The sequence below is a fragment of the Vigna radiata genome, chromosome 6 (genome assembly GCF_000741045.1).
Source record: "Vigna radiata var. radiata cultivar VC1973A chromosome 6, Vradiata_ver6, whole genome shotgun sequence".
Taxonomy (NCBI): domain Eukaryota; kingdom Viridiplantae; phylum Streptophyta; class Magnoliopsida; order Fabales; family Fabaceae; genus Vigna; species Vigna radiata.
The window spans coordinates 25,352,169-25,454,477 of NC_028356.1; the positions used below are offsets into that span (position 1 = coordinate 25,352,169).

General features: G+C 33.8%; 4 protein-coding genes across 8 annotated transcripts; all 4 read right to left on the reverse strand.

Annotated features, from left to right (window-relative positions):
• Window positions 1–5,531: 5,531 nt before the first annotated feature.
• On the reverse strand, window positions 5,532–15,054 carry LOC106765015 (small glutamine-rich tetratricopeptide repeat-containing protein alpha). Of its 3 annotated transcripts, none has more exons than XM_014649497.2 (10): window positions 14,812–15,054; window positions 14,248–14,519; window positions 12,864–12,897; window positions 11,820–11,953; window positions 8,275–8,338; window positions 7,584–7,683; window positions 7,241–7,404; window positions 6,746–6,792; window positions 6,619–6,669; window positions 5,532–6,028 (listed from the first exon to the last, which is right to left on the reverse strand). In XM_014649497.2, the coding sequence occupies exons 1-10, from the start codon at window positions 14,888–14,890 to the stop codon at window positions 5,705–5,707; spliced, it is 1,269 nt and encodes a 422-aa protein (XP_014504983.1). In that variant the 5' UTR covers window positions 14,891–15,054; the 3' UTR covers window positions 5,532–5,704. The 3 variants fall into 3 exon arrangements, with proteins under 3 accessions (XP_014504983.1, XP_014504982.1, XP_022638023.1); XM_014649496.2 differs by having other exon boundaries at window positions 8,275–8,341; XM_022782302.1 differs by lacking the exon at window positions 12,864–12,897 and having other exon boundaries at window positions 8,275–8,341; window positions 14,298–14,519.
• A 2,793-nt stretch (window positions 15,055–17,847) lies between these two features.
• On the reverse strand, window positions 17,848–18,153 carry LOC106763613 (uncharacterized mitochondrial protein AtMg00810-like). Its single transcript, XM_014647782.1, has one exon. The coding sequence runs from the start codon at window positions 18,151–18,153 to the stop codon at window positions 17,848–17,850; it is 306 nt and encodes a 101-aa protein (XP_014503268.1).
• Window positions 18,154–35,138: 16,985 nt separating this feature from the next.
• LOC106764880 (sister chromatid cohesion protein PDS5 homolog A) lies at window positions 35,139–74,783 on the reverse strand. 3 transcript variants are annotated; one of them, XM_014649311.2, is made up of 28 exons: window positions 74,532–74,783; window positions 73,907–74,140; window positions 73,600–73,781; window positions 73,131–73,251; window positions 72,325–72,552; window positions 71,945–72,161; window positions 71,705–71,850; window positions 71,462–71,619; window positions 71,226–71,375; window positions 71,106–71,154; window positions 69,397–69,588; window positions 68,667–68,846; window positions 62,959–63,098; window positions 62,029–62,149; window positions 53,757–53,894; window positions 53,555–53,632; window positions 51,388–51,530; window positions 50,639–50,756; window positions 47,712–47,846; window positions 41,013–41,206; window positions 40,764–40,911; window positions 40,568–40,681; window positions 40,327–40,428; window positions 39,746–40,198; window positions 36,714–36,757; window positions 36,252–36,349; window positions 35,801–35,871; window positions 35,139–35,717 (listed from the first exon to the last, which is right to left on the reverse strand). In XM_014649311.2, exons 1-28 carry the CDS (start codon window positions 74,625–74,627, stop codon window positions 35,691–35,693), a joined length of 4,077 nt encoding a protein of 1,358 aa, XP_014504797.1. In that variant the 5' UTR covers window positions 74,628–74,783; the 3' UTR covers window positions 35,139–35,690. The 3 variants fall into 3 exon arrangements, with proteins under 3 accessions (XP_014504797.1, XP_014504798.1, XP_014504796.1); XM_014649312.2 differs by having other exon boundaries at window positions 39,746–40,051; window positions 40,547–40,681; XM_014649310.2 differs by having other exon boundaries at window positions 40,547–40,681.
• Window positions 74,784–85,077: 10,294 nt separating this feature from the next.
• On the reverse strand, window positions 85,078–87,235 carry LOC106764157. Its single transcript, XM_014648389.2, has 3 exons — window positions 86,626–87,235; window positions 86,086–86,207; window positions 85,078–85,432 (listed from the first exon to the last, which is right to left on the reverse strand). The coding sequence occupies exons 1-3, from the start codon at window positions 86,983–86,985 to the stop codon at window positions 85,273–85,275; spliced, it is 642 nt and encodes a 213-aa protein (XP_014503875.1). The 5' UTR covers window positions 86,986–87,235; the 3' UTR covers window positions 85,078–85,272.
• Window positions 87,236–102,309: the final 15,074 nt, after the last annotated feature.

Here is a 102,309-nt window from a genome sequence, read left to right on the forward strand (position 1 = left end):
TCTTCCTCACTCAACCTTTCTGTTTCTATCTCCTCTATCTTTCCCTCACCTCTCTCTAACTTTTCCTCATCAACAACCTTTTCACTTTCAGAGATAGTGGCTTAAGATTCCTCTTTAGGGTTAACTTTAGTATTAACCCTAGAATCCAATTTCTCATTTAAGTGACGAATCTACATCTCCATCCTTTTGAATGTTGCTTCCCTGTTTTTGTGAGTGGAGATGAAATCTTGCATAATTTGCTCAAAGATCTCCTCCAACCTGTTGCTTTTCTCATACAAAGCAAATACCTGTTGCCATAATTGTTGATCGTCCTCCCATGTTTCTACTGATAAAGAGAGTTGTTGCTGCCATAGTTGCTATAACGATCTCTTAAGTTGTACGACAGGTTGCCCATATTGACTTAGGTTTATGCTTGAGTGAGGTTTCCCCCAATGGCTGAGATCATCTTGATAGGATTGAGTGCCCATATAGTCAAATTCTTGCCAAATTACATCCTGCAAACATTAGGTACAAAACCCTAGAAAACATTTATTAGAACAAAAATAAAAACAAACATAAAAAATTCAAGTCAAAGTTAATCAATAATCACACTACTAGAATAGTTCAACCAATGAGTCCCCGACAACGGCGCCAAAAACTTGTTAACACTCTGGCAAGTGTACTAGATCGTATCAAGTAATATTAAAACGATAAGTCTGAGTATCGTCTCCAAAGGACTCTTAGGCCTAAACGTTCGTGTGATGATTTGACATCGTAAGACTTGAATAAACAATAATTTGAGTTTTAAATGCAAAACGGAAAATAAACATGCTTGCAGAGATTTGATCAATTGACAGTTGAACGATATGGATGAATGATGTTGTTGGGGGTTTACGGTTTCATCCTAATCCACTCTCAAATATCTATTATTCTTACTAAGTTTGATTTTGTTATCAATGTTCAGGCCACTTTCTAATTTACTCTAGTCCCAATGTCTTGGTGAAAAGAGCCTACTCCTACTCACTAGTTTACTATGTCTAGTCTCCCTAGCAATTATTCATGCATTACATTTGCATAGAAGCTTTAGGCAATTGATCCTCCTATTCCTATGTCTAGGTAATATTGCTATCAAGAGAATTCCCTCATGTCTAGACCTAACTATACGTGTCCATATAGAAAGAATCAAAGATTATGCTTTTGAATAATGTCTTAAACAAAACATGAAATATAACGGAGGAAAAACTCAAACAATTGATTAACAAAACATATGAATAAAGTAAGAATTTTAATATAAGAGAGTTTCAAATAGGATTACATCGTTCCCCAACAACAAAGGAGTTTAGTTCACCATAATCATGGTGAACCTAGATGAATTGAATGTAAAATATGGAAAAGATAACCCTAGAATTGATAGATTGGAGCTTTCGCATTCAAAATCTGCCTCCAAGGTGTGTGGAATGTGTTTTTGCATCCTTTCTGCCAAAAGATATTTGCTTTGGTTTGTGCAAATCTATTTATAACTTAAAAAAAATAACTAAAATTTAGCCCAGACCCATAAGTACACCGCCCGACGGTGGGTTGCACCGCCCAACGGTAAGCATGACACTTAGCATCACCCCTCAGCACTGCCGCTTGAGGGTCCTCCAGAGATTCCAGTGAAGAGTCCACCGCCCAGCGGTGGGTTGCACTGCCCGACGGTCTGCGCGATTCCCATCTCACCCCTTGGCAGTGCCCCTTAAGTGCGTGGCAAAGAATTCATTGAAAGTCACACCGCCTGACCGTGGTATCACCGCTGGGTGGTGGCTGCGATTCTTCTTTTCTCCAATTGTCTACCTTCTTTTGCATCCAACACTTCTCTTCCTTCACTTCCTTCATCAAACTCCTGATAAATCCTGCCAAAACAAGGGAAAACCAAACATAAAACCAAGAAAACCGACTTTGACTCTCCTATTCTCTAACTTAGCAATTTGCATGATTTCAAGCTAATTCTAAGTCATAAAGGGTGTGTTTTAATATCAATTTCAAGTATGAAAATAACGATTTTTAAACTGTTATCAGTTATACGTGGGATATCACTAAAAAACTGAATAAAAAGAATATTTAGAACAAGATATACAAATTGGAAAACTATTATGATGAGACTTATATATTCTTCTAACATTATTTTATAGAATTAAGAGAAAATAAATAACGTAGTTAAAGTATTTTATAAAAAATATAGTTAATATAAAAACATTCGCATTAAATTAGAAGTGATCAAGGATAACATTTTTCAAATATACATTATATCTAATCTATTCAAATTAAAATTCACTTTGTGAATTAGATTAAATTGGATGTGAGATTACCATAATTAAGTCGACATAGGAACAACTCAAATATAAACTTAACTTCATACGGCCAAATCCCTCTTGATCCAACTTGAACTTAACTTGACCTAGACTCAATCAAACTTAGCTTAATATTGGACCAACCTAACCTAATTCCTATTAGAGTTAGCCCGACTCATCCTTAGCTTGGCTTAACTAAACATAAGATCAACCCTACTTAGCTTGCAATGGCATCAACCTAATGTTAGGACAAGATTGTCTAGAGAGACTAGATTGTCTAGCAACTCGAGTTCTAAAATTTAACATACAACACTTAACGAAATATCATTTGGTGAACTATAACGTCTAAGCGAAATGCATGAACATATTGTACTTCTATCTTCTTTGCTTTACTCAAAAGCATTGCACACATATCATAAAGAGGTTGAGAAATAAGAAGACATTCTTAAAATGTTTCCCTAAAGCTTTATGTTCTCCAATAGTCTTACAAGCTCTCAGTGCTAAAGCAATGTTGCTCTTTCTAAGATGCAAAAAAGTACAAATCTTTATACAAAAAGCCACTTACTCTAAAAAAGGTCAACTATTTTCGAGTAACGGTCATCACTCGAAGAAAGCTATATAAGGAGCACTTACAGAAGAGAATAGAAGAACTTTTGTTATCATTGAATCATTACATAGTTATTCTCTGTAAAAGCTTACATCGTCTGATTCTATTCTTAAAACAAGAAAAAAGTCTTTCAAGTTATCGAATTTCATAGTATTGAATTTATCCTCTCTTTGAGAGTTATTTGAATCTATACTTGTAATCAAAACAATGATTGTGTTTGTTTATTCAGAATTGAATTAAAACACCTGTATTGTTTAACTCAGTTGAGTTAAACGTTCTAGACACGCTGTCTAGGGTTGATACCAGGAGTGATTAAACTCGGACTTGTGAGGTTGACTAGGGGAACTAAAAGTTGTTGATAAAATTATACACCATGAGTGAGTTGTACTCGTTTGTAATCTTGTATGAGATTAGTAGAACCCCTTAAAAGTTCTTAAGGGAGACTGGACGTAGCTTAGGTTGAGTGAATCAGTATAAAAATACTTGTCTTATTGTTTTTCTTATTTAAAATGTTTTCTTAAACAATTGTTTGAAAACATAAGCTTATCTAACACTCCAATAGTTATTAAACGTTGTTTTTGCAAAATGTTTTAAAACACTATATGTGAGATTAATTTCCCTTGTGTTGATTATACACATAGGGTCCTTTATTTATAATAGAAGAATATGGGCTAAGCCCAAAATACAAATAATAAATAATAACAAACTAACTAAAGCTAAAAGATAAAGATAAGATAAAATTAATATATCTAGCACTTCCTCAAACTTGTGCCTACAAACCATATGTACCAAGTTTCCTACTAATATAATCAATATACTTAGTGAAAATATTTGCTTTTGCAGTCGAGTGACACCAAATTGTTAATGATTTGTGAAGACGACATAGAAGACGAAATACCAACCTAGAAGATTCTTCTTGAGCAACAAATCTGGGAGGTTGCTCTATGTAAATCTCTTCTTGCAAATCACCGTTAAGGAAGGCATTGTCGACATCTAGTGGATAAAAAGGTCATTGTTGAAGAGCCACTACGGTTATAAATAAACTAACAAAAGTCATCTTTGCCACGGGAGAAAAAGCATATATAGATGGGTCAAACGCAATGGTGACAGAATGGAAGTCAAAAGAGACAGTAGTAGAAGAAGCCATAGATAAACAAAAGAGAAAACTTAAAAATTCAATATTCTCTAATCAAGGCACTTGAAAAAAGAAAAAGAGCAACCTCGATGATCTAAATAGTTGTCTTGAAACGAGACGAGATGTGCGACCATACACGATGAACCTGAAAAGGGAAAAAGAACATCCTCGTCACTCTGAATTGATGCGAGACGTGTCACCATGCACAATGAAAAAGGGGACAAATCCACAACTTCAAAAGGTAAAGGCATTGAGAGTGTGTAAAAGCTTCGATGAAGGCATCTAATGGCACTACAGTTGCCTGACCGAGATGATCAATATCGTGTAATCATTGGTCGAAACTAGAACTTCAATAGTGGTAGCGGTAAACAACGACGTTGCTGGCAGCGACAGTAGACGACATCGTTGTCGATAATGACAAAGCGTTAGAGGCGAAAGAAATTTTTTTCTCAAAAGAACCTAGCTCTGATAATATGTTAAGAAGTAGAATTTAAGCCTAATTCAATCTCACAAAACCGACTTGTAAGGTGAGGTTAACATCCACTTATATAATATAAATTGACCTTATCTTTAGTCAATGTCAGACTTCCAACATAACTCGACTAAATGTCATCTTACTCAACCTATTCTTAATCATGTCAGGACCAATATGGTTTTGATTGAACTAGAATGAACCTAAACTTAGCCAAAACTTTAAATGAATTAGACCCATTTCAACTTTATCAAATGTAGACTCGTTCTGACCAAGATCGACTTAAATTTAGGCTAACTTGACTTAAACTAAGATTAATTCGACTAAATCTAAACCTTACTTAACCTAGTCTTAATTAAACCAAATCTAAAATGTATCAAGCCTTACTCAACTAGGTTAGTACTATCTTAGATGACCATGAACATGCATTGATTAAATTGAATGTAAGCTCACCTTAATTCAACTAATCCCAAGCCAACTTGCTTGAGTTTTGATCAACTTGACTCAATCTTGAATCTACCATAGTGCTACTTTACTTGGATGTGGCCTAACCAAACATTTCATAAATTAAAATGATCAAAAAACACATCTATTTTGAATGCAAAAAAAATATTCCATCTATATCCAATCTAAATTTAATTAAATGAACTTAAAACCAAAAATACGAATTTCAATTTAAGGTAATTTTATTTAAATTAGAGTATTATAAATTTGAATAATTATTGATTAAACTTCATAGTTTGCATTTTTTTTTCTCACCCATAATTCTTATAAAAGAATTTCAAACTAATTTTTATTGGAATGTCACAAAAATAGCTGAAAAAAGTATATAATAAGTTTGCGGTGATAAATGGCTTTCAATATGTTCTGAAGCTATAATATTAAAATAAAACTAAATTATATTACAATATCCTTAATGGTATTTTAAGATCATTTAGTTGTCTTTGTGTGATATATTCAATAGCACCATTTGCTTCATAAAACAGGTATAATAAAATACAAATATCAGCAAATGAGAAATAGTATATTTTTCTTCCCAAAAGAATAGTGCCCCTCAAACACTGTATTTATATGTATGATGTAAACACACAAAGAGCTTGGTTAGTTAATGCTGTTGTTGTAATATATTAAAAAAAGGAAAACAAAAAGTAGTCTTTACATTGTCTTAATGCTGAAAAGGCTTAGTTTGGTCCTGTTCTTGGATTGGTTTGATCCTCAGGTGGTTGCCCCGGGTTTACGGTCCTAGATAAAATTTCCATCATAGATTGAACGGCCCCTGTTAGATTCTCCGGAATTTGCTCCATGTTTAAAATATCTGCCCCAAATCTAATTTCACTAGTAGTTTCTTGTTCCCATTCCTCAGTTGGTGGCCTCTGTTGTGAATTTGTAGCGTTTGAGGTCATGTGCCTGAGCATGTTTGCCATTTGGCTGGGGTTAAATGGCACAGAAGAAAATGTGGGTTGTGCAGTTTGGTTTGGACCTTCTTGCGATGATCTTGTTGGATTCTGTACAGAATGAAGAAAGAAATTTGTTGAGTTGAAGACAATATGTTATAGTAAAGTAGCAAACAGTCATCAGAAATATTACATACTGCTCGATGTAGGAGAAAAGTAAAAATGTTTGCTGACATTTTAGAATGAAGCAACAACTGCAATATATTCAGAGTAAACTAATACTGAAAGATAAATGAACAAAACTATATTATTTCCATAATGGAGATTATCTTATATTCCCATAATGAAGTGGGAATATGGGAATTTCTTTACTATTAAACTTCTTTCTTTCATTTTTACTAATCTTTTATTTAAATTGTTTTGAATTAAAAATATTCCAAGAAATAGTAAAATGTAACCAAACACCATTTTAAGTGTAGCCAGAAGTTTTATTTCTAGCTTATAATATTTCAAGGAATACGATTCCTGAAAATATAATATAATTCTGTGAAACAAACACCAATAAATATTATGTCTGAAGAGAAAAAGAAAAGATAACGACGAAGTATATATGTAGTTATGAATCACACGCATCAAATCATGCTATTCAAATTTAAACTATACCATAACTATTTAAATGATAATAGTAATAATAATAATACCTGGTTGTGATGTGCACGGTTTTGCTCTTCGAATAATTTCTGCTCAGCCACCTGTGTTTAAAGGCAACATTATAATCATAGAAAAAGTAACAAGAGAAGCAGAAGGAAAAGTTAAAACAAAACAAACCCGGATATTTTCTTTGACAGAGCCATTATTTGGATCCAACTGCAACGCTGCATATACAAATTATGCCAAGGTAAATACACTGAGTTCGATATTCACAGGATTTAAGATTTCCAAATTCCAAACACCTTGGATCCTATACATATAAATTAATAACACCAATAAAAGTCTGCACACTGAATCATTTTCCAACTATAATTCTAATAAATACTGAATTCATTTTTACCCAAATCAATTCTTTAGACTATAATGTTCATTATATGTTCCAGCAGGGGTAGGAAACCCTAATAGCAAAAAAGAAGCTAACCATTTATGAACTTTCGAGAAAAGTTTAGTTCTGATTAACATTACAAAATTAAGGTGATGGATCTCCACCATTCACCTTGGTAACAGTAGATAACAACAATAAAGTCAACATTATCCGATAATGTCCAGTAAAAACACAATAAAACAGATTACAAGAATAAATTTTGGAGATGAATATAGTTCTTTCCCAACCTTTTCTAAACCCTTTATCAATAGCATCTCTGTAATTTCCTTGAGCATAATAAACCAAACCCAGACGACTGTATGCCTTGCTGTAGTTTGGATCAATCTTGATAGATCTAAGACAATCTTGAATTGCTTCCGAATATTTGTTAATCTGAGTGTAAGCAGCTGCCCTGATATATGTCAAAATGAAGGGACGAAATGTAGTTTCATCAGTTAAATATGCAGGTGCCTAAGCTATTATGAATCGGAAAAACTAACAAACAACTTGCTTTTTCTTTTGAAGTTCTTGTTTCCAGCCTAAATACGTTTTTTTATTTTATTTTAGATAGGGTGTAGACCAGAGGAATACCTGTTGCAAAAGTAAACAGCATTCTTTTCATTGAGTGCGACAGCACAATTATACAACTCAATTGCATCATTGTATTTCTTAGATTGCATTGCCTTGTTACCTGAGTGAAAAGAAAATTTCAAGTACTATATCAAGTTGCGATAAATACCAATATTCTTTATCAAACTTTAATAGATTCAAATTGAAAAACAATCTAATCACACCAATCTGCAGTAAAATATAAAGACGTGTTGGCTTATAACAACTTTAGAAATGTGTTACATTCCATTTTGATTTAAAAAGAAAAACATTGGATGATTAAATTTTTAGGCCTGCTTGGAAACCCACCATATCATTTTTTTCAATTTTAATTTACTTATACATCTTTAAGTAATAAAGTTAGTATCTATATTATATATATATATATATATATATATATATATATATATATATATATATATATATATATATATATATATATATATATATATATATATATATGAAAAAACAAACGTAGCAAGGCGAGGACAGTAATGCAGTGGGAAGTCCCTACTAAATCAGGTCAGGAATGCTACCCACTGATTCAGGTTTTCTTGTTATGCATAGAAATACTACACACCACGTAAATCACAGTTGAGTGTGTTCAAGATAGAAAACTTTTATTCATATAAAGAAAAAGCAAACCTCTTAAAGTTAAAGTCACTTATCATACCTAATGTTTTTAGTGATTCGGCCAAACTCATCAAACAGAACTGCTGACAACCAGATCTTACCATCTCCTACATAGAAGCAGATTTCATCAGAATTAAACAGACAGTTTTACTAAAATTTGTTTTGATAGAACCCATCAGTCCAACGTCGATTGATCTGCACAGCCAACCCCATCAAGTGTATAAGACTTGACTGCTGTTGTAGTATTAAAAAGACAAAAAGAAAGATATTAAATGAATTACATAATAATACAAGAATAATGTCAAAGATTGCAAAGTGCATTATTTTAACTACGTCGAGATAGCAACTGTATATTTATGATCCTCAAGCTCTTATTGCCCACTTCAAGCTCTCAATATCCAGTTTTAGATATTCTCATTCCAATTGGGTAAACATTTGTGTCATTCGACATATTCTTGCTCCTTTTGTATAATAAGATCAACTTTCTCCTTCCACCAAATCCTTTGTTGCTTCATAAATTCTTTATAAATTCCGAAAACAATCACCAAGGACCTGACTCTTGATGGAATGCAATAGAAGAGGAACCACACTGTCATCCTTACCAGTGACACTTTCATGGTTCTAAATGTGAAACTTGAGGTTACAATCTGAACTAGACAGTTACATGAAACTGGTTGATAAACTTAATTATCATACTATGACACATTGAGACATTTCTTTGCCATAAAGTATGGTTAGTCAATTCATTTTATTTTCTCAAAGTCCTCACTAGGATACAATATTGTACATCTCAAGGTATTTGGCAAGAACCCTGGGTTGTCAAATAATTTTTTTAAGACAAAAGGAGCAACAAAGTACAAGGTTCACCTGTGGTAGAGTCAACTAGATTTCCTAAAGATTAGAAATAGCCCTTGTAGTTATCATGTGTTCCTAGAAGGAAATTTAATCTGTTAGGAAAGTAAGAAATTAAATGTAAGATCAAGTGCAAAGTGAAACTTGTAATGAGTTGCAAGGGCCACCCGCCACCTATGAAGATTTGTTGGACATTCAACTTCCTGTTAACGGTTAGAATAATTACATCTATATATCACCATTAAGCCTACTTAGGGTGTAGTGTGCTAGTTTTTATGAGTTGTATCTATAATAGTACCTAGTTTTGCACCTAGGTGTGTAGTGCAATCCCTTAATCTTCCATGTACTCTTGTATCAGTTCTTTATTATAAATAGAGAGGGATCAATCAAGCCCTCTCAAAATATATTTTTCTGTATCAATGTCAACCTCACTCAATATTTCATGAATGAATAAAAGAAAAAAGAAAAAAAAAAAACTGATTGTATTTTCATTTAGAGTTGGAGGGGGGGGAGGGGGATGGTGAGAAGGTAGGGGGGAGGAATTGTATCCACTGGACTCAACAATAGATAGTTGATATCTTAATGGGAGTAAGGTTGATTAGAACAAGTTGAGCATGACATCTACCAACCAACTTGAGGAGTGGGGATTGGAAGTTAGTGTTAGGGTATAAGGTGGGAGGTAATGGTAAGGGTTGGAAAGTATATGAGGAGAAGAAAGGTAGGAGGGAAGTGAGGCCGAATGGTATTAACCATAAAGGCTGACAGTGGAAGGTGTGAAGAGATCTAGCCGAACGGTAGGAGGCAAAGGTACATAAGCCGAACGGTAGGAAACATAGGGAAAGCCAGTATAATGGTTGGAGGCAACGGTAGACAAGCCGAACGGTAGGAGGTAGGGTGAAGAGCTATAACCGATCAGTTGAGGAGTGACTATCCTAACTGGGACAACAGTTAGGATAGGTGGGAAATATTTAGAAATAATTATAGTAAATAAGAATATATCCTAGAGCAATATTCGGTATAAGATATTTACAATAAATAAGGATGTATCATAGGGAAATATTTAGTATAACATATTTACAGTAAATAAGAATATATTCTAGGGAAATATTCAGAATAAGATATTTGCAATAAATAAGAATATATCCTAGGGAAATATTCAGTATAGGATGAGTGGGAAATAATTACTATAAATAAAGTTAGATTCTATTGTTAGGGCAGGCTTTTGATTATGGAGTTTGTGACAGACATTATTGTCTTGTGAGGGAGGTTATGCTCTCAAAGTAATTGAAGGAGGTTGTACTCCCAATTATTATTTACTTTTGTTTATTCAGATAGTTTTATCACCATCAATAAAAGATATCTATTCGTTCAATTCCATTCTTTTATTATTCTTTCACTTGTTTTGAGTGTGTGAGAGGTTGTTCTGGTTAAATTTCGTACTCAGGTACGTAACAGTTAGTGACTAAATAAGTATTTATACTCGTTTTAAATTGCCCAGCTAGCCTAATTATTGAATATGAACACAAAGACCGACTGCACCCACATTGGAAAAACTATCATGTCCAAGGATTGTCTAAACACACATTTTAATATCTAGAGGAGGTCAATAAAATTTTAGGTTTTCTTTATAATTTTTATTATGGTTTTTTAATTAATAAGCTAAATTGTCACATGGGAAGGTGAAAACAACACAAGAGGTGAATCATTCATGTTCTTATAACGGGAAGTAATGAGGCATATAGTGGGAATTAATGATAACACTAGGCATGGCAAAAGGACACACTAGAGGGAGCTAATCACTAGTGGACATTACTTAATTACTTAGTGAAAATTAATGTGGAATTTGGAGGGCCTTATTATGGTAATTGTCTAGAGTGTGACACATAAAATTTAGCCTACATAAAAGGATGTACTTGTAATGCAATGGGACATATAAATTTGAAAGAAAAGTCAGTTTTCAGTTGAGTTATAGAGAACCCAAACTTGATCTTATCGAGTAACCTGTGGCAATCCCCTTCCATTTTCCCATCACACTTGCAACTGTTTCTCAAAACTAATTGCTTATTTTTCAAAAGGCTCTCTCAAGAAACCACTCGAACAAACATGCACTAACTCTAGAAATCAAAGAGAATTTGTTTTCTCTATATTCTTTCTTTGGACTTTACATGTTTTTATATAGGTCTTTGTCGTCCTTGTCTCTCTATCATCTCTAAGAAGTTCCAACACCATTTTCCATCCTTCAATAAATTCCAAGAAGTGGTACAGCATCACCGTTATTTGATTCACAATTTGAATTGGGGAAGGCCAATACCAGCAAAACAATACCTAATTTCTGGAGTTCCAACCTGCTCCATGAAGTTGCTGAGGACATGACAAATTAAGAGTGCATAGAACTTGCAACATTTTTATGAGTTATATAAAGCAAGCAAAATGGTTCTAGGACCACATGTTGGATTCTTGAACAAACAAGTGTGAGGTTAGAAAATGCATTATTTTGGGTTCTGATTACAAATCAGTAGTATAGTATTAAGTTATTTTGAATTTTAAAGTGTGAGGTTAGAAAATGCATCATTTTGGGTTCTGATTACAAATCAGTAGTATAGTATTAATTTAATTTTGATTTTTTTTCCAGTAAGAATTAATTGTCTATGGCAGGATAGAAATAAACCAAATTTAATAAAATAATAACTGTAGTAAGAACAACATATGTTTATACATGACATAATGTCATACCTTACAACCTTCATCAAAAAAAGAACATGCTTTCTCCAGTTGCACCATGTCATCACTCCCATCAGTATTTCTCCTGAAATAGTGATTTTTCTCCAAAGCAGCAAAGAACTGTCCGCACAGTTCATCTTTAGATGCTGCACTCAAATTTTAAGAACATCAATTTAACTTCGAACATTTCAAGACACCAGTTCAGTCCAAAATAAATCTAGAAATCATTATCCGATGGTTGTAATTATCAATCACCTTTGGTAGTTATTATCAAGTTTTTAGAGGATATCTTATCTTTCTAACTATGCAGAATCATCTTTTTTCTTTGACTTAAAAATCCATTTCCCTTTATCCTAAAAAGAAAAGCTTTTATAAAAGTGCACCTTAATGATAAATGTCAAAAAATAAGAAAAAAAATAGCATTCATTACTCATGGTAATATATAAGAAGGAAGTTCTATATGATTTTCAGATTTTTCAAAATATAGCATGCTTTTACATTTCGTTTAATATTTCCCATTGTCTATTTCTTACCCTATCATCAAGGAGCACATTAAAGAAAACCTAAACAGACTCATCTAGAATCTAGATTAACAATAGCAACACCTTGTTGCTGTTTAATATCTTGATTATCAACGAAAATTTTATTCCCTTCCCTTTTACCCATTCACCAACAGAAAAAACATATAGATATGTTAACCACATTAAGAAATTGTCATTCGAAAATTATATCAGAAAACTGCAACCTTTACTTCCATGAAATTGACTATGAAAAGAAGTATTGTGTCAGTCCTTGTCATGTAAGAGAAAACTAAAATCGTTTAGTTATTAATATATGTAGCAATGTATGATGAAGGGGTCTACATCCAAGAGCCTTCTCAAGGTATAACAAATAAAGATTTTAAATGTTACAATTTGAAAACTATAAACCTAGATATGTCTGTCTTTGATAACCTTGAGATGATAAATAAATAATATAAAAATATTTTCTAAATGAAGGTTTAAAAGTATACAATAACTCAAATTTAAATAAAATAAAGGAGACAAATTATCCTACCAAAAGTACAAGGTTCCTGTGTTGAATCTTCAACCTGATCAAGTTACATATAACGAAATAAAATGGAACTGAATCAAAATTTCAGTAATAAACTATTTTAATGTGATTTTTTTATGTGCTACAAAAACAGTGAATGCATAGACATGTATATCATGAAATAACTCAGCATCAATATTAGAAAATTGATTATTAACTACTATTAGCAAAACCAATATTACCCATTAAGTTAAAAGATCAAAATTAATCTTATAATTTCTGCAGCTGCTTAGCTGCAAACCAACTATCTATATTACAGTCACAAATCATCCATCCCAAAAGTTAAGCTATTAGGAAAGTCACGTCAATGGTTCTAAATCACACGACCACGAGCAAGAGATTCTTGAACTTGAAATGTGCACCATGCACAGGCTCAAAAAGGATTGATGAACAGGTACAACAAGGATTCAGGCATGAATCATAACCATAGTTCATAGAGGCTATATCACGTCATGAACCAACTATCCCAAAAGCTTATGCTACCAGGTGAAGATGCATGATGATTTTATATCTCATTACATATCATCACATGTTTATTCACTAAATTAGAATTTATAGTCTAATTTAATAAATAAAGGAGTAAGCTCCCTAGTTAGTCCAAAAACTAGTTATATGTTGTAACCTTAGTCCTTTGAACTATTGAAATTAAAAAAGAAGTCCCTGGAAATAAACATGGTTCCTCATGTCAGTTGAGGCGATAAGTGAGGAATATTACTTTAATAGAACAGATCAGCTTATGTGGCATGTTAAGTCCCTACATCACATAAACATGTGGCACATGAGGTTTGTGCATTTTGGTTCCAACTGCAAGAGACTGCCAATAGAAGACAAATTTAAATTTCCCTGGCCTTTTAAAGGTTACTAGGTTATTGACAGGAATTTTATTTTAAGTGACTGATTTCTGGTTTTGTTCAGTAAAACTTGAGCTCCTTATGATAGGTTTTCTGGAAGGCTTCAACTTGTTAGCCAGTGTGAATATTGAAGTTTGAAGTTATATTTCCATTATTCAAAATTTGTGTTTTATTCTTCCTTCTTGAGGTAAATCCCGATAACTTCAATAGTTAGGTACAGGGATAAAACAAGATGTTAAACTATGTCTATTTGAATGGTTGGGTAAATCACATATCACATGCTCACAATGCACTAGTTAAATGAGAACGATTCAAGAAAAGTGTGAACCATGAAAAATGACATGCACGTTCCAATCAACTGACAGATGATGGAAAACATTAATTCAATCCGTCAAAGAGGAAGGCCCCACCAAAAAAAAGTAAAATATAACAACCAAAAATGTTAACGAACTAGTCTAATGCAATGGCATATGAGGGTAAGTGTGAAGTCAATTAACCGTAGATTTTGACGCCTCGGAATGATTCATCCCACGAGCAGGATTCTCACCAGAGAATGAACTGGAAGCATTCGCGCAATTCCATTGAGTATCAACATCCGACTTTCTAGTTTCATTTTGCTTGTTAGCTTCAAGAGACTTGAATATGTCAATCAAAGATTCAGATTTCCCATCATCCCCATCCACAGAAGAAGAATTAAGTTTGAAAGCCTCTGTCAAACACTCTCTAGCAACCTGAATCCCCTCAGCATCAACCCCGGGACCCGGTTCAACTATTCCAGACGAACCAAATTAGAGAGCATGCAATGATCACAATAAAAAGAAAAAGAAGAAACAAAATTGGTAACATAAATGAAAATCATACAGCACATTCTGTCCACCCTATTAAACTCAGTACAATTAAAACGACAATTGGCAACTGGAACCTAATTAATCACGACAAAGAAATCTACCCAGTTGATAAAATAGGTCAATATGTATAGATAGGCGATAAAGATAAAAACTTGCAGTTGCAGTTAAATTGGAAAGTGATTCTTGGTGAGGAATGAATGAGAAGAAGAATACCAGAATTTAGGAAGTGGAGGAAGGCACGAACTATACGACGAGAGAGAGGAGAATCGGTGGAGTTGTGATTGTGAGCCATACGATATCGCAGAAAGAATGATAAATTGCTAAAGAAACTAAATGAAGATGAAGAAAATAGTCATGCTTTGGAGTAAAAGAATGTGTTCAGGAAAGTTCGAAGACTAAGCAGCGAATCTAGCCTTTACGGGTTGAAGACGCACTAAACGAAGATGTTTTGATTTTGCACTTTCACGAATTTATTACTTTAGACAAATTTCACTCACATTTTTTATTTTATTTTTATTTAACTTTCTGCATTTTCTATTTTAGATTACATTTTATAAAAAATTTTGAGAAACACAAACAAAGAATATAAATGTATTAATAAAGTATATTTTTTTCCGATGGCATAAGTTAACCATTTTTGTTATTTTTATTTATATGTTTATACATAGAGTGGGGGACAAGTGAAAAAAAGTAGATAAAATTCAACGGGTGAAATTTGAGAAGTTTAGAATGCACTTTAAGAATAAATTAACCTAATATAATATTAAATATTACTGATTATCGATTCCAACTAATGAGATTTCAGAAACTTTAAATAGCTATATTAGCTAAAAAAATAGATAGATTATTAAAATTCAAATATCAATATAAAAATATAAAATATGTAAGGATTGTAACAAATGTGTTTTATTGATTTGGAAAGAGTAACCAACGTACAATATATAGAATATACAAAATACCTATGGTCTCAGTAGACAAAATGATCATACCAGATGCCTTAGTTCCCCAGGTCACAGATGAGATTTTCACTGTGGAACAAGCATTCAAGTCATTTATCGCTTGGCCTAAACATTTGATTGGTTCAGTTTCTGACCCCCCGGTATGGAATTCTTCTTTACACTTCTCAATTTTAAAGTTTACATGTTATTGATGTCAAAACTTATCTTATTTTTCCATGTAACAACAGACGCAAGCACAAGAAAAGATTCCTCTATCTGAGGATGATTCTCTTGGTTCATTACAGCTACTTGCTGACATCCTTGAAGATAAGCCTTTGGAGGTTGAATATGATTCTAATGTATTTGGGAGAGTCTTTGAGGTCCCATTATACCTTCATGGCTTAGATGTTAGAGAGCTTGCTTCAGGAATACAAGAGTTGAATATTACAATTATTCAGCTATGGATGATGTAAGTCTATGAGCAATTATTTATATATCAAATTGATTTGTATATCAAGTATCCTTATATCAAAGTTAACTTTTGATTTCAGGTATTTGTGTGGGACCAGTAATAGGTTGGGGCACTCTGATGATTATGGATTCATTGATCTCGAATCCATACGAATCAAATGAATTTGATCACATAAACACAAATCTCATAAGAAATTTTGCAAGCGGCAAGAAAATATATTTGTTGCCTTATATATCCGGGTAAGTGAACTTTGTTAACATAATAAAGTTCCATATGTGATTTTAAAATATAATAGTTAAGTTATTATGAATTTCAGGCGCCATTGGTAGCTTCTTGTTATTTCTTTGCACGAGAGCTATGCTTTATGGTTATGCTCATTGCACATGCCTCCTCCCACAAATCTCAGACAATTAGTTGATTGGTAAGAACCTCAATGTTTGAACTTTATTTTTTTATATAAATGAATGCTAAAACTCTTTTTTTTATATATATATAGTTCTATTCCAGCAAGTATGATGATGGTTGGGAGATCAATTACAAACAGTAGAAAGATTGAATGGATTTCTCTCAAGGTTTGACATATGCTAAAGCCATACTTTCTTATAGTTGTTTTGTTTTAATGTTTTTCACTAACTATTTACAACTGTGATGATATATTGTAGTGTAACAGACAGAGTGGGTCATATGAGTGTGGATACTATGTAATGTATTGGATGACCCATATTATTCGTTCTCATATCACAAGAGGTTGGGAAACGGTAATATTTAACTTTAACAAATTTTTATTTTTTCCAAAATTTAGAATTCATATACACTAATTAATATCAATTGTCTTGTGCAGAGGTTCAAGACTACTACATCAGTTCCTGAGAAGCCACTATCATTCAAAAGGAAAGTTACTGCAAAGTATATAGTTAGATAATATAATAGTTCTTAGTTACTAGATTTAAACATTGTATTTGATTAGATTGTATTTTATTAGACTTTGTACTTTATTTGATGTTAAAATACATTTCAACATGTGTTTGATCTGTTGAAAATGAATTTGAACATGTATTTGATATGCAGGTCTATTTTTGTGGTAGTGGATATCACAAAAACAGACCTGCTATTTTAAAAAACTGCAGGAGATTATGTCGCGGTTGTACCACAACTGCGGTAGAAAGTGGCAATATGCCACGGTTGTGGTAGCAACCGCAGTAGAAAGTGCATCGTTTTTTTTTAACAAGACTTTGGGCCGCGATTAAGGCATGAACCACGGTCTATTCAGAGGTATTTTATCGCGGTTCGAACCGCGGCCTATAGTGCAACATTTTTTTTTAAAATATGAGGGTTTTGGTTGTGGTTCCTACTACAATCGCGGTCTATTCGTAGAACTTTTGACCGCGGTTACAATCGCGGGCTATAGTCACTGACTTTTTACCGCGGCTGTATATGCCGCGGTTCTGGAACCGTGACCTATAGGGAAAAACAACCGCGGTCGTTTCCCTTCGGTGCACTAGTATTGAGTGATGAGTTTGTTAGATAGAACAAGCTCTCGAACAAAGTGATAATCAATATCAATATGTTTAGCGCGTTTGTGAGCCACCGATTTTGGGAGAGGAATATAGCACTCTTGTTGTCACAAAGAAGAGTTGGCGCTTGATAGGTTACATGCAAATCATGTAGAAGATGAGTAATTCATATTAGTTCAGTTGTTGCATTAGCCATGACTCTATATTCTGATTCACAACTTGATCGAGCTATGGTTGGTTGTTTCTTAGCACTCCATGAGACGAGATTTCTGCCTAAGAAGATAGAATATCCATAGGTTGATCGCCTAGTCTCAATACATCGAGCTCAATCTGCATCCGAGTATACAAGAACATTAAGGGAAGCTCCACGGGTGAAGGATAGGCCATAGGACATGGTGCCTTGGACATATCGAAGGATGCATTTAACTGCTTGAAAGTGATCATTTGTTGGAGCTTGAAGAAACTGACTAACCAAATTTGCCGCGTAGGACAAGTCAGGACGAGTTATAGTGAGATATTGGAGTGCACCAAAGAGAGAGTGATATTGAGTGGGATCAGAGAATGGATCTCCTGTGGTTGTCAGTTGAATATCAGGTTGGAGCGGTGTGGCTTTCGGTTTTGCATCCAACATCTGGGCCCTAGATAAAATGTCTTGAGCATATTTGGTCTGGCTAAGAAAGACACCATTGGTACTAGTGGACCTCGAGACCAAGAAAGTAATTTAGATGACCTAAATCCTGGATAGCAAACTCAGTTTTGAACCTTGCCAAAAGTTTTTGAATTAAAGAATTATTATTCCCTGTCAAAAATAAGTCATCAACATAAACAAGTATATATAAAGTAGCAGCAGTGTTGTGGTAGACAAATAAAGATGGATCTGCCTTGCTTCCGAGGAACCCAAGACTGAGCAAAAATGAGTTGAATCGTTGAAACCATGTAAGAGGAGCCTGTTTGAGGCCATAAAGAGCTTTCCGAAGTCGACAAACATGATCTGGGTATCGAGGATCAACGAACCCAGGAGGTTGTTCCATATAGACAGGATGTGTCAGGTGCCCATTCAAGAATGCATTGTTGACATCCAATTGATGAAGAGGCCAATTATTCATTACTACTAGAGTGAGAATGACACGAACAGTGGCAGCTTTAACAATAGGACTGAAGGTGTGATCATAGTCAAGACCAGGTGTTTGAGTGAAGCCTTATACAACCAATTATGCTTTTAATTTGTCAATTGACCCATCTGAAAGATATTTGGTGCGAAACACCCATTTGGATCCTACAATGTTGGTGTTGGATGGGCGTTGGATAAGATCCCAAGTATTGTTGGAGTGTAGGGCCAGGAGCTCTTTATGCATACATCCAACCAACCAGGATGTTTGACAGCGGATTTGAACCCTTTGGGTGTAGAACTGGTGAGCAATGCATAAAGAAGAGAAGATGGTTGGTAGGTGGTAATGTTAGAAAAATGACGAGGCCTAAAAATACTTGATTTGGCACGTGTGACCATAGGATGAGTAGACTGGACACTACGATGTATTTGTGGTTGAGTATCAGGCATGAAAACAACAGTTGAAGGAGGATCTTCAACAGGACATAGACCACAAGGTATGATTGGTGAGTGCACAATTTCCTTGGATAGTGGCAAAGAAGAAGCTGGTGTAGGAGTTGGAGCAGGAATTTCAGGTGTTGAGACTGGTTCAGCAAATGAAGAAAAACCCAATCCGAAAATTGTAGATATAGTTCCTGTTTTTGAACACGGAAAATAAAGTTCATCAAACTTGGCATGTCTTGTTACGTATAACAGGGAGGTTGAAGGATCCAAACATTGAAATCCTTTATGGTTGCTGCTGTATCCAAGAAAAATACAAGGTGCACTGCAAGGAGACAATTTGTTAGTGGCATAGTCATGGAGACAAGGATAAACCCGACAGCCAAAAGGATTAAAATATGCATGATTAGGAGGAGTATTATATAAGGTCTCAAATGGAGAAACATCATTTAGAAGAGTGGCCGATAACCGATTTATTACATAAAAAACACAACAAAAAGCATGTAGCCAATAATGAGCAGGGAGATGTGAATGAAAAAGCATTGCAAGGCCCGTTTAAGTGATGTGACGGTGTTTGCGTTCAACTCTACCATTTTGGGTTGGTGTGTGAGGGCAAGACATAAGATGAAAAATTCCAATTTCATTTAGCAAGGTCTTAGACTTTGTTATTATTGAATTCGGTGCCACCATCACTTTGGAATGTTTTTATAGTTGTATGAAACTGATTTTCAACAAATTTCTTGAACTGGACAAAGACATCATAGAAATCATATTTCAGGCGCATTGGATATAACCAAGTGAATCTGGAATAGTCATCAATAAAAATCACATAATATCGAAAACCAAATTTGAACAAATGGGAACAGGTCCCCATAAATCACAATGAACTAAATCCAGCACATGCGATGCGCGTTTCTCATTTAGGGAATAAGGTAGTCTTTTGCTTTTAGCTAATTCACAAGAGCCACAAATGGAAGGAGTTGGTAAAATAGAAGATAAAGACAAAAGACCTTTTTTTCTTAAATGGGAAATAGTATCAAAGTGAACATGACCCAAACGATAATGCCACAATTCAAATGATCCTCGTAGCTTATTGGAATTTAAAACAGAAACAAAAGCATTTTGACCATGCTCCAATACATATAAGTTGTGCTCACACCTCCATTTTGTTAGAATTTCCTTTGTACCCCTTTCCTGAAGCAGAAAAGATGTGTCAGTAAATATAGCATCCACAGGAAAGTCACGTGTAAGTTTGCTAATTGAAATGAGATTCTTTTGGAGTCCAGGCACAACAAAAATATCAAGAAGGTTTAAAGTATTTGTCAAACGATGAGATCCAATATGGAAAATGGGGAGAGCATTACCATTTCCAACAGTAACTGTGTGATTACCAGAATAAGGCTCAATTGAGTCTAAATCAGATGAGTTTGCTGTCATGTGTGTTGAAGCTCCAGTATCGAGGTACCAATAAGACTGGTTTGACTTTGATAGAGTGCAAGAATTCGCAAATGATTCAACAAGATTGGTAGATTGAGGTGGGCCACCTTCATAACGTTGATGGCAAGATGTGGCATAATGACTTTATCTTCAGCAGATTTGGCAATGGATAGGACGACGTCCTTTGCCGCGACCACCACGACCTGAGTATTGGTAACCACGACCTGTTTTGCCATTTGAGAAAGAACGCGACCCAGATTGAAAACGTGTATTGGATGATTGAGTGGAACATTGAGTAGAGGTATTAAAAGCAGCTTGAGAGGGAGTAGATTCAACGACATGTAAATACATTTCAAAACTCTCGGCAACAGAAAGAAGATCACCTAAAATAGGCAGTGGTCGCATGACTAATTGAGATGCACCAAAGCTAGTGAAAGTGGGACCTAAACCCTGTAAAAACCAGTGTAATTTATCTAAATCATCCACTGGTCAACCCATAAGGCTGAGTTGATCACATAAGTCTCGAAATGTTTTGGAAAACTCCCTAACAGTGGATGAGTCATTTGTAAGGTGCAACAGTTGATCTCTGATCCCAATTTCTCTTTGCTTGGAGTCACCACCGTAGAGGGATTCAAGAGTAGTCCAGATTTGTTGTGCGGTGTCACAATGCAGTACTTCAGCTAGAGTCTCTTCAGTAAGGGAGGCCTGAAGAAGACTTACAAGTCTTTGATCCTGTTGTTTCCACGTGATAAAGGCAATTTCGCAGGAGGAGTTATGATTGAGCCATCAATATGACCATAAAGGGCCTGTCCTTCGAGAAGAGGAAAAAGTTGACGACGCTAGAGAATGAAATTGGTTGAGGTGAGGCATATGTTTAACATGTGGATCATGGTGTATAAGGAAAAAACACTATCAGTATTAACCATATGGAAGAAAAGAAAAGAAGAAAGGGTAAGGAAGGATCGAAATTAGGCTGATACCATGTAAGGATTGTAACAAATGTGTTTTATTGAGTTGGAAAGAGTAACCAACGTACAATATATAGAATATACAGACTACCTAAATTATTCAATTATTCAAGACAAAATTAATTATACAGAAACTAAATAAGGTAAACTATAATATTCAAGACAGAACCAATTATGCAAAAACTAAATAAGGTAAACTATAATCAAATATATTATTTTCTATCAAAATAAAAATTATAACGAATTGTTAAATTTAATCATTTAATTTTATTAATTATAAGAAAAATCAATTAGAATTGGAATGCTACCAGCTGAAAACTAAAAGTGCTTTTGATTTGGGTATAATGTCGTGAGATATATATTAATTACTTAGAAATAATTAAACTCTTATATGTAGACTTCAGTATTATATGTAAGATTTGAGCATTCGGTTCAATAGCAATCTCTTTCTCTTTTTCCTTTTCATGTTAGTTTTATTAGAAAGAGAATGAAGAGTTTTAGCATGTGAATATACTTTAAAATTCAAAAGTGTTGTTATGATGTCAAAAGGGATATATATATATATATATATATATATATATATATATATATATATATATATATATATATTAAATATTTTATTCAAGTTATTTGAGTCAAACATGTCAGTGAGTTAAAACATAATATAATGTTAAAAATTATAGATATTATATGTAAAAAGATNATATATATATATATATATATATATATATATATATATATATAGGTTTAATGTCTGGATAGGTTCTTATTTTTGTCTAAAATCTTAAATAGATTCTTGTTTTGTGAAAATTGCATCAATAAACCCTTTACCTTTAAATTAGACTTAACGACGTTAGTGTATTCTTGATGTGGCACGGTGAATTATATTTTTAATTTACGTGGCTCATGACGTGGATTTATGTTATTTTAAAATTAAAAAATTAAGAAAAAATTAGATCCACCGGAGAGTTGCTGGATTCACCGCAATCGGAGATGACTATCGAGATGGTTCTGCAATCAGAAAAACCTAAACTGGAAAACCTAAATTGGGCGTCGCGGAAAGGGCTTCGAGGTAGGATCAATATAAACTTTTACAGGTTCTTATGTTTTCTTTGTTTGGCATTTAGATCACCCATCTCAAAGAAAAAAAATTAAAAGTCATGATTTTACCGTGTTGTTTGAAAGAGTTGTCAGGTTTGGAATCTTGAAAGTACTCAGTCCTTCAGTCAACCTCTACCTCCACATATCCCTACTATTGTCGTTTACATACTAAACAATTAAGTCTTTTTTTTAATGCTTTGAGGGACCAGATGTGTTCTATAGAGAGTGCAGAAGGCGGAGACAGAGTAGTCGGAGGAGGCGTTGTTGGTGGTGTTGGTGTTGGGGTTGTTATTGGTGGTTGCGGCGTTGGGGTTGGGAAGGGAGGAGGAGGGGCGCGTGGAAAGGACGGAGGCAATGGTGAAAAAAAAGGAGGGGTCGATGGAGGATGAGTGGAGGAGGGAGGAGGGGTTGGCGGTGGTTGATGAGAGTGAGTCGGAGAGAAGGGAGGTGGTTAGGTCGAGGGAGTTGTGTAGGTGAAGCAGATTTGACAGCATTACCAAGAACAACTGATCCATCCCTTTTTCCTTTCACCTCCCTCACCTCACCTACTCAACTATCAATATCCCTTTTGCTCCATTAATTTCCTTAAGGATTTAATGATTATAAACTCAACTGCAAAATATCCCTTTTGCTCCATTAATTTAATCTTGTTTGATGTTTACTTTGGGCTGTTGAATTGGTTGATTGGGACTAGGTTATTTAGAGAAGTAAAATAGAATGAGTTATTAGCATAAATGTACCTCAGATATAAAAGAAAAAAGTTCTTGACTTTGGGCATGCTTCTGGATGACATGGTCGAGATTGAGATTGAAGATATTGGAATAAGGATGATAGGAGAAGGGATGGTGATTACGTTGAGGATGTGATGGAGCACATTAGGGATTTACAAAACAAATTGAATGAAGTTATCTTTCTGAACTTTTTCCAATTTTTCCCTGATTTTTTAATTTTAAAACAAGTCAAATCCATGTTATTCAGCCACGCCAATTAAAATCGTAGTCTCTCGTGTCATCTCAAACATTTATTAACTCTGTTAGATTCGATTTAATGGTAAGGATCTAATTAATGTAAATTTTATAAAATAAAGACCCAATTGAAATGTTGAAAAAGAAAATGATCTATTTGAGATTTGAAGCGAAAATAGAGATCTACCAAAACATTAATATATATATATATATATATATATATATATATATATATATATATATATATATATATATATATATATATATAATTTTAGTGTTGTTAGTGTTTGATATGGTTAAGATATATAAAAGTTGTTTCAGGAACAAAATATATATAGATTAAAGATTTTAGCCTTTATTAGTGTTTAAAAGTTTGTTTTTACGAGAAAAAAGAGCTATGTTTTTCTTTGTGAAGGAGATTTGATATTCTGTGCGGAAATAAAGTTTTGTTTTTTGAATGTTGGATTAATGTTTGATGGTTTACACCTTAGTTGGATTTAATTTAATGAGTTTTACTAACATTTTCATAATTTTGTGATCAAGTTTTATCTTATCTAACCTTTTACTTTTCTTACATTTAATAACAATAAGGGGAGAAAATTTTGGTTTTTTTTTTAATTTGAAGTGATTACAACTTTTATATATAAGATGAATTAAATGAGTTAAAGGGATTGACTGATTATTATTATTGATTAAATTGATTTGATACTCACAGTTTAGTTTTAGTGATGAATGTGTTGTAGATTTAATCTTGTAGTTAATTCAGTATTTGATTTGATATAACGGCAGGATTCTATAAATAGAGTCTATAAATTCTTTTTCACACATTTTTAAACAAGATGGTTTATATCACAAACATAAAATGCACATCGTTCATCTAAACTTACAAATTAGGCTTAATTCTTTCTTAAGCACATAAATTAAAAGGTTTCACTAATCAACAAATGATTACAACGAGTACATAAACTTTTTTAGGTTACAATGACTACACAAATTTCTTCAAATTAAAACTAAGTCTTTTCACATTTTCAGGTACCACATTATTAATCTCCCCTTAGATTAAGAAATCTCAATAAGGAAATGTAAAACTCTCAACATAGAGCACAATTTATGCTTTAGAGGGAAAAAAGTTATAATGTGAAGAATGTTACAATAGTTGTTACATACTATTGTTTGAACAAACCAAATGACTAGATGACAGTAAGGCATTGTATGAATCTTGTTTTCTTATTTTGTTGTCATTGTTGTTGTGTTCTCCTTCAACTTAAACTTCTTATATAACTTAGGTAAAATGATAGTTGAAGCTCTATAATAATCTTTTGATTCTACATAACTACGTACCAACTTTAAAACACATATCTTCACCTTCTTTATGGTAGACACTAGAACACGAAACAAAAGAAATTGAAGGTTGGTTCAAATCGAGAAATTTTTTTAGTAAGAGTAAAGGGTATATATCAAAGTCATTTTTTGTTCCCTATAGTGTATGTATGTTTTTCTTGTCTTTGACTTTTTTTAGAAGTTTAGTTCCTCATGAATGATGAAAGAAGTACAAGCAAAGAGGAAGAAAACATTTTCTAATCCTCTAAAGATATTTCTTTGAACTACAAGGATGTATGTGAGAAGACTCACTAGAGTCTCTCTCTAAAATCACCTTAAGAAAGTCTAGACCTAAGTCTTTCCCTCTTTCCTTTTCCACCTCTTAGAATCTGTCCAAGGTGCTTATATTTATAGACATTCGCAACATAGCTCAAGCAGTGGTTCACGACTCTATCGTTGAGGTTTCCTCCCTTGGTGAGTTTCCTTTATGGCTCAAGCTATGAAGTTTTGGGTTGGAGTTGCCTGAAGTTGCTTAATAATGAAGCATTCTCCCAGGGTTCAAGCTCTAGTTCATGGCTTTGAGGATTCTTGAGAAGGTTTCCTCTATGACTTAAGCCCTTAGGTAAAGCTACAGCTTAACAAGAAACATTGATCAAAAAGTGTTAAATTTCTTCTATTTTTCTCTCAATTCACAAATTAACTCCTTCGATTCATATGTTTCTACAAAACAGGTGAAATTGGGCTAGATATCATAAATTTTATACAAAATTAAAACAAGATAAGTGTTATTTTAAAAATTAAAATTATTGATCTTAAGCACTTATCAATATCTCCTTTATTTATTCTTCATCACCTACAATGAGCTTATTTAACTCAAGAGGGTTTTTCTCAAGGTCCATAATTTCATCAAACAAAACATGCATAAACTCTTTAATATTTAAAGTTCTTCGATTAAAAAATCAATATGTTTTATTGGTAAGAGAGTATCCCAAAAATATAGCTTCATTAGCTTTAGAGTCAAATTTTCCTAAATTCTCTTTTCCATTATTTAAAACAAAGCATTTACATCCAAAGATTTTTGAATGAGAAACATTAAGCTTCTTACAAAACTTAGTGTCTGAATAACTTTTCCAAAAGACCTTATTAAATCACTTTCTAGACGCTGAACTAAGAAACATAGTTCTTAATGTTAAGACAAAATCATCTATAAAACTAAGATGTATAAACACTTTAATATGTTTTGAAGTTTATCAAAATAACATTAAACGAAATGAGAATATGAGGATGCCATCATTAAAATACCAGTATAGCAAAAACCTAGATGATAAGCTCAAAATCTCTAAAATACCTAGTTACATAGGATATCCTTAGAAAAACACTTAGGTCTAAATGAGATGCTATACTAAACGATTTCCAAAGTTAAAGTGTCTATGAGAATTGTGTTAAAAGTGAAAGCTATACTGTTCCAAATGAAAATCAAACTCTCAAAAGAAGGAAGAAGTGTCGATACAATGTTTTTGGTAAAAGCCCTTTAAAAGTCTTAATCAATATTCCAAAAATTTGTAGAGGACAAACTTGCTAAACACTCTGGCTAAAGAAAGCAAAATATCAAAGCATTTACAATAGCCTAAACGGTACCATGAGCTAAACATCGTACTTCATTCAACGATGAAGTTTTTAATCAAGATTGGTATCTTAACAGAAAAGCTTAAATGATAAAATGCTACATGAATAATAGAAAATGTAAAAAACACTTTGTTGTTCTGAATAAGCATTAAATGTTATTAAATACTCAAAGTTCAAAAATAATAAATGTGATAAGAGAAAAGACATATCTACTGCATGCATATCTACTTTATTTTGTGCAAATCACACATTCATATGCTCTATTTGAAATATATCAAAGAAGACATTCACAAATTTTTTTCTCCATAAGAAGTCATGCTAAGAAAATAGTACAATGTACTTTTAGCAAAGTATTGAAAAAACAAGTCTACTCTAACAAGTTGACTTTAACCGATGACTATTTCAAAAGACAAGACAAAGAAGACACAAGATTCAAGGGAAAAGCTCAATAGAATTCTAAAGAAGATTTAAATAGTAGGAGATTTGAAGAAAGAATAAAGAGAATATCAATATTGTTGAGAAGAAAAAGCACAAAAGAGCTCAAGATCAAAAGAGAGTATCTGAGAAGAGAAAAAAAATAGTCGAGAAACACTCTCAAGCTTCATTGTAATATCAACTTACTATTTGTAAGTATAGAGAAGAGAGAGAAACACTTAGCGAGTCTATAAACAACATTGTATTGAACATATATCATCTCCATGAGAGTAATTGTCTAACAACTTGTAAGCAATCAAATTGATTGCAAATTCTGAAGAGAATTCAAACACTTGTTGTTTAACTCTGCAGAGTTGAGGATTACTAAGCAGCGCATCGGAGGATACCAGGATTGTCTAGTGAAAACCAGGAATGAGTGAAACTCAACTAGTCCAGGGTAACATAAGTTATTCACTGACTAAAGATACAAGGAGTGGTGAAGAATACTATGCAACCAAGAGTGGGTGAAACTCAACTAGGTAACATATCAAGGGATACCAGGATTGTTTAGGGATACCATGATTGCCAAGGGAAACCAAGAGTGGTTAGAATACTCAGTTGTAATCTTGTTGAAGATTATAGTAGAACCCTCTAAGGTTAGAGGAGATTGGACATAATTCAGTTGGAGTGAACCAGTATAAAAATAATTGTACATTTAATGTTTTATTCTTTTTAAACGCTTCTCTTATAAAAACCTGCAGTTGTATTTTTGTTCAAAGATAAGAGCTTTCTATATTAAATGATTATTCTTTTAAAAGGAAGTTTCATCAAAATATTGCAGCAAATATTCTGAATAACATTTGAAAAGAATTTATTATTTAAACCAAACGCAAGGTCGAGTGTTTGACAACTTATGTAAAAATCTTTATACTCAACGAAAGTGCTAATAAAGATAGGTTGCGAAAAAGTTTTCCATCAACACTATTTAACCTCCTCCCCTCCATTCTAATGTTTTCATATACTTCACTTAGTGTCCACTACATTGTTTTATTAATTATATTGTTACTTGCAAAATAACAACGTCTAAATATTTCCTTTTATTAACTTACTTCATTATACTTGTTAGACACTAACGAAAAGAATTTCAAAACACTATTCTTAAATATATAGTATTAAATATTTTAATTGTTGATGATTGTAAAGTACATTTTGTGATTAGAGCATTCTTAAATATGTCAACGTCATTTAATTAATGCATCATTTGATGGTAATTTAGATTATATAGATGACATGTTTATTAGATGTGTGTCTTATAAAGCTTTTCACGTAATATCATGTAAAGTTTGCTTTTATACGCTTTATCATTTGAACATACACATGATGCTTAGTTTAGATGTAAGGATTTTTGAATACTCTGTTAGAAATTTTCTATCATTTAACGCTAGTCTGAGGTCACTTTATTGATTAGACGCTTATATATGTTTTTCGATATCGTTTAACAGCTTTTGTTAGATGATATGTTTTCATAAGATGTCTTGCTTGATAAAACGTTGTTTGAATCTCAAAGAAACATTTCTCCTAGTAAGATGTTATTTGTTACCCATATCGTCTATTAGATGATTCTTTTAAAAAAAACATTCTTTCATTAGACGTTGTTTTCTATAGGCAATATTTCATTAAGTATTGTTTGATAAACTCTAAAACCTAGGCTACTATACATTATGATTTTGTCTCAACGAATCTTAATGAGGAATCATACTAAAGTGTGGTGATTCTAGGCTCTAAGTGCTAGGGATGGACCTAAAGTTACACCTAAGCAAATTCTTAGGACTTGATCATTTGCAACACCATATCTGAATATAACTATGATACAAGAGAGGAAAAAGTGGTGAAGTCAAACTTCAACACCGTTAGATCAACTGAAAGTCACTCACTTGGTATTCGAAATTGTTTCCAACGCATTTCACATTGGTTTCACAGACTAAATCTATTTTCTACTCACCAAAATCATTGCTAGTTAATATTAAACGATCAAGATTGTTAAAACATAGTATTTTATGTTAAATCCATGTGGATACGACATTATTATACTATAATCTACCTAGTAGGCTTGGTGATATACCTAGGTTGTTGGCAACCCAATACTATGCTACTGAGCTTCTATGATGTCCAACTTCCATCTTGTGTATGCCTTTCACTTGATGCATGTGTTTGTGATTAATGGCTAGCTAAGTGTTGGCTGCAAAACCATTGGCAAGTGCACCGGTCGCAGTGTAGCAAGTGATAAATATCGTTCTCTCCCAAGGGACTTATGCAATACATGACAACTCTTCCTTCCATAACTCAATTAGACATCAAAGTGTACAAAAAACACAAGAAACTCTTTTTGGTATTTTTATCAAACAGTTGGTGTGCAAGGAATTTAACATAGAGTAGTTACAATTTGTTAAGACTGGAATTCATTCATTTCATTCTCATGCATTCACAAACATCTCAATTTCATCCAATAGGTGTTCAATTTCAATTCTAGGTTCAATTCATATTTCTCAATACATGAAGAACCACAATTCATGCATGGGTGATTAATCCAAAGCAAACATTAAGCATAGAAATTGAATACTAACATGAATTGGAAAAACATATAACATTAACATAACAAAATACATAAGAATTCCATGTTTTACAACTAATCTCAACAAATAGGAAAAACCCTCCATGTTGGAGAACTTAGGATTCTACAAAATTGAAGAGATATGGAAGAAATTGGAACCAAAGAGAAGATGCCCAACCTTTCCCAAGGTTCTTGGCAGTTGCTCCATGCTCCATTTGTGCCTCCCCTTCACATCTCCATCTCCAATTTGTGACCCATCTTCTTCCTCAACCCAAAAGGGGCAAAATCACCATTGATGAAGCTTGAAGACCCAAGGAGGAGCGAGAGAGCTTCCCAAAACCCCAAACAGCCTCCAAGGGCCTCTCCCAATTTCTCTAGGTGAATAGTGAAGTGTAGGAGGAGAAGAATGCCCAAAAAATCGCGAGACCCATGTTTAAATAACCCATTTTGACACATCAGCACCATCGGTGCTCCGCCCCCTTCCTGGGGCACCCAGGCCTGATTTTTCTGCACTGCATCTTTTTCTCTTTTTCTACAGATCTGTTTGCTCTAAAGGCGTCCAACATGGGTATTTGCTTCAAATTGATATTTTATTGTCCCAAAACATGTTTTCTTGAGTTCTTGCTTGTTTTCCTCCACTAGAATTGTTTCCCATTCATTTATTTCACACTCAAATAAAGATATTAGAGGTAAAAGCAAGAATATACTGAATAAAACAAAAGAAAACTAGAAAATGCACTAAACTTGAGTATAAAACAGGTAAAAATTGTGATGGAGTTTATTTATTCACCAAAATATATACACAAAAACACGTGAAATCAACCGTTATCACTAAGTGGTATGCTGAGTTTTATTACTTTTGGACAGAAACAATTATGCCATTATTTGTTATTAGGAAACAATTATGCCATTATTTGTTATTAGGAAACAATTATGCCATTATTTGTTATTAGGGATCTTTTAATACGAGTTATTATGTGTTAGCTGTTGTAACTAGGATGAATGTAAAAAGTCATTACTAAAAGCATATAATAATGTAAGTGGAATCATAAATAGATCTTCAACCAAAAGGAACCGGAGAATACATTTTTCCTTTGCATTCTTGTTAATATAAAGGGTTAATGTTTCGGTAGATCATTATTTTCTTTTAGAATTTCAAATAGGTCTCCTTTTTTTTCGGCTTCTCAATTGTGTCCTAATTTTTGTAAAATTGAGCTTTTCGTCAAATTGAGAAGACGTTATTAAGGAGAGTGTTACATGCTGACATAGTCTTTTTAAATGATGTGGCATTAAATGATGTGTGTGAAGTGTAATTTTTTAGTATTTGAATTAAAAAAATGGAGTGCAAAGGGGGAAATAAAATTTAAATAAGGACGTCAAAAGAATCTAAATAATGTGCAACAACAACCCGTTTCTCTTTGGATTGCCAATTCTAAATCAGATTGAGGGAAGAAGATTGAGGCTTCGTATTAGGTTCTAAATCAGATCGAGGGAAGAAGATTGAGACTTCGTATTAGGGTTCTTGAAAGAAAAAAAAATTGTTGTTGCTGACATTAGGGTTCATGCAAAGCTCAATCAATTTCACAAATTGGGGTATCAATTTGGGGATCTAGGATTTTATTAATCGTTAACGTTGAAAGAGAGCCCGTGGTCATTAGAGTCGTGGTGTCTTGTTTTACATGGTGTTCTCCTTGGAAGATGATGTGCTGTGTTGCTGTGATTTTCTCCGTTGTTGCTGCTCTACCCCTTAAAATCATCTCTGTCAGTTGTTAAATCGAGCTTCCTAATATGAATTAAGCATATTAATGCTATGTTGTGTTTAAAACTAACATGGTCTTAAGAAATGTAGTACAGTCTTTTTGTTTAGTTCTAGTTAGATGTGTTTTTTATAGGCAAACACATTTCAGGGAAAATTATTCTAGCTTAATTGGAACGATTCTAAGTGCAACAGTGTCGTGTATTGTTGAGTGGGACATAAATGCTTGGAAGATAAAACACAACAAGGATCTTCTTCTCATTCTTTTAATTGTGAGTATCAACGTATACAGTTAAATATCATTTTTTGATATACATAAATAACTGCAAAGTTGTGCTGATGAGAAAGTGTATCAGTCACTGGTAGGAGGTGTGATTCGTCCAAAAATGTTAAAGTATGGTTAACTCGCACGAAGGGTCCACTTTATGTGCCACTTTTCAAGCCCTTTGGTATTGCATTTGCCACTACTTTTGCAGTTTGCTTCTTTTTTAACAGCCTTCATTATGGAAGGTACTTGGACTAAATTCTCATTCATTTGTTGACCCTAGATGCATATTTTTATACAAGTATGAAAATTTTGGTTCCGATTTGTCTGGATGTCTCGTATATAATTTTTTTAAAATGTGCAATGTGATAGGAACAACCATGCTTCGAATGGGGTATTATCAATAATGTATGGACAAGAAGATACCTCTTCTGCAATAGAAGATGGAAGTGTAAACAGAATTTTGAAAGATTCTAGAGGTAAAGGAATTCACCTATTTTCTAGAATCTTCCTCAGTACGTACCATATAGTTTCAAATTGATTGTGATACAAGTGTCTCACATCCTACAAATAGTTCAATTATAATTAACTCAAACTGTATATAAATCATGAAACACGTAAGTAGCACAAAAACAAGGTGGTTGAAACCTTTGGATTGTCGTTGTACAAAATATCTGTTTGTGTGTATAATTATAGTGTACATGTATCTCGGGTGTTACTATATTGATGAGTTTTGGAATGATGAATTTTGTTGTTATTGCTATATAAAAAAGGCAAAGACTTGAAAAATCAAGCACAGTGTAAGCGAGATGGAGAGTTCATATCAGTAGAAGTTTTGCTTGTACTGATATAATTGCGATGGGCCTTCTTTTAATCGAAAAAGACAACCAAAATTATCTTTTCCACAAAAAACATAAACAAACTCAAAAGTTATGAATTAAATTGTAATATTTTATAAAATCAAAAGCTAAAGTAAAAGTTTCATAAATCATTAGTATCAAGTTGCTATCATTGTAGCAGTACATGTCAGTATTAACAAATTTACAATTGGCCAATTCAATCATAAATATTTTAACGTGATTTTGTAAGATAATTAGCCAAATCAATCACTAATTAGGCTGATATTTTATCAGAGGGAGAATTTTGTTTTCTATAGTGATTCTTTTCCACTTAAACAAGATTGCTTTTCATGAAATGTGTTAGAAAAATGTGTAAATTTGTTTTCTTATGTAAGGAAGCTCTGTATTTAGTGGGCTAAAACATGTAACCAAAGTTCAGTTGAAAAAGGCAACAAAAGTGACATTTACACGCTCTGCTGGCTTTAATACTACAACCTCAAATTCTAGCACTGTTTTTAGTTGTATCTTACATGACAGAAGATAAATAAGTATTAATCTTACATATGTTCTAATATGCCTAAATTTAAATAGGTTAAAATCATGATGGCTTTGGAAGAAAAGTTTGACATTTCTATTATAGAAGGTGGAGTTGAGAACATCACAATCGTCCAAGATGTTGCTGATCTAATTTGATTGAGTTGAGAAGTTTAACATTATGTATGTATAATATGTCACTAAGCACCAAGGGTCTAAAAAAAGCATAAACATATATTTATATGCAATAACCATTTTCAAGCTTAATTGAGTTCACCAATAGAGATCTAAATAATTGAATACAATTTCTTTAATGACAGAAGGACCATTGTCTGAGAGAGGCCCTATATAGAGACAAAAGTAGAGGCAAAAAAATAGGGATATGCAAACCCAGTTGCACAACAAGGATACCAACAAGCCTTATAGGTTTGGACCATGAAAATTAGGTTCTTGGAATTATGTCCAGGTTTCTTCAATTATAAGATTTATTTCGAGATTCTTCTACTCTAAAAGGCAACACCACTGTGTGGGAGGAGGCAACACCACAGCCAACACCGTCGGAGGAGGAAGTAAAGGCGTTGTTGTTACTATGATCCGATGCGGAAACCTATCCACGCCAGTACCACCACAAATGCCCACAACCTGCACCGCTACCAACACCCGCAGCCAACACCGCTGCCAACACCCGCAGCCAACACCGCTGCCAACGCCCATCGCCAACGAACTCCAATCAAGAGCATCAACTTCTTCTTTCATCATCAATGGATGAAGTGAACCCTAAACTCTCCAAACAAAATCCTTAATTTTCATAAAGAACTCGTTTAACTGAATTAGAACTTGTCACGTCATTTCAAACATCATCATCAATTTAACGGTTAGAATCCAATTGAAACGCGATAAAAAAAAAAGACTTATTTAAAATTTTTGATAGAAATAGATAGGTATCTAAACATTAAACCTAATAAAAAATTCATGAGTTTAATCAAAGATTTTTTATTTCTTTCTATGTTTAAACTCTTATACTTATCTTCTATCCTTAATACTTAATAGTTAATTGTTAATAATGTGAGTTCTATCAATTTCTACTCTATTTTATCTATTTATGTTTTCGCCAAGATTCATGACAAATACGAATCAGGATTCTCCATCCTTCAGAACTTGTCACCTAATACTTATCTCAATTTTCCACTAAGAACAAAATTCATTGCCACCTCATTGAAAAAATAAAAATAAAATACACGTACTGGTATATGTGGTGGTATATGTCCATATATACAAGTGTATGTCTATCACTACTCTGCAGAATGGGTGATATATTCGGCTTTTACTTCGTGCATCCCCGTTTTTTAAAAAAATAATTTTATTCTTTGTAAGAGTTAATTCGGAATTACCTATTTTTAGAATTATCTGGAGTAATTTTCAAAATATGATTCTTATAACAACTTTTAAAATAGAATTTTCGGAAGAGTATTTTTTAGAACATATTAATGATAAAATGCATTCTAAAAAATTAAATATTTTCTGCAACACGTTCTCTTTCTCTTCGTTTTCCTCTACAGCACTGTGATGGTACAGTGACAACAATGATGACAGCTACAGTAACAATGATTATATGATGTAGTAGAAAAAGGTATTGTGGTGTTTTTTATTAGTAATACGTTGCAATTTGTAATTAAAGGGTGCAAGAAGAAAAAATCTCACATTTGCTCGCTTGTCTTCTACCAAAGATCTTGGCGGTTCATATTGCATATTTTTCTACGTTATCAATACATTACGTAGTTAAAAAGAACAAGCAGGAGGATTAATAAGAATTAAATAATCAATCGAAATCCAAAATTCTAAGAATTTAATTCTAAATTACTTACATAAGTGAAAATTAATTTAGAATACAAATTTTAAATTATACTTTGAAATTTCATAATTCAAAACGTACTGTAAATTGTGCAATTAAGACAATCCGAATAAAAAAAAAGTAGAAAAAGTAATTCTAAATTGTATAATACAAAACACATTACCCAAATTCTAATTTTTAAGTTATGTAACCTAAAAGCTTTCTAGATCATTAAATCCGTAGTCTTCTCTATGAAACTGCATGAAAGGATAATTTTAATATTTTTCATACTTGACAGAGGTGCAAAAAGAAATCATCCCCTCATGGGTGATTTCTTTATTTTTCCTCTATTTTTTGTATCTTTCAACCATCCAAGCCATTAGTGGTTAGTGCAATAACAGAAAAAGAAAGCCATGTTTATGTACCATATGACATCTCAGAAAATGTTTCGTATACAAATCTACATAAGATTGATAAGGTTCATTTGCACTTTTCACGACTTTGAAATTTAAATTCGTTGTCCTAGTTTTTCTATCATTGTTAACTATATGTATTTTATTGACCGAACCTTTTACAAATACTTGTTATGCTATATTCAACAGACATTTCATCATATCTCACATTCTATTTTCGCATGGTAATACTATTTTAAGATATATTGCCTCCCACCACTATTGTTAATGTGCTATTCCAATCATCATATCTAAATGAAAAGATCAGTAAAAATATATGCGAGAAAGGGCATTTGTTTGGGAGTACAAAGTTTTAGCATGCATACAGGATAAGAAAACGTATAAACACAAGCTCGAGTTCTTCTCAACACGGGGAAGGTTGTAGCATGTGATAATGCGAAAAATAATGGCGGAGTGAGATTTGTTGTAGATTGTGCATAACTCTGGATTAGAATACGCGGTCTTCAAAGCTCTGTGTCCGTCAGAATACAGCACCGTATTTATACTTTTCGTCTTGTTCTTCTAACCTGAAAATAAGCAAAAAAAATCTAAAAAGCCAAATAAACATTTGTTAAACAGGCCAGAAAAATATATCTGGGCAAGAGTTTACAGCATTTGCATTTGTTCTGACAACTTCTGAAGCTGATGTTTCCATGCATTTTCCCCTTGCATTTACGTTTGCTGAAACAAAATACACATTACCGAGAGAAATTTCTTTAGGGCATGAAAAATCCCAGATATGAATTCAAGTAAATCTTGAGAACCATTACTCGACAAGTAGCAGAAAACTAAACATCGTTAAGTTATCTTAGTGGCAATGATTTTTGGCCGTACAACATTTCCTTAAAAAGATTTTATGAAGCCTCGATTTTCTAATTTTATTTCCACCCACGGATCATGGAACACATCATGTTCACATGTTATTTTTCTGTGTTTATCTATACCACGGAATTTTACATGCTTACGAATGTTCATATATTATGTATGTTTTTAATAGGTAATGCCTGCAATGTATAAAATATCAGCCACAAGATCCATTGCTGGTTGTTGAAACTACTTACTATTTTCCTTATTCAGTGGTGTTTCCTCTCTGGCAGCTTGGCGTCTTGTAACTGCAGCCTTTTTACCACCATCAAGAGAAGAATATTCACCAGATTCACTGCAAGAATAAACAGGAAACCTTGTAATTTATTTAAAAGACAAAAAAAAGTCATGTAAAACACAAGTCATATGGAAAACAAGATGAATATGCAAAAGTAATGGCAGCTTAGAGCATTCCCAGGAGGCGATGTGTTCGGTTAGAGAGTGACTCTACATTACTTATTAAGACTTTTTTTTCTGATATCACAGTTGTGCCTTGGCTATTAAAAGAAGATGGAGAAAGTATTTGCAGTCTTTTCGAATATGGATTTCAAAAATTCACATATTCTTCTACCAAACTTGAAACTATTTAAAGAAAATTGAACTTTTTCAATAGAAATGCGGTAAAACACTAAAAAGCAAAAAGTTATCATACAACTCACCGGAGGCTGAAATTAATTTTATTTGAAACATCTTCTAGTACATCCTGTTTCAAAAAAAAAAGTCAGGTGATATTCATAAGAATTGTTTCCACAAGAAACTCTTAAGCAGCGTAGTAAAAGGACAAAAGACGAGTAAAGACAAAATAAAGCTCAAAACAAGGGATTTATTATACTTTCTCAGATGGCATTAACAAGAAAAGCATAGCGCTATATTCTCAATTAGTACTAAAGGAAAAGAAAAGAAAAAAATGGAGGTAAAATGAGTCAAACATATCACATATATTAAAACTTAAATTCAACTCAAGCATATCAACTTTTCATAAACTTTCTCATATAAGTTCTCTATAAGCAATTAAGCATTTACAAACTTAACAAAGGTTTGCACTTGCCAAAGAAAAGTCAACGGTTGAATTTTATAACTGAACTCCCCATGAGCTAAAAGCTAATCCAAACTATATCTATCTTTGACAACCAAGGCTTCTGAAGACAAAATCCTTCAGATGAAGTTAAGTCTTGTTTGCTTTCCAATCGCATATTGACCTCATAATGATTAATTATTCACACATGTCAAGCAGCCAACTCATCCTAAATGCAAAATGAGAATGCAAAAGGTAAATTGGAAAACAATAATGACAATTTGAAATTATAATGAAAAAGGAAATATTTTGCATAACATAAAACACTACAGCATTATCCAAAGTCCAAACTTCTTCAAAGCACAATGCCCCTCAAGCCTTATGGTGGAAGGTTTTAGAGAGACAAGGTTGCAACCAGTGGCAGATCTAACACCCTAAGTCAGTGGGGACAATTTACTTTTCAAATCAAATGGTGTATTTGTACACTCTCAACTATTATGTTATAGAGTGGAAAGTGTATGAAAGGAGGAAAAAACATTAATTACCTAACTGTTTAGTAGTTAGGCAGGGCGAGAAGTATAACTGTGTATATAAGGCAGAGTTGTGGGTTGTAGAGGGTTACGGAGTATATTCTTTTTGTTAGTAGCAAGACACATTGTCCGGGTAGGGGGATTAGGCTCCCTAGAGTTCGGGTTGTACATGATTACTGGAGATAATTCAATACAGAGAATTCTTTTTCCTATACGCATACTTGTGATCTCTATGTGTGAGTGTGTTGAGTGTGGGTTTCTCTTTCAAGAAACCTAACAATTGGTCCGACCTGCCGGATCCAATTGGGCGTGAAGATCAAAATGGAGGGGCGCATGAACGTGGTTGAAGGGTGGCTGGAACATATGGAGATTGCCATGGATGGGCTAAAGGCAGAATCAGCGATGAACTGTCAAGACTCAGCGACAATGTGCAAAGACATTCAAGAATTGATGAGGATCATGGGAGCGTAACACAAACAAATCGAAGGGAGTTCAGACGAGAGTCAAGGATCTATTAATGGCCATCGGAGGGACAGGTGAGACGACTTGGAGGGAGAGAAGGCAGGAGAGTGTCCTGAGGGGCCACCCAATTGGCATAGAGGAGTGGAGCTACCCACTTTCGAAGGACCAAACCCTTTGAACTGGATCAACCGAGCAGAGACGTTCTTTGAAATTCAGAAGGTGACGAAGGCGGAGAAGGTCGAGCTGGCTTATATTAGGATGGAAGGAAGCGCCGGTTACTGGTTCAAATTTTGGAAAGAAAAAGCGAGAGACCGATCTTGGGAGGGTCTAAAGGAGGCTATGGTTATCAGATTTAAAGGTCGAAATCGGGGCGGCATTTTTGAGAGGATGGCCGCGATAAAGCAAATGGGCACAGTGGAGGAATACGTGCAAGCTTTCAAGGTGTTGGTAGGACAGACTAAGGCGTTTTCTGATGACCAGTTGTTGGGGTACTTTCAGGCGGGTTTAAGGGAAGAGTTGCAGTCTCAAATTAAGCCCCACGATCCTCGAGATTTAATGGATGCGATGAGGATTACACGTGATGTCAAGAAGCGCAATGCGGGTTGAGCAGGAGTGGGTGGACGACAACCAAGAATTCCCAACCTTGGGGTCGAATGACGGGCAAAGGAGCTATTGTGGCGAGAACCGAACCAAACAAGAGTAACCCAGGGAGAACGGTTGTGACGGAGAGTGTGGGTTCGGTGAGGAGAGACAAAACGATAGGAAGTAATGCGGCGAGAGGCAGAAACCAAGTGGCAGTGACAATCGAGGCAGAAACTCGCAAAACCTCCCCTGTCCAGAATTTCTGAAGCGAAGGGAGGAAGGGAGGTGCTTCAGGTGTGGGGGACCCTTTGGCCCAAGGCACCATTGTCCTGAGAGGAGTTTACGAGTGGTGATCTTGATTGAGGATGAAGAGGATGACGCAGGAGAGGAGGTGGTAGAAGTGGATAAAAAACTGATGGAGCTATCAGTCTTCTCGGCCAGCGGGCTTACTCAACCAAAAACGATGAAGCTGCAAGGGAGAGTAAGCAAGAACTTACAGAAAGCTAACATTTTACAGTTTTTGCGACATCATATACTATTTTCATGAGTTTAGCTTTCACATTTCATACAATGTTAACGTAAAATTTTTTAGACTGTCAACCAATCAAAAATCATCCTAAGCATGACTTCCTAATATTTACTATATAAGTTAAACTTAAACATGTCAACCTGCAAAATGTGCTGGAAGATACCCCCAGAATCACCTAGATTCTATAGAAACTCCTAAAATTTATATGATTATGATTTTAATATGTTTTTTGGATTTAATGCTATATATTATAGGCAGGAATCTGTTTTTTATTACTGTCTTCCTTGGGGAGATTATTTCATATCTTGTTGACTTTATTAGGGACATTTATTTCCCCTTTCGTTCCATATACTCGGCTCTAAAATGTTGATGTACAGAGAATTATAAGCAATGAGCAATAATTCTTCATATTTTTCCTTCTCCTTTGAAACGAGTTTAAAAAACCTTTACATTGTTGTTGCATTCTAATTAAATTCATTTTTTCCATCTAATTTTACGAAATATACTTAAATGAACATGCGAGTACAACAAACAATACTAAACTAATGATATTTCAAAGAAATTCCCACCAACCTTTGAGCCACATGTATCTTTCCGTTTGGTTCTAGGACATTTGAAAGGTTCAACAATATGTTTGCTACTTGTCACAGCATTCTCCAATAAACAAGCAGCAGCTCTTTTTGATTTCCGGGTTTGCACATGTGATACATACAGAGAACCCTTAGAGCACATAGAATCACTTGACAAAAGCACATTGCTCTCTATTGTCTTCCCAAAATGTTTTGATGGTACTTTTTGTTGCTTCTCGATTGTAGAGCATTCATGCAAACCAACAGATCCAGACACACATTTTCTCCTTTTCACCGAACGGATGTCTGGCTTCGCAATTTTAGCATTTGTTATTGCTCTCCTTGACAAATCATTTGATTTGGTAGATGCCAAGTCCAGTACACCACCAATATCAATATTAGACTTTTTAACATCTTGTTGAACCTTATGACCATGCTTAGGAAATTTTTTTGCAGTCTGTTAGTATGACCACCCCCTCCCCCCAAAAGAAAACCAAAAAAACAGGAGATAAAATAAAAATCATAGGTATCATCATTAAAAACAAATGAGACACAATTATTGCACTGTATTTACCAAAAAAGTACCTTTTCAGCATGTCCATGAGCCACAGTAAATTCCTTAAGTGCTTGAAAAACTCTACTTAGAAAATTTTCCTCAAAATATGACTTCAGACATTTTGAACTAGTCTGCAGTGAAATGTTTCATCCAAAAAAAATTGGATAACAAAACAACTGTATAAGCTAAAAATAAATAAATTAGAAACTAATTAAATGTTCTGTCCACGGCATCCTCAAGAAAGCTTACATCATTCTTAACGAGACTCACTCTATATAATGATGAAGGCAATAAAATTTGTCCAGGTGTTTGCAATTTGGATATTCCACCATGACTTAATTCATTTAATGTAAATATCCCAATTTCAGCCAGCATATGCAGCTTCTGCATTCCACAAAAACTCAAATAAAACTTACATACAATAAACACGAGCAATTAATGAAGAATAGGGTAAAAAAAAATATACAGTTGTCATCTGTGCATCAATAGCATCCTCAACCTTTCTGATTGCTCGAAAAATACTAACTATATGTAGGATAGCATCATCAACAATGTCCAGGTCACCATCAACAATATTGATATCAACTAATGCCTTCAGGATAAAGAAAAGTGGACTACAAAAAAGCAACCAAGATGTGTCACCATCTAAGGGTGTATATTCATCTGCATAATTATTAAAAGTAAAACATGAAAAATAATAATTGCAATATATTACCTGCAAACATCAGCATAAATTTTTTCGTCTGGACAGACTTCAAATGGAAAGTCATTATTCCGAGAAAGCACATGAATCAAGAAGACCAAAACATATGATGGGTAATCAATGATGAATCCTTGAGCAGAAGAAGTTTCTCGTTTACGGGCTAATATACTGTAATCCTTTATAAACTCTGCCATATACTTGTAGTTCTAAAAGAAGCAGCATCGGTAACCATTAATCAGAATAAGCATAACCCATAATAGGACAGGTTCTAGCATATAGTATATATAATATCAAGAACAAAACAATAATGAAAATACTGCAGGCTTTCTCTTAGGGCTGTAATGGGAAATAAAACACTACATTATCTCAAGTATCAAAGTCATTGAAATCCTACCCTAACAAGGTGTTGGGCGTCAAGTCACCTACTATAAGGTTCTCCCTAGTCCCATGTTTGATATGTCCAGTCCTCGATGTGAGGGAGTGTCTTGAAGAGCCCAAATGAACATCTCACCTTACAACTACTACACTGAGTTTGTTCCCAGCGTTATACTAGTCATGAAGAATTGAGGCCGGTGATTGAAGTTGTTTGCTTCGTTTCTATTTATTAGTGTTGATTTGCATAGATGGAAAGGAGGGGAGGGTGGTTTTATTACCCTTCCACTCATGAGATGTTAGGAATTTGGATAAGAATCCTAACTCACTCACTCTCTAACACACACCAGTAATCACAAATCAAGAATTGAGTAAAGGTTGTATTGTATTCATAGCTAAAGAATCAAGAATACAATCTAGAGACCAGGAGCTTAACCTCCTTCACCAGGTTCAAAACCGGTCAACACAAATGAATGTAGTAACTAACTCCCTGAAAATTACAAAAGAGGTCCCTTATATAGACCTATTCCCTTCCCCCTTTAACTGCTTAACAGTTAAGTACTCTTTCTTATTTCTCTATCTCATAATTTAGGGTGAAATGTATATCTTTATTATGCTGAGATTCCAAATCCATATATACAATACTAGAAAGCTATTTTAGGAAGTATAATAATAACTCCTAAAGAAAGAATCCCTATATTTCAGGGATATCCTAATCACACCTGATAATTATAATCTCCTAAATAAGGAAGAAATATAATTAATAAAAGCAAAGACTTTAATAGAAATAATACAGCTAAAAAGATTCTAACACTCCCCCTCAAGCTGGTGAATAGGTATTTTCCATTCCCAGCTTGGAAACGATACTTTCGAAGTTGTTACTGTTCAGCCCCTTTGTTAGAATATCTGCAAGGTTGTCTTGTGAAGAGACATATGGAGTACATATCAGACCATTGTCTAATTTTTCTTTGATAAAATGCCTGTCGATCTCGATATGTTTGGTTTTATCATGCTGCACCGGATTATGAGCTATGCTAATAGTAGATTTGTTATCACAATAAAGTCTCATTAATTCATCTGACTTTATTCCTAAGTCTTCCAAGATGATCTTTAACCATAGTAGTTCGCATATCCCTTGTGCCATTGCCCTGAATTCTGCTTCAGCACTAGATCTGGCTACCACATTTTGCTTTTTACTCTTTCAAGTCACAAGATTTCCACCAATAAAAGTGCAATACCCCATAGTTGACCTCCTGTCCACAATTGAGCTTGCATAGTCTGCATCTGTATATGCTTCCACACTTAGATTCCCATTTCGTTCAAACAAAATTCCCCTGCCTAGGGTTCCCTTCAAATATTGCACAATTCTTAGTGTAGCTTGTAAGTGAACCTCCTTAGGTTGGTGCATGAACTAGCTAACAAGGCTTACAGCAAATGCAACATTAGGCCTAATGTGAGATAAATAAATCAATCTACCAACTAACCTCTGATACATTTCCTTGTCCACTGCAGTACCTTCTTCTACATTCCCCAATTTCATGTTTGATTCAATTGGTGTACTCACAGACTTGCATGCTGTCTTCCCAGTTTCTTTCAACAAATCTGTGATGTATTTTTGCTGAGATATAAATATTCCCTTTTTAGAATGGGCCACTTCAATCCCTAAGAAATACTTCAATTTTCCCAAGGTCTTAATTTCAAATTCCTTGGCTAGATGTTGGCCTAAAAGTTGTTGCTCCTCCTCATCATCACCTGTTACTATAATATCATCTACATAAACCAATAGCACTGTAACTCTCCCTGATTTAGAGTGTTTAATGAACAAAGTGTGGTCTCCTTGACTTTGTTTAAAGCCCAGACTTATCATAACTTTGGTAAACCTTCCAAACCACGCTCATGGTGATTGTTTCAACCCATACAATGCCTTTTTTAGCTTGCAAACAGTGTTGGTAGCTGTTTTTCCCTCATATCCAGGGGGCAATTCCACGTAAATCTCCTCTTCAATTTCTCCACGAAGGAAGGCATTTTTAACGTCAAATTGTTGCAAGTTCCTACCATAATTAGCTGCTAGGGATAATATCACCCTAACTGTATTCATTTTTGCCACTGGAGCAAAAGTTTCCATGTAATCCACTCCATAGGTTTGAGTGAATCCCTTAGCCACTAACCTTGCTTTGTACCTCTCAATAGACCCATCAACCTTGTATTTTATAGTATATACACCACCTACATCCTATTGGTCTTTTTCCATTCGGGAGAGCCACCAAATCCCAAGTGTTATTCTTTTCTAGTGCTTCCATTTCCATGTCCATAGCTTGTTTCCATTTTTTATCACTCAATGCCTCATATAGAGAGGTAGGTGTGGTTGTGGTGTTTAGGTTTGTGAGGAAGGCTTTACGAGTAGGTGAGAAATTTTTAAAGGATAGGTAATTGGCTAGAGGGTACAATGGCTTGGTAGTACATTTCCTAGTCTCTTTCCTAATGGCAATTGGAATATCTAGGTCCTCATAAAGGGATGCTGGACTGGATTCAAATTCCTGTATATTTGGAAAAACAGAGTTTGATGCATTGGAGATTAAAGGATTAGGGATAGTTACCTCATGTAATGTTGGGTTGGATGGTTGAACATGGATATATTCTGGAACAGTCTTTGTCTTCCTTGTATAAACCAGATTTTTACCAAATCTTACTTCAACCCCATCTTGAGTCTTAGTCCCTATTTCTGGTCCTAAGCTTAAGTCAAGAACCATAAGGATATCATCTTCATTTGGTGTAGTCTCCGCCTGAAGATGATCTTTATAGAAGTAACTTTTGTGCTCAAAAAAAGTGACATCACGAGACAGGAAGAATTTTTTGGATGGTGGGTGATAGCATTTATATCCTTTTTGTGTGGATGAGTAACCTATGAAAACACATTTAAGGCTCTAGGATCAAGTTTACCTCTATCACTACTGTGGACATGGACAAAAGAGACACAACCAAAGATGCGTGGAACAAGGTGGTTGGATGTGGACACATTAGGCTAAAAGGATGATAGAACCTCGATAGGGCTTTTGGAGGATAGAATACTAGAAGGTAGTCTACTAATTAGATAACAGTCAGTGAGAATAGCCTCCTCCCAAAAACTTTTAGGAACCTTATGTTGAAAAAGGAGAGCTCTAGTTTGGTCTAGAAGTTGCCCATTTTTTCTCTTAGCAATCCCATTTTGTTGAGGAGTTTTGATACAAGAGGACACATGAATGATACCTTCCTTTTAACAAAAAGAAATCAGCCCATGATTGAAGTAATCTTTGGCATTGTCAGATCTAATCCTCTTAATGCTAACACCAAATTGATTTTTTACCATTGAGAAAAAACTTTGAACCACAGAGCTTACTTCAGATTTTTGTTTTAGTAAGAAAACCCTTGTGACACGAGTGCAATCATCTATAAAGGTAAGAAACCAACGAGCACCAAAAACATTTGTGACATTTGAGGGACCCCATACATCAGTATGAATTAAATAAAAGGGAAAAATGCTCTTATTATTACTAACAGGGAAAGAAACACGTTTGTGTTTAGCAAGTTCACACACATCACAATTGAGACTTGCCACATCCAATTTGTTAAAAAGGGAAGGGAATAATAATTTTATGACCCTAAAGGAAGGATGTCCAAGACGACAATGATGGAGGAAGATCTTCTCCCTGCTGGTCTTTATTGAATCAGAAAAAAGAGTTGCTATTTCCCAGGGCTGATGGCAGATTTGGATTGTCCAAGTAATACAAGCCATTACAGTCTCTAGCATGTCCAATCCTCCTCCCCGATTGTTGGTTCTGTATGATACAACCATTGTTAGAGAAAATAACATTGCATGAGAGATCATGTATGAGTTTTTTAATGGAGACTAAACTAACAGATAATTTAGGAATATGAAGGATATTTTTAAGGGTGATAGAAAGGCTTATTTGAAGATCTCCTTGACCTCCTGCAGTCATCAGAGAGCCATCAACTATGGATATTTTCTTGTTGCTAGGGGAAGGGGTGTAAGAGGAGAAAATGTTAGATAAGGATGTCATATGGTCGGTAGCCCCAGAATCTAGTATCCAATATGGGGTAGGTTGTTTATATGAGGCATTAAATCCAAAAGAAGGAAACTCGCCAAACGTACCTAAATGTGTTAGAGAACAACTACTTGGTGATTTATCTAACTTGTTAAGGAAGGAGCGCATCTACTGAACCTCATCTTGGTTATAAGTGGAATTGGTCCACTGTTGTTTTCTTCATTTTTTGCAGCACCTAGGTGTGCTTGTCCACCCTTTCTACTGTTGTCGCCTCTTTTCCCCACTCCTTTTCACAATTTTGGGATCCCCAATCTTGACTAGGAGGCTTTCCATGTAGCTTCCAACATTTATCACGAGTGTGACGAGGTTTGTTACATAAGGTACATCACACTCCTTCATTTTTCTTTTCCATATTGGTGAGTCCCCCCTTTTGGGGATCAACCATCTTGGCCGATCCAATTGCTACCATGGCTGAGTTTTCCATGGTTGAGGATTCTAGCATCATTCCCCTTCTGCTTTCTTCAGTTCTTACCATAGCTACCACTTCATTAATTCCTGGAACTTTGTCTTTTCCAAGAATCTGGACTCTCACTTGATCAAAATCAGAGTTAAGCCCTACCAAAAAAATCATAGACTCTATCTTGCTCAATATACTCTTTGAGCATGGCAGAATCATCTGAGCATTTGGCTTTGATGACCCTGTAATGGTCTAATTCCATCCACAGTGATTTGAGTTGATTGGCATACTCTGTAACAGTCTTGGTTCCTTGTTTGGCAGCGATAGTCTTCACCATAACATCATATATTTGGGCAACATCTTTAGCTTTTGAGTATGTCTTCTCCACTGCATTCCAAATCTCCTTTGCAGAATTAAGAAACATGCAAGTATCAGTAATTTTTGGGATCATGGAGTTCCATAGCCATGCCATGATCATAGAGTCTTCTTCATCCCATTTTGTAAATCTGGGATCCTCTTCTGGAGGAGCATCATCAGTCAAGTGGTTAGCTTTCCCTTTACCTTTTAAAGTTCTGCGAACAAGCTGGGCCCATTTCAAATAATTCGTCCCATTTAAGCGGTAGGCAGTGTTGAGGTTCTGGAGTTGTTCCTGATTGGTTTGTGATGCAGTAGGCACCACTTCAACAATGTTGTCAGCCATGTCCAAGCAGCAGAACGATGGTAATGCAATGAGAAGAGATTTCAAAGGAAAAGAACTATAAGAGAAAGAACACTGCAGCAATGAAGGCTATAGTGTAAAGTTGTGTTGGCAACAACAACGAAGGCTGTTTTGAAAGAGAGAGTGGAAGCAATGAAGGCTGTCGGCTAGGGCTTTAGTGCACATTCAGAGGCGGCTCCCAGATGTTGAGAGCTCTGATGCCATCTCATAATTTAGGGTAAAACATATATCTTTATTATGCTGAGATTCCAAATCCATATATGCAATGCTAGAAAGCTATTTTTGGAAGTATAATAATAGCTCCTAAAGAAAGAATCCCTATATTTTAGGGATATCTTAATCACACCTAATAGTTATAATCTCCTAAATAAGGAAGAAATATAATTAATAAAAGCAAAGACTTTAATAGAAATAATACAGCTAAAAAGATTCTAATACTCTACTCTTTCTCTCCTTTCATAAACCTTCCACGTCCTAACATGAGCAAAAAAGATGAAAAAGTTACCTCAATCACTAATTTTCCCTACAATTGGTTGCATTAATCATGCACATGATAAGAGAAATTCTCCAATCACCATCCGGAAACTTTGTGGTGACGAAATATTTTATTATTTATAGACATATCAAACCAATTAAAGAAATTTAACTTACCATTTCTAACAAACCAAAGAAATAAATTTTGAATGTTATAATTCTTAAATTAGAATGTTTAAATTGAAAAGGTTTATGAACTAATACATTTATTTACTTTTTGAATGATAAGAGGGATCTTTCTTTTTTTTTCCCTTCTTTTTCTTTTATCTTCTTCTCGCTTCCCTTCTTCGCCAACACTTCACCAACGATCACCTCTTCCTATTCATGTTGCATTTCCCATACCACTTTTTTGTCATTCTCTACCATGATTAAAATCACAATGACCCTCTTTCCCGCCATAGAGATTTGTATAACTCCCATTAGGAAAAAAAAACAGAGAGAAAGCGAGAAAGAAGAAAAGAATACCGAGGGGTCATGATTACAACATTTCAATTGCATAGATTAGAATTAAATATCCAACAAGTAATGCAATTTGATCAACAAAAAATAAAATAGTAAAAATCACAATTTAGGAGCCTTAAATACACCTGATATTGCTGATCGCCAGTGCCATTTGTTGCTGCCAAAGCAAAAGCACATGCAAATCTCATTGGTAGTTTGTGCTCCTTCAACAACTTTTGGATCTTCCGAAGAAATGTGCTCCTAACAAACAAAGAAGAGTCCTGATATATGGAAAGAGACACAACAAAAGTTAAAATGAAAAATATAATAACGAACCAGTTGAGAATCAATATGTACCTTACAGTTACAGAAAAGCTATTAGTAAAAGTAATTTAGGAAAAACATGAATTTAGTATGTTTGTCCTTGTGCCAAATTTCAGATCAATTGGCATATATAAGATCTACATCAATTTAAAATTCCACTCACTTTTAAGATGATAGTAAACATTATCTAATGTTTGGCTTGTTTTACTTGAATACTGAGAGGGAACAAAGAAATAGTTTATTAATTACAATCATACCAATCACATTCACTTAAAAACAGAAATAAAATCTTCCAGAATGAATATGAAGACACTAGAGATATTTTTCAAAATTACTGTGAAGATAATAGTATATTTTAATCAACGTAATCCCCTATTTACAACAATCATTCTCATGTTGAAAAATGAATATTGATCATTCCTAACTTGCCTGCAAAGTCTTAGAATCTGCCTCGTAGAAGTCCTTTTGTGAAGATGTTAGCTAACTAAAGTCCTATAGGGACATGGGTAGTAACCACAAGACATTTGTCGAAGATTATCATTCATGTTTGGTCCCATCATGTAATGGATTATGAGCAATGCTAATGGATGTCAGAGTACAATTGCATAAGGATTTCTACCTTAATTTTAAGGTCATCTAATATGATCTTCATCTAATGCTTCACACACGCCTTCATGGCAGCAGAAACAGAATCCCCAAGGTTGGGAACTTTGATACCGATGAATAATGAGAGGGAATAAAGAAATACTTCTTAATTACAATCATAAAATTACATTCTCAAGTCCCCTACTTTTAGTAGTCTGTTAGGTTTCTTGGTGACAAGAAACCAAATTACTGTTTCAGATTAAGAAAAATGCACACAAATCTTTTTCTTACTTCAACTTCGAAAGATGATAATTTAATTAGAACCTGATCCCGAACAAACTAATCCACACCCCACCTGATATCCGTTTCCCCCTTAAAAGATAACCCCTATTAGGCATTGTAACTGCCTCCAACCAACAGTTAACTGTCTAACCCCTGTTAACTTCCTATTAGTTCTATCCCAATCACATTCTTTTAAAAAATAAAATAAACTTTGTTCGAATGAGTGTGTAGATTTTAGCTATGTTTTACCCAATTACTACGGAGATATTAGGATATTATTAATCCTAATAATTCCATATTTACAACATGTTTCTATTTTCAATATCAATTGGTATGTTCCACTTAATAGTTAGAATACTACCAGGTTTTAATTTGTTTCCTACTTTAAAATTTTGTGAAGGAACATTTTGGAGTGTGTTAAGAATCTCACATTGACTTGAGATATGACTAAATTATAGAATATAAGTCTGCACAATCCTAATCTTATAAGCTATTTTTGTAAATTTGAGTTAGGCTTAAAATTCATTCTTTAAGAGTGATCAATGACAAAAATGAGTATATAGGAAAGAACATGAGGGTACAATTCAAGAGGAGTTGGATCAACTTTGCATAGATACAAATTTAATTTATCTAGCACATGAATATAAAAAGGAAGATCATGTGGGCATAAGTCTTGAAACTTACATGAGAAATTTGTCATACTTCGGTTGAGTTCAAGCATGGAAACAAGTATAAGAAAGGAGTTACATGTTTATACTTGTTAACGATGTGATTGTGTAAATAAGGAAATTTTCTATAATACACATTTTGGGATTACGTCTTATAATAGAGTTACTCTTGTATCTCACCTCCTATTTAAATTTGCTCAAGGGATCAACTCCCCAGCATTTTCACTATAAATCTTGACAAGTCCCCAAATTGGATATGTTAGTAAAGGGCAAGGAGCATAAGATATATTTTTTAGCCTGAATGAGAATGTTGAGATTATATAGAGGTTTGAGAAGATAGTACTTTTCCTCTCCTTATTTTCTTGTTTACATTTGGTTTTCTTGTTTCCCTAATTAATGCACAAACTTAGCAAGTAATTTAGCCCTCGTGTATATGTACAAGTGTTCTAACCATTCAATACTGCACAAGAAACAATTATTCTTCCCACCTCAAAAATATGATTCAAGTTAGACAAGTCCACCTATTCACATTTGACTTTAAACTATTCAGTACTCAGTGGAGCAAGCCCAATTTCATGAAAGAATGAAACAAACTACAATTTCCAACTCTTAAGACAAAGAAGCTATTATTATAGCAATAGATTAATAGAATACCTATATAGTTTAGGCCAATGTTATTAACATCTTGAAAGGTATTGTGATAATATAGCCCATGGAGAGTATTTCAGGCTTAGGAGAGCAGAATAAAACTCAAGAGAATAGGCCCAAAATATGGAGGGTCTGTGTGTGGACAAATATGCAGGGAGGAAAGAATGTTGACGTGGCAAAAGAGAGAAGGAAATATGAGTGGGGTTGCGCATTTCTGTTATAGGGGGGCGTTAAGGAGTGGAAAAAAGGGAGGAGAATATCAGGTTGTTTGTGAGCAGAGATTCACCCTCTATAGGAGCATTGCTCTAGGGTAGAAGACATACTGTCTTTCTGCATATCACCTATATAGTATCAATACAATTTTATACAGTTTCATATTATAATTTTTCTGATTCTCTATTATTGCCTATATCTCTGGATTGTGTGTGCTGGTCTGCAACACTATATCTTATTTTGGTATTTTAAAACTAAACAATTTTTTAATAATGTTATCATATACTTTAAAATTTCATATACTATCTCTACCAACTGAATTATTTCACATGCAGACAGTTCAATATACATACCTTTGCAATCGATATACAAAACTGAAAAGTCTGAGGAGTAATATGTAAATCCCACTTCCTAGCAAGACGAAGGATTGCTTTTGCAGCAGCTAATCTAATATGAGCCTTATCATTCTCACTACATGTAGTAAAAACAACAAAAATTTATAAGCATGCTTAACACATAAAGTTAACACTTCAATGTAGAGAGAGAGAGAGAGAGATGTCAAAAATAATCAAGAACATAACTTAATTAGACACTATTCACTACAAGACTTCGAGAGATCTTCTAGACTTTGCAAAACAACAATAATCAACTACTAATTGATCTAACATACAATTTCGAAGTTGATTATTATGAAATCCTTAGTATGTGAATCTTATTCTACATGAACCAGCTTAACTGCACTAGCTTTTAGGATTCTAAAAGATATAATATTGATATTATTAAACAAGAGGGGAACATAACATGAGGTTGGATAAACACAAAAAGCAAGCCAAGAATAATACTAAAATTTATTTGGTACAACAGCATAAAAGTTCAAGCCTACGACTTTCTCAAGCTACACAAAGCTCTGGCCCTTATGACTTTTCTATATTTGTAAGTAAACAAATTGAAAACAAGAAAGTCTCAGCGATGCTAGCATATGTTTTATAAAAAGGTAATCGAAACCAAAAAAAACATTGGCCTTCGGAAAATGAAGAAGAAAGCATTGTACCCAAAGGTAGTGCATACAAAAGATTGGCCTACAGAAATATAGAAGCTATACCAGGAGCTAGCAGTTGTATTTACAAAATAATCACTTTCTCGTAGCATTTTTGACGAAATCTCCAACAATCCATTAATATTACGCTCAACATGACTTCCTTCATAATGCAAAGAAATCTTCACCAGAGTTTTCAGCCAATAAATCTGCAAAATCAAGGTCATGAAGCTAAGCAAATTACCCTGCCATCATGAAATGTGTTAAAAATCATATCTTTATGTAAATAGTGATTCTTTGAAACATTGTATAACTATTTTTTTTGGAATTCAAAGTACTTTAATTATTCTCTCATCATAAATAACTATGGATATGAGATTATATCCACAATTGAGTAAAGTCTTTATGATATTAGAACTAAGTATCCAAGATCCAAGAGAACCATAAAGTGTTGATTGAGAGAAAAGATGCAAGAACTATTCATGTTACAAGTACAAACAAAAAGAATCAATAGTATTTGATTGAGTTTTCAGCAATGGAAAGTTATCCACCAGGGGATCAAGTTTATCAAGATAGGTCTACAAACCCATATTCTCTAGATTTGTAAACATCACAACAGTAACCAAACCATAAAGATGATGGACATCTGAGAAAAACATGATATTAAAATTGAAGGCTAAGGGATATAAAAACCAAAGAATAAGATGTGTCAAAGTGATACGATACTGGGTGATAGGATAGAAGGCAGGGGAGCCGAACGGTAGGGGGAAATATTTAGTATATCTAGAGCAATATTCTAGGGAAATATATGGAGAATATTTATATTAAATAAAGATATATTCTAGAGAAATATACGGAAAATATTTATATTAAATAAAGATATATTCTAGAGAAATATTTATATTAAATAAAAATATATTCTAGGAAAAGATTTAGCACAAGATGGGCTATAAATAATTAGTATAAATAAAGCTAGAGTCTATTGTTAGGATTATGCTTTTGATTATTGAGTTTTACTACAGACATTATTGTCTTGTGAGAGACAGCTAAAGCTTGTCTAGTTTTTCCAAGTACGGTAAGAGATTCCACACCAACTAAAGATACTATCAAATTATTGTATATAGATAAATGCAAACCTTGTCTAGTTTTTTAGGATTGATCTAGGCTTAAAGTTTAATTTCTAAGATGGTATTAGACTTATCATGTTACCCACCATCTCACCACCTGCAAATATATAGTCTCACATGGAAGATGTTAAGTCATCAACATAAGGAGGTGTATTAGAGATCATACATAGTGTAAACCTCATCTTATAAATCGATTTCGTAAAGTTAAGTTAAGCCTAAACCTACACGTAATAAGACGGTAATCGAGTCTATCCTAACAAGATTTGTTGAATCTATTGTGTCATCTATTATCGAGTTACTAACCCACATATAGTGTCAACAAAAATCAAAGATGGTGAAAATTGCTGGAGTTTTACCTTGCCACCACAACATGACAGTGGCAATGTGAGTTTTTCATGATGGCCCATTGAAGTGACTTTTGGTCTCAATGGCATCACAAAACAGACATGGAAAAAGTTGCAAATTGGCAACACGGCACCCATTTGAAATGAAGGAGTTGCAGCAGGCACTCATGGAAAACAGAAGAGAAGAAGCCTCGGGTCCACATGACCCAAGGCAGTGAAACCCTAATCTTCTCTCTAATTTTCCCAGCAGAAGTCAGACCAAGTGTTATTTTCTTTTAAAGAAAATGAGTAGGCCCATACAACCAAACATTACACCAAAATATTGACCTAGATCACCCTACCCACTATGAACCAACAACTTCCTCTTTTATTGTGCAATTCTGCTGACTGCAAGTCCATCCACCCTACCATTGAACCAAATGCCTCCTTCGTTATGTTTTGTTGTTTTCCAGTTTTGAACTTGAAATTTCTGTTTTCTAATTTGAATTTATTGTTATTTGAATTTATAGAAATGATATCATTATTAGTTACTTTTGTCTTTCATTAACTTTTCCTCACAATTATATTTTTGGATTTCTTTAAATTATCTATATGTATATGCTGTATTTTTTATATTATATGTACAAATTGTATTTTTTTCATATTATGTATATGTATATATTTATAAAAGAAACATGGCATACAACATATTGGAAAAAATATTTATGTATTGTCAGATCAGAACTTTGTAATCAAATGCAGTATCTGATTTCTCGTACTAACCTTTAACTGACAAAATTCACTACATTGAGCAGTATCATGAAAGGATGTCGCGTAATGACCATCATCCAAATGCTCCATCTAATAAAAGTATGCAACTTAATCCATGAACAAGTCAAACAGATAATATATTTTTCCATAATATCAACAGTGCTCTGGCAGAATAAATTAAACATGCAAGACAATTTATTATTAAATCAAGTACTTGAATGATCTTCTGGAATATATATGACGTGATCTCTTCAACTTGAGTTTCAAAATTGGAAACATATTGTGTAATGCATCCCAGAGATTGCAAAATAGTAGGGACATTCCGCTCCCTATATAAGGAATCAATTAGCTCCTGGGCACATACAGAAAAAAACAGAAAAGGGATAATGTTAATTGTCAGTGCTAAGAAGCAAATCACCTACTGGTAACAAATAGCTTTAAGTTATTATTGTCAATAGACAGATTGAAATATGCTCATGGAGCAGTCTGAGCTTTCACAATTCAACCAACATGCAAATAGGTTTGTATGTTAACAAGGTAGCTTCAGTTCGCTAGTAGCCAGTAGCCATAAGATGGAAACAAAGTATTACTCAACTCCGAACCTAAAGCTTTTACAACAATCAAATCAAAGTTCAAGCATGGGTGACTATAGACATGGGCTTTTAGACAAACACTAGGACAATTTTGCTCATTTTAAATGGGGTGAAGAGCTGTTATAATGTTAAAGACACTTCACTCAAGGACATTTCACTTCCTAACATAGCACTGCTCTTAAATGTCAACATCATGGCAGCTTTTACTCCACAACACTTCACTCAATGACACCTCACTCAACTTTCTCACTGCTCATAACCCTCCATAGGTATCCCTTTCCGAGACATCAACAACCAGCTTAGCTACTATTTGATAAGCACCCAAGCACTTGGGGAACCAACCCTCAAAAGCAGCTATTAAGAAGAGTGTTATCGAAAATATCAAAGATCCCAAAAATCCTTTCTAAAGTTATAACAGAAAACATAATGGGTTATAATATAAGATAATGCACATCAATAATTTAATTTTTTTTACAGAAATATAATTGTAATGCAAAATTAACAAAATACTAAATTATTATGGGCCCTAGAATTAATTATAATTGTAACAAGAGTGTTAGATGGAATGGGCTTAGGCCTGTCTTTTTATATCTTCTTATTTATAAATGTATAACGCTATGAGCTCAATACACATTTGAGATTTAGCCTATGCCTTTCTCTATTTTATTTCAACATATAGCAATCAACCTCACTAGCAATTCCCGTGTAGTTTACTGCGTTTAGCATTGCAAATTGGGCTTCAAATCAGACAACAAAATATCCAGCTCAAAGTCCAGCATCTCTTTTGGCACTAGCTTCATTTCTTCGTGGTCCAAAAACTCAATGTCAATAACACAACAAAGCACTAAAATTGAGTTTCGAAGTCTTATTGCCACCACAGCTAAAGCCTTGTAGATTCAAACATAACTTAAACTGACAATTACACCACCTACTATCTATTGAAAAAACATGAGCACATTAGCTATCCGTCATAACCAACCTTCCATGCCTGCATCAAGCACACAGATAGAAGCTTTCTTCCTTGGAGAGAAGGTCACGAATAAAAGCTTTAGGGTTCTTGATAAAATAGAGAACACATAGACATTGGACTGAGTATTGTGTTTGAAAATACCATGGATGAGTTTGTATAAATTCGATAATTTAGAATGAACAAATAGAGGATATTTTGTTTTCTCCAGAATAAAAGTTACATGACTATGATAAAAAGTAAAATATATTATTTTCGTTCTCTACACTCCATTGCCTGCAGTTTAGTTAAGACATTTATCAATTTATCACTAGAGTTGACAAAGTTGCTGCAATATCTTCTTAATGTTGTCATTAATGAAATGGCAATCAACCTCAATATATTTGGTCCTCTCATGAAATATTGGATGAGACATGTACACATGCTTGATTATTAAAAAATCAACATCATCGATGCAACCTCGACAAACTTGGGCTCTTTAAGAGTTTAAGGCACAAGTTCACAAGTTACTAAAGTCAGTCAGATATTCTCTTTCAACACCTTTTTTCAAACAACTGCTGTAATTCTATAAACTTTGTTGGAAGTCTCACATCAACTAGAGATAAGGTCAATTTAGAATATATAAGTGGATGCAAACCTCACTTTACAAGCCAGTTTTGTGGAGTTGAGTTAGACTTAAAGTTCACTTCTTAACACGGTATCAGAACCACGTTAGAGCCTATCTTAGAGAGATTTGTGTGGACATATTGTTCACCCGCTATTGGGCCACTATTGGAACACCCATTAATGTCTAGTCTCACGCTCGAATATATATACCTCGGCATGAGGAAGGTGTTGGAAGTCACACATCGACTAGAGATAAGGCCAATTTAGAATATATAAGTGGATGCAAACCTTTATAAGCCGGTTTTGTGGGGTTAAGTTAGGCTTAAAGTCCACTTCTTAAGAGAGTCTAACTCTTCTTTAAGAACTAGGCTTATCACATGGCTCTCCTACTAATTATTGTGATAATGAAAGTGCAGTCACCTTAACTTATAATCTTGTTCCTCATGCTTGTGGAAATTGATCTTTTCCTTGTTATCGAAAAAGTTGTCCAAATATCGATATGTTCAACATATGTCAACAAAAGTACAATAGGTTGATGTTCTTACCAAACCTCTATTTCTTATGTGTTTTCTATTTACTATGATAAATTCAAAATGGTTGCTCTACTTATTAATCATCACCCACCTTGAGTTCACAAGGGTGATTGTTAGTGTTGTATTAGTTTGATGTAGTTTTATTATAGGTGTATTTTTATCAGATGTTCTCTACAACCCCTGTTTCTTTTCATTCCCTATATAAAGAGAATCAATGATTTCATTTGTGCAATTTATCAATACAAAAGTTACTTTTCAGTTTCTCTTTTCTCTCTCTTACCTCTAAAAGAGGATGTCAAGACCATACTTCCTCTAGGAGACTACCAATCCCATTATTGAGCAATGTGTTGATATTCTCACCACACCCTTTGTATCACTTGGTTTAAACTTGAGGAATAAGTCGAAGATGTCTATCCTTCCACCTCAAGTCCAGCCACCTACACCTTCAGAGGAATGTGTTAAAGTATATGGTTAAGATTAGTTCATGGGATCCTATCATGAGCATTGTTGTACTATATTTCTCTCTCTAGTTAGTCACCTTATTCAATTAGTTAGTGTCCAGTTACGGTGAACCTTATAATCTTACAATCTCACACTTGAGATTAAAACAGAGAAATACATTTCTAGAGGGTTCACTGTTAGGAATAAAAGAAGTTAGTTGTTAGTAGAGAGAGGGTATAAATAATAATAGACTAGATGGAGAGAGGATTATGAGATATTTTACTTTTGGAATAGACTGGACATTTTCCAGTGGAGGAAGGGAAGCTTCCTTGGGACGTATAATTGTATTTCTCTTTATATTACATTACAGATTCAATAATATACATACAGATACTTTCATCTTTTGCTGTTTGGAGTGTTATTGTGAGGAGAGAGTGTTCTCTTTGGTCTCCTGAACAAAGGAACCTAACAAGTTTGGTCCGACCGGCCGGATCTGTATAGGAGGAGCAAACGGAGCGCGATGAAGAAGAATGGAGGGAAGGTTGATCGGGATTGAATCGACAGCAGAAGAGTTGAGAGCAGAGATGAGAGCGGTAACTCGCAAATTCCAAGCGTTTGGCCGTGCCCGAGAACAACGAACCAAGAACCAGCATCGAAGCTCCGAAGGAAGACGTGATTCCGTCAATGTTGGACGCAAACAACGATCGCCGGAAAACTGGGAGGAGAAATCGGAAGAAAATAGAGGAGAAGTTCGACGCAGTTAGAGGAAGCGCATTAAACTACCTACATTTGAAGGTGAGGATCCCATGGGCTGGATCGCACAGGCAAAGAAATTCTTCAATCTCCAGAGCATGACGAAGATGGAGAAGATGAAGCTCGTCTATAGATGCATGGAGGGAGGTTTGGCGAGCTATTGGTTCCACTTCTGGCACGAGAAAACCAAGCATCCGACTTGGAATATGTTCACCGACGCTCTGACACGGAGGTTTGGCGGAGTAAATCGGGGCATCGTTTGTGAGAAGATGGCAGAGATGCGACAGGAGGGATCTATCAACACCGGCGGAGGGCAGGAAGACGAAGAAGCTGAGGAAATTAACGATCTGATGGATCTGGAGGATGCCCAAGACCTGAGCAATGAAGGTATCATAGTCCACAGTGAGGAAGAAGAGGAAGAAGACAGATTGTTTGGCAAAAAATATGAAAGAAGAGAACAACCCACTTCAACTCTCGAGCAAGAAAAATTGTCTAATCCCGAGGTGAGGATCCCTGAAGATATCAATGAGGAGGAGGTAAGTATTACAGAGGATTTACCCATTGCATTGAGAAAGGGAAGAAGATCATGTGCTAAATATCCTATTTCTCAGTATGTTTGCACTAACAATCTCTCTGATAAGCACAGAAGTTTTATTGTTGCCATTGATGCCACGGAAATTCCTACCTCAATCCAAGAGGCCATGAAACTTGAACATTGGAATCAAGCCATGAGAGAAGAGATGAATGCATTAGAAAGAAATTCAACTTGGGAGATTGTTGATAAGCCAAGAGACAAGAAGACAGTGGGGTGTAGATGGATATTCACCGTGAAACATAAGGCAGATGGAACAATAGAATGATATAAAGCTAGATTGGTGGCAAAAGGATATACCCAAACATATGGGATTGACTAGGAGCAGACATTTGCCCCAGTGGCAAAGATGAATACAGTTCGAGTTATTCTCGCTTTGGCTGCCCATTTTGGATGGGACTTACACCAACTGGATGTGAAGAATGCCTTTCTTCATGGAAATCTAGATGAGGAAGTGTACATGGAGATTCCCCCAGGTTCTGAAGTGAAAAATGAAAGAAACAAGGTATGCCTCCTGAAGAAAGCATTGTATGGTCTTAAGCAATCCCCTAGAGCATGGTTTGGAAGATTTACAAAAGCAATGGTTTCCTTGGGATACAGACAAAGCCAAGGAGATCATACTCTTTTCATAAAGCACTCTTCTACAAGTAAACTCACTCTATTACTTATCTATGTGGATTATATGATTATTGCAGGAGATGATGACACAGAAAAATTGGCATTAAAAGAGAAACTGACAACTCAATTTGTAATGAAAGACCTAGGAAAACTCAAATATTTTCTTGGAATAGAGGTTGCCTACTCCAAGAAAGGAATTTTCATCTTCCAAAGGAAATATGTACTTGATCTCCTCAAAGAAACAGGAAAGTTGGGATGTAGAACTTCAACAGTTCCTATAGAACAGAATCACAAAATGGGATATGAAGAAAGTGCTTCTGTAGAGAAGGCCCAATATCAGAGATTGGTAGGAAAATTAATTTATCTATCACACACAAGACCAGACATTGCTTATGCAGTTAGTGTTGTGAGCCAATTTATGCATGATCCAAGAGAGAGACACATGCAAGCAGTTGACAAAATTCTTCAATAGTTGAAGTCAAGTCCAGGAAAGGGGCTATTATTCAAAAGGGAAGACACTTTGACTATGAAGATATATACTGATGCTGACTATGCAGGTTCTATTACTGACAGAAAATCTACTTCTGGGTATTGTGTGTTTCTTGGAGATAGTCTGGTAACATGGAGAAGCAAAAAGCAAGATAGAGTTTCTCGTTCTAGTGCAGAAGCTGAGTTTCGAGCTCTTGCTCAAGGAATGTGTGAAGGACTCTGGATGAAAATCATTTTGGATGATCTTAAAGTAAAAGTGGAGAACCCGATACGACTACACTGTGACTATAAGTCTGCCATGAGCATAGCCCATAATCCAGTACAGCATGATAGAACCAAACACATTGAGATTGACAGACATTAGTTAAGCATTCAATGATTAAAGTTGAGAAAGACCTTAGTCTGAATATGCAAAGCATAAATTCATTGGCAGTACTGAACACAAGCATCAAGCCAAATAGAACTTATTTATCTAAAAAACTAATTACACTTTTGAGCTATGGAGGAGTGCCAAATGAATTCTTCAAGGCTTTACTGGAGAGTAATTTGGAAGATGCAAATCATGTTTTCTCCAACAAGCATGTTGCACTCAGAGCATCCATTAATAATGGCACCATGGATGAATACATTGCGGCAGAAATGATTTTATGTGGAATTCCTCTGGATGAGCCATTTTTGCAGTATCATTTGTCTATACTTGCAAGGAAGGAACGCAAGAAGCTTAGAGGTGGGAAGCTATATATGCCTAAATGTTTCTATTTAATGGGGACTGTAGATCCCACTAGATGCCCAGAGAAGGATCAAGATTGTATAATACATGGGAATGGCCAAATTACCAGGGATGTGTTGTCTACAGAATTCCAGGTTTACATTTTGGCGACATTCACATAATGCATGCCACATATGTGGATAAGTTAGAATCTTTTGTTGGACATAGCAAGTATGCAATTTTTTTCTCGTGTGTTAGGACTCGCTCAATGGCAGATGAAGTTGTTGGAAGTGATTACAAAGCAATCATGCAGAGTCTCAGTCCACTGATTCCACCCATATTTTCTTCTGATGAGAGCGCCTGCTATTCTGAATGGAATGCAACCATGGAAAGGCTAACTGGTTGGAAAAGAGATGAAGTCATAGGAAAATTGCTTCCTGGTGAAATATTTGGAAGTTTTTGTTGAATAAAAGGTCAAGATACCCTGACTAATTTTATGATTTTAATATACCGTGGAATAAGTGGTCAAGATTCTGAGAAGTTACCATTTGGATTTTTTGATAGAAAAAGAGAATTTGTTGAGAGATAAATAACAGCAAACAAGAGAATTCAAGTTGTAATGCCAAACCTGAATCAGTCCTCTGAAGAACACAAGCCAATAGGCAAAGAAAACATTTCTGAATCCAAAGAGTTAGCTTATATACTACAAGAGATTGAAACCATGATAGGTTTCCAGAAACCTAAAGCAACCCCCTACTAACACCCAAAAGTCAACCTGATAAGGGTGTATAACCTCTGCTGTTATTATTCACCAAGAAAGAATACAAGAATGGAGTAATATGGGAGCCTAATCTCCCCCAACAGGACTAATCAACCCTGTTTAGAACACACGAATGGTGAAAAGTGTCTTCTCATCCTCTACTAAACTATTTATACAAATGTATTTACAAATACATTCCCGCCCTTCCTAACTGTTAAAATAGTTAGGCCAACTAACTTCCAACTAACTGTTCACTAACATTTCTTCCTCCACACATACACTCTCAAAATCCTATCAAACCATGACTCTGGCTTGGAGCTTGAGCCAAGCTGAATTTGTGGAGGGAGAGACAGAAGAGAGTGACTTAACTCCCAATAAAGAGGGACCTGCAGAGGGGAGAGAGTTGCTAGAAGCATTGAAAGACATCAAAGACCATTTTCTCCGAGCTTATAGTTTTGAAAAAGAGGTGACCAGAATGTATGAAGTTAATAAAATCGAAGAAGAATGGAAGACATTGGAGGAGGATTTGTCACCACCCAAGCCTCCAGACCAGAATTTTGAGGGCACCACCTAGAAAGAGGAGCATTACCTCAAATAACAGTTCCCTAACTTCAACCTTGAGGACTAGAGAGAGGGTATAAATAATAATAGAATAGGTGGAGAGAGGATTATGGGATATTTTACTTTTGGAATAGACTGGACATTTTCTAGTGGAGGAAGGGAGGCTTCCTTGGGACGTACAATTGTATTTCTCTTTATATTACATTACAGATTCAATAATATACATACACATACTTTCATCTTTTGCTGTTTGGAGTGTTATTGTGAGGAGAAAGTGTTCTGTTTGGTTTCCTGAAAAAGGAACCTAACAAGGTTCGCGCAACCCCTCTCATATTCTGTATTTATAAATATGAAGGTTGATACAATAGGAAGATTAAAAGGCAAAAAAATTCTGTCCTAGGCTACTTAGACAGAGAACTAGGGCAGAGGTTATCTAACCCTCAACCTCCTACCTTAGACTTAATGATTACATGGATTTTCAAGCTATTCAACACTCACATCCAATAATTATAATATATTTCAGTTTCTTCCTTTATATATATGAAGGTTGATACGATAGGAAGATTAAAAGGCAAAAAAATTCTGTCCTAGGCTACTTGGACAGAGAACTAGGGCAGAGGTTATCTAACCCTCAACCTCCTACCTTAGACTTAATGATTACATGGATTTTCAAGCTATTTCAACACTCACATCCAATAATTATAACATATTTCAGTTTCTTCCTTTACAAGTTTATCTTTCTTCTCTCAAAATCTCCAAGTGATGATGCCAAAGCAAATATGTGCTTAATAGTTGTTTTACTTCACTAAAAAATTAAAATAACAAACATATAGTTGGAAGTGGCTTTCACAATAAAATTTATACCTCATACAACTTTCTAAAAAGTGACTGATCAGAACTTAAAGCAACAATTGCTGACCCCGCAAATTTAGCCTGTCTGCGTGTTCCATCCAAGCAAATTCTCCTTAAAAATGGATAAATATCACTGCATATAGAAAACAAGGGGAAACTAAATTAGGAAGGCAGTCAAATATTAGTCTACTTGTACTCAGAAGGGTTAATTCAAAGCTGACATTTCTCCAACTAAAAGCAAAATTCCAACTTAACTCTAAAATTTTACTACCTTAAATCACAAAATTAATTCTTAGAACATTTAGTCAACTTTACATAATTGGCAAAACCCCAAAATCAGTACCACCCTGACAAAAAGAGAGACCAATATTTGAAAATTAACGAGCCGACAACATGAATGGAAGTATCTACAAATTAATTAATGTCTCAAAGTGTCAAAACCGTCTTGCTCATTACGTATTTTAGGAAGTTTTTAATTTTATCCTTGCTATACTTTTATTCTTTATCATAGGTGTATCTTGCTATTAAAACTACAAATATGTATTTAAAAACAATCCCACAATTACAAGAATTTGTTTTCCTAGATTTAGCTTTCTATATTTCCTAAAATAAACAGCAGACTCGAGTGTTCATAGGTCCAATGCCCTTATTATTGAAATACAGAACAATAATATTATTCTTTCTAAATTGGCAAATCGACATGCCACCAGTTGCATCAGAAGTCCAGGAAAACGGCCATTGTTTTTCTCATGAAAAGGAATTACAGATAAAACTTTTAAAAGTCCAAAACAGGACTTTCATAAAAATTCTTTCAAATTAAAACAAAACACATTTAGATGCTATACAAGTATTCATTAAAATAGTAGCAACAGTGGTAGTTTTTGTTAAAGCGGACTTTCTGGTGTGTAATTCTGTTGGAAACATTCAGCATACATAGTTTACCTATGATTGAAAGACATATGACAGCCTGCCTTTGCCATAACTTCAATCAGCTTGTCATTAACAGAACTTTTCCGTTCCAACAACAATAAGAACTGTTTTTCCGAGCCTTTCAGCATAGAAGGGAAATATCGAACAATAGCCTGATTCAAATAAAATAGTGGCAAGATTTATAAAGTAATTCAAATTAAAGGCTATTGGCTGACTCCTACAAACAAATAGGTTTGCTTCAATTTGGCTTTAATGGTAAAAATATTCTAAAATTCCTAGGGTATCCATAAATAACTTCGTATTCAAAATCTGCTGTACTTTGAATTAATAACTTTGACATAGAGACAACATTGATAAAGAAAACACACACAAACCATTCCTGAAACCTAATGGCTTAAGCTTTTGCACTATATACATTGATTCATGAGGTATCTAAATTTCTTTGATCACATTTTCATTCATCATTAATATATGCGAACAATTGTTAGATATATTATATACTTATCTTTATCTTTAGTCAGTTTATTATTATTTCTTATTTGTATTTTAGGCTTAACTCATATTTCTTCTATTATAAATAGATAACCCAACCCTATCTATATATGTATTCAACACAAGAGAGACTAATTTCACATATAGTTTTCACTATATTTAACTTGGTATCAGAACCGGTCGATCCCACTTTGGTTTTTGTCTCGCCAGTGCCGCTGTCCGCCATCGTCTGCTGCCATCCACCGCCAGCCACCGTGTACAAAGAACATATAAGCAGACACATCAAATCCCAAACAAATAAAAAATCTAAACCCTATCATCTATGATTTCTTATTATTCAAGCTTGAAAATATTTCATGTGAAGGGGATTGAAGCAAACATCATAATTTAAACCTCCTTCCTATTGTATAAGCTTCTAGGACAAGTAAAAGCTAGAGAGTCTCATCAGAATTGGGCACTGCATTACATGCACCTATACTAACAGCAATGAGTGTTGATGCTGGCAAATCTTTTGACGAAGCAACTGTTGTCAAAGTGGATGCTAGCATGGGGCCCACCATTGTCCCTAAAACAGTGGTGGCTTGCAAACCGCAACAGCTCATCCTTGTTTTGTTGTTTGCACTATGGCAGAAACAAGATCCTTAGATCAGGAGCTTTGATGCCAACTTAAACTACTCAAAGGAACATGAAATAATTGTATAATTTTATTGATAACAATCACACAAGTTATATTCTCAACTCCTCTCTTTATAACCATCAATATCTCTAAAAGAAGCAAACAAAATACACTTAAATAAACAAGATTCTAAAGATATTTCATCTTAATCAATGCAGAGATCATTAACATATTTTTATCCAAGTAAACCACTATTTACAACAATTCCTCTCCAACTCCCTGCCTTATCTGATGCAGATTGGGTCTCTGACCTCTATGACAAACAATCAACCTCTAGGTCCTACAACTTTTTCGTATGTTAGATGTTAAGTTGTGTGTTTATGTTAATTGGGCTCAGCCCATCCTGTATTAAGGGCATTAGCTCATATCTTACATTATAAATAAACTACCTTATGTGTATGCAAAACACGCAAGGGAGATTTCTCCTAATCTTCTCCACTATTTAATATGGTATCTAGAGCTTAGGTTTTGTTCCAGCCAGTTCCACGGTCTCTGGTACACATCACCGCCGCCGGAGTTCCAGAATTGACCGATGACAACATTCGAATCGTCTCGGCCGAGCGACCACCGTCGTGCAAAGATCGCGACGAACGGACCAGATCCACCGCTTCCCGCCGTGCATGCCAGCGCGTCGCCGACCAGAACCATCATGATCGCCTCCTCACCCTCTTTATGGATTTGTGGACGTTGCGTCAATCGCAGCACTTTGGACTTTTAGGGTTTCTCCCTCTCCATGGCGTCTTCCTAGTCTACAAACACCTCTGTTGGTGNCTCNTCNTCTNANNCCTCAATATANACCAATTATGTGANTGTACACTTGTCCATTGNCAANTTAGATGNCACNAATTATGCAACATGGGCGTCCGACATCAAACTTTGGTTGAAGAGTCAGGGGTATGTAAACCACCTTACTCAAAATGTGACTAGTGCTACCACAGATGACACTTCCCGCTGGATGAAAATTGATGACCAGTTATGCATCGTTATAAAGTCCACCACTCGCTCCTCACTGAAACAAATGTTTCGATCATATGAAACATGTTCAGAAGTATGGGCACAAGCGAAGTTCGTCTTATCTCTGGCTAATGTGGGACTTCCAACACACCCCCCTCACGCCGAGGTATATACATCTCGAGCGTGGGACTAAACATTAATGGGTGGTCTAATAGCGGCCCGATAGTGGGTGGAACAATATGCCCAACAAACAACAAATATCACTAGGATAGGCTTTAAACGATGGCTCTGATACCATGTTAAAAGTGGACTTTAAGCCTAATTCAACCCCACAAAACCGGCTTGTAAGGTGGAGTTTGCACCCACTTATATACTATGAATTGGCATTATCTCTAGTCGATGTGGGACTTCCAACAGGGGAAAACCAGAATCAAGAAAGGGACTTAAAAGGAAGAGAGAAATTTGTTGATAGAGCAAGAAGGGGAGGAAAAGAGGAATTTCTTCATGACATCAGGAAAGGAAAGAAAGAAGTAAAGAAGGGTAGGATTGTCGGGCAAGGTAGTTTGCTAGACATCAAGAAAGCCAAGAAACCCTCACATGGAGGAGAAAATTCAACCAATTGGGAGAAGAAAAAAGAAAAGGATATAAGTGAAGACGACGGGGAGACCGAGACAATGAAGGGAATGTTGTTACCATTAAGTTAGGGAGAGTGTCAAAAGCTATTGTTTTGAGTGTTGATTGTTTTGCAAGAATTAGAGGGCAAGATAGGAGAGAAGAGAATATATGTGAAGAGGAAGGCAAAGACGAAAATTCTGATGGAGACATTGGTTCAGTTGTTGCTTACAAAGTTACAAAAGCTATTGTTGTAAGGGTGGATAATGTGACAAATGTTGGTGGGGAAAATACATCAGGTGAAGACCATGATGGGAATGTTCTGACTCTTGCTTCTCCAAGTAAAGTTGCTAACACTGCTGTTTTTAGTGGAGATAGTGTGGTAGCTCATGGTGTGTATGTCAAAAAAGTGAAGAAGGGTGAAGACAGAGGAAAGAAAGCAGAATGTGGTGGGAACATTGTGACTATTACATCTAGGAATAAAGTAGAAGATGCGGATTTTTGAGTGGGGAAAAATTCATCCAAGAATTCAAAATATGGGTGTCAAACAAATAAAACACCATAAGACCAGTGGCAAGGATATTTCTTTCTAGGGCTGCAATCTAACGTTCAAAATCAATTCCCACAACAGGAACCACAAGACTAGATTAGAGATGTGCAAATTGCTCTAGAGGTGGGAGAAGGGTTAGCAATGAAGAATCACACCCTTTGTAGTGAAAAAAGAGCCAAAACAGAAGTGGGATTTGTAATAGAAAAATATATTATGATGGAGGAGGAAGGGTATGCAACAATAAAGAGTTAGAGGTGGAAATGCAGCTAGGCAACAATTTTTCGCAAAATCAAATTTACGTAATATGAATAAGAATTCATGGTTTAACATATATATGATAATGATTGGAACATCAATGACATTGGAATTTTGGGATTCCAAATTACTGGGATCAGAATCTGATATACAAAAACCACTTACATATCGACCACCGCCCAAGCCTCCAGATCTGAAATTGCAGGCAGTAGCCAATGAGTTCCTTTCCGATGATAAGACAATATCACATTGCCATGGGATGAAGCTTCACTGTCCCAACCTTGAGAACAAGGTTGTTCTGCAGCGGCATGTAATGATAGGATATAATGTGTATGATATGAGGAAACAAACTAAGAAGTAGTTGTTACTTAGGTTGTTAGGGTGAGTGAGGTTTCCTTTATATAGTTGGGGGGGTCCTGGAATGCAGGGCACTTTTGGATAATTTTGTAGATTGAGCTTTAACTCTTTCTGAAAGGAAAACCCTTGGAGGAGAGAGTTCTCTCTTACTTTTGTGTTCTTTTCAGTCTATACTAAAAATAAGAAAGGACCTGGAGACTAGCCTAGATTCACACCCAGCCATCACTTTATAACATGACCGCCTCCACTACAAGGGAAGACTGGTCTTATCTACACATTCAGAGTGGATTCCGAAGTTAATAGCTAAATTCCATATGACGTCCACAGGTGGTCATTTAGGGCTTTACTGAACATATAAAAGGTGGCTCAGTCATTATACTGTGTAGGAATGAAGAAATCCATAATAGAATTCATTGTTGCATGCCTAGTCTGCCAAAAGCATAAGTATGTGGCATCCTTACCTCAAGGATTACTTCAACTATTGCCTATACCACAAGCTATGTGGGAGGAGATAAGCACGGATTTCATTGTTAGACTGCCCAAGTCCAATGGGTACGATGCGATGTTAGTGGTGGTGGATAGGTTGAGTAAATATGGACACTTTATACCCATAAACACCCCTATTCAACAAAGAGTATAGCCGAAGTGTTTGTAAGGGATATTGTAAAGTTACACGGAGTACCTTACTCCATAATTAGCGACAGAGACCCTACATTCCTCAGTTTGTTTTGGAAGGAACTATTCAGACTTCAGGGAACAAAATTGCTTATGAGTATAGCCTATCACCCTGAAACAGATGGTTAGACTGAAGTTGTGAACAGGACCCTTGAAATATATTTGAGGTGTTTCGGTTCAAAACACCAATTATCAGGGGTTTACCAAATGCACTCCATTTGAAGTGGTTTATGCCCCATCCCTAGCTCGATTTGTGGCAGGAGAAACTACAGTGGAAGTAGTGGCACAGAAGTTACAACAAAGGGATGAAGCTCCAAGGCAATTAAGGTATCACTTAGAAAGAGCTCAACAACAAATGGCAAGGTTGTTATTAGTTGTTTAGGCATCATCGGTTTGTTGTTAGTTTGTTTTGGTACTGGGTATATAAGGGGAAATAAGTGTCAGTGAGAGACACGTTTTGTATTGTATAGAGTGTGGACAAGATCATTACATCTTGTGAAGGAAGGGATTGTTTCCTTGGTTGTTTTCGTGTTGTTTTCGTGTTTGTGTGTTCCAACAATAAAGAAACTTTGTCATTTACGTGAGTTGTGGTGTGTGCATCCTGCTCTGTCCAATCTAGAGGATAATTCGGGTTTCTTGTCACCAAGAACCCTAACACAAACAAAACCATTTGAACCTCAAATAACCAAGAAAAAATCTTGTGACCCTAGGAATATAAGGCATTCATGTTAAATGATTCATGCTGCTTTGACGTTCATTCTTGCACCAATTGACCATTTGTTCTCTTCTATTATTGTCATCACTCAAAATAAATAAAAGTTAAGTTAAATGTAGAAGCTACATTGTGCTATTTAAAACTTTGCCTGATAGAATTATGACTTAACTGTAAATACCACGTCATGAACATTGTGTCAACTATTTTGTAGCAGGGTCTATTTTGTACCAGTGTATACATTAAAAACTTCTTCTAGAATGCCTCACTAATCATTATCACAAGCTTTTGATTTGCACAGTCTAGTGCCTAATTCCATTTTCATGCAGGAGGATCGAATGATTTATCCCTTTCCTCTTCACCAGCAGAAAAAGAAAAAAGAGAGCTAACTATATAGAAGAAAGTGTATGAAAATCCACAAAGAAGCGTTTTGTTACCAGCAGAAAATTTGCAGAAGAATCCTCTAAAGTCCTATTTTCATTTTCATTATTGGTAAGATAATCTAAGATGCATCTGACATGCTCTGAGCTGAAAATGTTGGATGAACATTTAGAGAATAGTGGACGTAAAAACTCATAAGTTGGATTGCTGCCTCCAATCATTGCCAGATGTTTATCCTGCAAGCAAAATATAAACCAAAAGGAGACATAAAATAGGCAATATGGATGGTTATACAAAAACAAAAATAACTACATACAGAATACTAGGAAAAAAAATATACATACAGAACATGGCACAAGATGTACAGAAAAGTTCAAGAAACTTGACACATGAAATCAATCCTTACATATTCTCAAAATACAGAGTGATTCAACATATATTATAATGTCTTGAAATGCAATCAACAAGAGCACTCACAAATCATAGCCATGCAACACTCCAAAAGCTTAATCATCACACAAGTCACTTACTATTAAAGAGAAAAATGAGGTTACTGAGGGAAGAGCAAATAAAAAGAAATTATGGGAATCTCAACTCTTAATCCAACAAAACTAATTCACTTGCAATCACAAGAGAACTGTGTAGGGTATGACTACTTGTACAGAAGTGTTAACACTTCCCTATTCACAAGGCCACACACATAAAAGGCATGACATTGAATTAAAATAATTCATTCAAACTACTGATACAGAATATTATGTGCATAAGTGGAACTAAACAGCATACTTTCATAGTTTGTTCAATCATAGGTAAGGCTTGTTCCTCCAACAATTTTTCAAGTAACTTAAACACACTATTATCTTTAATTTGGTTTAACTTATGCAGACACTCTTCAGCTTTGTGAGAATCCGGGAAGAATGCTGCCATTTTTGTAAACAAGCTATCGATCTTCTTCTGCATTTCTTCAGGACAAATTTCCTGAAAAAAGTTACAGAGCTCCATTATTATCGAGCTAGCAAATCACAGGTAGAACACATATAAATGACCGTATGTTATGCTGATTCCATCATACAATTTCTTATCTATTAATTACCAATTGGGGAAAAGATAGTATTTCAGTAAAAAAATTAGTTTAAAATTGAATGAATAAATTTAATACATAAGATGAGCAATTTTTCATGGTTGAAATTCAATGAAATGCACAAGTTGAACCTTTATTATACCTCGAGAGTTGTGACTCTCACACTGTAAAGAGAACCATTGCAAACAAGTTCCACACTGGCTAAAAATATGATCAGAATATTCTTTATATGGTTAGGGAACCTTAGGCTAGCTGCAAAAAGTAAATATGGCTCTATTTGTTCGTAATATCATTATAAAGTCTTTACGAGAGGCAATCCTATGGTTACTGTTAGATAACTTGTTTCTGAAAATACTCTAAACAAGGAAGACGACCTGCAAACAAGCAAGTACTCCAATAGGTCCAAACATAAAGTTGGGAAGTGTAGAGGAGGATATTGTAGTAGTAGACAAAGAAATGTATAAAAGACTTGTTGGCAGACTTATTCACTTATCTAAAACTAGGCTAGACATTGCTTTTGTTATGAATCTAGTAAGCCAATTTATGCACCAACCAAAGGAGGCTCCTTTACAAATAGCTCTCTTAAAATGTTTAGTATTTAAAAGGAGCTCAAGAAAGAGGAATTTTATTTAAACAAACAAGAGTGTAAGCCTTGAAATATATATAGATGCAGAGTATGCAAGGTCAGTTGTGGATAGGAGATCAACTATTGGATATTGCACCTTCTTGGTGGAAACCTAGTGACTTAGAGAAGCAAAAAACAAAATGTAGTACTCACCAAAGTGTTGAAATGCTTTAACTTGGAAAGAATTATATCCAAACTGGGAATGGAGAACAGTTATTCACCAGCTAGAGGGGAAGTGTCAAAACCAAGTCGCTCATTATGTATTTTAGTAAGTTTCCTATTTTATCAGGGCTATAAATTTTTTCTTTATTACAGGTCTATCTTGTTATTAATACTAGGATTATGTACTAAGAAACCATCCCATAATTACAGGGATTTATTTTCTCAGAATTAGCTCTCTATATTTCCTAAAATAACTAGCAGGCTCATATATTTATAGGTCCAACAGTCTCATTATTGAAATATAGAAGAAATATATTATTCTTTCTAAATTTAAGAGTTACTTCCAAGACAATCACTCTAAAATTACAAGTGGCAAGCCTCTACTCCATTTCATAAAATATTATAGTAACAAACCCTCTGTTTTCTAGTCCCTAATCTGTCACTCTTAGATTACAAAAAGCAAGCCTTGCTCTCTACCCACTCCTCATTAATAATTAGTTTGATTTTATGTATTCCATGTTATCAACAATATATTAACTTAATCAAGAATTTCACCTAATTCTATCCAACAAAAAACAACTAAAAGGTGACCTTGTTATGAGTAAATGCACCGACTTTTAATTTTACCTTCATTTTCTTCTTCATAGCCAAATAGTTTTTCATTTCATTTTGGAACCTGAAAAGAAAGGAACAATTTGTAAACAATACTCTGTTTTGATCCTGTTCACAACGTGTTGGTATTGGTACCTTCTCTTTTGAGCCAAAATAGTATCCAGTGCCTTTTCATGAGGAAAACTGAAAAGAGAAAACATGTGTATCCAATGGTTTGTCCTTTCTTCGATAGGAAGCTCTTCTGGGAATAGATCATCAGCAAGAACAAATTCCATGTTCTGGAACCTGAAATTTAATGAAAAATAACCTTTACTTCTAACAAGAAATCTCTAATTTTGAATCAACTAGCAATCTTGAATTCCTAAACTGACCTGAACTCCTTACAATCTTTATCATAGCACAGCAACATAATTTTACAGGGAATCTCTTCAAAGTGATTACTAATTTTCATGCTACCTTCGTAACATTTCTTGCAGTAATCTCGATATACCCTTATCAACTTTTGCAAGGCACTCTTTCTAACAGATATCTGTAAAAGAATTATAAAATGTTAGGAATTCTGCATTGTCACTATTTTTTCCTTCAGCAAGCAAACAAAACTCAACAGCACATGCCTTTATATCCCGGAGTCTTTCAGAAACTTGAGATAGTAATTTGGATGAAACAAGTTTCAGGTTTGAACTAAAAATATCACAGGCAACAAACACTGCCTGCTTTCTCACTTGTTCATCAGAGTCTAATAATCTATCTTCAATAGAAGCTGCTCAGTTGGACAAAATTATTAGGACATTTGAATATTGAATATGAAACCCAACAAGGTAATATCAATGACCAATATTTATCAAAGAGCTTACTCATAATTTCACGTGATTCAGTGCCATCATAGGGATTTGATAAATAAAAAACTTTAGCACATTGTAAAGCACTAATCCTAACATCCACAGATTTATCAGAAAATCTTTTCAAAAACTCCACAAAAAGATCGGGATACTTCTGAGCAACACGATGTTGAACCGCAAAAAGCTTTCCCACCAAATTCACAGCTTTTATCCGAGCATCAACCTCATCAGCCTATAAAGTAAAATGCAAATACAGTCAAAGAAAGTAAGAATATCAATACAGTTAAAAAAAAAAAAAAAAAGAAAAAAACAGAATGGGCATTCAGAAAATAAAGGATTTCAAACAGCTAGTTTCATCTTATGCAAAATTCAAAATATTAATTAAAGGTGTGTACCGATAATTCTTTAATTAAACTTGGGATGACAGACAGAAGCATCTCAGGCGCACACTCAAAAACTTTTGAGAAAATTTCATAGTAATATTGTTTAAGCCCACTACCCATAGCATCTCTGTCGTGTATACAAGAAGCTAAAAACCCACAAGCTACGAGGTTTAGCTCATCTTCTTGTGCACAAGTTTTGATGACCGATGCAGCAAGGTTTTCAGCAGCAAAATTTCCATCCTGCCATTCAACTGGAGTTAGATTTTGAAACGGTTTGGCTTCATTTAAGATAGAGAAGTGCTTTTCAAACCCAAAACATCTGAATAGACAAAACAAAAACTCAAAATATCTAAGCGTGACTGTTACTACATAATTATGAATAATGATACTCCCAGCAATTAAAATGGAAATCAAATTGCTCAAATTATTTGCATCAGACCTTACAAACAAAAGCAAACCAAATTAGAAGCTTTAAATATAATATACAGTTGGAAGTCTCACATCGATTAGAGATAAGGCTAATTTACAATATATAAGTGAGGTGCAAACCTTACCTTACAAGCCGGTTTTGTGGGATTGAATTAGGCTTAAAAACCACTTTCTAATATATACACTAAGCAAGACTACACAAAACAATGAAGCACACTGTTTTCTAGAAATAGTCATATTCTAGTGGACAAAAATGGGAATAAATGAAATTGCATCACACTCAGTATTTGATTTTTAATTACAAAGCTCATTTGTTTATTTCCATGAAAAAAATTAGAAAATACATACATTAACTAAGATTAGAAGAATTAAAAAAAAAAAAATCATACCCCTTTTTGCTTAACAAGATTTAGTAAAACCACTCCTAATAGTTGCTGAAAAGCCTCCTCACTCTCATACAAAATGTTTATCATTATAGAAGTCATGGCACTAGTGAGAAGCTGTTCATCTCTGCAAAAAGGGTGAAGCGGGTTAGGTGTCATAATTCTACCAATAAATCAACAATCAAAATCGAATTGCATATTTCTGCAATTATTAAGGAATGGCTGCTGCACAAGAAATTACAAACTACAACCTCCCAAGTCTCACCGACTGCTGTATTACATAACTTAAACATTTAGGACAAATGGATGATATAAATAATCCTTTATAAGCTAAAAACCTAACAGTGTACGTATACATAGACCTTTGGTGAAACTAAAATAAGCTAATACAATTTTTCCCCAATTAGATAATAAGCCCAGAAATACAGTAAAGCGGCCAAGCACAAAGAGGGAGGAGATTGATCTCAAGTTCAACCTCACAACTGAGAAGAAAATATTGAACATCTCAAGAACTAGGTCCAGGCAGTTAATCTCCAGCATTATCACACAACACTTTAGTTGAGCCATTATCTCCAATACTTTAACCCTTTTTGAAAAGAATGGACTTGCAGTATCAGCTAGATCCTCAAACAAATTAATGATAAGTGTAAATACATCCTGAAATAAAAATACATCTGCAGTCAGCGTAACAATTAAACTATATAATTCAAGCACTCAATAAGCAAAAAAGGGTAAAATAACAACTACACATATTTCAACTATGCAAGACGCATAATGGATACCCTCAAATGCTTGTCTTCAAAAGGCGGTTCGGGTGCCATAAGTCTAAAGAGCTCGGTGACACACATAGCAACCAGAAGTCTAACTTCCTTATCTGCGTGTTGAAGCAGACCACCACAAACCACAGCATTTGACAGGGGCTTCAAAGCATCTTCTTGTTTCTTTGCAGCTCGTAATTCCTTGGCCGTCCGCGGTTGAGGAGACTGTTTTATCTGAGACAGAGTATTTGCAGCTTTCTGCATAGCAGCAAAATAATAATAATAATAATAATTTGTTTAGCTTACCAGCGTGTAAGGTAACCAACACTCACACTGGAAAACATTTTAGAGACGAAACTGAAATCGATAACAACGGAACCATAAAGCGACTTATATACTCAGAAAAGTAACTAATTATACCAACTACTAGCAACCATCTAACTAATCGCATAGAAACTGAGTTCAAAATGTTACAGTACTTCTAGAGACTGATAATTTGAAGTAGGGAATCCAATTCACGCGCATTCAGAAACCTATTAAAAATTCAATTACAACCTAGTTCAACGCACTCAAAATTCATCTGCAAACACCAAAAATCACAGACATCTATATAATTGGTGCAAGTAACGAAAAAGTTGAAACGCCTTACTCTGAGGGATTTGACGATGAAGTCCTTGTTGGGACGATTTCGTTGAGCAAGGTGTCTTCCTATTTCGGAGACGAATTGCAACGACGATTCGTCCATAGAGGAATTGAGGAACGAACGAACAAGGCAGAGAGTAGTTGGGGAAGAAGAGTGAAGTTTGAGCGGGGAGTGTGTGAAGTTCAATGAGGTAGGCGTTTCTCTTTCGTTTTTGAGCGGGGAGGGTCCCACCCTTGCACGACTAATAGAAAAAAAAAATATGTAACAAGGTGGAACAAAACTTTTCATTTTGAAATACTTTTATATTATTATTGATTCATTTATGATTTGAATGTTAACCTATTAAAAAATATAACGGGATGCTCTTTAATTATATTTTAAATTTTAAACTTTTTTTTATTATTTGTCCAACAATAAATAAAAGATGAAAATAAATTATCAATTCATTAAAAATAACAACACTTTTTTCTTCTGGTCAATTTCAATATCATTCTTCCAAGATCAATATTTTTACATAATAATCCCTAAACAAAATTTATCAACGAAATATATATATATATATATATATATATATATATATATATATATATATATATGAAAGACTAGAAAAAGACCTTATATTAAATTTGAAAGATTTTTTTAGAGTTTTCAAAACCTACTTCGAAGAATGTTTTTATCCATTTTGAGTTAATTATAACTTACGAGATAACATTAACTTAAATTGTAATTTTGAAAAATTCAAAGAGTTTGAAATAATGAGAAATAGAAATGAATTTGAAAACTTTTCAAAAGTAAAGATTGAAGTTATGAAATATGGTTTAATGATAAATTGAGAAAAATTCAAAGATTAGAAACTCCCTTTGGTTTTAATTATTATTGAGGGAATGATAGGTGCCTTCATTAATATTTTCTTGTTTTTTATTCTCTCAATCTCTTATTTTTCTCTCATTTTTTTTTCATCCCTCTTTTAATATTTTTCTCCTCATAATCTTTTATTTCCTCATTGTCTTTATCCTTTCTTTCTTGATCCTTTTTCTCTTTTTGTTCATTCTTCCTTCTCTTGTTTTCTTCTCCTTTTTTCTTAATCTTCTTCTATATCCTTTCCTTTCATCTTTTTATTAAGCTTCTTCATTAGAGTCACTAATAATTTGGTAAGAAGAATCCCTAGACATGTTTGCACAACCTATTTTTGGATTTTAGATTAAGAAACAATTTCTTTCATAAAAAAATTCCTAAGGAGACTTAAGGTTGCAAGAATGCTCAAGTTCACTTCCATGAAAAAGTGGTAAATCACTTGGATTACTTAATAATCAAGTCTTTCCTTAGCAAAAATTTACCTCAAGCATCTTGCACCAAACTTCTTAGTGAGAATTTAAGTTGAAAAGAAAGTTATACACACACACACTAAACTATAAGCAAGTAAAAACAATTAAAGCTAAGATATGTGGCCTAATGGTAAGGTTAGAAGGCATTTATAACCTTCAAAACTCTCACCAACTAAAAATGATTCACTATAGAGTATAAGGTTCTAATTAGGAGATGAGATTAAACATCAAAGGCTCCCATGAGACACCTAACTAGGCTAAGATTACAAGAAACAAATGAAATTACAACTCAAAGAAGCTAAAGTGTGAATACAACTTCTAAGATGTTTTTCCTTTTAAAGTGTTTCTCTCTTCTTTTTCTTGTCCCCTACACCAAGGCTTCAAGTACACTTTAGGTTTCCAACCCCAAAGATGCTACCTCAAGGGATTGGTTCACTTCCAAAGACAACCTACACCAAATTATACACCAAAAACCAAAATGAGTCCAAGAAAGAAAGTAAGAAAAAGCTTAAATGAACAAAAGCTAAACTCAAGAGGAGTTGCACGTGAAAAACCAACAACCAAGAAAGACCAGCAAGAAATTAAAAGTTAAGAAACAAGATTAAGCACACAAAGAGAATCAACTAAAGAAAGATACTAAAATGGATGAACAAAACCAACAACAACTATAGAATAAAGATATGTATGCTTCTTGTTCTCTTTGGTTGATAGCTAGTGGTGAATATAGTCATTCTTTTAGCTCAAGTTGAAGACCAATAATTGTTGGAAGTCTATTTGAAAGCCCCAAAACAGTTTCAAATGCAAGCAAAATAAACAGTCAAATAAGGTAGTGGTAATGATTCTAGTGCAATTGTTTTTATTACATTTTTCGTGATTTTTTTCTTTTATTCTTTTTATGAACTTCTTTTCTATTTTTCTCTATAATTTTCCAACACCATAATATAACTACTGCAACATATTTTCAACATATATATTGCACTTGAAAAAAATAAACAACTCAAATTGGAAAGAAACCTATTAGAATCAAAAGATAGATTATGAAACTCAACAAATCATAATGGAAATTGAACTTTATGAACTTGTTAATGGACTAATAACAAGTATGAACTCAAAGATGTAAAATAATAACTCAAAAGGACAAATATGGTGTAGTTTTGAAAATGAACATAATCTTTTTGTTTTCATTTTTCAAAGTTAAACTAAAAAGTAGAGACAAAAAAGACTAGACATGATTCTAGATAAGGAATGATTTGAAAATAAAAATGACTCGAACATATGATATGACTAAAAAGAAAATATGAAGAAAAGACTCAACAAAATCTAATCACATGTAAACATGTTATCCAACACATTTAGGAGTATTTAGAAGACATAAAATAATTGCCAAAACAACAAAAACAAAGCCTGAAGAACGTTGATGGCAACAATTTGTCAACTCTGAGCTTTGTTGGCTATTTTTTACTCATAACATTCTCCACAGAACTTCGAATAATTTGATTATGTTTTTGTTGGAAACTAGACTCATAAGTCTTTTATTTGAGTACACGTACATAATTTTTGGACCTCTAAGCTAGAAGCAATTTACTTTTTAAAATTGTCGATGTTTATTGCCAAAACTATTTTGTATGTAAGAGAGGTTGATTTGGACCATTCCAAGATGAGTACAATAAGACAATGTTAGGAAAACACAAAGGTAAACAATAATAACCTTAGCTTTGATTACCAAATTATGGGATAGGCTCCTTCAATTTTCTTTTGATTTGCATCCTTACTGTTTTTTTTCTTTCAATATATATATATATATATATATATATATATATATATATATATATATATATATATATATATATATATATATATATATATATATATATATATTTGGATCACTATTCTTTTTCATTTTGAAGTTCAACACACAAACAAAGAAAGCTAAATAAATTGTCCTTCAAACACCAAAACTCATGCAAGGTTAAAGTAAATAATCAATTCGATCTATAATTAATTGAAAAAAAAGAAGATAATTCACATGGATCAAATGCAAAAAATGCATAATTATAAACGAAAAACATGAAAAATTAAAAATTCAACAAAATTTGATAAAACCTTAGGAATTTATCTATTTCGAAAATTATAAGAACAATGAATCAAACATAATTTCAAAAGAAATCACAAAACACATAAATTAAAAAAATGGTTTTCTTTATATGGCAAAAAAATTAAGATAATAGGAAATTCAAACCATAACATTGCTCTAGATTTTAGATGATATGTAGTATCTAAGAAGAAAATCAAACTAGAACATTGCTCTAAATACCAAATTGATACAATTCAGATGTCATATGAGATGCTCTAGTGCCAAATGATATGATCCTATCCAGGAAAGAGTACCATTGCTTTTGTATTTGAATCCTCAAGGGGCACAAACAAAAATAAATCAAAGAAAAACACATAATTAAGACAAATATCGAGATGCCATAATCTAGAAAATTAATGAGTCAATGAAGATTCGCCATAAAGATTTTTGTCTTTAATAAGAACCCAATTAGGGGGATGCCTTGATAACGATTGAAATAACGTTATTTTTATACTTAAATTTGACATTAAACATACCCTTTATGACTTAGAAACTAGTTTGAAGTCACGCTTTTTACTTAAGATAGAAAATAAGAGAGTTGAAGGTAGTATTATTGTTATTATGCTTGGTTTTCCTTATTTTGCCAGGAATTTACATGATTTCGATGAAGGAAGATGAAGTAGCAAGGAGCTGGACTCAGAAGTGGAAGAAAGGCACAAAAGAAGAACTGGAGCCACTGCTCAGCGCCAATTTTACTGCAGAGCGTTGGTCTTGAAGATGGATTCACTGCCTGATGCCTGAGCGTCAACTCTAAGGGGAAATTCAAGTGTCGCAGCCACCACTGAGCACCACTTTTGCCACTGAGCGCCAGCCTCTTCAGTGAATTCATTGTCAAACGCCTGGACGTCAACGCTGAGCGTTATTTCTGAGTGTCGCACCTACCGCTACGCGGTATTTTAGCGCTGAGCACCATTTGCGTGGGCCTGGGCCAATTTTTCTGTTATTTTTATGAACTGTATATTGATTTACACGATCCAAAGAGGATATCTTTTGACAGAAAGAGACGCAGAAACACAAAGAGAGCAGTAGATGACGGCACCACCAACAGCGGTAACCAGCAACAGTATTTGGCGTAGTCATCGGCAACGACGAACGTAGTGGCGAAGGCAACACAATTTTTTTCTTCAAAAGAACCTAACTCTGATACTATGTTGAATATAAGGAAAACTATTTTTAGGATTAATCTCCCTTGTGCGGAATATGCTCATAGGGTCCTCTATTTATAATAGAAGAAATATGGGTTCAACATAAAATGCAAATAAGAAATAATAACAAACTAAATAAAGATAAAAGATAAAGATAAAATAAACATAATATATCTAACAGAGACAAAATTGGGGGAGAACCCCAAACATTAGTATGAATTAAATCTCAAATTTCATTAGCATGTGAGAAAGAGCTTTTGAAAGGAAACATATGCAATTTTCAAATTTGACAAGATTCTTAGAATGTGAATGAGTCATTAGATGATATTTTCATATTGCATTCCTTCAAGACCTTTTCTAGAACTTTGTTGTTGTGATTTCCAAGTTTTCTATGCCAATTCTTTTAAAGAGACATGTAGATATAAGAGTCTTTATTGTCACATAGTTTATACAAGCCATTTTTAAGTCCTCCTTTTAGAAGAGCCTTCCATGTCATTTTGTTCTTCACAAAGCAAAAAATTTCATTAAACTTAACAATAATATTGTTGTCAGCAGTCAATTTTGAAATACTCAGCAAATTTTTGGTGATTTTTTGAATATAAAGAACATCATGCAAAAGAAGATTATTCAATTTGGTTGATCTTGAGGCCATTACTTTCGGTCTTTCACCATTACCAACAAGTAAAGTATTTGTACATTATTTTCACCAAGTTCCTAAATTTTGTCACTTTGGTGAGTCACATGTGTTGTCAACAATCTCAACAACATGGTTGTTGGCTCCACTGTCAAAATACCATTCACAATCTTGACTTTGATATAGTGAAGTTATGAATGCATTAAGTGTTTCTTATTTTTCACTTTCAATAGATTGAGTTTTCATTGTATATGACTTATCAAATTGATAGTAACATTGTATAGCAGTGTGGCCAATCCTTTTGCATACCTGGCATATTGGTTTTGACATCCTACCTCTTCCTCTGCCACCTCTCGTGCCTGTGAAATTAGAGTCTCTCCAATCACCTTGGGATCCAAATCTGTTGTTTCTGCTCCTTCTTGGCAACAAAGTTTGTAGAGATATTCAGGTTAAGGCTACTGAAATTATTGAGTTGATCTAATATGCTTTCAAAGGTTAACAATTGAGTTTGCAATTCGACCAAACTGATATTAATCTAGTCAGATTGCTTGACAACCACTGGATTGTATTGAGTATCCAAACCATTTAGTGTCTGAATCACTAAACCAAAGTTAGAGATTGGTGAACCTGCCAACTTTAACTTATTAACAAGATTTTTCATCTTGCTAAGATATTGCTCCATCTTTAGGTCTCCTTTACGTGTGTTGTGAAATTCAAATTTCAGATAGATGATTCTGGATCTAGTGTGTGCACCAGAAAGGCTTTCAGCTTCATCCTAAAGTTGTTTAGATATTTCACAATGAAGCAATTGAGTTGCAATGTCAATTGACATTGAATTCATCAACCATCCTAGAATGCCTTGATCTTGGGCTTGCCAATTCTCATAACTAGGATTGACTTTTGTTGTCCTATTCTCCGCAAGAATGAATTGGTCTAGACTATCTATTGCCCATAGTATATAGTCATCAAGTTTATACCCTCTAATCACTGGTAAGACTAGAGATTTCTATTGTAGATAATTGTCTCTGTCCAACATGACAAAGATTGTAGAGGGTAGGTCATTTTTCTGATTGGTAGTGGATGACGTGATGACTGTGGTTATGGACCAAAAGTGGTTTGCTTGATAGCTCTGATACCAAGATAGAAAATGGTATTGAATGTGATAATTTGCATTGATCATGTATTGCTTAAATACAAGTAGTAATGTACAATCAAGATCCTATGATAATGGTATTACAGACAAATACTTTCCTAAATAGGATGTTGATGAATAGTTACAGTAATTATTATAATATTACACCATAAAAGAAAATTAATATTGTAAATCGCCAAAATCAAGAGTCACAAATGATAACATATTTGATAGAATATTTGATTTTGTCTAACTCAAGGAACTCAGTTGTAATATGTGCTTCAATTAAAGCTCTTTAAATCAACAATCCAATACAACAACTTTTAGCTCAATTGGTTAATTGTTGAAAAATATTATGAACAAAACAATCAACAAAAGTAAAAACATCATAATTACACAATTTGACTTACAAAATATACGTCTCAAATATAATCACAGTCCTCAAAATTACCATATGATTAATCCAAGCTAGTTTAATAAGCATTAACACGAGAGTATAAACATTATCTTATAAGCTAGTTTCTAACAAAGGACATTTTTTTGTCTCTCGTCCAGTTGACTGAATCACCTATTGTACAACTGAAAAAATGGTTGTTGAATTCTCTAGGACTATGAAGTCTATTAATAGTTATAAACACAATTCACACGGAAGTGTATAGACATTAAAATAGTAAATGTTCACAGAATATGCTCTTGTTGATTGCATGAGTATTGATTGAATAGTTATCAAGTGTTGGAACGAAATGGCTTTTGCAAACTAATATGCACTTCTTGTTCGTACACACATTCATATCATAGTTTTTTCTGTTTTATTTGGCCAAACCAAGTTAAATCCTTAATCTTAATTATCTAATATTCTATAACTCTCTTATTCAATTCTTTTGTCAAAAAAATTAATCTTTACATTAAGATTAGAACTATGATAGCCAAAGATATAATTCTATTTCCGGCCGCTGTTCTTTTTGGTGGATTTAGTTTGATTCAAGAATTCAGATTCTATAATCAAGGTAGTGATTCCTCTTCTATCAAGCATTAAGCACAAAACCAAATCAAAATGAAAAACACAATATAATTACATATATAGATCAAGAAGTATATAGAAATTACAGTATCATTTGATTCTAATACAATAACGTTTAGTTAATATTTCAATGAGTACAATGTGAAAATACAACCGCAAATCATACTTCAAAATTTTAACTTATTTCGGTTTCCATTTTTCTTTAATGAACCAAACTAAATTATACTCATTAAAATAAAATCACAATCTTGTTAACAGTCTAAAAAGCTCACTAAATTTATTCACTTACATTAAATTTATCAAAATGTAAATAATTAGTATAAACATTAATATAATATCTAATTCACCTCAATAAATACTTAGGAATTAATTTCTAACCATTCACAAATTTGTTAGCCTATAGTGCATAAATTTGGAGGTTTTTTTCTTCTGTCCATACCAATTTGATAGGTGGTGAAAATGGAATGAAGTACCTTTTGGGGGGTCTTTTATTTTCCTTCCGTTTTCTCATTGTTCTTTATGCTTCCCTCCATCTAAATTTCACATGGAAATTATGAGTGATGAGGCTGTGCTGTGTGACTGGTTAAACCAGACCACGATGTCTTAACTCCTATTCATCCCGCATTAACAATAGACAACAATTATCGTTTTTGTGCAGGTCGCTGTTGCTGTTCTTGTTTCATGGCTAATTTTTAGGAACCCAATATCATACTTAAATAATGTTGGATGCGTAGTGACTCTTACTCGATATACTTGTTGAGATCTAAGTATGAGCTTAAGTTTTACATTGGATAGAAATAAGAAAATAGAACAATATATAAAGGTAAAAGATCTATTAACTCATTGCCTTAAGATTTTGAATAGAGGATAGGGATGACAAAAAAAATCCACGGACACGGGTATCCTAGATAAAATCCGTGACGGGTAGTTACTATCTCCAGATATTTACTACATACGAGTGATAGGTAGCGGGTATTTTAATACCCACTTCTAAATGAGTTGGGTACAGATAGTATGCTACCTGACCCACGGGTACCCGTTATCCGAAAAAAATAATAAAAAATTTTAATTTATATATTTTTAAATCAAATTTAATAAAAAATAAAATTTTATTAGGTTAAATTTAATTAAAATTAAATTTTAATTTATATTTAATTTAATTTATATTATTATATATACATATATATTTTGTAATTTTATTTAAATTTTATTTTAAAAATGTACAAAATATTTTTTTTGTGTGGGTATCCAGAAGTATTTTCTAAATGGGTACTCGCGCGGGTAATGGATCGGGTAACAAATACAATTTTATCCGACGGGTCAGGTTGTGGATATGCACTATTCATGTCCGACTCGACCCATTGTCGTCTCTAATAAAGAGTGGTATCAATCCCTTATATAATTAGACTCAGATCTTATTGAAATTGTGTGTCTCTGCTGAACCTCCTCCTTTATATACCAACAGTCTACGGTTATGTGAGGCATATGCTCTCCCACTAACAACCACTTCCAGGAACTCCTCGGACACTTCCACTTGTAAATGACAAATTACAAGATAAGGTATAATCATTTTTGGTTGAGGCCTGAAGTGAGGTTTTTGCCATTAGGAAAGGTACTCATAATTGATGGTTATAGTATTCAAGTGACTTCAGTTATTTATTCTTAAAGCAGAACCATAATAAAAAAGGTAAAACTAAAATAACTGATACTATTACAAAGATATAAGAAGGTGTAAACCTCTCTTACAATATGAACAATGAAAAAGAAACAAATCACAGATTATAGAACTTTTTCTATTTTTAAGGTAATCCAACTTCTTCATTCAACTCCACCAACTATTTATTTTAAGAAATTCCTTAACCCTACCATCGTTTCCATACATTTCATTCTACCCTTATCATCACTCTTTCTAAACATGTTAACTTATGACTGAAGGCCCAATGAGCTGAACAATGGGTGATCCATAAGTTAGTTCTTTTTGAAGCCATTTCTGGCTTTTGATGGCTCCATTTCAATGTAATTTTTGTAACCAGTTTTCTATTTTGCTGCCTGAGATATGATGTGATTGTGGTATACCTTTGGTGATAATTAATAGTTGGTTGAAATTACTTTGATTCGTTAAAATGCAAATTATTTAGGTTTTATTAAATTTTTGATAATTTATTTTTTATGGGAAGAATTTGATCCTTGCAATTTTGATTAATTTTATGATTTAATTATACTTTTAGTTTCTGAAATGTGAAATAATTTTTTTTATTACTTCAAATTAAAAGAGAGTTTATTTTATATTTTGAAATTGAATGTTTAAAAATTAGAATAATTTTCTTTTATATCTGAGAGGCTAACTTAAACATTTTTGGATGTGAGATATCAAAATTGGAATTATTCTAAATTTCAGGACTAAAGTTACTATAAACCTTAATTTATTAACTCCACCTTTCAATATCTATTAGAATTGTTGTTGAGCGCTGTCCAGTAACAAAAAATATTTTCTACACGTTTCGTGTTACAATAAAAAAAATTTAAAAGAAAAAGGTGCTGAAATTTAATGCTAATGTAAATGATTTCTTCTACCTCCTGCCATGTGGTCCATCTTCCTCTATAGGTCGTGGCGTTGGTCCGTGACATATATGATTTCACCCAAATGTTATATCTTCAACCATATTCTGAATCATTCATTTAATTTTTAATGTTTTCAATGTAAATATTATCCAAATAATAGCACAAGATTTTATCTTTCAGGTCCAATTCAGTTTTCCAATTCTTAAGGACTAAAATTCTGAACTTTATTATTTTTGAAAAACACATGACTGATTATTCAGTGTTATCAACACACTTCTTCTCTATCTTAAATAGACGTAAACTTATAATATTTTGGCTTAAAGAGTAAAAAGTCTTTTGCTAGAAAGAATTTAAAGATTCTGTGTACTAGGCTTGATAAGAACACTTTTAAATAAAGAAGATAATTGAAAGTCCAATTAGGGAGATTTTCAGTCACCTTTCTCTTCATAACAATTCAGAATTCGATTCGATTATCGAAACTGAATTCTGAATTTTAAAAAATAAACCTTTTAAGGTGACTTTTTCAGGTTCATGTATGCTATTTAAGCGAAAAAGTCTTTGACAGTAATCAGCTAGAGTAAAAGAGATGGAAGAAGTTATTGGTCACAATCATGTTGAATTAATCATATAGTATTTGTAAATGGATGCACCGAGTCATTTCACTTGCACAATGACAATGATGTTAGAACTAGAATAGAAGGCACATATTATTGTGTTAATTTTCAGCATTGAAGTTTTTTTGTGAGATCCTAGCTATAGCTACTACTAGCAACTAAAGTGAAGAATCTCAGGTTCTAAGCCAGTAGCCAGAAGTTCTTCTGCCACCTCGTGCTAATAAGGTAGCCATTGTTGCCTTGACTTCTCTTTCTCACTCCAATTGCCAAGCACTCTGCATTGTTGATGCAATACTCAGCAAACTCCTCTGAGCTGCTTATACTGTTGTTTCCACACAAGCTGCAACAATTACTCAGTTAAACTTCAAATACTGAATAGTAATCTAGATAAGTTTAATTTCTACACAGTCCAACAACATTTTATTACTTCAATACATCATATTCATTAACAGGACATTATAATAATATTTCTTATTCACAATGTAAATTACTAGATTAGTTATCTGTAAAGGGTATGATAATAATACTCTATTCTCAGCAAGTAAATTACTAAATTAGTTATCTGTAAAACTGCATGACAATAATATTTTATTCTCAGTATGTAAATAACTAAATCAGTTTATGACTAATTGACAATGCCTGGTAAAACTGTTAATTGTTTTAATAATTATAACTCTAAATTTTATACATAAAGCTGACTTTTCATACATTTTTGGCTGCTCTGTTCGTCGGTGCATTTTGGAAGGTATAGAGCAATGATGGTTATACAGAGGAATGACAACTAAAATTGTGATTAGTTACACGTAAATAAATACTATATAAAATATATCACAAAGTTATCAAAATCGTACTGATTGATTTCTCAATTATTAGTTTATCACTCTGTATTATACTGCATAAAGTGAAAAGAGCCAAATTAAAGAATAAAAAAGGGTTTGGAAGTTTGAGAATTGAGATTGAAGGTTGGAAAATTGCATTGAAGGACAACCCTACCAGCTAAGAAGAGGAGAGGGTTTCTTTTGGCCCAATACCAAGATTGAAACCTCCAGCTTCTTCACTTGACTCATCACTGTGGCCAGTTTTGGTCCTTGGATCACAAGTGCTTCCACTTCCACCTATGTCAGATAAACATAGTGTAAATAAATAAATTTTTTATTTTTCTGAGGGGGAATGTGCAATGAAAAGCTGAAGAAACATGGGAGCTTTCTCGTCATTTCCTTCTGGAAAGTGAAAATAAAGAATGGAATATTACAGGAATCTCAGACCCTTTGTCCTCTAAAGAAGAGAAAAAGTTCAAACACGTTGTGGGCAAAAGAAATATGCATGATTTTGTTTTGAATAATGAAAAGGGTAAAAGGATAGAACATCATAGCTCCCTCTTTCTGAGCAGCACTGAAGATTCAAGACCAACTTCACTAAAAAACATTCAAGATCTACCAAACAAAATGTCTCAATGTCCATCCCTCACATCAATGAATTTAAGAAAATGACTTAAAACATTTAAGAAATGAAGTTAAAGACTGAAGAATTTACCTCTGGCTTGCAATCTTTGCAAAGGGAACCAAGATGATTGACTAGAAAGGTAGAGCAGGAAGATTGAGAGGCCTTATGAGGGGGTACAACAAGAAGCAAAGTGAGCAAATCACCCTTATTAGCTACATGAGTGAGTGCCCACATCATTGCATGTTTGGAATGTGAAGTATGATCTACCACCACCATGACTCTCTTTTTCCCCACCATCCCACTGTCCTCATTCCCATACATGGAAAAACCTTCCATTTGGCTCAAACTAGTCTCATACCCATCCTCCATCCCACCCCACCTACTTGATGTTGATTTCCAAGCCTCTTTCACACTAAATTGCTTCAATAATGACCCTGTTGAACCTTGCATTGTTGGTGAGAAGTGATGGAGCAGAGGGAGAGAGTGTTATAGAGTGTAGCAGAGGTTTTGTTTGGCAGAAGAGACATACATGAAAAGGGGTTGAGATGGGTTGTTAACTTTTGTGCAGAGGGAAGTGTCACGGGAATCACTAGCTAGTTATGGCTTTACTCTACCATGATGTTGTAGTCTCATTGATGATGAAAGATAGGATTTCTGAACCATCACTCCTCACCTATTCTCTCATCAGATTCTTTTGTACTTTAGCACCATTAGTTTAACATCTTCTGTCATAATAAACTCACTCATCAGAATTTCTCTTACAATCATAATATAAAACTAATTACCCACAAACTATGGGTTACCTCATGCCACATGAGGCACATGATGCGAAGTGGTCCATCTTTCAACAAGTTAAAATAAAATATCGACTGCACTACTAATAATCTGTGTGTTGGGAGATTCCAAAGAATCTGGTTATGGGTCTAAGAACAACTTTTGCATGCATTGTCACCAATGAATGATGAAGTTTGATGCATGACTACCTTATTCATACTATCAAACATTTTACTATCATTAGTTTCTGGATTTTAACACACAAGTTCACAAGTTTATACTCCCTTATTATTGGATTTAGAAAACTTGTTATGTGATTTTACATAATCATTTAACCGTCTCAGTCCTTTTTGCATTCTTTTTAATTTTGTTATATTATAATAAGAAAGTAAATAAAATTAATAGTAACATTTTCTCGTAAATTTAAATAATCTTAAAAATTATTTTTGACCTTCTTTATGAAGATCTAGAAAATAATTGTTTGAGTTGAAGTAAATTTAACAAAATGATACTCAATTATTTTATTAATAAAAAATTTAACTTTAAATAGATTTCTTTTATCGAGGTTATTTTATATAATCTTATTATTTCTCTAAAAAAAATTTCTTAATCTTTGTCTCACTTCTTTATAAGATATTCAATTTGTTCTTCAAATTTTCTTTGATAAAAAGCTATGGTTGGGTTCACATAAGAGAATTCTACAATTCTATCTGATCATATTTATGAATAGAGTAAATTTTTTTTAGCTTTTTTCTATAGTCAAATATGTTTTTTCTCTTTGCATGTGAGTATAATTGGTTGCATGTGATTCCATTATATAAAAAATGATTTTCTATATGTATGTCTGTGTTCTTACTTAGTGTTCAATAATTGATTTGATGTTTTTATGTGTATAAAGAAGTATATGTGAGAGTGATTTGTTACACAAGTACTTTGAGAGCTTTAGGAGTATCAATCAAGGCAAGGAAAACTAAATTTAAATTATAATTTTTTTTTTCAAACAAATGAATTGTGACTTGAGTATGATATGGTAGAATGATATAGATTGTTGTATAGATAGAATTGATATATTGATATAAATTGATTATGGGTATGTAATATGAACTTTATGCATTATTAGTATCTTTGATCGGTTGTGTAACCTGAATTAATCCATCTGAAATTTTAACACAAGTTCAAATTGGTGTTTTCAAATGAGAAATGACTGAAATACCTAAACAAGGTGATTGAGAGCACAACCATTTTGAATATGTTATGCAACATTATGTAGATTCATTGGGTAATTATATATCTCGTTAAGCGAAAATGCAACATTTGTATTACAAAGAGCTTTAATATATATATATATATATATATATATATATATATATATATATATATATATATATATATATATATATATTTTGAATATTAAAGTAATACTATTGATCTTCAAAGTTCAGATTTTAATATTATTAATAAAGATAGAATAATATTATATAAATTAATTTATGTTTTATTATGATTGAAGTTTTAAATTAATGAATTAAAAATAATTAATACGTTTTTAGTAAAAATATTTATAATTTCTTGATATAAAAGTTTTTTTAATTTTTATAATAAAAAATTAAAAATCGTATTAAAATTGTTCTTGAAGAGTACAAATTAAAATATTACTATCTTTATTATTGTACTATACATGTTCAAGTGCATCTCAGCCATCTCGACTGAGATATACTCGACCTAAGTTAACATAACCAAAGTGACACAATATCAGTCTCGTCTTTAACATTGACAAAACGAGATTAAGTTAAGACAAATGTTAAAACATATTAATAAAGTCTTAGACAAATTTAATCAAAGTTATTAGTCACATGAACCAGACCCTTTTAGGTAAAAGCCCATAAACATTATACAAATAGAACAATACATAGAGTAAATTATTTATGTTCCATTATCATTGCTTTTAATATTGTCTGACTCACTTGACTAACTAGAGTATCTTCTTCAAGGACACTTCCTTTTGACTTTGGAGAGACGAGTACTTAGAACATCACAACTAGAAAATGCAAAGTTGTAATTTGGAGTACGCTTGAAGAGGTGGAGAATATCTATGTAGATATATTTTGTCTTGTAAGAACATTTTTACACCCACCGTTGGTTCGAGATATACTTTATGAAAATAATGCTTTATGGTATCTACATGAGCATAATGTTTGGTGATGGAAACCCACTTAGGGAACTAAATGGATATCCATCAAAGGAGCATCAATTTTAGCTAAAGCTGGGGAGTGAAAGTACAAGAAGGACTTTCAAAGCTTATTCTTGCTTTTCTTCAAGCCTTAGAAGACATTGGATCTCTCATGGTCAAGAAGATGAAAAGGGAAGATGGAACTTCAAGTTTCTACTATTGTAGGAGGATCACATTTTTAGTCTTCTTCTGTTATCTTGAATATCTTTGTAAATATGTAAAATAGTTTCTTTAGGCCTTGTATTTGGCCAAAACACTTTTTCAGCTTTGTCTTAGAAGCATTAGTAGTTTTTGGAGTTAAATAGCGCATCGTAGGACATGACGTAGATGATTGATGCGCCTACGTAGGTCTTGGAAGCCTTTGGAACATGTCAACATCAAGGGAGGATCCTAGACATTGAACTTGGACTGTAGTTAAGGGGGAAGGCTCCTATTCCTCCCGCCTTGCCATAGGAAGCTTTTAGTTCCTATTTTAGTTCATTGAATGCTAGCTTACTCCTTCACCTATAAAAGAAGAGGCAATCTTGTGTAATTCTTTAGAACTTAGTTGAATGTAAAGTTACTTTGCTAAAATTGCAAGTGTTCTTTTCCTTAGTTCTCACCTTATGAAATGTCTTCTTCTAGACCTCTTAGTATCTTCTCCTTCATTGTTGACCTCCCCTCCTAGAAGGACATTTACCAAGACAATTCAATAACAACATTTTCATCTCTTCATCTCTATTTGCTTTCACTACTATCATTGGTCATATGGAGCTCATCCTTTGAAGAAGCTTCATCAACCCACTTGGAAGATCATCTTATGTTGAAGGAGCATCCTTAAAGCAATCTCCATCAGTTGGAGCAAAATGAGCAGGTGTTAAGACTCCGACAAGTGTACCGAATCATATCAAGTGATAATAAGTGGTAAGACCAAGTATCATTTCCCTAGAGACTCATAAGCTTAAAATTTTGTATGATTTCTTGATTATTTAAGACTTGACAAAACGAAAATTAGGGTTTATAATGCTAAAAAGAAAATTAAACACGCACAAATGATCATCCATGCTCAAGGAGAGAGTGATGAGTCATGTGGTGAGAATATCAGGAGGTCCTAGCCCATAAGTTCTTGGGTGAGTTATAACGGACTAACCTCGGGTGGTAGCTGATGGTTTTCCAGTTACTACACCACCCGGGTGCACAAACCCCTAGAACTTGACATTTCATACTAGTCCAAATGGTCAAATCACGTGGTCGGTCATTGGTATCAACAAAATGCATTTGGTCATAGTCTGTATTGTGTTATGGTCCTTGTATGCTTGACATACTTGATTGTTAACATGCTTTTTATACCTAGCTCACCCTTGCTTGTTTGTGTTGTGTGTGTATGTCTTTCTTTTGCGATGATCATCCACTTGAATGTGAGCAGATGTTGAAGAGATTCCCCTAGAGCAAGAGCTTGAGGACGATGATGCTGCAACTTAGTCTTCTTAGGAATTCCTTTCTCTGTTGAACCTATGTATCTTGAAATACTCTTTTGTAAGTAAAGTTTTAATTTATGGTCAATTTTGGATGATGATAAACTTATAACTTTATCTTCCTCCGTAAACTGTTCTATCATATCATAATGTTTAATCATTAAAAATTATATTATCATATAATTTTTTGGATGTTACATCTTTTCTCGATATCAATATGATTGAAAAATTAAATATCGTTAAAAATATATATCTAAATTTAATTTTATCTTGGCTGTAGCAAAGGGTAGCTTGCATTGAAAAATTAATTACCGTATTAAAATTAAAAAAAAAAAAATTTACAACCCACAAATTGATAAAGTGATTATGAAACAGTAGTTTAAATTTAGGTAAATAATAAGTTCAATATAATTAGTAAGAAAATTTTTAATATTATTAATAATTAAATTAATTAAACAAATATTTTATTTTTAAAATTATTTTATATGTTTCTTTTAAAAGTAACATTAATACTAATATATCATTAGTCTTGAACAGAACATTTTATTCTTTAATTTTTGTAACAAATCACCATGTTTATTAAAAATTGATTGCATAACGTTATTTTCTTTAATAAATATGATTATTATTAAAAAATGGAAATTATATTTAACCGTTTTAAATATTAATAAATCAAAAATAAAAATTAATTAAAATGATTTTTTTTATATAAATAAAACTGGAAGTGAAATATATTAAATAAGTTTATTAATTTTTTTAATAAATTTTGTTAATAATTAAGATAATTAAATATGTAATTAATTTTTAATAATTATAATATGTATTTTTTTATTACAAATCCTGTTTATTAAAACTATTATATATTAATATTATTTTCTTTAATAAATATAATTATTATTATATTGAAATATATGTTCAATTATTTTTATTAAGTTTAACACATCATTTGATCCCTTCTTATTGTGCTTTGGTTTAAAATAGTCCCACTTTTGAAAAAAGTTCACTAAGGTCCCATATTTCATTAAAAATTGTTCAATATCATCCTTTTGACAGACGACGTTAAAATCTTAATGGTGCATATGCTAGCATGGCGAAATGTTGATGAGCTGTTAAATTGGAAGCTTGCGTGTGTAAATAATTAAGATAAAATAGTCCCACTCTCTGAAGTCATTTACATGTGTAAATAATTAAGATAAAAAAGTGACCCCTAGATCCAGGCCCAAAACTTTTTCGTCCCAGATAAAAAACCCCACAGGGGTTCTCCCACTTTCCTCCCCATTTCACTCAACGAAGAACAAGAGACCCAGGGCCTCCCTCCCACCTCTCCGCTGGCAAACCCTAAGACCACCATCTCCACCGCCTGTCTCCTCTGTGAGCAATCACCGCAAGGATCAACACCAACCACTACGCCAGACCCTTTCCCTATCTCCTCTACATCTTGCGCGAGCATCTTCTTCAAGTTCTCGACGGCCGCCGCCAACTAAACAGGCTGCCACCGCCTCCATCAGAATCAGCTGTCGTGAAACGAGACCCAAGCCGAAGTCAGTAACGCTATCCACCCCCTTTTGTTCTGTTTCTATCCCTTGGTCCTCACCGGATCAGTCATCAACGCCGGTAGAGGAACCATCTTCATCAAAATCGCTTTCTATCTCTACATCTTCTTCATCGTCGCGGTCAGGTTTGCCATTGGGCTTTTAGCGTTTTCGAGAATCGTTAGTGAAGAAAGGGTCATGGCTTTTCTTCTTTCGCGGCATGATTCAGATTCAAAGGGAATGAATTGGTGATACAGAGGTTGCTTATGGGGTTTTTGAGAAGAGATTGGGGGATAATGGAGTAGTGTGCGAGGGGTTTATTCTTTTCACGTTGATTTGGTTCAACTTGGCTGGTGTTGTTCTTTCTTGTTTGAGTTATACTGTTGTTGATGTTGGAAAATAAGGAAGAAAAGGGTTTAGTGGAATTCGCAGCTCGGTGCGAGTTTGGAGAATGGAGGCGACACATACAGGTGGTGGTGAAGGAATGAGTTACGTTGCAACTATCCTATCCTCAAGCATTACTTAGTGAGGTTGAGATTGTTGTAAAACGCAAAAAGATAGAGGGAAGACAGGAAAAGAGGCAGGACGTTTGTAGTTGCTGATGTCTTCATCGACGAAGATGGGGGGAGGCCGACACCTTATAACTTGTCGGGACCAAGGGAAGCAACCATGAAGACAGGGGTGATGGCGCCATAAACGACTCAGGGAGGTTGGGTAGGTTCTTTTTTTTTTCTTGCAAATGAGAGGATATTGAACAGTAAATGATAGACAATGTCACTTTTTTTATCTTAATTATTTACACATGTAAATTACTTCACACAGCCACGTAAGTTTCTAATTTAACAGCTCATCAACGTTTCGCCATACTAACATCTATACCGTTAAGATTTTAACACCATATGCCAAAAGGACGACATTGAACAATTTTTAATAAAATATGGAACCTTAGTAAACCTTTTTCATATTTTGAACCAAAGAATTATAAGAAGAGACTAAATTATGTATTAAATTTTTATTATAAACAAAATTAAAATTAGAACATTTATAATAAATTTTTTTCTTTTATTTTTGTACTAAAAAAGTGAGATATGTGAAACAGATTCATGTCCCTATAAAATGATAAATTCCATTAAAATCTCATGGTGTTATTCAAAACCGACAGAGAAGTCAGCCATAGCTTTTGTACGAATGCGTTTACTTTTAGCAGGAAGTTTGAGTGCGCCACGTCTTCATTTCCAAACAAATAATAATGATTGCCTTAGAACATATGAGGCCACTAATGCAATAAATATAGTAGTGTAAATATATAACGAATTTCATAAATTATTAGATTAACACATGAGATTAATCCACAAGCATTATAAACACACTGTTTTCACTGTAACTTCTTACGGCTGTTTACTGAGAGAAAGGTTGAAAGTTGGATATGTTTGTTTCCCTTTTTTAAATTTTATAATCAATTTGTACAATTAAAAGTACACAATTAATGAAAAGAAAATCATTATTTACACCGTTTGGCAAACTTTGATTGAGAGTGAAAAAGAAGATTACAGAAAATGTACGGAGGTTATAAACCATAATAAGATTGAAATAACTTATGAAACAAAAATAACCATGAATCAACTAAAAAACCCTCCACTTAAATTACTGTGTGATCATTTTAAATAAAAAATTTCGCAATTTTTAATATATTTGAATATATGGGATTATAATTATTGTTATTTTTAATGATTTTGCCTTTTAAATGTTTCATTTAGATAAATAAATTTAAATTGATTAGACGTTATTTTTATCATCATTCCATTAAAATATTATAATCATATAAAAGTTATTTAAATATTACATCGTTATTAATAATTTAAAAATATTATTATTTTTTGAATTTATTCGGTCATGTTAGAGTATCGCAAAGAACTCGATCATTCTAGAAAATCCTTAACACCAAAACAATGTTGTCTACACTTTATTGATCAAGCAAGTTTCATTAAAAACCACCACTTTAATTGTACGTAGAATATGATTAGAGTTGAGATTATATTCGACTTAGTCTTGAAAAGATAATAATTACGTTAGAAGTGGACTTTAAGCTCAATTCAATCCTACAAAACCGACTTGTAAGGTAAGATTTACATCTACTTTATATATACTGAATTGGTCTTATTTCTAATCGATGTGATACTTCCAACAAATTAGAGTAAACATTAATGATAGTAATGTAAAACAAGGTTAAGATAGAAGGACCTCTACTAAAAGGTCAAGTTTTCTGAAAGACTAAATGTATTGGGAACTTCAAATTTGTTCTGCATTGCATCACATCACTTTTTGTCCATTGATCTAATTAGCTTAGTCCAGTGATCTTGAATAGATTAGATCATTGTTTGACCAACTTAGTGCATCTAGTGTATCATTGCATGAAAAAACTATTCCTTATTTGATACGATTATTGGAATGAGCCAAATTAGATATTGTAATATTGTTTGATCATGATCTAACCATTTTTTAAGTTTGATTGTGATTGTTCCTTTATTCACAAATTGGAATTGATAACACTATATATTCTGCTAGCTTTGGGGTAACTTCTGTATGTAGGGCTGACTTGTTTGAATTATTAGTTTGAGCAACAATTTAGTGAAGATGTAGGGTAATGCATAATGCAAGGAAGATCATGATTTAGTCCAAGAACCCAACAACGAGAAATAACATTTGAATAGGGGAGTTGCTTAGCATACTCACTTCTATTTTGTCTTAGTTTGTAATTGATAGTATTGTTGGATGTCCTGTTGATCGTGATTTTTTGATTTAATTGTGCAATATCACTTTGGCAATCATTTGAGAGCAAATAGGATCTTTTCATTGCATCAATTGCGCCAAGCCGAGAGAAAGGGATGATTCTTTGATTATGTGTGTTTTTTTTTCTCTTGTAATCTATTAGCTAAGGAACACTAATCCAAGCTATTATCAAATGTGTTTGTAGGATTGGATCAGCCAACTTCCTGATTTAGACCGAGAGAGTTGAATCCAAGAGATAAGAGACCCCAAAGATGTCAAGAAGCAATATTTGGACACGGGAATCTTATTGTAGGATGGACTAGAATTGTGGCAGCAACATGATTCTTTTGTAATTGTTTTATTCACTGTGCTTTGTAATAGGCTTTATTTTAGTTTTATTCATCTTTGTAAAAGGCCATTAAAAGTCCAAGTGTTTTGGAAGAATCTTTGGTGCTATTTCAACTCTTGGCAAATTTTCTTGCTTGTTTTGAATTTGACAGAGCTTAGACGGTGAGTGTGTCTTGTTAACCAAAGTTACAAGTCTCACCACAGGAATAGGATTTAATATTGATTAAATTTTTGGTTTCATGTGATTAGGGTGAATTGGCTACAAGAAATTAATCTCTAAGCCTTGTCACAATAGAGTTCGAAATTAGGAGTCCAGTCTTTTATTTTCTTCAATTGTTTATGTTTGTTAGAGTCGCGTATTTTGTTTCTAAAGGTAATTTTAGTTTAAGGTGTAATTAGTTAGTAGCCTAAGATAATTCTGGCAAGGCAAGACTTTGTGCTTAAGAAGCCTCTTTGACTCACCTCTCTTACTTGGGACTTGTCTAAGTGTGAAGCTTATACTTCTAAATTAAGAAAACTTTTAAAAATAAAGGATGTCATATTATAGGTCATCTAGGATAGATAATTTTGATGAAATGTTTAATCAAGCTAGGAGAGATCTACCATTCTTTGTAAGGACATTAACATACCTAGCTTGGGAAAAGAAAATTGATAAGATACATCCTTTATTTGTCAGAGAAAGTGAATCTTATGTTCTTAGTATATAGCTCTCTATACTAGAAGAGCTGCAAGTGAATAGTGGAATCAAAGACAATATAGTGTTATGAAAGGTAGAAAGTATAACATTCATGATTGGTATGAATTAAGAGCTTGCATGAGAAGAAAGTTTGTGCCTCCTTCTATTAAGAGAAATATACAACTAATGAGAGATAGCATTGAAGAGGGAAAAACATTCATTAAGAGCCTGATGATTACGATTTCCTTTGTAAGGAAATTGAATTTGGAGCAAGACTTAAGGAATTCATGGATAAGAAAAGAGAAATAAAGAATAAAAGAAGAGAGAAAGAGAAAAAAAAGAAGAGGAAGAGAAAAGAGAGCAAGAGAGAAAAGAAGAGTAAGAAAGAAGAGAGCAAGAGAGAAAAGAAGAGGAAGAGAGAAGAGAAAAAGAAAAGAGAAGAGGAAAAAAGATGAGAAGAAGAAAGGAGAAGAGAAGAGAAAAAGAGAAGAAAAAAAGAAAAGAAAAGAGAAGGGCAAGAGAGAAAAAAAGAAATTATTAATTATGGCAACTTCTACGCCTACAAATTCAATGGAACCAAGATTATTGAGGGGAGGTCTTTAATCTTTTAACTTTTCTATGAATACCCTTGAATCTTTAAATGTTAACTTCTCTTTTGAAAAAGTTTCCATTTTATTCTCAATGCAAAACTTTTCAAAATTTGGCAACTCACTGTGTGAGTTATTGTTACCTTTATGGTTACAATTAACTCAAAACAAAAATACAAAATTTTATGAAGAAAGACTTTTTAGTTCTACTAAAAATAAGAATTTCAAAATTAGGAAGCCTTTTTCTATAAAAGTCTATTTATATCTCATTTTGGTAAAACCAAAACTAATTAGAGATATATTTGATGCTTATTGCAGATTAATATTTGATTCAATAGGAAGTAATATGGATTTAAAGGAATAAAGGAATAAGGTCGTTCCAAGATGGCAAGCTCCCAAAAGTGCGAGCAACCCTATATTAATAAAGACGACTTTCAGATTTGAGGACAAATCCTTTTTCAAGAGGGAGGGAATGATGACATACTGCCCGATGAACCTTTCTCAATGTCCTCTACTTATATATTTTTATCTTCTTTGTATGATATTTTAGCTTGCATGGAGCATGGGTTAATATAAATACCTAACTCCACCATTGTATTTTGGCACTTTTAAGATAAATGAGAAATTTATTTTCTGAACTCTAAAAACAATTCCTCCTTGAAAGTCAAGGCTAGAGAATCCTAGGGATCCTCCTCTAGCCATCTTCCAAGCATGCCTTCATTCTTTCATATTTTTCGTTTGTGCTCCATCACAGATTATCTCTCCTCCATGAAGCACCAATTCATCAGTCCACTCTTCAACTTTCTCGAGCATGCGTCAACCTTTTTCTCGCCACATCCTCCTTGTGCTATCTCGCGAAGCCTCGTCAGCACCTCTTGCTTTCGCGAATTCCTTTTCGCAGAACCACAATTCATTCGTGTCTGCCTCATAAAACCACTAAAACCTAATTTATTTCTCAATGCTCTTGTCTGCTCACATCACCACCATCAGAAATCCTTCCTCAATTTGTGATTCATATCACAAATTACATTTCGTGACTTAATTCGTCCTTGCTCCAGCCTTCCTCACTAAATCCACTGATTAAATCATCTTCTTAGCACCGTTTCACCAATTAAAAGCCCTTCCATCGTTCGTTCTTCGTTTCCACTGATTATTTTTACTTATTCTACCGATTAATCGGTTTACTTAGGATTCATTCATCTTCTGGGGTTTATTCACCGCTTAAATTGTCTTCCACCTCCAAACCTCCAACCTCAACCGAACTGCCTTCGTACCTAGGGTTTCTCCTCAGGTCTACGCTTCCTTTTGCATTTGTACTGTGATTCACTCTCGATCTCGTGTTTCTCATTTGTTCCATTGCGCCTTCACTCTTAGATCAAATTTTCTTCACTATAATCCCTCTCATTCGGTCTTCTCCTTGGAGCCTTCGTCCATCAACTATGAATTGAACAATAAATTTAAGAAAGAAACTACATTCTATATTGAGGTTGAGAACTATTCTAAAAGAAAAAGAAGTGCACAAATTCTATATTGAGGTTAAGAACTACAAAAGTTCACTCACTTTAATCTAAAAGAAAGAACGATTCTAAGAAAAAGAAGAAATTAAAGAATGGAAAAATTGAAAATGATACTCTTTGATCTCTATTCTACATCTACTAGTGTAAACCTCTATTTGAAGGACCCTATTTTATAAAAAAAGAAGGAAAAGAAACCTAACCCTAATTCTAATAAGAGAAAGAACAAGACTAAGCTTCAGATCTAACCCATCTTAGATCAATGTCAGGCCATGGTTCAACACTATGAACTCGTGAGTGATGGTACCAAGATCACTCAAATCGTTCAAGCGCTAATCCAACAATGAGACAACTTCTAAATTTGGGGAAAAATTACAATTGGGAGTTGACCCACCCCTTTCTTAAAGTTGTTCGTTTTAGATTAACTTCAACTAGGTCAAATTCCTTTGAACCAAGGTAGCCTTCATTGACTAGGGACTATTATGAAAATTAAGAGAATTAAGAAAAGGTTAAAGTAAAAAACTGCAAAATAAGGAACCTATTTAAGCAAAAAGAAAAAGGACAAATTTATTTTCATTTTAGAGAATACGTTATCAAGGCCTTTCACGGCCTTGGTCATACCAATGTCGGATGGGTGAGTTCATTGTTTTATCTCCCTTATTATATTAGTTAAGTACAAAACTAACAAGCCATTGTTTTCATGGTTTTGTAGTTCAATGATTTCCTTAATACTATATTTTTTCTTCTCTAATGGTTGCATTGATTATTGCTGTGTTTTTGGACAACACTCTTGACTACAAGGATAATGTCAAAGGTAGGGGAATGCCATGGTGGACTAAGTTCAGAACACTTAAAGGAGACAATTGAAACGAAGAGTTCTACACCCTCCCTTTCACCCTCAGCCGTTTCTTTTCTCCATCCAAAGACTAAAGAGGGAAAACATGTATTTTCTGAAAGCATAAGTGGTTCTTGCGATTTCGGATTATTTATTGTTAGTATAGATGAATTGGGTTACTTAAGTTCATTTTTTTTATATTAATATAAGAGAAAATTTATTTCTTCATTCATTCTTTCTCATATTTTTCATTACTCTTCTAAAATTTAGTTATTATCGGTAATTATTATCCATGGAAAAATATATGACACTATTATTATCAGAAGATTAATAACAAAGGATAAATGATATAGTCTTTTCTTTAAGTAAAAGAAAAAATTAATGTGAAGTTGTTGAAAAGTTGAGTGAGAGAGTATGAATCTGGTTTGGGAGATTTAGCTCATTATACTTAGGTGCTACATTTTGAATTATCCTCTTTGGTTTACTGCTTTTTGGTACCACATGAAGATAACACTACAAAAGTTTATGTAATGTATTTTTAATTAATTATTTACTTTACTTCTTTTATGCTCTTGTGGTGTTCCTTTCCTTTTAGGACAATGTCCTTCAAGTGCTTTAATTTTGACAAAAACAAAACATAGAATTCTTCTTACAATTTTAAACTCGAAATTATATTTACTAGTTCACATCTTTAATTCTTGAAACTTTTATTGATTACATAATCATGTGGATCTTAAATATTTTAATATAAATATGAATAAATATTTAAATTGTTTCTTAAATGATAAATAAAAAATTGTTTAATTAAAACTCTCATAAATAAGTTGTTAAAAATTCACAAGTTTGTTTTTTATTATGTTCAGACATTGATTATGACATTTATATCGAACTTCATTCCCAAGGAACCTTTCTTTGTAAAACTCATGGTGCAGAAAATGCATTGGTAGCAAAGGCCAAATAAGTGGGGAGTTTAGGCAAAGGTTTTGCACAGACAAATCAACTTTGAAAATGCCATTGATTTTGTAGTGAACAACTTTTTAAAGACTTCTTGGACATACAAGTGATTTCAGATATTGATTATGACATTTATATCGAACTTCATCGCCAAGAACCTTTCTTTGTAAAACTCATGGTGCAGAAACTATATTGATAGTAAAGGCCAAATAAGTGGGGAGTTAAGGCAAAGGTTTTGCACAGGCAGGTCAACTTTGAAAATGACATTGATTTTGAAGTGCATAGTTTTTTTTAACACTTACTTAACATACAAGTGATGTTCATCCAATGATCTTCAGACATTGATTATCACATTTTTATCCAACTCCATGGCCAAGGAACCATTCTTTGTAAAACTCATTGTAACATTGGGAGCAAAGGCCAAATAAGTGGGGAGTTCAGACAAAGTTTTTGCACACGGGGGTCATCTGTTAAAATGGTATTGATTTTTAAGTGAACCAATTTTTTTTAAGACTTACTAGACATACAAGTGATCTTCACGCATTGATTATCACATTTTTATCCAACTCCATGGCCAAGGAACCATTCTTTGTAAAACTCATTGTGCAGAAATAACACTGGGAGCAAAAGCCAAATAAGTGGGGAGTTCAGGCAAAGTTTCTGCACACAGTGGTTAATTATGAAAATGACATTGATTTATAAGTGATCCAATTTTTTTTTAAGACTTATTGGACATACAAGTGATATTCAAGCATTGATTATGAATTTATATCCTACTCTAGGGCCAAGGAAAAATTCTTTGTAAAACTCATTGTGCAGAAACAACACTGGGAGCAAAGGCCAAATAAGTGGGGAGTTTAGGCAGAGTTTCTGCACACTGGGGTTATCTGTGAAAATGACATTGATTTTAAGTGAACCATTTTTTTAAGACTTATTGGACATACAAGTGATGTTCAGGCATTGATTATGATATTTATATCGAACTTCATGGCCGAGGAACAATTCTTTGTAAAACTCATTGTGGTGCAGAAACAAAACTAGGAGCAAAGGCCAAATAAGTGGGGAGTTCAAGCAAAGTTTTTGCACAAACATGTCAACTTTCAAAATGACATTGATTTTTCAATGAACAATTTTTTTAACACTTGTTGGACATACAAATGTTCTTCAACCATTGATTATGACATTTATATCTAACTCCAACGAACCATTCTTTGTAAAACTTTGAAATTGTCATTGATTTTGAAGTGTACAATTTAATACATAAAAATATTACTTACTTCTTGAGCATGACAATAGGTTAACGTAAATGTTTCATATTATTAAAATGATTTTAATTTCTTATACATAGAAAATTACAAGTACTAATTGCTTTTCTTAGTATTTATGTAAATTCACTTTATAATTTGTCTATTCTCAAGTCATTGATCTATTTTTTTGTTAATATATATATATATATATATATATATATATATATATATAATTTTTTAAAATAATATTTCAAAATATATGAAATATTTTTTCAAAAGAAAATTAAAAATATTGGTTTAAACCTACACTATTTATTTGTTCTATTATATACAAAAAAAAATATATAATATTAAAAAAAATGACAGACAAAGATCTTAAAAAGAATATTCATTACTTTACATTGAGTCGTCAAGTACATATCATGAGAAGACATTGCTTTACAAGACATTAAAGCAAACAAATCACTGAAATGGTATTGGGCACAAATAGACAATTGGGCACAAATAGACAATTGGGCATGCAAAACATTGTTGTAAGAGTCCTTTATGACCTTTTCACTCTTGAGTTGTCTCCCTCGGTGACTTTCTTCCTTCTCCTTCTTTAATTCATCTTTAAGTCTCTCTAGATGTTTCTCCAGAATCTAGCAATCAGAAATAACAAGTAAAATTAAGACAAATAGAGTTGTTTATAACAAAATAGGTAAAATTTGTTGGTATCGTAGGGGGTAATTTTTAAAAGAGTTTAGCGCAACGGATTAAAACACAGAGAGCGTAAAGCGTATTAGGTCACAGTTGAAACGATTTTAGCCTTTTTTATAAAAACAATTTTCTTTCAGAAAATTTACCAAGCAGTT

Coding starts and splice junctions, on each gene's coding strand:
- LOC106765015 (XM_014649496.2), bottom strand. CDS start 14,890: ATGGCTCACAATCACAACTCCACCGATTCTCCTCTCTCTCGTCGTATA. Junction 14,520..14,811: donor CCTCCACTTCCTAAATTCTG/GTATTCTTCTTC, acceptor CGTCTGGAATAG/TTGAACCGGGTCCCGGGGTT. Junction 7,405..7,583: donor GCTGTTTACTTTTGCAACAG/GTATTCCTCTGG, acceptor GACATATATCAG/GGCAGCTGCTTACACTCAGA.
- LOC106763613 (XM_014647782.1), bottom strand. CDS start 18,153: ATGTTGGATGCAAAACCGAAAGCCACACCGCTCCAACCTGATATTCAA.
- LOC106764880 (XM_014649310.2), bottom strand. CDS start 74,627: ATGGACGAATCGTCGTTGCAATTCGTCTCCGAAATAGGAAGACACCTT. Junction 73,782..73,906: donor TTGAAGACAAGCATTTGAGG/GTATCCATTATG, acceptor TTTTTATTTCAG/GATGTATTTACACTTATCAT. Junction 36,758..39,745: donor AAGATACATGTGGCTCAAAG/GTTGGTGGGAAT, acceptor TTTTTGAAACAG/GATGTACTAGAAGATGTTTC.
- LOC106764157 (XM_014648389.2), bottom strand. CDS start 86,985: ATGCAAGGTTCAACAGGGTCATTATTGAAGCAATTTAGTGTGAAAGAG. Junction 86,208..86,625: donor GCAAAGATTGCAAGCCAGAG/GTAAATTCTTCA, acceptor TATCTGACATAG/GTGGAAGTGGAAGCACTTGT. Junction 85,433..86,085: donor CCCTCTCCTCTTCTTAGCTG/GTAGGGTTGTCC, acceptor TAATTGTTGCAG/CTTGTGTGGAAACAACAGTA.